The sequence below is a fragment of the Centruroides vittatus genome, unplaced genomic scaffold (assembly GCF_030686945.1).
Source record: "Centruroides vittatus isolate TY-2023 unplaced genomic scaffold, ASM3068694v2 contig_120, whole genome shotgun sequence".
In the NCBI taxonomy this organism is placed as follows: Eukaryota; Metazoa; Arthropoda; class Arachnida; order Scorpiones; family Buthidae; genus Centruroides; species Centruroides vittatus.
Genome location: NW_027120768.1, coordinates 3,184,022 through 3,328,200, shown reverse-complemented (window position 1 = coordinate 3,328,200; position 144,179 = coordinate 3,184,022). Strand labels below are relative to the sequence as shown.

Genomic DNA, 144,179 nt, shown 5'->3' with positions numbered 1-144,179 from the left:
CATAATGTGTTTCAAGTGAAACAGAATTTTACATAATAGAAATTTAATGAATTTTACAGTTCAGTAATTATGTAAGTGGTGTAAGTCCATTTATGGCCCAGAAAGAATATATTAGTTTAGTTAAATTCACACAGAAGTCTTTATGCAATCAAGCTTACATATTTCTAAAGTCATAGAAACATTGTCGAACTTAGTACACTTTATTTTTGAATCAACTAAAACGCAAATGTTTAAATATCTCGAAAGAAGAAAAAATGGATTTACACCACTTTCAAAATAAACGGTCCATATATAATTACATATTCTCACAAAATTGTGGAAATAAAATTGTAAAAGTAATAATAAAAAGCAGAAATTAACACTTTCACCAAGAGCCGCATTTGTCCATGTCTGATATATAGGGCGCGTTTTTTTATGCAGCGCTCGAGAAGCGTTTTACAGCTAATCCTCTGAAACCCGAAATGGCCAACGCTGCTGGTGACGTCATTTCGCTACACTTTCGCTGCATAAAAAAACGCGCCCATAGTATGTTTAATTTTTCAATAGTCCAAACCGGCTTTAAGTATTCCAACTTGGCGACCTTAATTGTCTTTCACTAGAAAGGCTAGTTGATAAGCAACAAAATACGCAAACTAATGATACCATTGTTAAATATGAAACGGATTATTCCATTGGTTGCTACTTAGCTACTTGCTACAGTTTCTTTCTGGAACCTCCTGTAGAGTTCAAACTGGTTTGGTAAACAAACAAGATTAGACACTAAAATCGCTTCGTTCTGTTTCAACCTTCTTTTAGGCCTAGCAAATTCGATAAGAATATATGGGAATATTTTTATTTTAAACCAATACGACTGCAAACTTGCGATAACTAACATATTTGCGATACAACTAGAAGCACAGTCTTTAGTTTGCCATTCAATTGTAGTCATCACAGTCTCAAATATGCACGCATATTTACATTAAATGCATTGACTTATTCATGTTCTCTGGTTGTGGCTCAAATAAATGGCTGTCCCACATAACTGGTGGCTCCATTACACGGAATCTACTGTATTGTATACACTACGAGGTGGTAAAATTCAATCTCAACACGCGGCATTGTTCCAGAGGTCGTTTAACACCAAAATCATCTGCTTTCTTTCAATTATGTATATTATTACAGTCCGACCTCTGAAGAACGGACAGTCACGGGAATGGCCTTCATTTTGTTCTTATTTTGTGGGCATTATGAATTTCGATTGCATGAGTTTGTTCTGTATTATGTTGTAATTACTATGTTTTATCGTAATGTTTACTATTTTTAAATAAAACTGAAAACTTTAATTAAAGAAATAGTAAATATTCAGGAAAACTTACGTGGCCAGTCCGTTTGTCAGGCGCGAATCGGATTTCTGTCCGATAGGAAAAATTTAAAACCTGTTTTTGTTCGCGAATAGAGCATGATAAGAAAGTTGAAACAATGAGTCAACGAGTATAAATTTCTCAATGTACTGTAACTTAAGATATTATTTTACTCGTACTTTGCAACGTAATAGCATTTGAACACATCTTGTACATTTTATGATCGTTATAATTGTATGTTTTAAAAGCATTCGATTTAACAGACTTACAACAATTGCGTACATCCATTTCCCCGAAATACTCCGTTAAATCGAGGGTTCACCGTAGTTCATTGCAGTATTTGCGTGTTTTCAGCGAGCATTTTAACTGCATAGATATTTAAATTGGAAGAATCTTAAATGTGTTCGTGTCGCGAAAATATCTAGTCTTGGTTCTGTTAAAACAATCTTTAAAATATTCTAGAAATAACGAGTTTTTAAATTTTTGTTCTTTCTCATTTCTTTTTTATTTTTTAAAATATATATAGACCTACAGAGTAAGTATTATTTTTATTATTTAATTTACGGAAAGATTAATTGAATTAATTAATTTACGGAAAGTGACTTCATTTCATTTATATAATTTATAGGGTCTTTCATATGTTTTTAAACAATATTGTACATAATCGAATAAGCAATCTTTTGATTTATGGCATTCTTCCATCTATATTGAATTGAACGAGATACAGCCAGGATCTTTCAGAATTATAAACTTGAAAATTACCAAATATCATTGTGAAGAAAATATTTAAAATATAAATGAAATTTTTATATAAATACGATTAAAATGTTTTATTATTATTAACTGCATGTTCAATAATTCAGAGAAATAAAGTTAATAGAAAGTAAATTAATCTTTTTAATACTATTTTAAAAATACAAGGAAATTTTCGTCATTTTAATCTAAAGACAGAACAAACTTTTTTCTTACATTCTATTCATCAATATATAATTTGATTGAAATGCTTTAATAGATAATGTTCGACGACAAAGTTTATTATAATTTCGTCAATATATTTTCTAAATATAAATGCATTTACGAGGTATCTTCTGAACGATTCGAAGATCTTCTGAAACTGGTCGCGGACTTCCAGGGATACATGGACGGCGGATTGGAAAACACAATATAAAATTCTATCAGTACCGGTATATGTTTATGCGATGGGAATATAAATGTTCCCCGTTTCTGCTTCACATTTGAAAATACAAGTTCTGAGCGTGATTTTTGTACATGGAAAACAGTTTAAAACTCTTCTTAAATGAAATTTTAGATTGCAACATTCTGACATAAGGTATCTTACAAAGACTATGAATTCGTTCTGTTAGATTGTTCGAAAAGCATAAACATGCTCGTTATATTTTCGGACTACCTTATTATGGAGTTTCAGTAACAGATTCTGAATGATTAGTTAAATCTTACTTCGATGAAAATGATATTTAATCTGTATATTACACGAGTGTTGCTAGTTTTCGGTTAACAACGAAATTGGTGGAATTACTGAACAGGATTATAAAGGATAGTTTATTTTGCATATATCATCTGTAAAGTTTTCTACTTTCTTTGACTTAAATACGATACATTAGAAACGTTCTGTGACGGAAGTCGCGTCATATAATGTTTCTAATGTATCGTCATTAAAAAAATCCAATTAAACGATTACACAGCTAGTATAAGTGGAAGAGTAATAAACCCTACACATAAAATGAAGTACAGCCAATAAACTTCCAGAATTTGTTGAGCGAAGCTCTTTGTGATCGAAGCGGAGTTTTCTATATGATCGAAATTTAAAGCAACGTCACAACCACTAGACATGATTTTTTTACAAATACAGTATGTACATTACTGTACCATTCAATAAAGCAGATGTCGTAATGAAGCCGGAATTTTCAAATTCGATTCATGAGCTGCGATATTCCAGGACAAAATTCACCATGTAAAGTCTATGGTCCGATTGCCAATTGTAAGTTTAAAGTCATACAGGACCACTAAGCATGAGTTTCTGCAAATACAGTCCGTTGCAAAATAAAATAGTCATTGTGAAATAATGACGTTAATAAAGAAATAATAAATACATTATGGAACTGATTCTATGCAGAGAAAAATACACTCTGGATAAATATAGAGCTCCATAATTAATATGTAATAAGTCAGTCACCCCTTATCCAAATTGGTGTAACTAGATTCCCAATTTCTTGTGATTTTGCCACATAAAAGGTCTTTTTTCACTTTCGTATTTGTATGCAAAGAACAATATAAAACAATAGAAGGGGGTTGATTATTGGTTTCTTATAATATGGTATAATAATAATTTTATCAAAAAACAGAAATAAAATAAAAATATAAATGAATCGGAACAATGCTGTATACGATGTACTTGTCGCAAAATGATAGAAGCATTTAAATTACAATTAATATTAAAAACAGCCACGGGACTGGTACATTAGTGATGAATTTTTGAAGAATATTGTTATAAAATCCAAGATATGTTAAAGGTTTCTTTATGGAAAGAGGAAAATTATTTTCTTAGTTTGAAGAAGGTCAAATAACTGAACTATAAAAATTCAAATTCAAATTCAAACTTTTAACAACTGACATTTGTAAAAGACTGAATTATTCTCATCTTGTTGTTGCAAATTACGTCAATTCAAGTGGAGAATATGGAATAAAATAGTCATCTGGAATACCTCCTGTCAAAATAGAGTAACTTGCAAGAAAATTACCAATTCTACAATGACTCAGAGGCAAATTGTATCTCCTCCAGCCATGTGTCAAAATTAGCAGTATACAAAGTTATCAAATAATGACCTATCAAAGTAAGAAAATTAAACAAATTCTGCCTCTAAATAAAAGCCAAATAGAGTAATGCTTGGCGTGGACTAAATATCACATGACATGGACTAATAAATGGCAATAATAGATAAGGAGTAATGACAAGAAATTCAGCGTTGATGAACCAGATGGTTGGAAAAGCTATTGGCAAGATATTAGCAAAAATGACTTAATTCATTCAAGACGGCAGCAAGATGGTGGAAGTGTTACGGCATAATATGCACGTGGATGAGGTGGTATGACAAATTTTGTTTTTATCATTGGTCGTGTTAATGATGTACGATATTAGCAAGTACTAAATTTACGTTTAATTCATTTGCAGAAAATATTGGAGAGAAGTTTTTCTTATTTCTACAATATAACGCAACCACTCATAATACAAAACCATTTTGAAACTGATTTTTCTGGTAGTGTTTCTGGCATGGACTGGTCCACACGCTCTCCTGATGTTAATCCTATAGAAAACATGTTTTGTATCATAGCAACAAAAATATATATCAATGGAAAGCAATATACATCGGTGGAATCATTGAAAAGGCAAACACTGATGTTTGGCACACAATTACAGATCAGGAGAAGAAAAATATTAGTAAAACAATGTCAGATAGAGTTTACGAAGTAACGTAAAAAAGGTAGACATATTGCTTATTAGCAATAAGTAAAATTACATATGATTTAAATGTTGAAGTGGCTCTATCATTTTGGGATAAATGTAACCTAAGTTATACTACATCGTTAAAATTCATACTTATATTTTTGTGAGATCCCGGGTGGGAGGTAAGAGGAAGTCGTATCTCTCTTTCCGGCGACAGGTCGCGGACCCGCTCACTTGTACAGGATGGCAGTTACGTTGGATGCGCGTTACGCGTTACGCGAGTGGAGGAGGTCAGTGAAGCCGACGATAAGGCGTGGCCGACAGTCGAGGCAAGACACCATTTTATAAAAAAACAAGGTTTATTAGGAGTGAAACTAATGCACGAGTACAACGCGTGGTCGCGTGAGAGAAGGGGCTGAGAGAGAGTGTTTACAAGATCGGTTTTATACCTCTTCCTTTAATTCCGTGGAAGACGGATTCGTTCAATATCCAATTACTATAGGGCACAATATCCAAGTAAAAATAAGTCACACTTATACTCCGATTCTGAAAGCGAATTATCCAAAGTAGGCACAAAAACTTCTTGACTCCGACGACCGGCGCTAAGTACACTGCTTGAAAGATGACTAGCAAATTCCACTGAGGGGGAAAGAAGCGGCTTTTATAGTTTCGCGGTGAGAAATTATGTCACGAAACCGATTGTTTAGACGTTAAAAGTGTCATCGGAATTAAAACAATTGATAGTATTGGTCGGTAACGGTAAACTTTACGTTTTGAACGCGTGAAAACGTTTATCTTTTTATAGAAAGGGTTATTAAAATCCCACGAACTCCGAAGCTCGTTTATGAGTCATTTGGGGGATACTTCAGGAAATCCAATAGATCCCGGATTTCACATTTTTATTTCATTACCGTTTTCGATAAAATTATTATTATATGATATTAGAATAAAGAGATAGTTAATTGTCTTCTATTGTTTTGTAATGTCGTGTTTATTTCTTCGTTAATGGCATCATTTCACAGTGGCTCTATTATTTCGTAACGCACTGTATGCGTAACTCGGCAAAACCGATGTCGTGAAACAGCCGGAATTTTGAAATTTCATAAATGAAATTTCAAAATCCGGCTTTTTCACGCCGCAACATGTTAATGAAGTTTACGAATTCTGTTAATTTACATCGATCTCTACGACAGACATTTAACGTATACGATGTCATGAAGAAATTTATTTTTGAAAACACGCACGTGTGTATCGTACGGCTGCACGTGTGCATATTTTCAACGTTTCTATCGGTTATGACGATGGACATGCATGTCCTTCCCGAGGTTTAAACTTCTTTAATAAGAACGTTAGAAGCATGTCACCACATTTGTGTTTTCGTGTCTAGCCGAAACGGATAAACCTTAGCCGCGGAGTTCAGTTTCGTTTTCTTAGAAAATACGTAGTAATATCAGAAGCTCTTTTTTGGCTTTTTATTTTTAATGATGGTTACCACAGAAATGTCGCTAATCAGTTAGTTTATCAGTGCATTTACATTTAATTTACATTGACAGAGCAGTGCAGTGCTCTTGTAAGCTAAAACAAGCTGTCCCACGTTAGAGCATGCTCTTATAAGCGAAGCAGGACGTGTTTTAAATACAGTACTTGAAAACAAATGATTTATCATATACAAGACCATGCTCTTATTTTCGCAGAAATGCAGTAAGAATAATCTCTTAAGAATTGATTGATGGGAACACAGCATATGAACGATCTTCCAAGTAAAAGGAGGCTGGCCCCTATTTAGGTGTAAAACACGTGAAACTCTGGAAACTACGCGACTAGCCCACTGATAGCACCACTGAACACTGGACGCGCGACCAGTGTTCAGTGGTGTTATCCACTCGGACACTGGTGGAACTCCTATGAATAACATACTGTACTTTTATTACACGCCATACGTAACGCTATATGTATTATGAATAAACAATCCTTTTACCATCTTTTGTACATTATTCTATTTAATATTTATTTTCATAAACATATACGAAATTAATGGTACATTTATTCATTGTGTCTATATACGATCAAAGCATATTCGGTTTCAGGTTTTATGTATGACATTATTTGCATAAAATTGTAAACATTACATAACTAGATTAACTGCAGAACAAATGTTCCAAAATAATACTCTTTTTAATTTAAATAATAATTATTATTCCCTTTCTAAAATTCTTAAACAAGATATTAAATACACTGCTGTAATTGTTTATCGTGGTATATATTTATTTCTTCCAAATATTCATCAAGTCACTGTCTTTAGTTTTCTCTTTTATTCTTTCTTCCATCCTTCGTTCTTGTTCCGGAGTGAAATAATTTTTCCAATCTCCAACAACGCCTTTACGAACGAATTCTACTTCATTATTTTTAACCAACCACGAATGTTCTGCCATGTATTTGTTAAAAGCTTTAACCCCTGATGGCATATTATCTGAAGTTTTAGAAGTTGGTGAAAAAATATGTTTAAATGATTCATTTAATGAATTCTTCATATAATGAATGCTGCTGTATTCGAGAACTTTATCGAGAATATCAGGGTTATTGGTTAATGTTTTGTAATGCTCTTCACCCAGAAACTTTGCAAGTTTCAATATTTCATTTTTTGTGTCGACTTTCAAATCTTCGTATGTTACAAAATGGATGTTAGGTTCGTTCTTATGTTCGTACCACGATAAATGATGGTCGAAATAATCTCCATAATCAGTTTGGCCGTTTATGAACATTTCAAAAAATTCATCAAAGGTTCCATCGCTAAAATTATAAGAAGGTAATGATTTTGTATGATGATAAAAAGACACACAACAATCCTTGGGATTTCGTGCCACGTATATATATTTAGCCTGAGATGAAAATGGTATCAAATGGAAAGGCAAATGTGTTTTAATTGGGCCCGGATCAGTCATATATTCCATTGCATCCACACCTGTGAATTCTAAGAAAGGCGAGTTTTGTAAATAATCTCTTGCATCGATTACGGGTCTTCCTTTCCTCATCATAACTGCAACGATATATTGCATCCATGTTGTTCCACATTTGGGATAAGTAACTACAAACAGATCTCCAGGCTTTGGCTTATAATCGATTGCAGATTTCAGAGCTTCTAATGAAAAGCCTCCAGGCATTCGTATGTAAGGATTATCATTATAATTCGGTCTTTTAAGTTTTGCGGACAAAACGGAAGGTGAATCTACTGTATTAAATAAAGCGGTTAGTTATAAATACATAAAAATATTTATTAATTTACATTTTAATTCTAAATCATAAGAAAAGTATGCTATTCACAATTGATACTTAGCCACTGATAGATAAGAGAGTACTGCCTTGTATGGGATAGTTAGCAACTAATTACTATAGTATTGAGTGTTCGAGAACAAGTTGATTGACATTGTAATTATAGAGGTTAAAGTTAGTGGTTAATTAGAGTATTAAAAATCTTTGGGAAGTCAGATCAAAGGCTATGTTGGCCTCTGTATTACTGTAACGTGATTAAAATTTCTAACAACAAAGCGAGACATTTTTTGATGTTTTTAATTCTTTCCGCTTTGTGGCAATTAAGAGTTTTTTCATGTGTATGATCAGTTCGGCCATGCTTACAATGGTCAACGATCGGATGTTGAGGAACGGAGCTCGATACGTCTTCGATGGTCTGTCCATGAAAATTTCCTAAAAAGTTCTGTCTCGGATTCTATCTCTATCCCCAGAGTGGTACTTGATGCCTTAACTGTCTCGGCCATCCCTCAATACGAAAATGCTACTTTTGGTTTTTTAATTGCACTGGTTCACTGTCGCAATCGAAAACTCTCAGTAGGCTACCCGAACACAGACCACAAGTTCTACGGAATAACTAGAACATTTTAGAATAATTTCATAGTTCTCAATTTTTGTAATCAAATACTATCATTTTTAGTTGGTTTAATTTGAATGAAACTTAGTAATAAAATGTTTCTTAAATATGTACAACTGAGTTTACTATAAAATGAACATTATTGTTATTGTGAAAGTAAAGGACAATAGGCCAAACGCAACGCTTTTTACTAAAAAGCTCCATTGTGCACTCCACAGGAGATTAGAAGTCTAATTTCTTTAAATAAAGCAGATCTTTGAACAAAAACTGAGGGACAACACCAGAGCTCGACAAAGTGGGACCCAGATAAACAGGTCTACTTGAGTAAAGTATCACACTCACAAATCACACAAATCAGATGTAGAGGAGTCTTTTCAGCAGATCCACAAAACCGGCAAAAGGCTGAGAAGGTTTCACTCGGCACAAATGTTTACGAAAGTGATTAAACCTAGTCACAGCACCTACCAAAGAGCGAACACAATTTAAATCGAAAGCCAAAATACTCTTAATTCGTCCAGAAAGCAGGTTAGGCAAATAATTCTTATTATGCTTTAAACCAGGAATTAACTTTCAGTGCATAGAATTATTGGAGGCAGTCAATTCTCTGACAGCTCTAAAAATATTATTTTAAGAAATACTGAAAGCTGGTTTTGGCCCATACAAAGGGATATTAAACCTGCCTGATGAGTAAAATAGCACTTACTTTGCCAACGATACCATCAAGTCATGGCACCCACTGTGTTTCAAGCAGAGTTCTAGTAGCCAGCACACTAACGAGTAAATACTCCCCAAACAAGTTTCAAAGTAATCTTACAATTAAAAGGTTGAGATTTAAGTGTTGTATGAAAACTGAAACACTGTTCTCAAACCTGTCTTTAGACATTAATAGAATTAATTTTTATGATAACTAAATTTTTATTTAATAAGTCACTCAGCTAGAATTTACTGATCAGGAACGACCGTCGGAATCCGGTATTGCATAGAAAAAGAGGTGACTACAACCCTTAAAAACTTCCAAAAAAAATGGTTTTCAATGCCGTTTTGACAAATAGTATGGATGTTATTAGATATGTTTAGCTGCAGATGCTTACTTTGAAAAAGAATTTCTGTAAATGCTCGTACTATTAACGTAATAAAAATTATGTTAACAGATTATGAGATCTTCAATCCTACTATTGACTTTAACATTGCTACTGACAACTGTTTTTCAATAATTCACATTCCTGTAAAAAAACAATTATCAATTGCAACGCTGTCATTTATAGCCTCAAAAATTAATATAAAAATAAGTTTTTTATTTTAATATATTTGAATTATATTATTAATAATAAACGACTGTTTTCTAAGAGAGATCATTTTCGTTTCTAGTAATTGTCAAATATTTTACGAGATTATTTTATTAGTTAATTAATAAGAATTTTTTTGGTTTAAGTTTTTAGAGTTTTGTATATTACAGTATGCATTTTGATTAACTTATATAATAATAAAACAATTTATAAAATATGTTTTCAATAATAGCACAGTAAAGTGAAGTGTTGGACTTAAATACGTCTACTGCATTAGATCTTAATCTTTTCCTATCACCTCATTCCATAAATATTTAAATGTAATTTTCATCTAAAATATCTTCCTATCTAAGCAGAAAGAATCGTTTCAATTGAAGACAAATGATTTACTCTAATTTTAAGGATAGTTTCCCTTTCTTAATTGCTTGATTTACACTCAAGAAATTAAGGAAAGGACCATTCATGGCCAGTCATCGACACAAACATTTACATCTAGGTTAAGGACTTAGAACAAAAAGTATATAATTATAAACAGAGATTTGATATCGAGTACACTTTATTAAGATCTCCCACCTTGTAAGTGCTTTCACCCAAAATTAAGAATCACTGCTCTAGTCCTGAATCGAATAAAAATAAAATTGTACGATTTATTTTATTTATTGGATAATTTATCGTCAGAAAATATAATAAAATGTAGGTGATGCAATGGCACTTTCTTACGCAATAAAAGTAAGATAAATTCGTGTCATGTTAAATTGAAAAAAAAAAGAACCACCGAAATCGGTCAACTGTAACTCATTCCGATAAAAGAAACTAACAGGAAAAAAACAACTAGAAAAAAATCGTAACAGCTTTATAGACGAGAAAGAATTTCAAGTGTTTCTTTCCGATAGATTTAATAAAATATTAACGAATAACGATACGGAATAAAGTAGAAAATTTGAAATTAATATTTACAGGACATAAATAAAATAAGTCTAATCTTTACCGGAATGTTGTTATAAACAATATCAAGGACGAGTCTAGTCAGTGAAGGACACAAATTCTTAGTCATACAGAAATACATTGAACGAATAGTTAATGTTATATTTTTATCGAAAGTTTTTGAGTGAATAATTAATAAAATATTAGAAAATTAGAATGATGATAATGGAGTACGGTTCTCGATATCTCACAAAAGACTATACGTATAATATTACATATGCAGCATACGTATATCGTAATCACTGTGCCTACAGTGACGAGTCACGCCACTTTCAAACCAATGTTTGGCCTTTTAAATAATTAATTACGGTGTTTTATTAACAAATATTCAGAATCACCCACGTGCAAACAATCAAAGACGAATTACAAAGAAAAAAAAATACATTCGAAATTTAAATATATTTGAATATTTTACAAAAATATAAATAGAAAGGAATTTCTAATTAATATATTTTATACGATTGAGAACAATAAAAATTTTGTTATTCAGTATTATAAAGGGAAGCGCATAGTGAACTTAGAAAAACCCTACCATTATTATTGTCCAAATCTTCACTCATTTTTCAATATTCTGTTTATTTCTGTCCGAATACTATCTCAAATAAAACCGTAAAAACCTCGAGAATTAATTATTATTGTGACTGTCACGTGGTGTCACGCGCTTGCGAAAAACATTATACACCTATCATGAAGGGTGGACGATTTTTCTGACGCCACCTAGGTGTTTAATTCGCGCCTAAGTCGCGAATAAGGTTCGTCCTAGGTTATGGTAAGTTAGTTTAGTTAGTGAGTAACTTAATGTTTAATAATAATAATAATAATAAATAAATAAATAATTTGGGGTGTTGCCTGTTTGTCTCTGTCAGTCCGTTCGTCTCGTCTAGTTTATCATTGTGTTCGTTTGCTTTTCGCGCTGTCTGTCTAGCTGTTAAGTAGTATTAAGCGCTCGCGTTCAGTTTTATTAGTATTAAGTATATATAAGTCTTCCTACTAACAGCCACTTGGCACTTACTTCTACACCTAGGTATTCGTGGCGATTGGTGTTCGCTACACTCAGGTTTTCGTTTAGACCCTTCGGGGACTACGGCCTTGCAGCCTAAAAACTGCACGCCAACATCAATCATATAGGAAACTGTAGCCATACGTACGCCGTTCAATGGGATCCTACCTTTCTCTGCTGTCTATCTCCTCTCTCTCATTCTCCTCCCCCTTTCCCTTACCCTCTTTTCCGCCGGCTAAACACCTCGTGTACGGCCGTTGTCTTTCTCGTATGTATGTAACGTGAAATGTAGAATATACAACACAACACCAGTTTTTAATAAATAGTATTATTTTTTAACATAGAAAATTGCTCCTTTTCGAAGAATTTACAGTTCTGTAACGTTCGCATCAGTTCAGAAGTCAGAATTAAGTATACCTATATTAAGTAATTTATCATACATGAAAAAATAATTGTGATTTACCTGCATTTTGTTTTTTTCCCTCTTGTTTGCCACTTTTATCCGGAAAAACGTTGCCCATCCCTGCTATACATGTTCCTTTATTAACCAATCAAAAAAATTTCTCCAATTGATAAAACCGCTTTATGTATAACCAGATTAGGACCAAATGTAGTGTAATAAGTGATAAACATATAGAAACTTTTTACATTTTTATCACTTATTATATTATTTTCATATAAATAAATAACGACTAACCCGTTACAATATGAGACATTCAGAATTGTTTTCACCTTTCGTCTTCTTTCCAGTAATCGTACGTCAAAGCAGTTATCTTTATTAGTGTCATTACCAAAGTCAACCATTATAAATTATTACCAAATTAAATTAATTAAAATGTAAGAATTTGATAAGAATGAAACTCGTAATCACTTTACGAGTGAAAAATTGATGGTGAAAATTTTTATGAAAACTAAAAGTGCAGCGCTGTAACTGTAACAAAATTCTTGTATATTTCATATTGTATATACAGTAGAGACTCGTAAATCGGCACCCCGGTAATCAGAATCGCTGGTAATCGGCACGATTTTCAGTCGGACTGTGTCGTGCTGAATCGAACGTTTTTGATACTAAATTTACTTCTAAAGTATAATTTTCATGTTTTTATATTCTTCAATATATTTATTTTGTTTGTACAAAATGCAGAAATAATTTTTAACGATACGATAGCCTCGATTATTATTATAAAAATTTTCGTTAGGCTTAAAATCGACGAAAATTCAACACGAAGCGACACGCAACGGAGAAAAATTTGAACATCGGACAGATTAATATATTTTTTCGTACATAAACCGTAATCGGAACAAATCCCTAATCTGAACAACCTCAGTCCCCAATTGATTCCGATTTTCGGTTCACTACTGTATTATAAAAAGCTTATAACACAAATTTTTCTTGTATACAAGTGCTACATGTTACTTGTTACAATAGATTTATTGCAACAAATTTTTATTTTTTATTAAAATTGTAGCTTATTTATTATTGATTGTAAGTAACTTCGCGGGCCCACCAGTAGCCAAGCTGTTCCGTTTCCCCGAACACCGGTTTCGCGCCTCGCCTGGACGGGCTGGTCACGTGGATTTTCCGAGTTTTCTCCACGTCTGTAACGCCTGAATAGGGGCCAGTTACCCTCAAAAAGACCTCCCTGAAGACATTCCCTCTAGGCAGATCGCCCAAGTGTTGTGTTGCGTTGCCGTAACTTAACAAACAAGTAACTTTATGCAACCGCAATTGGTTACGAGTAGTAATTTGTTTGAAAACATTTTTCTTATATTTACTTGTAAAGCTGGTAACAACCACAAGTATTTTATGCCAATGGCTTCTAGCCAAACCCACGGTTGATTTTAAAAAATGCCCTCCCATAGTACGGAAAGGTTCTAGAACCAGTATCGAGTCTAATATGAGCTGTATATGTCAGGTCTTGCTCATTAACTACCCGGCAACTCCTTTGCGAACCTTATAATGGGATTGATTATTTGGGCTGTTTTTGCATTCAAACGATGAAAATTCCCTTCTATTTTTTTTAAAATAGAAAATAAATGAATCTTTTTAATGCCGTTAATTTTATTTTTTAGAATTATTGAAAATACAATTAATATTTAAAATATTTTAATGAGATTAATATAACAATTTCATTTAATTTTTAAACATTTCTTGATTAATGATATTTATTAATTTTCAAGTTTATAATTCTGAAAGATCTTGTATCTCATTCAATTCAATACAGACGAAAGTATGCCATTTATCATGAGATTATGTATTCAATTTGCAAGATGATTCATAATATCCTGCCATACTCTATAAATTACATAAATTAAATGAATTCACTTTCTATAATATAATTTAAGTATTTTATATAACGTTAATTATTCTTTCCGTAAGTTAAGTAATAAAAATTAAGTATTCTTACCACATACGTCTATATATTAAAAAATAAAAATAGAAATGAAATGTAAAAAGTTATTATTTCTTAAATATTAAATATATATATAGGCCTATATATTAATAGAACAAAGACTAGATGTTTTATTATATCAGCAATGTACGTAAGCCATATTTAAAAAGAGAAGTTCCTTGCATGTACTGAGGAGAGATGGACAAAGTTGTGTTCAATCATAACAAAGCTTCTTCTCACACTGCAAAGAAAACTGAGGAGTATCTCGAATATGGTAAAGTTTCTACAAATTTCAATTTTATAAAATGCACTAAATCACCATATATCACACATGTAGACTTTTTCGGTTTCGGATTCCTTAAACAACGACTTTTCCACTGACATGCTACAACTCTGAGTAGGTTTTGGAAAGTACTTAAAGACGAACGGTCAAATGTAACTCCCGAAAAATGTAAACAAGTGTTTGACTCGTGGAAACAGTAATGTAGGCTTGTGGGCAAACAGCAAGGAGCTCACATTAAACAGACCAAAACAATTCACAGATGTTTATTAAAGATATTAATTAATTTTTAAGTTCAGTAATATTTCGTACACACTCTCATTATTATAAAGCATTGACTACAGTAGAGCGTCGATAAGTGGAACCAATTGGGGACTGGGGTCCTTCCAGTTAATGATTTGTTCCAGTTTCCGACTTTGTACGAAAAAATACATTAACCTGTCCGATGTTCAAATTTTTCTCCGTTGCGTATCGCTTCCTGTTGAATTTTTCTCCGTTGCGTGTCGCTTCGTGTTGAATTTTCGTCGATTTTAAGCCTAACGAAAATTTTTATAATAATCATCGAGGCTATCGTATCGTTAAAAATTATTTCTGCATTTTGTACAAACAAAATAAATATATTAAAGAATATAAAAAAACATGAAAATTATACTTTAGAAGTAAATTTAGTATCAAAAACATTCGATTCAGCACGACACAGTCCGACTGAAAATCGTTCCACCTTCCGGCCATTCCACTTACCGACGTTCCACTTATCGACGCTCTACTGTACTGACCTCTCGATCGACTATTTGTAATTAAGAATCCAAAACTGATCGAGCTGAACAAGACTTTTCCAGTTTTTATATAAAAGTTCTAAATTAGTCTTTACTAAACAAGTTTTAGAATTGTGATCTGTTAAAATCCCATCATTTGAAAAAAAATGTACAAGTACTTTACATATGCCATTTATTTGAGATTTCTTTGAATGTGGAGATTGATGTATATCCTTGATCCACACATGAAAAAAGTTTCTTTCATTTCTCTGTCAGATTGTTCACATGCACTAATGTATATTGATGGGGGAATGAAGACACTCCAAGGATGCCCCTTGGAAATTTCTAAATACTGACCACTCAACAAGATCCGGAATTTATTAAGACGTAGTTGCATTAACAGACTTTTCATAGGAAATCAAATGTTATAATTTAAGTAATTGGTGGATTGCCAACCTTTACTTCTTTCATAAATATTATGCCGTTGAAGTGACGCATAAATTATATCTTGATTCCATAATTGATCACATCCAGTTTGTATTATATCATACAAGTAAATTCTCAACTGTAGTTGTGCGCGAGTCGAAATACAAAAGAAAAGCCTAAATTATCATAAATGTTTTTAATTAATAACACTCAATTTCTCTTGCTTGAATTTCCTTTCTTCAATAAAGAATCATAAATACAATAACGAAGATCGTGATGAGGACGATTAATAATCTTAGACCAAAACAACAAAATATATATTTTTTTAATATTAATTTCAAGCGGAGGTTTCCCTAATTCCAATCTTACAATAGAACCAGGCACTGAACGTTCAACGTTGAATAATCTTTCGAAATATCTTAACGCTATCGCAACCATTTTATCAATCGATTCGATAACAAACTAGTAAACAGTTTTCTAAACGTGTTTAACAATGCTATTGGACGATAATTACATGGATTAGATCTCTCGCCTTTCTTGTAAATCATTTTTAATAAAACTTTCTTCCGTATCTCTGGAAGAGCCGCTTCCTCTTTGATTTTATTAAACAAACTGAGAATTTCTAAGCAGACCATTCTCGGCAATGATTGAATAAATCCGTTTTTCACTCCGTCCGTACCAGGAGATGAACCCTTTTTCAATCTTTGAATTGCCGTTTTTAGTTTGTCAAATGAGAAAGGATCATTCAAAAGAGAAGAAGAATTATCATAATTCATAGTCGGCAAGACACCGAGACCGCTGTTAATAAAATTCAATTTCAAAAAACTTATCCATTCGTCAGTAGAAATCTGACACTCTGCAGTTCGCTTGACATACACCTTATTTATACGAGTAATTTTCCAAAAGTCTGTTGTCGATCTTTTAGTTTGCAGCCGTTTACCAGATTCTCATTCGAGCGAAATGGGCGAAACTTTCGCAACGCCCTATTTTTCTCTTTTTTCGAAATTCTACAGTCTCTATCAAACCATGCAAAATAAACTCTGCCTCTTATACCAAATGTTGTCACTAATCCACATTGCCTACCAGATTTCCAAATTAAAGTAATGATTAGTGAATAATTTAATTCTATATTGTCAATAGGCTCTACCTTTACATACAAGTTATTAGCTGCTTGAGTAAACAAGTTTACTTTTCCTTCTTTCCAAGTTAACATTTTTTATTGTTGTCTTTGAATAACATCACCTTTTCTTGTGTTATCGAACGATAATTCTAGTACTAAAAAAAGGAGTCTGACATATAGTCCTCAGAAATGTAAAAATCCTCTAGATGCTCAATCAGACCCTCACTCAATACAAACAAGTCTATCACTGACTCTCCCAATTTAGATATGCATGTAAAATTAGCTGGGGAATCTGAGGTGACGACCATTTATTATATATAAATTATAATCTTTAACCAATTGAATAAACTGATCACCTCGTTTATTGTAAACCATATCTGTTAATAATCGTGTATTCGAAATATTCCCATGAAAAATATTTTCAATTTACGTGTCAATTCTTCTAGCATTTGAATCACTTAATAATAGAAAGATCATGGTCAACAGAATTACTAGAAATCAAATCTTCCAAATCAGCTAATATGTTACTAAAAACAGGTATGTGCAGATAATATAAAATAATAATTAAATTTCGAGAATTGCAGAATTTCTTTTGATCAAAAATTAGTCTTGTAACAATTAAATATTGCGTTGTTTTCAGCACAACCGCATCTCCTAAATTCTCATTTATACAAAGAAAACCTCCTGGTGGCCTTCCTCGACCTGAAGCCATTGTTGCCAGCTTTCCAAAAACCTTTATTGTTCGGTAAATCTTATTTATTTTCGATTTAACTGAAAAAGTTAACCATGTCTCCATTAGGTCCAAAATTGAAAACTGCAGAAAATAATCAACAAATTCTCTGTCATTTAAACTAAACAAAAAAGTTCCTTGGCAATTCCATGCCACAATTTTAACTTTCAGCTTGTGAAAGCTTCGATTGAACTCTAAGGGGGATTTTGAGATCACATGTTCAAAGTTGAAAACAAAAAAATTAAGATTGGCAAGCTCTCCCCTCTCTAAATCTATTGTAAACTTTTCAGAATCAACTGTCAAAATGTCTTCTATTAATCGAACCTTCTTTTCAGATTTATATTGATGATAGAAAGGTAATAGTTTTTGCACCTTAGTCTAGAATCTAGATCTCCAACACAAGTGGTCGAAGATCTCAATTTTTGTAAATTTTGCATGCTTTTTAAGATTATTTATTATTTTAACGATTAACGTTTTATCCGATAACGACGATAATTCAGCCAAAATATTATTTGATTTATAAAGCTTTGTTATCCTTGCCGTTGGAATAGTCCTAGGTTCTTCTACTATTACCGTAAACAACTCTTGTACCTTATTACTCAAATCACCACCATCCTCCGTCAGACCCCGAATTACTATATTCTTCCTCCGCATCTTATTCGCCAGTGAGTAAACACTATGCAAAAGCAAACTATCTTTGCTTTGAAATACTTGCTTAAACTTGAAAATTTCCTCTAGTGTAGTTTCAAACTTAGTCAACCTTTCATCGCTTTCGTTGTGTAAATTAACAAGCCAATCGATTCTAGCAGACACCTTACTTCAAGCATTAAGCATTGTATCAAACCTTTCATCTAAATATGAAAGTATTTCGTTGGGAATCGACTTACTTGGTTCAGGTTTAGCAGGAAAAAACTCGTCCAATTTCGCAAATTTTAACGCAGGTTCGCTAGAACGACGTCTCTTACTCTTAACATTAGTAAACTGAACTGGTGAATCAGGAGGAGTACGGGATAAAGGACCGGGATTTTCCTCTATTCCACTGGTGAATCGACAGAAATAACGATACAACTACAAAAAGCAATATTTTCCGTAATTTTTAACTTTGCAAAAAGTCACTAAGAAACTTCAACACACTTGGCTGACTACAGGGCCCAGTTTTGTGATAATCCATTGTGCAAATCCAGAAATCGCCCAGTATTATCTCGTACTTTCAATGCTGTTGCCGGCCGGAACAGCCGATTACGTTGCCAACTGGATGCTAAAATAACAATCTTAACCCCAAAAATCATATGAATTTATAAACCATTTATTTTTAATTTTTAAAAACAATAGTCAATATCGTTTGACGCGATCTAGTCTTAGCTCTGGTTCTCTATACTCAACAAAGAATAAATTTTACGACTTACTTCAGCAAAGATGAAAGAACTGATCGTATCGTTTAATAGCTATAAAATACGTAATTGTTTATATCTTTTTTCAAATTTAATTTAGTTTTATTATATTAGCAATACCATACAGTTAAGTTATATAATAAATTATTTTTTTTTTAAAAATAATAACAACATTTAAATTGATTCATTGAATTCGATAGGACTACAATGGGGCGGGCGTTACGGCGCGAGTGGCTGCGATTACACTTTGTTTTTAGTTTAAATAATAAATGGCAGAATCCTTGTTAGACGTCTGTTATTTATGCGATAGAAAGTTCACCAAAAGTAAAAATTTGCATACTCATAAAAGAAATATTCATGGTGTAAATGTTGATGTGTTAAAACTCCGTAATATTAATTGTGGTTTATGTGACAATACACTGATAAGTTACAATGATTTTCGTGATCATTTAACTACATCCCATGAGATTAAAATATATAAAGAAGAAGTGAAATTGAAAAAGTTAGATTTATATATCAGAATTCCTTAGTACACCTGTTAGGATTATATTTGATATTAGTTTTTATAAAGTATTTGATATTATGGAGAAGTTGTAATTCATTTTTATACAATTTCAGAATTCCAGAGTTGGAAGTTAGCAAAGGAGAAAGAAATTAAATGCATCTATAGAAAACAGACGGGCTTTACAACTCCACAAGGAAATAAAACTTACTACCTCTGTCATCGATCAGGAACACCAAACTTAATAAAAAACGAGAGAAGACGACAAGTTAAAAGTCAGAGATTACGCAAAATGGCATGCTGTCCTTCTACAATAGAAGTTTATCACAGTCATGATTCTAAAGAATTTATATGTACACTGTTTACTCCACACACACATGATTCTGACCATGCACATATTCATCTCATTAAGGATGAAAAGACTCAAATAGAAAGTAAATTGGTTATAGGAGTGAGTTTTGATAACATGCTAGATAGTGTTAGATATAATGTGCGGGGATCTTTGCAGCGCATACATCTACTTAATTATCAGGACTTAATAATATTGAAAAACAGTTTCATATTTATCAGTCTTTAAGATTACATGATAATGATGCCATAAGTGTAAAGATTTTAGTAAATAACGTGTCAAAAATGAAAGTAAAATCCCCTGTAATATTTTACAAGCCTCAGGGAAAGAATTGCAGTAGTGGTTTACTTGATAAGGATGATTTTATGCTCATGATAATGACACCTTTTCAAGCATCATTATAGCAGTTTGGTAGTAATACACGAGGTAATTTGTCTAAATTCCACACATGGAACTACTAACTATAGTTTCCTGTTAACTACACTTCTAGTTGTAGATGCATCTGGAGGAGGGTTTCCTGCTGCCTATCTATTGTCTGACACAGTAAATGCAGCAATTCTCATTCAGTTTTTTAAGGTGATCTGTGATAAAGTTAGTTGTATTGAGTCAAAAGTATTTATGACAGATGATCCCTGCATTTTATAATGCACGGATTCGTGTAATGCCAAAATCACAGAATCATTTACTTCGTATACGGCATGTAAACAGGAACTGGAGAAAACAACTTCAGAAAGTAAAAGGTACACAAGAAACTAAGATACAAGTTTATAAATGTACGTGGATGCTATTGGAGGAAAGAAAGGAAGAATTTCACTCCCTTTTAGATAGTGTGCTTAATGATCTATTAACTAATGACATTATGCAAGATTTTGGAAATTATTTTTTGTGTCATAATGCAAACAGAATTTACCAGTGCGCATATTGCTACAGGAGCGATTTGGGGATAAATTGTGATATGTATGTGGAATCTTTTCATAAAATTCTTAAGCACATTTATCTCCAAGGAAAGAAATAAAGAAGGGTAGATAGGGTAATTTATGCACTAATGAGATTCACCAGGGATAAACTATTTGACAGACTACATAAGATAATTAAGGGTAAATCATCTTATCGTTTAAAACAGATTATTTTAATATGATTATTTTCAAAATTAAAAATAAAGATAGTATAGTTCAAGTCAACTGTGCAATGTGGCATGTTCCATCACAAGAGGGAAGTGTAAAATCAGCAGAAAACTGCAATCTCATGTGTGTAAAGTGTAATATATGTATCCGTAGTTAAAGTTGCAATTGCCCTAATTATCATATTAACTATACCACTTGCAAACATATTCATGCTGTATCAACTTATTCTAATACTGTATATCAGAAGTATCTTTGCAAGATCAGGTTAGCCAGCCTGATGATCCTGTTAGTCAGCAAGAGAGTGAATTATTTATATTTACTGCTGCTATATCGGCCACAGCAATTCAGATACAAAAACCTACAAAAGAGAGGCTGCTTGGAAAATGGGATTTAGTAAAATATTATTTTTGGCAGGTGTAAATTTAGATAAAGATACTGCTATAAAAGTTGAAAGAGGTAGATGGTATACTAAGTTTAATTAACAGCAGTGATAGTGGCAAAGACGTTGTGCAGATACCCGAAACAAAAATAGAACCTGCAAACAAAAATATTACTTAACAGGTGCGGTTTAAGCCAAGCAAACGTGAAAGAAAAACAGTTTCAAGTTTAACAAACCAACTGAGTTAGAAAAGTCTTATATTAAGGCTCAATTTGATACTATTGATGGGGATCATATATATGCTATGAAAAAAAAATCTGTTTGAAAGATCAATTGGCATTGTATATGCTTTGTATATTAGAATCTTTATTAATAAAAATCTTTATTCATGAAAAATGTGTATTACTTCCTTATTATTCTGAAAATTTCTAAAACACTACCTTTACTATTCTTCAATTTAATGGAAATTTTACATCTGTAAAGTCATCAAAATAAAAAACGCTTGTTTTCTAACCGATTATTGATTTCGGTACATGAATACAAATGCCCACGTATCAGACACTCATCTGATACGGAAACACTTAGAGATTGTAGATCGCAGCCATCCCGAGGAACATCTAAGTTCCACTACCAAATGTCGCATCAAAATGTCCATTAAAATGAAATTTGTGCCATCAATTTCTACAGAATATCATATAATTTATGCGTAATTCTTAACTACTTACTTCGTTTTCATCCTAAAATAAATTCAGAATTTATTGTTATCTACAGAAATTCGTATTGACATTTTCATTATATATAAATTATAAAATGTCTTAAATTTTATAATATTAATACTCAGATTAAAAAATTAAATATGAAAACATACAATAACACCTCTTTCCAACAGATACTTGAAAAAAATTTAATGAAAACAAATTTTAGTAAACAAGTAAAGTAAATAATCATTTTTTAGATATATTTAAAAATTTAAGAGTTTGATATACAATTAATTTTAACTTCTTACGTACCTGGTTCGTTGCATTTTTACCAATATCCGCAGCTATGGAATACTAGAAAAACATTACGGAACGATTATTAAAGAAATGATTAAAAGTTTAAACGTTAAATTATAAAAAAATTAATAACGTATAAAGAATGAATTATAATTGTCGGAACGAAGTGACGACTAATACTTGACTTCATGCATTCCTTGTCAACATTATAACTGTAGAACGAGTTGTCCGATCTTGATGAAATTTTCTAGGACGACTCACCATCATTCAAGAATGAACTGTTTAAAATTTCAACTCTCAAAAATGATCAGTTTTTGTAGAACTGGAGATAGGGGTCAAAAAGAAGATTGCGTTTTTCTTCAGTTTGGATCATTTTTGAGAGTCGAAATTTTAAACAGTTCATTCTTGAATGATGGTGAGTCGTCCTAGAAAATTTCATCAAGATCGGACAACTCATTCTAGAGTTATAATGTTGACAAGGAATGCATGAAGTCAAGTGTTAGTCGCTTCCTGCACGCACGTGTAGAAGCGTCATCTAGTGGTCGGAAAATGTGAGAAGCATTAAAACGGTAATTTTGAAAGGTAAATGTTATCACTAACTAGATACACAACAACAAATATAAAGAATATTTATAGAATAATAAGTTTTAAAAAGTTTTCTTTTTAAAACGTGGAGCAGCAGCGATCAATATTGATGGCTTTACGACCTATTCTCTTCTTCGTCTTCCTATCGTTAGTACGAAATTTCGATCTCTAAATGGAGTGCTGCACAGAGATTCCAGATTGAGATGAAGTCGCTCAAATTCATCATCATCGATGAAATGTCAATGATTGGTGCAAGAATGCTTTACATGATTGAGAGAGAAGATTGAGGGAGATAAACCCCGAGAAAGATGAGCCGTTTGGTGGATTCTTCGTTTGGTGATTTTCGTCAGCTTCCTCCTGTTAAAGATACTCCTCTCTACTCGAGTGTTTTTTACGATGTAATGTCCCAACAAGGTAGATTCGCATTTGATTCTTTTGAGAAGTTCATTGAACTTAGTAATTCTCATAGACAAAATAGCGCAGATAGTTCCTTTACGGATGTCTTACAACATCTAGCTTCGGGTGATTTCTCTGATACAGATCTGAACATTCTGACGACAAGAAATCGAGCCTATTTATCCAGAGATGAACTCGATCAGTTCCAAACGGCAGTAGAGCTATATCCAACAAACGAGCAAGTTAAACAAAGCAACGAAGACTACTTGCAGTCAACTGGGTGCCCTCTTGCTTATATAGCATCCGAAAACACTCCAGATATTGCCCCGCCTTCGTCCAAAGATGACTCAGCTCTTGGTCTCTCCAAGTATTTGAATCTCTCAGTTAATGCTAGAATCATGCTGAGAGTCAACTTATGGGTGCAAGGAGGTCTCGTCAATGGTTCACTAGGAACTATGCGCTACATTATATATGCTCCTAAAGCTCACCCTCCAGCTCTTCCTCTGTTTATTTTAGTGGAATTCATCTATGGTAATCTGTTTCCAATAATCCCCATAACACGCTCTTCGAACGATGGCAGTATATTGCCTCCTCGTATACAGTTTCCCCTTACCTTAGCATACTCGATGACTATACATTAATCACAGAGATTAACTCTTCCAAAAATCAAAATAGATATAGGGGAAAAAGAGACAGCTATCGGTCTTACCTATGTTACATTGAGTACAGTGAAAAAAATAACTGACATAGTATTTTTAAAGAGTTACAATAAAGAATCGCTACGAGTCAATCTGTAATCTCAAGGCCCATAGTGATAGACAGAATTCCGTGACGTTGGCATAGCAATTAATTAATGGCTTATTCTGACCTTATATTTGTACCTTTAAATGATCCAATAGAAATCAACGAATATTGTTGAGAACGAATGATTCTTTGTTTCTTTTTTCCCTCATAATCTAGAGAATAAAGGTGCGAGCAGCTTCGTTCCGACTACACACTGATACAGCGTTACTTAACTAGTTATGTATTTCTATTTGTGCAATATGATCTTTGGTGATTAAAGGTCGAGGGGTGGTAAGATAAAGAAGGATCATTTGTCATATCTGCAGTAAGGTCGGACTTAATGACGATGTCGTTATTAACATTTACAATTTTTATAAAACCCATCCTTATCCTCAAAATTAAACATTTTGCCATTTTATAATAGTTAAAAATATAAAAAGTTCTTTTTAATAAGATCCCATAACAGATGACTTTATCTTTCGGATGCGAGTGCCAGAAAAGTTGTATAAGAATTCTTGTCACATTTTTTAAACTTTAATATGTAATTTAATAAATGTCATATGTTTAGTTACACATTAACATTATATTAACAAATACTAAGTTTATCTTTTTATATATGTATCGATATATATAATTTGAATAATTTTGTCTTACCTCTTTTGACATTAAATTCAATACTTGATAAGTTATCTGTAATTATAATAAAAAACAGTTGTGTTTTATTAAATTTTATACATTAATAATACAACAATATTAGAAAATTTTTCAATAAAAGTTATTCATGGAAATTATTAAAATAATTACAGTGTATTGCTTCTAAAAATTTTTGGCTAAGTTATTTTTATGTTTAAGAGTTAAATGATTGGTTTTGTTATGAATTAAATGACTAATGTTATGATTTACAAAATAAAAAGGTACATCTTCTTCATTTCTAATATCTATCATCTTTCTCATTAATATTTTTAATGTCTGTGGAACTGTATCTACCGAATTACCATCGCATGAAATCAAACTATTATTTCCATTTTCTCATCCCTATCAAAACATTATATGAAAATTTAGATGTTTGTTTTTGATTGAGATTATCTATCATTAATTAAAAGTAGAATATTTGTAATTTATTTTTTAAATTGAAAAGTAACAAAAAATAATATATGCACGAATGCATTTATTCAATAAAATACAAATTACCTTGTTTTTAATAATACTGATATCTTTGCAATCTTTAGGTGTTATCTGTAAACGATTATTATTTATTAAACTACTAAAAAATCCAGATGTCTTTTACAAGATTACAAGATCAATTTACAAATTTTAAATTTGTTATAAAGATAGGCTAATAATTGATATAATAAGAGAACGTACTGGACATTCTTTTCTCAGACTTTCTACAACATCTTCCTGAAATACAAAATGTTAAATAATAATTTTTTTCAGTTGAAGGATATATTACAAATTCAATAAAAACGGCATTTACATAGAACGGCATCTCCTTGTCCTTCTCATCCTAGATTTAAAATAACATTGTTTAATTCGATATACATTATGTATTTAATATATATATTTAATATATTATAAATTATAAAGTCTTTAGAATTTAAGTTTAATTTAGATCTTTATTGAATTGTAAATTTCATAAATAATTAAATAATAGTAAAGAAAAAATATTTACTTTATCATAACTATCCAAGCAATCTAAATATTTCTGAAAAAGTGAAACGTTTATAGGCTTATTTCTTTAAAACTCCATACTTAGAAAAATGTTTTAATTATCGAATTTTTATTTATTGAAAAGTATATAATAATATTTACATGTGAACAACCAAGTAAATACGCTATAAACTTTAAGATAATGATTTACAACAAAACTTAATTTTTTTTGTTACGGGTGGATCAGATCTGCAATAAGATCGACTAACACGGGTGACAGGAAATCTTTATTGGATGCGCCTATTTCTGAAATATTTCAATCCGCATTCGAACCCGAATTCTTCGAGGTTATAGTGGCTAGGGACGGCCCCATCATGCTGCCACGAGTAGGCCTGTCGACAGTGGACAAAGACATAATATATAATAGTTAATTTTCATTTCTAAGAACAGTACAATACTGCAGAATGCTGTATGATAATTTTATGTTTGCTATGCTACCTTGTGTTTACTATATTTACGTACAAATAATGATAAATGACGTTAGAAAATAAAAGCTCGAGTTCTTTTGTAAATTGCTTATTTCTCCTTCCATTGTAGTTGTAGATCCTATCGAGCATTTTTCTACAGGATGCTGTAGAAAAATACTCTATAGGATTTTACTGTATTTTTCTAGGATGTATAGGATAGGATGTACTGTACTATTTTACGCGATTTTTTTACACGACGTCTTTTGTTTTGTACCACCGCGCGAAAAGGATAGGTGCACCTTCTCGGCAGTAAAAACAACTGGAAGGCTCAGCGACAGCCGAAAAGATTTCCACTATCAATACCCGATGTAGATACTGGCCGGTATCGATACTTTTGTGGTATCAGGACATCCCTAATCAAGCGTAAGAGTCTTAATGACTAGAATATTTATATTGATAACTGCTATATTACTCTTCTTATTCTTTCCCAATCATCACGTAAATCAATTCGTACCAGATAGTTAAATATAAACGGCACAATATGAATTTACATATGAATTACACGATGTATATTTGTCTATTACTCCAGTACAGTAATGATATCTGGCCATGAATGACTTTTAACGATGGGTGAAATTGCGTAATCGGTGTATGACATCACTAATCCATAATTTGTAATGAATAAATACATTTTACCGATCACGGTCATGTGTACGGAAAAGCGTCGGTAAGTTTTGCGGATACTAAGAATTGGCGGCAGAAATCGCAGTCCATATGGCGGAAGGCGGTTCGTCTTCCACGAAAGTTAAAAATACAAATTTCTTTACTTAATCTAGGAGAGATTTCAGTGAGACGAAGTTTCCGGAAACAGAAATGTAACGAATTTGTAATAAAATTAATCTATTAAGAAATAGTTAAATATTAATAATTACAAAATCCTATAATCAATCGCTAAGCTGAAGATGGTTAAACCAGAGCTGAGCAAACTTCAACCTGAATGTTTCATTATTATCAAATTAATACTTAAACAAAACACGCTTAGCGTGCCGTTTAATGAAAGTAGTATGAGATGGTCGGGCCTTCATACAAGCTATGAAATTATTCAATACATCACTCACGTAACAACTAATAAATTTCTTTTTACCTCATGAAAGTTATAATCATCCTCTGTATAGTTATAATTTATCTCTGTAGAGTTATAATCTATCTCTGTAGAGTTATAATCATCCTCTGAATAATTAGCAGCATTCATTGAAAAGTATAACTTTTCACAGCAGCCTATTATCTGAAATGTATATATCTAGTTAATGATTAAATTAATTAAACATGAAAGTATAATTATAAGTATAATTTTATACATTATCCCATTTAAAGTTCATGCATTATGGTAGAGAATAAAAATGCAATCATTTTGTAATATACTTACAGCTTTAGTTTCTTTAACTTCTACGAATATGTATGTATGTATATATATATATATATATATTTCATGTTTATTAATTAATTATAAATTAAAATAAAATCTTAAATATAATTCTTACAAAACATATAATTCTTACCATCTTTTTCTGTTGCATTTGAAGCACAGAATAAAAGCAATGCAATGAAGATCAGAATTTTCATTTTGAATGTAATAAGTTGGTTTAGAACACGTTCCAGGTTTTTAAATACCTTTAGAGAAAGAATTACGTCACACGTCATCTGTTAGTATAACAAAATCTGTTCAAATATACGATTAATTAAAAATTGAAATGCAATTCCTTAATTTAATTACTTCAATTTAATCAGTTAAAATTTGCAAAATGTTTCTTTTTCGTTAAATAATAGCAGAAATATGAGCTATTAAAATATATTAAACAAAACAGGACTGAATTTATTATGAAATATAAACAGTTCTTTTTTTTCGTATTATAGCTTTTAAGGCAGGGTCCTCCTGATGTGTTAAGGCAAATTTCTATTGCCAGAGCTGTAGGGTCTCCTCTTCTCACACAGCTGTATATATAGATGATGTTTCTTAACGATGCGATTTAGAAGTGTAGAAGATTAAAAAATTAACTAAATTTATTTAAAATATTTTCGCTAGTTTAGTGGAGTGGAGTTCGCTAGTTACTGTAAAATATTTATATGAAAATAGCGAGAAAAAATATTAAAAAGTAAGCGAGATAACGTCACTTTATTATCGAATATGTCAAAGCAATACTACATAAAAACCGGAAAGAAAAAGATTAAAAATGTCAGGTCAAATTTTTAAATTTAATAAAATATTCAATTTAATTCTGAATTTTTATTTCCTATAAATTTTTCTACTAAGCTAATTATTTAAAACTTAATTCCACGTAGAAAACTCCATCTGAATAAACACTTATATTCTGAACAAACAATTTTATTTCTATCAAAAATCCTGTTACACAAGACTCCAAATGAAATCTGGAATATTTAACGAATGAAAATTTTTTAATTCGTGTCAAATAAATACTAACTTGGCATCTACTTGTTTAACGTGTTAAATAAATTTGCATTTAATATAATCAATACATATTATAAAAGTAAGTGTACAATGTGCGTGCCACTAAAACTCAAAAACGAGTCCCGGTACGATCAAGGGAGTTATATGGTGTGGTAGCCCTCTATCCCCCATCCATGAAGAAGGTTCCCGTTTTTTACCTGAAGGGCGTGCTGTTGAAGATATAAGTGCTGGAAGTTTCGCCCTCTAGACATTTCTAGAACAGTCCAGAACATTCGAGAGTATTCGAGATCATTCTGGAACAATCCAGAACACTCTCGAATACTCTCGAATGTTCTGGACCCAGCGCAGAGCCCAAACGGTTAGGAGTTGAAATTTGGTACACAGAGTACGTCACAAGAACGTTTAGAAGGGATTTTTCGAAATTCCCCCACGGGGGAGAGGGAGAGGATTAAGGCTTATCCTAAAGAACTCAGCTTCTACTGTACTATTTTAGATGCAATTTTTTGTTTTTAACTGCGTTTTAGTAGAGTACCACGTGGGGATGAAAGAAGTTTATTCCTTAACATTGGAAGTGTTAAGAGAAAGCGGTGTGCAAGATTTACAGGCGCAGATGCGGTTTTTTTGCGGGAAATCGATCATATCTTTTAAACCCATCTAAAAATTTTCTAATTAGTCTGGAAACAGGGGGACCTAATTCTTGCATTCTGTGAAAACGGGTAAGATTGGCTACAATGTAATAATTTTAATCTTCGCTATCGTTACTTTTTGCCCGAGCAACGCCGGGCTTATCTGCTAGTAGTTTTATAAAATAATTTTATCATCTATGCTCTTTTCACAGATCATATTAAACTATATTTTTTAGTTCGAATTACATCTTGAGTTTCATATTCTTACAGTTAATTGCAATCAAGACATCACTTGTCACTTTACTGCTTGACTCAGCCTGATTTTATGTATTATTTCTATACATAAACAAAATATATTCTATCTTTATATACACCCCGTTTGATTCATAATCTGTTAAGTAATTTCTAATTTAATTTTTTATACATATTAAGATAATTAATTAAAAATAATTAGCATTCGTCTGTTTTTCGATTTGAATTATGTAAGATTCAATCATTTGGTGTATTTCCATTAATAATCTAAAACTTATTCTCCACATAACATTAGTCTATATTATACCTGTATATGAATTATGTTTAAATAATAACAGTGAAGTAGTATTGTAGAAATTAATTAAAATTCCATCCTATACTTTAATAAGCAGATTCGGAATTTTAATTTTAATATAATTTGAAGAGACACGTAGTTTAAACAGATTTTTTAAAGTAAACATTACGTGACGTATTTAAAGCTATTTCTATTTTAAGGTAAATCATGTAATTTCTGTTTACCTTTCAATAATAATAAAGATTAAAGCATTAATTTAAAGGTTACTTGATCGATGTATAAAGTTTTCGAGATGAAAAATAATATTAGAGATGAAAACAATATATCTCGTGTAATCGTTATTTCGTTTTGAAATTTCTTTTTCCCCTTTTCGGCCCCCACACAACATCTATAGTCTTGCAATTTGAAAATTGCATCCCAATAAATATGAGGCGCCGGATTGAGTCCGAATTCCTCGCCTAAAGTTGCATAAAGAGATTGTTTGAATGGAGAGAAAGACATATAATATTTTCGTTTAAAGTTTACACGTCAGAAGGACTGATATAAACAATGTACAGTACAGTACATTCCAAGATCTACTATCTCCGGTTTGGATCGGAAATTGGCGTAAAATTAAACGTCGACGTCGACTTTTCGCGTAGCTTAATTAATTTTGAATTATTCTTTAAAATAGATACGATATCAATTGTAAAAAGTGGACAAGAAATTGAGACCAATCAGCACGGGCGATCAAAGGGCCAAATAGTAAAACCTCGTGTCTCAAAAACACAAGGTTTTGTTCATTCCTCTAGCACATTTCTTTCAGTAGAAGTTTCCTGTGTTCCTTGTTTTTGTTTTTTTTTGTGCGTTCTTTCTATGGGGTCTTCTCTCACCTTCTAGTGAGTTTTTGTTTGTAACTACTTGTGAAGACTCCCTAAAATTCAGTTTAGCGAACTTTTCTTGCAGAGACTCTTAAGCTTGGTATGCAGAAATGGTAAGCTGAAAATTGCCGTTCTGTCTTCTTTCCGTGTGGCGTATACTCACGTGTGGAAATTACCCTACAATTGAAACGCGCGCCATCTGCCATCTGCCATAAATATAAACAGTTACCGCTTGTAGTCGAAAGTGGCGCCGACAGAGATTTCTTTGTTTTAAAAATAAAACTTTCCAAGTTTGCTTACGACCTTTCCCGAATCGTTCACCCCGTCTACTCTGCGAATGACTTGTATAATGAAATATTGCTAATCACAAAGCAATTTCTAATGAAATAAAAACTTTTGTAACGGTGAGTTATCGCTTTTATTTAACAATAACAATAATATTTTATATAATCGAGACGAGTTGATAATAATAATAATAATAATAATAATCAGCGCAGAGTCCAAGCGGTTAAGACTTGAAAGTTGAAATTTGGTACACAGTTAGGGTACGTCACGAGAACGCACACTAAGAAGGGATTTTTCGAAATTCCTCCCACGGGGGAGAGGGACAGGATTAAGGCTTAACACTTCCATCAACAATGGAAGTGTCAAGTAACAATGGAAGTGTTAAGTAACAAGAGACAGCGACGTGCAAGACACTGGATGAAAAAAAAATATACATATTCAGATTCATATATATTTAAAAAAATATTCAGAACATATTCGATTTTCAAATTTAAGCAGATTAGTTCGATTTTTCTCGACCTTTCTTCTTTAGAACATTCGATGAAAATCGAACAATATTAAAACATTCGATTTTCGAATTCGACCTTTCTTTAGAAATACTTAGTTTGTTGATGAAATTACTCTTTTTCTTTTGTGACTATAACGTAATAATCTTAATCTTCGCTATCGTTACTTTTGCCCCAGCAACGCCGGGCCTACCTGCTAGCTTACCTAACACTTCCATTGTTGATGGAAGTGTTAGGTAAGCTAGTAACAATTAGCTAGTAAGTGTTAGGTAACAATGGAAGTGTTAGGTAAAAATGGTAGTGTTAAGTAACAATGGAAGTGTTACGTAACAATGGAATTGTTAAGAGAAAGCGACGTGCAAGACGCAGGTGCAGTTTTTTTCGTTTTTGTGGGAAATCGAACATATTTTTAGACCCATCTAAAAATTCTTTAATTAGACTGGAAACAAAGGGACCCAATTCTTGCATTCTGTGAAAACGGGTAAAGTAACAGTCTTAAATCTTCGATATCGTTACTTTTGCCCGAGCAACGCCGGGCCTATCCGCTAGTATAATAATAATTTCAATTTTGTATCTTGAAAACTTTAGAAAATTGATTCAAAAAGAAATTGTCTCGTTACCGAAAGACAGAAAAAACTTTCAAAGGGCAGAAGCTAATAGAAATAAACTGATACTTTATTTAAATACTAGCGGATAAGCCTGGCGTTGCGCGGACAAAAAGTAACGATAGCGAAGGTTATTACATTACAGCCAATCTTACCCGTTTTTACAGAATGCAAGAGATAGATCTCTCCTGTTTCCAGAATAATTAGAGAATTTTTAGATGGGTCTAAAAATATGTTAGATTTCCCGCAAAAAGGAATTTAGCGTTACAGTCAGTAACGCTAGGGTAAACTTGCCTAATTCGTACCCCTTAAGGAAAAACCATCATATTATCGAAATTAATAAACAAAAATTATTTTTCATTTTAAGTAACTTTTATTTGAGAAATATTTTATTACTACCATAATCAAATTTAGCATAAATCTTATAAACTTCTGAGAAATAAACAATTTAAAAAAACACTAAAAAAGTACGATTTAGAACCATTCATCTTAAATCGTATTGATATATTCTTAAATCGTACTTTGAGATCCTATCATTGGTTTGCATCTTAAGAATCAAAATCTTAATCAATAATGTATTAATACGTGTGTAGATTCGGCTGATGGTCTTCGCCAATTCTTGGCAGTCATTGCAGTTGTAATCTGTTGCTTTTTATTGGTTCCTGCGCAAAGTTCATATACCCATATCTCACATCGTGTGCATTTGACCATACTTTTGCGGTTATTTTTGAAATCAGTAACTTAGTAAAAAAATAACAGTTTACGAATCGGTAATAGCTTATTGTGACATTCATCTAAAATGGTTTTCCTAAATCGTACCAGTACGTTTTAAAAACTTGCCTGGAGTACGAAATAGGCGCAAGAGTCGAACAAGTTTTACATTTGCCTCCAAGAAATTTGACAACAAATACTCATATATCATCACATCAGGTAAAATCACAAAAATACGCATTAATACGTCACAGATAGTTAAAAAAACTTATACACGATCCAATTTGAAGAACGTTCTTACGAAATGTGCAAAAATATTACAGAAAAAGTTGAAAAAACTTACCTTTTCAATATTTTTGTCGGAAGCAGCATAACAGCGTGTTGTCTGTCAGATGGTAATATGGCCGACTGTTATTTACTTTTTTTGTCACTAAAGGCACTAATAGCTATTACCGGAGTCGAGATATAAGCGAAGTACGAATTAGGCGCAAGTACGAATTAAGCAAGTTTCCCCTAATAACCTTATGTTGTCCCAATTGTGGATATAACAGCCTTCCAAAACGTCGTTTGCTAATTGGGTAGATTAGTGTCTGACTGATGTGTCTTAATACACTTTTCAAATTTGCCTACATATAATACACAGAATTATTACTTGTGAAAGGTGATATGGAATCATATACATCCCTGAATATTCTTACTTGTAGTGCTGTGTCCTATCCACAACGACAAGACTCTTTAAGAGAGTGATGCAGCTATGGATAAGATGTTTCGTATCTTGCAGCCTGGCATTATGACATCACAATAACAATAACATATATTCGATTTTTCCTAATACATCATTTAGGAATTTATAAGGCTGAGAATGGGGAATGCGGTAATATCATCCTTCCAAAGCATTTAGTTAAAAAGCATTGCTTGTTGAATATTAAATGTAGTGATAATTACTGTTTATTATACTGTAAAATTGCTATTTTGTATCCAAATACTAACAACAAAAATTCAATTTATTTGTATAGGAAATTTTTGAAATATTTAAATACGAATACTCTAAAATTTTCGGTAAATATTAAAAATATCCCACCATTTAAAAAGAAATAATGGTTTAAAAATTCAGGTATTTGGATATGAAAAAAAAATAATTTATCCTATTTATATAAGTAAATATCAATTCGAAAAAGAAATTAATTTGTTATTATATAAATCTATTTATTTTCTAATTAGAAACTTTAACAGACTATTGTCAGAAAAATCAGGAATACGAAAATTTTGTAAACAATGAATTACAGGCTTTGAAAGAAGTCATACTTTAAACGAGCTTGTAAAACTATGTTCTAATTATAAATATCAAAAAGTTTCTACCCCTCAGTGGAGAAAAGGCAATTGCTAAATTTAGTAATTACGAAAAGCAATTATATCATCCCCTTGTAATTTTTGCTGATTTTGAATCAATTCTAGAAATTCCTGTAAATGCAGTAGATCTAAATTCTAGTTTCACTAAAACTATTCAGATTCATAAACTTATATGTTATTTTATTGTTATTATTGAAAATGATGATGCTTTATTATATTCTATTTTTTATTGTGGTAAGATGCTGTCAAGATTTTTTATTTGATATCCAGAATCAATTAAATATTTTATTAGATAACTTGTGATTAGATTATTCGTGACCTGTATTTCGACTTGATTACTGCAACTGCAGAAAAGCCAGTTTCACACAAGTGCGACGTAGCAAACTGTAAAAGAACCTTCAAAGCTGTAGTAGGTAAGAACCTTTTCTTGGAATACATTGCTCCAAAACTGAAATAGTTTGTCTTTTATCGAATCGTAGTTTTAGGCTCCTATCACAAGATAGTACTAACAGCTGTTCTTCCTCGACCCTTGAAAGTGTAGATGGGCGTGGGGTCGATTGGAATGGGTCTATAATCCAGTTGTATTGATCTATATTCTTTGGTGCTTAATGTTGGATAAATATCAATTGCAAACTTAGCTCCAGATTTTGAATCGATTTTTCTTGCAGAAAGCCATTTAAACAGGAAAACAGTCAGTATTTCCTTGCTCCCTTTCTATTTTTCTTTTCCACAACAGCAATTTCCTTTTAAACACTGCAATTTTATCAGCTAGTTGCAATATATGTTTTTCGTTTCCCTGCAATGATTTATTAAGGACATTTAATTTTTCAAATATGTCGCAAAAATATGCCAGATTTATTTATATCTTTAACCTTTTCTGTGTCGCGATGCGATTCTATCAATAAATACGTGTACAACTCATTTTTTAATTCGTATACACGTGAGAGTACATTACCTCTCGACAACCAACGAGGGTTACAGTAATAAAGATGTGTGACGGACGAATGGACGAAGGTGTTAAATCCAAAATTTTTCGACTTTTTCCTCCACCGTTTTATCAAAAGATCTGTTGAAACCCATAAAAATTATTTCCCACGAACTTGCTTCCTTTTTGAGGATGATCCATCTAGTTAGACGTATGTCACCCGGAACTTTCAGAAGTAATTCACGTATTGGACACCCGACCCTTAACAACGAGATTCTGACCTCATGGAAAAAACCCAAGTTGAAAAATAATACGAAGGAACAATGACAGATTTGTCAGTCGTCGTTTAGTCAGCCACCGCGAGTCCAACCCTGAAACTTCCCGCAATCATCCGATCTACTTCCGAAGCGTTACTCCACCTAGAAGACCGGGAATTTATACCGTGGACATAGTACCGTGCGGATTGTTTTATATTGTGGACTGTTTATTCTGTGGATTGTGAACATCTGTGGAATATACCGTCTAGGATCGTAGATACCCGGCGGCTCAAGGACTCTCACATCTCCTCAACCCAGGTATTTATCACCTCGCGAATCGGTTGTAAACTCTCTCTCTCTCCGTGTATCTCGGAATACGTCTTTATTAGCTATGCGTCGTGCTGTAAATTTTTATACATCTTTATTAAAGTTATTCTTGTTACTTAGCCAGTGTCCCGAGTGAATCACTTCCTCGGTTCTCCTACCTCCATCTCCACAGCGAACATACCCGCTCACCCGCGACCGCTCGTGTGACGTAAGAACTCTGCGTCGCAATTTCCGAGTCTTGACAGACTCGGTGGTGTCACATCCTGACAAGGGGTCAAAGAGACTCCGACCCTCCGGTCACAGATGTATGCTCGGCAACCAAATCTTCACTAAGCTTTTGGAAAAATCTTGCCTTCACGAGTCGTTTTTACAAAGTTTGCCACTTTAATAATTATATCCATCACAAGATTTAATTCAGGTGAAATATTTTTTGTAGCCAGGGCCTTCCTATGTATGATGCAATGTGTCATTTTGCATTTGGAACCTTGGTTTTTATGAGAGCTTAAAGTCTTTCATATTGCCCTGACATTGCGCGAGCTTCATCCGTACACACACCGACACAGTTCTCACATTGAATGTTATTTTCTTCCATGTGTGAATCTATGATCGCAAACAAATCACTAGCCGGGGGGGCGCTATAGTCGCTGAGGCTGTTGGCGTGTTTCGAAGTGAAGTTGTACCTGTTGCGGCTAAGTTTTCGTAATTGCTTTTAATTATGGATAAATTTGTTAAATCTAAAGAGTATGTGGATCGGGATAGTGCCAAAGAAAGGGAAGCAGCTTTTGAGAAGAGCGCAAGGATATTAAGAACACCACCAGGTAAACGTTTGCGGTCCTGTTTCACTGGAAGTGCTGTTAAAGCGAGAGACACCAGAAAGAATTTGGATCAAGAATTATTCTTGGAGGAAATAAGAGGTATGTTGAGTGAAATGAAGGATGCTATAGAATTAAAAATAGAGACGGAATTACGTTTAGTAAAAGATAATTTTGTGCAAATGAACGATAAGATTAATATACTGACAGAGAGAATCAATAAATTAGAATCCGTGCACGACTGCGGAAATGACTGTAACAATATGCAAATTAACACTACTCTAACCAAAAGAGTTAACACACTTGAAAGCAATCTAAGGAAAAGAAATTTGGTATTGTTTAATGTGAAGTTGAATGATGGGGAAAATCTTTTTGATACAGTATCGAAGTTAATTCGGGATGTTGTTGGTTTATCAAATGTCCTTTGTGACTGTGTCAGACTTACAAAAAATACCAGAAATAATACGATGGTTTTGGTTACCTGCATTTCCATGCAAGCGAAAAGAGATATATTGAGCAGCTGGAAGAGTAATTGTACCAAATTGGATGTTTCTGACTGGAGGAAGGCAGTGCGCATAAGGGAGGACCTTTCCGCTGAATGTAGAGAGAAGAGAAAACAACAGATGGATAATTTAAGACAGGCCAGAAAGGAGGGGAAAATTGCATATTTCAAAGGCGATAAATTGGTGATAGGTGGAAACATTCGCAGGGTTGACAGGGATAAAGATGAGGATAGCTGTGTTAGTGATTCTTTTTTAGGAGTAAGCATGACGCATTAAAAGTTCTCAGTTGGAACATGAATGGATGGAAGAAGGAATATGAAATGGAGTATTGGAGCATTGTGAGAAAGTTTCATATCACTTGTTGGATGGAAACCTGGTTGGGTGAATTAGATTCAAGAAAGCCACCGACAGATGTAAGTAATACATACAAATTTTATAAGATTAACGCTACTAGTATATTCGATAAAGGGCGAAAAAGAGGTGGGATGGTGTTGATGATTGATAAAGAATTGAAAGAGGTGGTGGTTCGTCCCGTTGAAGATTGGTTGTTTGAAGTACACTGGGAAAATATTAAGTTAATTTTTGTTTATATTAGAGTGGAAGTTTATGTTAAATGTTATAAGTTACTTGAATCATTGTTTGATTCTTTTCAAAATGAAGAAATATATTTATTGGGCGATTTTAATGGCAGAATTGGAACTTTGAATGAAATGGAGTGGGGAGGTAGTGTTTTTCCATCATTGGATTATAGCGTGTATCGGAACTCGCAAGATAAATGCATCAATAAGATAGGTTTGAAGTTAGTGGAATTGTGTCAAGCAAAAGGGTTGATGATTGTGAATGGCCGAGTTAAAGAGGATGTACAGGGAAAATATACCTTTTTCTCACACTTGGGTAAAAGTGCAATTGACTATCTGTGTATAAACGGTTTGGCAGCTGAGAAATTACTGTACTTTAGTATAGATGACTGTATTGAGTCTGATCATATGATGCTGCATCTTGAAGTTTCTGTCAAAGGGTTGGAAAAAAAGGGCTACTCTAGACAATCGGTTCAGTTTAATACACGATGGAAGAAAGAATGGCAGGAGGCGTTTGTAAGCGAAATTCAAGGTATCTGTTGGGACAGGCAATTTGATGATAGTATGAGCAAATTAAATAATCTTACTGATATGGTGTCTGGTATAATGGATAAATTTAGATATAGAGAAAAAGGAGTTAGACACTTCTCTAGGAGTAATTCGGAGTGGTTTGATGATGAGTGCGTAGAACAAAAGGCTGATGTGAAAAATAGGCTCAGGAGATGGAGGAGACTTGGAGAGGATTGGAGATTGGAAGAATATTTATTATCGAAACAAAATTTCAGAGCGCTATGTAAAAGTAAGAAACAGGAATATTTGACCAGTTTTAATCAACTGCTTTCAAAGTGTAAGTCAAGTCAAATGTTTTGGGATTGCATTCGTAAATTACAAGGTAGAAGTAAATTTCGTATACCGGAGGAGATTAAAACTGAATTGCTTGTGCATTTTAAAAGCTTACTGTTTAGTGATAACCTAGATAAGGAAATTGTTTGTTTGGAGATGATAACGGTAGGTTATCTTGACAGGCATATTTCTCTCGAAGAATTAGATATTGCTTTGAGAGAGGCAAGGTCAGGTAAAGCAGCTGGCCCGGATGGTATTCCGATGGAATGTTGGAAACTGGTAGATGAGCGATTGCGACAGAAGCTGTTGGATATTTTTAATGAAGTCCTGGCAACCGGAATTTACCCTGATGGTTGGAAATTGGCGAGAATATTTCCCATTTTTAAATCAGGAGATATAAACAATACAAGCAACTACAGAGGAATCGCATTGTTAAATACTGTTAGCAAAATTTTTTCAACGATCCTATGTAAAAGACTGATATTTTGGGTAGAGAGTGAGCATATTATATCAGAGATGCAAGCGGGTTTTCGTCAAGGGTATTCCACAGTGGACCATATTTTTGTTTTGTGGAATTTATTAAAAGAAAGGCTAGTCAAAAAACGCCGAAAAGTATATACGTGTTTTGTGGATTTCCGGGCTGCATTCGACTCAGTGAATCATCTGAAATTATGGAGGAGGCTTGCTGATTTGAGGTTAAGTCATAAAATATTGAATTTATTGCGATCGATGTACACGAATATGTCAGCATTTTTGATGGTTAATGGTACTACTACTGAACCCTTCCACTGTAACAAAGGAGTTCGGCAGGGATGTCCGCTAAGTCCATTACTGTTTTCTTTATATATCGACGGTTTGGTAAATAGACTGAATGAGATACCAAGATTTAATGGCCTATGGTTGGGCAATAATACTTATATCAAGGTTCTGTTGTATGCAGATGATGTGGTGATTATGGCTGATAGCCCGTTCGAATTACAGCTGGCAATTGATGGTCTTATGAGTTTCTCAACTGAGATGGACTTACAGATTAATAATAAAAAAACTAAAATAATGGTTTTCCAAAATGGTAGTAAAAGATCAAGTAAGCTTAAATTGTTTTTGGATAAACAAGAGATTGAAATAGTGGAAAAATATAAGTACCTGGGCCTCTGGTTCAAATATAATCTTAACATGAGAGACCACTTTGAGATTACTGCGGGAAAAGCAAAAGGTGCTTTGGTGAAATTATCTAAAACCGTTAATATCCCAGGGTTAGCCTCGTATGCTCCACATTTTAGGTTGTTTGATTCAACAGTTAAATCTGTTATGTCGTATGGTGCTCAGGTCTGGGGATTGGCTAATGTCAATAATTTTGAGTTAATTCATAGAGACTTTTTGAAGAAAATGCTGGGCCTCAGATTTTACGCATCGAATGTGGCTGTTTTGTGGGAAACTGGACGAGTACCACTGAAAATCCTTTTTATTAAAGCAGTTCTAAAATATTATGTAAGAATATTGGAATTACCTAGGGATAGGCTACCTAGAATCAGCATCGAAAGAATGTGGATGAAAGCGGAGAGTAATTCATGGTGGCTGGATTTTAAAAATTGGCTGGAACGGCTGGGATTCGGTGATATGGTTATTGAGAAACAAATTGATAGATGGAAAGAACGGATACCGTCCATAGTATTGAGATGTATAGAACTAGAATTACAGGAAATGAAGAATGTGCTGAATAGTTCTGGGTTGCTACGATATTATCGTCTGGTTAAACCTGATTTTGGCATGGCAGGATATTTAAGAGACGTTGGAATCTCTATTGCGATGAAAAAACAGATTGCGAAACTGCGGTTAAACTGTTTTATGTCAAGAAGTGCCTCTTTGGTGTGCATAATTTGCAACCAGATTTGTAGTTATAGTGAATGGTGCTTCCATATGTTTAGTAATTGTGGAAATGATATGTACGGGGAATACTTAAAAATGTTGCGTGGTGGTTCTAACTCCAATTTCGTGGATTTGTTAAAATTTAACAAGATGTTAAAGAAATTAGATGGTTTGAGTTAAGAGAATTTATTGTTTTGTTCTTCCCCCCTTTGATATTGTATTGAACTATATGTCAAATAAACTAATTATTATTATTATTATTATTATTAAATCTCTAGCCTTCCCGGTATCAGTCGTTTTTTGCAAAATAACAAATCCTCATATACATTTATTTCTTCCATGTACCGCACGTAACATACTAATTGAGCATCATTATTACAGTCTGTCGCTTCATCCAGTTGAATGGCAAATAAACCAGAAAGATTTTCCACAATTTGCTCATTGTCTTCAGCTATGTCACGAATGCGACGACTAATCGTATTGTTAGAAAGAGGAATATTTTTTATTTCTTTAGCCGCCGATTCTCCAATTATCACTGATACGATATCAATCGCTGCAGGTAAAATAAGATCTTCAGCAATCGTGTGTGGTTTCATGCATTTGGAAATACGGTGAGCGACCTCGTAAGAGGTGAGCAGTGCTTTGGAGGAAAATAGATGCTCTGGAAAACAACGATGTGAACTGATGTTTGAGTTCTTGCAATTTTCTTGCAAAAAAGCTCGCGGTTTTCCATGTAAGTTACTGTGAGTAGTTTCTAAATGACGTTTCAGTTTTTATTAGGCAGTATAATTTCAGCTGCCAGCACCTTATGACAAACAACACATTGAGGTAGTTCCACATTTTTTTTTTTTTTTTTTTTTTTTTTTTTTGCTAACGTAGGTAAATCCAAAATCTAAATATTGGTCATCATATTTTCTGTACTTTTTTCGTTTTTCTACAGTTTCTTTTCTACTCTTTTCCGAGTCTTTAACGTATTTTCTATTTATTTGAATAAAGTTATCCATTTTACGATGCGTAAATTAAATACAACAAACCTGAAATCAAAACACTGATTCATCAACGCTTGTAATCGACGAAAACAAAAGACTGAACGATGAACAAAAGAAAAAGCGGGGAAATGGAGGAGCGGGGTGTAGGGATACGCGACCTGTGCGTATCATCTCACGACTACCCTAGGATAGCGCCGCGACGAAGCCTGGATGTATGATATTCATCGAAAAGTACCTTCCAATAAAAAAATTCAAGAAAAATAGTAAATCGAATAAGAAATTATTACCTATCAATATTCTTAACAAAAGAAACCCTATCTTCAATTAATAAAAGAGAAAATATCATTGTTCAGAGAAATGAAGGAAAGGGGAAAAAATACAGATCAACGTAATAGAATACTATCGGAAATAGAAGATTTGACTAAAGAAATACGGAGCAAAATAAGAATTCAAGAAAATAATTATTACAGTAATTTATTCTATAATGTAAATTCATCAGCTGAATTCTGGACAAGTGTTAAACGATTACTTTCAAATATAGTAAAGAAGAAAGAGGACAAGAACATAAAATCATTGCCGTCAAACGGAAGATTGCTGGATAATGATTACACGATCAGTAACGCATTGCAGATTTTTACAACTTTGTGAAAGGTTTTTCTCCTACTGAAAACGTCAATCCCTCAATATCGCAACTACAATATATGATTTCTCAAGTTCTTTTGTTTTAGAAGATACCCCTGCTTCTGAACTCTTCAATGTAATCGTGAATCTGAAGGGCAATATCCCAGACATTGATAATTTAAACAATGTAAAAATCAAGAAACTAGCAGATATAATTGCAAACCCTTTGTGCTTCTTAATTAACAAATCTTTTGAGAAAGAAACGTTCACGGACATATTAAATCACAACATAGTTAAACCGATTTACAAAAAATAAAGATTATTACCAGAACGGTTACTTTTTTTTAATTATTGAAAAAAATCTTTTATAATATATTCTGGAAATATATAAACAAACTAAATATTATTTATCTATTTAACAAATAATAAAACTGTGGAATTCGTCTAAAAAGGAACTTTTTGAAATTCTTATAGTTATTTATTTCTTTAAGTACCTGTATATTAAAAACAATTCTATCAACAACACATTCACGTAACATGAAACGATTATATAGTTAATAACTTCTATTAAAAAACGGAGGAAATTTCTACAATCTGCAGTGTGTGACTTGATATACTGTAATAACTTTTAATATGCAACTGTTTTTGGATTCACTTTTTGTTTTCAACCGTTTTTTTCTTAGTAACTGTCTTTTAGATACGATGGCCAAGTCGTTTTCCAAGTATCTTTGTAAATAAATAAGTTATACTGTACTGTAATTTAGGATTGTTCAAATATTTTTTCAAATCTATATATTAGTGTGCAAAATTACCTGTCCTCAGCGTGACTACCAATAGAGTAGAGAATTGCGCGTGATTGCAACTTTTTGCTTTCTGCATTATCACTAATTTTGTATCAGCTTTTATCTCAAGATATTATTGAATTCCAAAGATAAATAACCAATAGTTAGATTTAATATAGACACAAGATCAATTAAGATAAAAAAATATGTCTTGGATAGTTGGGCATGAGCTTCTAGGCTATATTGCCCCGTGGTAAAGTGTGATGTTATAGATAGGGATTGCAATCCAGTAGGGTTTTCAATAGGAATTGGATTGTTGGAGTTTTGTTTGACCAACATCATTCCAGCTGGATCCAGCGCGGATCCAGCACTGATGTATTTTTGGAGCAATAAAGTGTTATCTATCTATATATCCAGCAATTTATGGTTTTTTAAAAAGAAATAAAACATTTTTTTAAATACTTAAGAAACTTTTATTATTTAGACTGGTCACTATAAATCAGTGAAACTTCTTACACATTTAGGTAGTAAACTTAACTTTGGTTCGGTTTAACACTTGAGATAGAGATAATTAACTTTAAATGTTTGGTTAGATTATAATGTAACCTCCAGTCTTACCAGTTTTCTTATATAAGCTCTACATATCAGTCTGTAGTTATTTATAAGTAATGTAATTATTCGTGTCAGTAAAGTAGTGAGTAAGTAATGAGTAGTAGTCTAGTAGTTAGTTATTATTATCTCAATCATGAATCACATACATTCATATCATCATATATTTATGATACTGATACTCATTAATTTAATTCTATTTAACTAACTAGGTAGTCTTAGTTTTTCTCTAATTTTCACAATAAAATTGCCTAGCCTTGCCCTTATAGAAGTTATTGCCCACTAACCACTTATAGAATAAAAGTTAAAAACTCTTACTTCACAGAATTAGAGTAGAAGTTATAAAATATTAGTCTTGTCTTGAATAAAGTATTTTAAAGAATTAAATAAAATTAAATCATTCACTTCTGTTATTATTATTATTATTATTATTATTTTTTTGACTTTTCTGGAAGTAGGATCTCAAGAATCAAATGGTATTGATGGTGTTGTCTCCCAACCTACTTCTTAATGAATTGCATATATATCCCGCTGCGGAGAAGGCCCTTTCTGCCTCTACGTTAGTTGGTTTCAGGGTCATCAAATATCAAAAATCGTTCGGTTACGTGATTTATTGACGTCACAACCGACCGTAAATTAGAATTATGCACCAGGACTAGGAGAGAAGTTACTTATTTTATTTAGCGCAAAGACACTTTATTTAGCGCAAAGACACTTTATTTAGCGAGAGCGAAAAGTCAACTGGCAATTAGATCAACAGTAGGGTAGCAGCAGTAGCAAAAGGGCGGGCGGTGCGGTGTAGAGAGGGGGGTGTAGCACGTGCCGTACTGAACGGCAACGTCACTCTTGCCGCCGAGCGATAGCGCACGTAGCAAAGCGGCAACGCCAACAATGTAGACTTTTGCGCCATTATTTAGAAAGTTAATTGAGTATTTGCGGATCCGCAGCGCTGGATCCAGCAGGCCGAAGAATGCGCTGGATCCAGCTGGATTGCTGGATGAGGGATCCAGCAATTGCAATCTCTAGTTATAGTAGTTGTATGTGTTTATGATGGTCGTTACGCGGGGAATACTGCCTTCCGGAAAGTCTTTTAAGGGTAACTGGCTCCTATTCAGGCGTGGAAAAAATTCGGAAAACTCCACGTGGCCAGCCCGACCTGACGAGGCGCGAACCGACAACCGAAATGCCAGTGTTCGGGGAACGGGAACCGCTTGGTCACTAGTGGGCCATCTTCATTCATTTCATTATAAAGTTTATTTTAACTTAGGCACGCAAATTCCACTAACTAGGCGCGCTCCCTTATTAAAAAACTGTTTTTTTAATAAGGGAGAGTAGTTAATTAAAAAAACTGTAAACACTTCTTTGTTTTATAATATGTTAATTTAATAGTATTAACACATAACGAACATTAAATCATTTATACTACACCAAGAAATCAGTTTTAACAAATAATATAATTATAAATTTTTAATTACTAATATATGAAGTCTGTCTCAACTGTCATATTTAATTATAATTTTCCGTGTTAAATGCGTCAATTCGACGAATTTCTTACACATCCACAAAATTTATAAAAGTGGTTAGAAATATACTGAAATAAAAAATATTAGAATTAATAAAGCATAAATTATATAATTATTTCAAAAGTAAATAAAATATAATTTTTAATAAAAGAGTTAAAATAATAATAGCACCCACAGGATTTTTGGGGAAAAACACGTACGATTAATATAAACCAATGCGCAGTACCAATTGCTTTGCTGAAATAATTTCCCTTGAACAAGTTTAATTAATATGAATTTGTAGAATCCAGAACAATCACATCTTGAAAATCTGTTTATTTTTATTATTTCGTTTAGTACCATTTTAACTGTATATTTAAAGAGGTGGCATTTCTTTGCTTTAATTTTACAGTATTGTCTGTGGATAGTATTGATCATTTTTAATTTGTGGCCAACAACTAAAAAGTTAATAACATAGGTAATTTTTCTGGTGGTAAAGCTTGCAAGCACCAAACAAAACACTGATACCGGTATAAATTTGAAAGTATTTAATTTGTAAGTGTGTACATATATATAATCCTATTCTCCTTAGAAAAAGAACAATGAATGAAAGAATTTTTGATTCACAAAAATCATCTAGACAGCATTACGTTTCTTGTTCGTTTAGTTCGTATCAAAATAATTTTGTATTTGATTTTAATTGTTTATGGCAACGTGGTACATGGGAGTCTCTCTTATGGATAACTGGCCCTTATTTATGTTAAACATGAAGGAAACCCGAGAAACTTCACGTGGACAGCCCGTTGGCGAGGCGTGACCCACGACAAACTACCAGTATTCAGTAGTTTTATCCACTCAGCCTCTGGTGGGGATTTTTTATTTGGTTTGATTTTAATGTGCAACACACTACCTGAAGATTGACCATTCTTGTAATATCAAATTTGACATTAAACAAGGCTGTTAGTCTTCTTCGGGTTCATTCAACCGACTCTCTTATTTTAGTAATTAAATTACCCATCTTAGAGAAGAGAAATTTTGAATCAACTGTTAATTGTAGATACTGGTGCAAAAAAAGCAGGAAGCCATCAGACGATTCTGTTGAATACTGGATAGATCCTGCTGAAATACACAACTTATTATGATAGGGCTAAATGCCAAGCTTGGCATTTAGCCCTATCATAATAAGGAGCAGCAAGCTATCAGATGTTTCTGTTGAATACTGGCTAGATCCTGCTGAACTATACAACTTGTTATGATTGGGCTAAATGCCAAGCTTTCTAGTTTTCTCTCTGAAGGTTTACTGTTTAAATTTCCAGTGCTGGGAATGGCCACACTTTCTGTCTTGTTTTCTGTCCTATAACGTTATGAGTCTTATCACTGTTCATAATTAACGTTACAATGAAGCATTTGTAAGAAAATTTTCCGATGTCAAATTTGCCATTGAGAAAAAGCTTATAAAATTGAATATTGAATGCAGAAAACCTATGACAGTAAAGACAAACCTGTTTGAAATTACAGTAGACTTCCTATAACACGGGTTCATATAACACGGATTCGTATAACACGGCGAAAAAATTGCGATCGTGTTCGTATAACACGGTAAAATGTCATCGCCGACTCGTGTCGCGACAGGATTGGTTGAATCTGGACCAATAGCGGACATTGCACAAACCGTTGAGTTTAAACGAGCAGCGGACCTACTAAAACACATTTATTATTTAACGACCATAAAAATTATATTTATATTAATTATGTCTCCAAAGTTCAGCGAATTTTTCGGAGAAAAATAACTTATCAGGAAACACGTGCCCGCCATTCGACGAGCCGGTCCGCGACGAAAACAAGCTTAAGCAATGGCGACGTCGAACGGTGCACACTCGGTAAGTAATCTTACAATTCTTTGTTTATAGCATAGTTTATATGGATTATTCCCAAAAATGTATAAGTGTTTTGGAAATGTTGAGTCAAATTAGTCTGAAAGGTTATCTTCTATATAATTAATCGATTTTTAAACAGCCGTAGCTCCTAAACTGCATACGTGCCAGGTTGTGATTGGCTCATGTATTTAAGTGACTCGTACAACACGAAATTCATATAACACCGAATGTATCTACCGTGTTATAGAGGGGTCTACTGTATACTTAGAATTTACGTTTGTTATATAACACCGAATGTATCTACCGTGTTATAGAGGGGTCTACTGTATACTTAGAATCTACGTTTGTTGTTATAATTTAAGAAAATACGAAAAACAATACTGTAATAAGCATGTACTGTAATTTTCAAAATATATCTTTGACAGAGCTTTAAAGTGAGATGGAAGGACTATCAAGTCGCTGGCGGACTGCAATTTTTTATTGTAAATACTTTTGTTTATTAAAATATTTACTCGAATAAACAAAAGAATAAAGCAATTTTAAGAGAGGCAACCACTACTACTGGTTTTTCCCTGTGGGTACTCTTGGTTAAAACTTACATGTTGTATTTTGTAAAATAACGAATGTTTTCCCCAGTGTTTGTTCTCAGATTCAAAGCACATAGTGTTGTTTATTTTTTCAAACATTTCAGTTACGTCACCGCTGCATGTTTTATTTATTTGACCAAATTCATGTTTTACCTAAAAGAAAATTTTTCTTATTACAATAAAAATATTTTTAATAATTAAACACGATTAAAGACATCAACATTGACTTTAACATAAATCGAGAATATTGATTACAGAATGATGAAAATGAAAAGTAACCTGGCCTAACGTATCGGGATTTCTCCCTGATACGTTGTGTCTCGTCCCTCACCATTCGGATCCCCATTGTGGACCTGGTTACGTTATGTATGATTGAAAAGCTTAGAGCTTTAAGGGCAAAAAGCATGATGGAGAAATATGTAATAAAAGAATAACATTAATATTAAATTGAAAAATATAAGAATACATTTAACCGTGGTTAATAGAAATATCACGAAATAAACATGTAATTATCTTATTGTAAATTATAATTTAGTTTTGTATACTTTTTAAAATAATATTTTAAACTGAATTTTAAGTAATTACAAATATACATTACTTCAGAATGTATATGTAAATTCATATATTAGTTTTACGTTTAGAATATCTACATTATATTCACTTTAATAATAACGAATAATTCTAGAATTAATTATATATATTTATAATTTACAATATTAAGAAATAGTTAGAGAATAACTCACCCAATTGTAATTCAAATATTCATTCAACATTTTTAAATATATCTCTTTCATCTATATTATAAAAGAAATAAAAATCTCAATAACCCTTCCAGAATTATGTTAAAAAAATGAATTTTTACAAATTTTATTAAATATGCCTTTTACAAATAACTCTTACCTTAATATCTGCGTCGTCTTTACACTTATCATTACTTGTCTCGGGTACTGTGAATGAAGCAGTTTCTTCTTCTATAACTTCGCCACCTATACCGTCTTCTTCATCTTCCTCTTCATCGGGCATTGATCCAAGCATGACTTTAGTAGCAGTTGTAATAGGCTCTTCAATTGTTACAATATCTTGAGAATCTCCGAAAACAACTACGGCTATGAAAATAAATAAATTAGATTTAAAATTCAATTACTCGTAGAATTATTTCTAATAACGTTCATTATTTATGTTCAAAATATCACTAAAACTTAATAGTTTAAACTTACAAATGAGAACAAATAGAAAAATAACGACGGTTTTCATGCTGTTAAAGTGTTAATCTTTCTCAGTGATTAAGTCTTTCTTCAAATGAGAAATTAAAGTAAAAACAAATGAACAAATATACTATATATTCCTGTTCCTTATTTAACAATAGTCAGGTGTTCTAAAATAATAAGAACAGTTCTTTGCGTGATCAATGTGAAATTAAATCAAATATCTATAGAAAAGTTTAATTAAAAAAATATATGCAAGACATACTGTACGTGAATGTGTGTAAGAATAAAGTGTAAGAATAATAAACGATGATTTCAGTGATTTTTTTGGTTTTTAAAGTAAGAATAATAAGCAAATGAAATTTTTCAATGTGAGAGAAACATATACAAAAACTTCTAAGTTTTAATTATATTATAGTAAAAATTTTTACTTTATCAGTAATATTTTAAATAGTTAATTTGTCTCCTATAAATTCTTTATTTTCCATATCCTCATGCATCGATGTTTGTTGGTTTGTGTGTGTGGTGTATGTCGTGTGGGTTGAAGACCCGTTATTTTGAATAATTTATAAATAACAAATCTTTTGACAAAAAATTTTATATTTATAAAGCCCAGAGTCAACATTTTATTAACTTCCCTCTTGGAAGTTTGCATCTCTAGTTTGATTTCGTTCAAAGAGGGTATACATATTTTCAATGTTGGTACTCATCGGAGGAAGTTCATCTGAAAATTTTAGATTGGAGTATTTAGTTAGACAGTACACGATTTGACCAAATTGGGTAAAAGATCGACATATTTAATGATTCCTAATAAAAATTGAAGATAATGCCCGAAAACAGGGTTCCTCCTCGAAAAGCTCCCCGAGAAGTTCCCCGTGTGTCCATGTAACGGTTGTTGCAAACACTTTAATTAGTTCCCCAATTACACGAATTTCGAGTGATTGTTTGTTTGGAATAATCCTGCCAACCGACATACAAGTGTCGTCATTCTACTTACCTACTCGGACACGGGATTGTATGAAATCTCCCGCCATCCAAGAAAGGCGAATCATCTCTCTTCAGCTCTCGACTTATGCTGCTTTCGAAATATAGGGCGCCAGTCCTAGTGCGTCAAGCTTGGATTAACGTCACCCTCACAATAGGTGTCACAGTAAAATTTCCGACCTCACACTGGTGTCGAATAGACGTTCCTGCATATCACTTCGGTCTTCGTTTACACTCGAGTTACGTAAGGACAACCCCCTTCATTACCTCACACACATCACCACGAAGGAAAACAGTAAAATTAATCTGTATGATCAAGCTGATCGTATAGATTTATGATCATCTCTATGATCAATCTAATCGTAATAATATAGAAATAACATTAAAGTTTTAATAGAGTTATTACGCCTATTTTAGCAGGAAATAAAACAATTACGAAATCACCTTCGATAAAATTGTATGTAGAATTTAAACAGAGCTATTTATTCAGCTGAATCGGCTGTATCATTCGAGAAGCCATATTTCAAAAGTCTTATTTCAGCGAATATGAAAGCGATATTCTGTTTATATATTATCGTTATATATTTTATGGGTACGTTATTATAATAATTACATTGTTAAATGTATACAATATGAAATATGTTTTGAATTATTTTTGTAGACATCGAAGGAAACGAGGATCTCTGTCGTGATATAAGAAATGCAGTAAGTTAATCAAATTTTATATAGTCTACTAAACGGGAAAATTGTTAATTATTTATGATTTAATTTATTATTTTAGTTTAAAAGTATATACATACACCTTTTTCAAACGGATAATGAAACTGAGGTATGAATTTTTTTTGTATTTTTTTAATTTTCTTTCGTTAAGATATTTGCATTAAATTAAGGATAGATCTTACAGTAATCTATTATCGATTAATTTGCTTAAAATTAAAATTATATATTCTTTTAAATAGAAGACTTGCGAATTCTTTATTTAAATATGCAAAATATTGTTGCATTTTAATTAATTCTTGGTCACTTTCAAATGTTTATATTTCATAATAAGTTCTATCTATGTTCCATTTACGAGAATTTTCTTAAAGTTTTTCCTGCAGATGAAGCTTAAAACGTTTAATGCCATCTGCTGGAAATAGCGTGCATAACAAGAGATTATAAACAACGTTGCCAGATGTTTCGGTTTTGCGGGATTGTCCCGGATTTTTTTTGACTGTTATCTTGCCACAGGAGAACTTTATTCTAAAACCTGTTTTTACAGTGGCATTTTTTAGCATTTACCATATTTCTTAATTTTGAAAGTAGGGGCGAATTTTAAGATTTTTTGGGTGTTTAAATAAATATTACTAATTATTTTAAAACACATTTGTCCATTACAAGGGGAAATACATTATTATGAATATTTGATTTGTATACTAATAACAGTATAACGAATTTTTACAATACAGAGTGGGAAAGAGTCATTTCACGCCCAAATGTACCCAAAGAATGTCCATTGAGCACATCATGTAACATTCATAACTCCGTAGTCGTTCGAGCTAGATTGATAAAATCTTCCAGTAATCAATTCCTTGTGAAATTCTGACCCTAAACGATGTGTCACATGACCCCTTTCTATTTACAGTTTCGATATGGCCGCCATGCATGTAACACACGTCAATCTGTTCCCCTTGGTCTGTGTTCCTAACATGAGCGAATTAACTTTGGGTACATCTACATTCTGCAGCAGGGATGTTAAGTGCCTTTCTTTCCCACCATGTACATTTCACAAAACAATGTTTGAATTCATATACCATTCCGTATAAAAGTGCGTTTCATGAGAACAATATAATTTTCGAGACAGAACGGACCAATTCCTCTGTCTGCTTTGCTCAGAATAAGATTTTATAATTATCTTCAATTTTTTTTCTTCAATTCTATTTTTATCACCGTTGGTTCTTGTAACGTCCAGAGAAAACAGACCAGAGTTATCCGATATTTTCCTTAATAAGAGTATTCAATTATACTTAATATTAGAACTATTACATCTTAACTTACACATTCTGTTCTAGCTTGTGAACTTGAAATTGTATATTAAAACATTTTATTATATTTTTAATTATAATAAATGTTGAAAATTTACAGATTTGCAGTTATATGAACCATTGGAATAAATGGGTAAGCATAAAATAATTTCTTTATGTTGTAATTTACATTTAATTTAAATTCGCATTTTTTGATGTTTTATATTAGTTTATAGTTTTAATAAATTAATTATGTAAATAATATTAAGTGTTTTAATATTTAGAAAAAAATGGAAGAATTAAAAGATCATCTACAACTTGTAAGAACTGGTTAACTTATAATTTGATATTAACGTATCAAATGTCGACTTTTTGATTATTTCTTTTTAAAATTTCACTTTAGGCAATGGAAGACAATGTTAAACAATGTGAAAATATAATCATGGTAAATAAATATGAATTTTATTAAATTTCTAAAACAATAAATTAAATATATTCAAGTTTCTGTTTTCTTTGCAGGATCACATAAATAAGAATAATTAATACGTTTGTTTTCATGTATAGAAATGTTTTCAAATTTGATTAATTATTCGGTTTTTGAAATAAAAGTTCTTTTAAAGACAGTGTATTTTTTCTTTTTATAATATAATGTAATAAGCATACTTTGACTTTACTGACTTCATTAATTGTGAGTAACTCGTTGATATGAAATGCAGACACTGACTTCGGTAACAGAAAAATTTTAAATCTCAATAAATAAACTAAGTTTTTAAGTTACGCGGTGTCAAAGTTACTTAATATATTCGAGTAATTAACTCGGATATATTAAATAACTATATCTATAATAAAAACGTTTGAATACTTAATATTGTCCAATTATAATAGTTCATAGTTAAAAGTATTATTATGCGGGGATTTTTATAACTTCTCGAACATTCAATAGTTTTCTGGCAATCAACATTTTTTAAATCTACATTCCCTGAATTAGTTTTTATTAGTTAAATATATTATCATCTTCATTATTTAATTCTAGTCAACAAAGATAGGTAATAGCGTTACAAATAGAGGTGTTTAAAATGTAAGAGGCAAAATAGAAAGGGGAGGGGGAATAGGAAGAAACGTATAACGGAAATGAAGTTGGTAAGGAATTTTAATAATTTGTATGAAATTAAGGTTTTTTTTAATGGCTTTATTGTTTTATGTAGAAAAATGACATGTAAATTATGTTTGGTTCTGTCCTTTGGATGCTTTATGCCGGATTATCGTTATTTCTACTGTCCGATATTAATACAAAGTAAGTGATCTTTGAATATTGTCGGGTACAATAATATAATTTTTAAAGAACTGTTTACCTGCTGAGGAGGGACCTACATGTCCGAAACGCACAAAAAGAGTGTACAGGTGAAAATAAAGATTATTTTGTATTATTTTTCTTCCTTTTGTTAATTCGAAACTACACCAGTATAATAAGACCTATTTATAAACAAGGTCTGTGGATAATATATAAAGAAAATGTATTAATTATTTACTTATTATATTTATTTTTTAATTAATAGTGAATATATTTAATTAGAGACAGAAATTACTCCTTGTAATTATGACTTATTTGTACACATTCTTTTATATAATAAATTATATATTAATAAGGTGCAGTACATATATACAATATACGAAATTGGCGAAACATGAAAAGCTAGCAAAAAGTATGGCTAATTTAGTATTATTATAGACCAGGCATGGGCAAATGCGGCTCTTGCTGAAAGCGTTAATTTCTGTTTTTTATTATTATTTTTACAATTTTATTTTTATAATTTTGTGAAAATATGTTTATTAAAAAGTTCAATATCTGTTTTATATTATATTTATATTATGTAATAAAATCGCGCGCCTTACCATACTATCCGCCACGACAGTACAGAACTGCGGCTCCCATGCATTTTGCAAAACCTACATTTCGGCTCCCACTGAACTCTTGCTTGCCCACCCCTGTTATAGACAGTCGTTGACTTTGGGGCGACTTGCTCTTCTATACAAGTTACTTTCATATTTTTAAAACTCCTTCCGTACACAAAATACATACTTTGTCGTAAATCTTCAGTTGTAACTTTCCATTTCATTAACATCAAAATCATTTGTGGAAATTAAGTTAGAAAATTTTAATAATAATAATTTATTGTGCGTTTTCTATTTAATCTATGATTTTAACGTTTTAAATAATGTTTTCTGCATCAAAACGTATTTACTATAAACGAGTAAGACTTTCCCTCTTTTAATATATTTAGAATTATGAATTAATGTTTATTTGTCATTGAGACAAGTATAAGTACTTCTAAACAGGGGAGATAAAACAAAATTAATAAATAAGCAGGCACAGTCTCTTAATTGTACTGAAACAATACAGTTAACAAGGATTTAACGAAAAAGTTATGTCGAAAATAATGTTATATAAATTGTATACTTTTATCATGTAAATAATTCTTTAAAAATCGTTAGTGAGAATCTCTCTGTTTAACAAATATGCGTTAATATACAATCGTGATCGGAAATACAATATGGGAAAGAAGTATCAATATACTAACTACTCAACATAATCCGGTATTTATTAAGACGTAATTGCATTAACAAACTTTTCATAGGAAATCCAATATTATAATTCAAGTAATTGGAGGTTGCCAATCTGCAATTACTTGAATTACTTACAAACTGTTATGGAATCGAGATATAATTTATGAATTATATCCCATAAATAAGTTGTCAACTGTAGCTGCGAATGATTCGAAAATAAAAAAGAATAGCCTAAATTATCACAAATATTTCTAATTGATAAGACCTAATTTCCTTCCTTCAATAAAAAGTCATAGACATAATAACAAAGATCGTGATAAGGAAGATCAATAATCTTAGACCATAACAACAAAATATATTTTTTTTAAATATTAACTTCAAGCGGAAGTCTCTCTAATACCCCGTTCGCACCGAGCATTTCAATCTAGATTGTGACCAAGGTCAGCTGAACACGTTCGAGCTTAAATAAACTTTTAAAATATCTCAATTGAACCTTCTCAATTTTCTCAGTAAGATCCAAACCCCAAACTGGAATTAAGTATGTGTCAATTTAGACTTTAACATTGCGTCAAAAAGTTTAAACATCACTTTGATAGAGTCCATCGTCATTTTTGTTTGTAGTGCCGAAAGACAACCTGTTTTCTATTATATATTTTTCTCTATTTCGAAATTATTCAAATGACAATTAAAAACTCCAGAGAAGGAAAAATTCAAACATAATATATAAAATGAGGAACAAAATTAATTTTTACATTATTCATAAAACTGATAAAATTTTTATTAAGTTTTCCTCCATTACGAAACACCAATCCCTGCATTTTCTGAAAATTAATATAAAGATCTTTTCTCAACATACAATCAGATAAAATCAGGTTCTTCTGTAATGATGACTTCGAGTCTGCTAGTAGTAATACATCATCGACATATAGAAGACAGTGCAGTTCATCCGTGACGTTTAGGTAAAAACCCGAAAGATCTGAACGATGAAATATCTCTGGAATTTCATTTACAAACAAATTAAACAACAAAGGGCTTAGTGATTCTTCCTGAGGTAAACCTCTAATAGATATTATGTAAGTAGAATTAACAGTGTCTCCTTTTATTTGATAGCTAGTAGTTCCTAAGCAGAATAATAAAGGATCTGAAAATTTCCACATTATAAAGTTTTCTCCACAATAAATCAAAGTTAACATTATGATATGCCTTTTTATATCCATAAAAAGTGAAACAATTTTCCTCCTTTTCCTCGATAGCACACATTGAATTAGACCATTAAGAATAAAAGTATTATAAATTGTCCCCCTGCCCTAAACAAAGGCACCTTGAAATATTACATGAGCTTAACGCTATCGCAACCATTTTATCAATCGATTCGATAACAAACTAGTAAACAGTTTTCTAAACGTGTTTAACAATGCTATTGGACGTTAATTACATGTCTTTCACCTTTTCTGTAAATCATTTTTAATAAAACATTCTTCCGTATCTCTGGAAAAGCCGCCGCCCCAACTTTATTACACAAACTAAGAATTTCTAAACAGACCATTCTTGGCAAAGATTGAATAAATTCATTTTTCACTCCGTCCGAACCAGGATATGAACCCCTTTTCAATCCTTGAAATGTCGTTTTTAGTTCGTCAAATGAAAAAAGATCATCCAAAAGAGGAGAATTATTATCACAATTCATAGTTGGCAAGACACCGAGACCGCTGCTATTAAAATTTAATTTTAAAAAAACTAGTAGTTTACAACCGCTTATTTATATTAGTCCTATATTTTTTTCTTTTGGATCCACATAATGAACGAAAACTAATTTTATAATTAATATATTTAACCAAATTCCCATCCGGGCGAAACTCCCGCAACGCCCTATTTTTCTCCTGATAAAGACTGTAAAATTGCGAAAAATCATTGAAAACAAAGTCTCCTTTTTATCTAAAACGTTGTCACTAATTCACATTGCCTAGCGGATTCCCAAATTAAAGTAATGCTTAATGAATAAGTTAATTCTATGTTGTCAATAGGCTCTACAGTTGTATACAAGAAGACCTTCTGATGGCCTTCGTCGACCTCAAGCCTTAGTTGCGAGCTGTCCATAAAACCTTTGTGGAAGTTGTTTAATACATTCCCGCGAAGGTTTGTCGGCATATGTGAAAATCACCATTTCCCCCCTTTCAAAAATATATTTATATATGGATTAAGGCTTTTATGTCCAACAGATGGCGCTAACTTCCGACGACCTAAGTTTGCTTTTCTGTAAGGCATTATGCTTTTCAGTGAGAATGGACCTAAGCAGATCATTTTCTACCTATCTATATAAATAAAATACAACGTTTGTTTGTTCCTACCGATTCCTTTGAAATTTTGACACAACGTTGCATTCGAATATGCACGTGTTTTTATATAATATACATGTCGAAATTCCCCTACGGGGAGGAGATGGACGGGATTAAAGCTTACCGTGAAGAACTCCGCTTCTATTTATACTATTTTACATGCGGTTTTTTGCGTTTTTAATTGCGTTTTAATAGGTGACGTCAACAGAATATACACTAAAAAGGGATTTTTCGATATTCCCCAGCGGGGAGAGGGACAGGATTAAGGCTTACCGTGAAGAACTCGGCTTCTATTTGTACTATTTTACATGCGGTTTTTTGCGTTTTTAATTGCGTTTTAATAGGTGACGTCAACAGAATATACACTAAAAAGGGATTTTTCGATATTCCCCAGCGGGGAGAGGGACAGGATTAAGGCTTACCGTGAAGAACTCGGCTTCTATTTGTACTATTTTACATGCGGTTTTTTGCGTTTTTAATTGCGTTTTAATAGGTGACGTCAACAGAATATACACTAAAAAGGGATTTTTCGATATTCCCCAGCGGGAAGAGGGACAGGATTAAGGCTTACCGTGAAGAACTCGGCTTCTATTTGTACTATTTTACATGCGGTTTTTTGCGTTTTTAATTGCGTTTTAATAGGTGACGTCAACAGAATATACACTAAAAAGGGATTTTTCGATATTCCCCAGCGGGAAGAGGGACAGGATTAAGGCTTACCGTGAAGAACTCGGCTTCTATTTGTACTATTTTACATGCGGTTTTTTGCGTTTTTAATTGCGTTTTAATAGGTGACGTCAACAGAATATACACTAAAAAGGGATTTTTCGATATTCCCCAGCGGGGAGAGGGACAGGATTAAGGCTTACCGTGAAGAACTCGGCTTCTATTTGTACTATTTTACATGCGGTTTTTTGCGTTTTTAATTGCGTTTTAATAGGTGACGTCAACAGAATATACACTAAAAAGGGATTTTTCGATATTCCCCAGCGGGGAGAGGGACAGGATTAAGGCTTACCGTGAAGAACTCGGCTTCTATTTGTACTATTTTACATGCGGTTTTTTGCGTTTTTAATTGCGTTTTAATAGGTGACGTCAACAGAATATACACTAAAAAGGGATTTTTCGATATTCCCCAGCGGGGAGAGGGACAGGATTAAGGCTTACCGTGAAGAACTCGGCTTCTATTTGTACTATTTTACATGCGGTTTTTTGCGTTTTTAATTGCGTTTTAATAGGTGACGTCAACAGAATATACACTAAAAAGGGATTTTTCGATATTCCCCAGCGGGGAGAGGGACAGGATTAAGGCTTACCGTGAAGAACTCGGCTTCTATTTGTACTATTTTACATGCGGTTTTTTGCGTTTTTAATTGCGTTTTAATAGGTGACGTCAACAGAATATACACTAAAAAGGGATTTTTCGATATTCCCCAGCGGGGAGAGGGACAGGATTAAGGCTTACCGTGAAGAACTCGGCTTCTATTTGTACTATTTTACATGCGGTTTTTTGCGTTTTTAATTGCGTTTTAATAGGTGACGTCAACAGAATATACACTAAAAAGGGATTTTTCGATATTCCCCAGCGGGGAGAGGGACAGGATTAAGGCTTACCGTGAAGAACTCGGCTTCTATTTGTACTATTTTACATGCGGTTTTTTGCGTTTTTAATTGCGTTTTAATAGGTGACGTCAACAGAATATACACTAAAAAGGGATTTTTCGATATTCCCCATCGGGGAGAGGGACAGGATTAAGGCTTACCGTGAAGAACTCGGCTTCTATTTGTACTATTTTACATGCGGTTTTTTGCGTTTTTAATTGCGTTTTAATAGGTGACGTCAACAGAATATACACTAAAAAGGGATTTTTCGATATTCCCCAGCGGGGAGAGGGACAGGATTAAGGCTTACCGTGAAGAACTCGGCTTCTATTTGTACTATTTTACATGCGGTTTTTTGCGTTTTTAATTGCGTTTTAATAGGTGACGTCAACAGAATATACACTAAAAAGGGATTTTTTCGATATTTCCCCATGGGGGAAGTGTTACACATTTATAATAGATACATTTTGAGCCACAACAACGCGTGGCCGGTCAGCTAGTGCTTAATGAATAAGTTAATTCTATGTTGTCAATAGGCTCTACAGTTGTATACAAGAAGACCTTCTGATGGCCTTCGTCGACCTCAAGCCTTAGTTGCGAGCTGTCCAAAAACCCTCATTGTTGGGTAAATTTTATTTATTCTCGATTTAACTGGAAAAGTAAGCCATGTCTCGTCAGGCCTAACTGAAAACTGCAGAACATTATCAACAAATTCTCTGTCATTTAAATTAAACAGAAAGGTTTCTTGGCAGTTCCATGCCACAATTTCTACTTTCAGCTTGCGAAAGTTTCGCTGAACTCTAAGTGGGGCTTTGAGATCCCGTGTTCAAAGGTAGTAACAAAAAATTAAGATTCACAAGCTCTCCCCTCTCTGAATCTATAGTAAACATTTCAGAATTAACTATCAAAACTTCTGCTATTAATAGAACCTTCTTTTTTTCAAGATTGTATTGATGATCGGCGCAAAAAACTATTACCTTTCTTAGTCAAGATCGCCAACCCAAGTCTCAAAGATGTTAATTTAAAAAAAAATAAACAATCTTAAAAACCATGCAAAATTTATAAAAATTAACTGTTTATCCGATAACAACTCGACCAAAATATTTTTTATATAGAGCTTTGTTATCCTTGCCGTAGGAGTAGTCTTAGGTTCTTCTACTATTACCGTAAACAACTCTTGTACCTTACTACTCAGATCATCATCAGTTTCCATCAGACCATGAATTACTGAAAACTGCCTTTAGTTTAGTTTCAATCTTAGTCAACCTTTCATCGCTTTCGTTATGTAAATTAAAAAGCCAATCGATTCTAGCAGACACCTTACTTCAAGCATTAAGCATTGTATCAAACCTTTCATCTACATATGAAAGTATTTCGTTGGGAATCGACTTACTTGGTTCAGGTTTAGCAGGAAAACAAAATCGTCCAATTTTGCAATTTTTCAACGTAGGTTCGCTAGGAGAACGACGTCGCTTGCTCTTAACATTAGTAAACTGAACTTGTGAATCAGGAGGAGTGCGGGATAACGGACCGGGATTTTCCTCTATTCCACTGAGAATCGACGAAAATAACGATACAACTACAAAACAGGAATATTTTCCATAATTTTTAACTTTCGAAAAAAATCACTAACAAACTTCACCAACAGGCTTGGCGGAATACAGCGCTTCGCATTATGAATATTCCAGGGTTAAAATCAACAACTGTTTTTGGTAACAAATGCAGAAAATAATAATAATTTACGTCTTCTTCGTCAATTACTTTTGACTTAATAAAATAATTAAGCATTGTTCAATAATCCACGAGAAACCACGTCCTAAAATCGTCGATCCGTGAAAATATTTCGTCAGAATGCTTATAAAATATAATAGCTACAAAAAAACATAGTAAAATTGAGTAAAGATATCACTAATACTACATGAGTAATTTATAATAAATCCACTCGCCAATGAACAGCTTCTTTAATGGCATCTCTCTTCGATTTACGTAATCTATAAACATCACAATATCAAATCAAAACAAATTTATTTAACGTATAAGTCTTCGCCTGTTACAAAGGACCTGATATATTTACTTAACATGTTATATCACTTCAGTTAGTAGCATCTTTACAAAGATATTATATTATAATTACTAACATATAGTACAAAATTTAACTACATTTTTTTATTTACCTATTGCCTCACATAGTTATATAGTATAAAGATAGTATTGATATTAGCTCTGTCGAAAATCTTACACATATCAATCTCGTTAGAGCAGTTGGCTATTAAACCTATATCAGACCTTTGAACATTATAATTTTCTTGTATAAGTATATAAAAAAACAACGTTTAACAAATTACTTTGCTTTTCGTTTATTCTTCCGTCGTTCGCTACCAGTTGACAAGTCCACATTTCCACAAATACGAAGGCGACCTTTCTTTATAGGCTACTGCCGACGTAACAAAATGTAAAATAGGTAAAACGTCCTCTGGAGCTATCGCCACTTTCCGTAAAAATTACAATTTAAGTAAATATAAAATACATGGCCGACGGTAATACATTGTATAAGTATATAAAAAAACAACGTTTAACAAATTACTTTGCTTTTCGTTTATTCTTCCGTCGTTCGCTACCAGTTGACAAGTCCACATTTCCACAAATACGAAGGCGACCTTTCTTTATAGGCTACTGCCGACGTAACAAAATGTAAAATAGGTAAAACGTCCTCTGGAGCTATCGCCACTTTCCGTAAAAATTACAATTTAAGTAAATATAAAATACATGGCCGACGGTAATACATTGTATAAGTATATAAAAAAACAACGTTTAACAAATTACTTTGCTTTTCGTTTATTCTTCCGTCGTTCGCTACCAGTTGACAAGTCCACATTTCCACAAATACGAAGGCGACCTTTCTTTATAGGCTACTGCCGACGTAACAAAATGTAAAATAGGTAAAACGTCCTCTGGAGCTATCGCCACTTTCCGTAAAAATTACAATTTAAGTAAATATAAAATACATGGCCGACGGTAATACATTGTATAAGTATATAAAAAAACAACGTTTAACAAATTACTTTGCTTTTCGTTTATTCTTCCGTCGTTCGCTACCAGTTGACAAGTCCACATTTCCACAAATACGAAGGCGACCTTTCTTTATAGGCTACTGCCGACGTAACAAAATGTAAAATAGGTAAAACGTCCTCTGGAGCTATCGCCACTTTCCGTAAAAATTACAATTTAAGTAAATATAAAATACATGGCCGACGGTAATACATTGTATAAGTATATAAAAAAACAACGTTTAACAAATTACTTTGCTTTTCGTTTATTCTTCCGTCGTTCGCTACCAGTTGACAAGTCCACATTTCCACAAATACGAAGGCGACCTTTCTTTATAGGCTACTGCCGACGTAACAAAATGTAAAATAGGTAAAACGTCCTCTGGAGCTATCGCCACTTTCCGTAAAAATTACAATTTAAGTAAATATAAAATACATGGCCGACGGTAATACATTGTATAAGTATATAAAAAAACAACGTTTAACAAATTACTTTGCTTTTCGTTTATTCTTCCGTCGTTCGCTACCAGTTGACAAGTCCACATTTCCACAAATACGAAGGCGACCTTTCTTTATAGGCTACTGCCGACGTAACAAAATGTAAAATAGGTAAAACGTCCTCTGGAGCTATCGCCACTTTCCGTAAAAATTACAATTTAAGTAAATATAAAATACAGTTGCAGCATTCACAAAAAATATGAAATTTAGATAAAGTCTTACTACAATTTAGGCATTTGGATTGAGTGTAGTCTATGTATTTATCATTAATAATTATTCCATTTTTATTCAATCTCAGCTGTATAAAGAATTTTTTCACATTAAATGCAAGATTAGTTAGCATATAATTATTGTTCGATGGGTAGTTTAGAGTTATTGTATACCAACTGTATTTTTACGTTTGTGTATGTCTCCGATATCTTGAACAATGGAGTATTCCATTATTCTATGTATTAATAATTTACTTTGATGTTCAATATTATTCGTTTGGTTCAAAAATAGATTTATAGAGAAACCATATGTGTTTAATATCTTCGATAATTGTACTATCCAATTACGTTTTAAATCCATATCCCTTGATTTATGATATAATGAATACAGTATTTTCGTTGTTAAGTCTCCTGCCTTTATAATTTTTATTAGAAACATTATATATCTTTTTATTTTTATGGTGTTTAATTTATATCTATTCAGTTCCGATCTTAGAGCACTGCCTGGAATATTGTATTTTAATTGGAAAATTCTACGAATAAAGACATTTTGTATTTTTTCAAATTCATAGAATTTGCCTGTGCTCCAAATTGGAGACGCATAGGCCATCGAGTTCATCACAATCGAATTAAAGGGTTGAAAATGTATTCGCAAATTCTTCATTTTAGTTTTACAGAGTAGCACAATTAAATTATTTATGAAATTTTTGGCCTTGATTAATGATCTTTTATAATGTTTGTCAAATGATAAATTAGGAGTAAATATAATTCCCAAGAATTTGACTTTGTTAACTATTTTCACTTCTTCTTTCATGATATAGAAGGACATGTATTTTTCGGGTAAGTTACTACCATTTCTAAATATCATTATTACTGATTTTTTGGGATTTATTTTTACCTTTAGCTCTTCCGAGTATTCAGAAATCTGTTGGATTTTCCTACGAAGTGCAGCAGCCGTAGGGGCTACTAGAACAATGTCATCTGCATATGAAATTCAGTGTATAGTTAGATTATCAATTTGAATGTCATCTTCATCTATTTAAAGTCAAATAGGTAAAAGTTAGAAAGGTACGGAGAAAAGGGATCTCCCTGTAATAATCTTCTATAAGTTGTAAACGGTGACCAGACGTTATTGTCTTGTTTAATAATCGTCTCATATCTCCCAAATAACAAACTTATCATTTTTATCAGATGATCACTTGCTTTATGTTTTTTCAATTTACTCTGTAAATCATTTATACTAATCGAGTTATACGCTTTTTCTAGATAAAAAAAAAGCAAAAATCTTGTCTTTTCTTGAGTACAACTTTTGTCCACAAAGGCATATTGCGTGGCGTTCCAGTAATTATTTACGGCTGTCCAGTTATTAAATTTTCCAGCTAAAATTGAAGTGAATATTTTCCGAAGGCCCGATAATATAGCTATTGGTCTGTAGTTCGAAGGCTCCTACCTTGTTTAAATATCATTGTGAAGTTAATTTCATTCCATTTATCCGGTATTCTACTTTGACTATAAAATTTGTTGAATTGTCTGGTTAAGTAGTTGATCAGCTCTGAGGAAGTAATTTAATAAGTGAATTGGGAATCATATCCGATCCAGGTGTTGATTTATCTTTAAGATTTTTAATACGTTCCTGGAATTCTTCCACCTTAATTATCTCTTCTTGATTAGTTACTTGCATTATCTTGACTTCCATATAAGTTTGTCTATGGTTTATCAAATAATATTCAGAGAATTTATTAAAGTATTTAAACCACTTATCATAATCTACTCTACTATGCGCACCCATCTTTGACTTCCTTTTACAAAACCTATTAATTATCGACCAGAAAACTCTCGAGTCTCTTGATTCTAATAATTTCTTGCTGATGTTTGAAAAAATTAATTAATTAAAGTTAAAAAGAAGTTAATGTAAATTTTCTTATTTTGTAGGTTTTGTAGGTTCATTAGCGATTTTTTTTTGCATTTGTTTTTCTAAAGACTTTTAAACTCTTTTGTTGTTTGATTTTATGACTATAACGTGTATTATCATACCATTCGCACTTGTATAAACATGACAATAGAAGGTAATCACGTAATCTTTGGCTACGTGATTCTTTTGTGCTATATTTTGCCTCATCCCTATTCAAAGTGAGTTTTGTGACGAAGACCATTCAAACTAAATGTGACCAGTAAGACAAAGATAATAACTATGAACTATGTATGCGTATCGTTAGCCTATATTATTTGAGTGCCTTTTGTACTGGAAGTTACTTACTATGTTCGTAATCAGCAGGATGAAAGCCTGAGAAAAAATGCGGGCCTCCGAAAGCCTACAAAGCCCGCAGCCAGAAAAGGTTATTCATAAATTGTATAAAACCACAGGACTTTAAGTGCACCCATAAGACTGCCAACAGCATTAACCACCTGGCGTTGGGTAGTACCAACAAATTCTCTCTCTCCTGGAATAGGAGTCACTAGGGGCTGCTTGGCAATGACAGATCGGATGATCTGGCCAGATAAGCTGCTATGGATTGTAAAGGTGATTATGTCTACAATGCCATTACAAAGAATAGTGCAAAAACCATCAAGAATGAGAACAACATCTAGGAAAGCGACTGGAGAAATGAGCGAACTGGTACTATTACACGATTATTTTTCCCAAGCGTTCAAACCAATCTAAAACAGAAAAGACGCTTCTACACCCACGAAGAAGTCCAGTTCCTAACTGGACATGGGTCTTTTGCCAGCTACCTTAAAAAGTTCAAAATCCAGGAGGACGACGAGTGCACAGTCTGCAATACATCTATCAGTGACCAACGATGGAGAGTAACAGACTCAGAATTCAACTTCTTGCTGGCGCTGCTGATATTCCACGTCCTTGCTCCCCAAATGAACTGTTGAGCAATCACACACTACTAGTGGAGTTTCAGTGCCTCACCAAGAGTTACTTTAAATTCATCGGTAATAATAGATTTCCCTATGCGCGGAATGACTCCTAACTGTTATAATTGTATTTATATGTATATGTAACCGGTATTTTATGTCCTCATCGCTTTGTTCTATTTCCTATTTGTTAGTAACTATTATACCACGCCATTCAATACCCATTACGATTTATTATATTCTCTGTATTTTAATCTGTGTAATACTTTTGCATTACTTGTTAATTTGTGTGTTTGTTGCGCTGTAATTTATTACTCATTGTATCCATTATAAGTGAAATAATCTGTTTTCTACATATGTTTTATATAACAGTATGTATATTCTATAATCTTATGTATCCTCACTATGTTTTAGTTCTCCGTGTGTATGTATATCAATCTCTGCGATGATCTGCGGAGCAGAGGTCTTTTTTAAATAAAGTATTATTATGAATGAATGAGTGTTGTGGTCCTATGATGGCAAATATACAATTACAACAAATTGTTCTGTGGATTTGTCTTTAAGTCTATTATAATTATAACAATTTCTAGCATAATAAAAGTATAGATGAGAAATGAAATTTATAAAAGTTAATAACTAAAATTTACTTGAAAATTGAAATGTTACACTGAATTAATGCAAAATATATCATATCTGATGAGGTGTTCGACTCCTGCTCAGTTGCAGTCCTAACAAGAAAAAAAATGTTTCACGAATAGTGGAAGTGATAATGGGCGAGATATGACCCTTTCATAATTTCTTTCGTGATGGCTAAACGATTAATTGACGGAAACCAAATAAAAACAAACACTAAATTTCAATCATTGTTTTAAATTATAATTTTATTTTCTTAATAAGAGGGAACTAAAAATACTCACGTGATACACGATACATCTTGAATCACGTGAGTATTTTATAAAATTGAAAGACTTCGATACGAAGTCATTCAACTTTACATAGGACGTAAGGTCGTTTTTGTCAAGCACGCTTTACGAAAACTAAGTTATTTAATAAATATAATAAAACCTTTTCAAAACAATACCAAACAAAATGTTCTGTTTTGGCAGGTTGTGATTTTAGCGGAATATGTTTTTACTACTGAATTGTTTTAGTAAATTGGGGAGAAACGAAGGCGTTTTGTTGTTGTATCTACTATCAAATAATGAAAGTATCGTCTTAACAAAGGGGAAACAAATGCTAGATGGTTAGTTTCCTCATTGACAGACTGACCATGATTCGAGCCAGGAATTAACAACATTAATTATTTAAAATTTCGCTGTGGTTACGCCGAAAAATTCCGCTTTCATAGTGTTACGTTACTTAATTAGTTCCGTTTCCACGTTAGAGAGGTTTTCGGCTGATAATATTTTACATAGCAAATAGTTACTAAATATATAGATAATATTGTCACTCTTTCTCAGATGTTGTCACCCTAATCACGAAGAACTTAATGAGCACTTTAAACAAACGAAAAAAAATCGCTGGTGTAAGAATATTCTATAACAGATGCGGAAGAATCCAATCTCTCTGTATTTTCCCATCCACTTGATCTTCAACCAACAAAATTTAATAACACCAATCTTCCTAAATTTCAGGAATTTTCGACAAAAGGCACAGGAATTATTAACCTATAAAATGTTGAACAAAATAGTTCCTCCCACAAACATTAACATTTATATATTCAGAAAAACCCACCCAAATTATTATGCATTTCTCAAAGTTTCGAGGTCCGAGTCCAAAAATGTAAAAATCTTAGGGTGGGGTCAGTTTTGACCAATCGCTCTACCTTTTCTCTGTTATATAGGCCTATAACAGAAGGAAAATAAACAACTGTTTTTTGAAACTTGTACAGTATTTACATTGACAGATTATAAAACCTATTCTTTGCTTTATTATATGATAATTTAAAAGCATTAATATACATCAAACATTAAATTATTTGTTAATATATTACAGTGTACAATTGGTTTTAAGAATTTAAATATCATTAATTAAAAATTTATACTCAGATTAAATGAAGTCTGTTTCGACTGTTACATTTAATTTCAAATTATATTTGTCCAATTTAAATGCACTATATCGGCTAATTCTGTACACAGTCACAAAATTTATTAAAGTATCCACTGATAAACTGAAAAAAAAATTAAATATTAGAATTAATAAGGCATAAATTACATAATTATTTTTATTGTTAGCAAAGTAATAACACAGTTAAAATAAGGCCGCGACTCCACTAGCCGTAAAAGGGCCGTAAAACCCCTCACCGTAAAAGCTTTTACGACCTGCTCAGGCGTAAAATATCATGGTCACGTGATTAAAAGCTTTTACGGTGAGGGGTTTTACGGCCCTTTTACGGCTAGTGGAGTCGCGGCCTAACGAGAGCGCCCACGGGATGTTTGGAGCAAAACATATAGAATTTAATTTACTTGGAACTTACTGTTTTTTATACGTTGCGTTTATAAATCATATAGTGCATTGATAATTCATGGACTTATTTCATTTAGATGGACAAATCAAATCTTTGTGATAGACATTTTTGTTATCTTTCTCATTATTTTAAACATTTTTTAAAAATTTTCCTTCCGGTTTTATTCAGAGCCAGCGTATTCTTTTTCCATAGTGTGCAACTGAAGAAGGCATCTCACAATGTTCTCTTCAGTTGCAATGAATCTTGAAGAATGACTATCACAAAAATTTGATTTGTCCATCTAAATGAATTGCGTTCCTGTATAATAAGTCCTCGAATTATCAATGTACTATATGATTTAGAAACACGTGGAATTTAGATAAACTAATCAACCAATTACTAAAATAATATTCTTAAATAACTTTAATTAATTTGAAGTTATAGAGACTCGAACAACCACATCTTGAATAATTGATCATTTTTACTATTTAGTTTAATACTATTTTAACCGAAAATTCTCGTTGTCTTGTTTAAAAAAAACGGCATTTCTTTGCATTTATTATGAAGTATTGTTTATAAATATTAGCAAGTTTGGGCAAAGGTTATTTTTTGTCATGCTTGCAAGTCTATAATAAACATGTACGATAGTCCAAAATTTACTATCAATAATGATATCGATAGCAAATTTGCTCAAGACTATCGACAGTTCCATTAATATATTTTTTGAAAAACTATCCATATTATTGATAATTTGTGGGGTTTGGCTCGCAACTACAAAAAAAAACTGATTAATTTAAGAAACATTTAATTTATAACTGTCCTGTACACAAAAGAACAACGAATGAAAGACGTTTTGATTCACCAAAATTTATCTGAACAGTGTTTCAAATTTGTCTTTCAACTCTCTTTCGGTCCTTTTTTCTTTAGTAATAAAATTACTCGTCTTAGATAAGAAAGACACCAAAGAAACAAATTCATCCCGCCACACAATACTTTATTGCCATTTGGGCATCATCTTCGGGTTGACAAAGACCACGACCAAGTCATTTTTGGGTTGACAAACCTGCTAATAACCCAATTCTTCAGCGGATTTTCTTCCTTCTCCACACTTGATATCTAGAATTTAGACATTAGTCTGGAAGGGGGGAAAGGGTTATGACAAGTCGGACAAGAAGGAGTGGAGGAATTGAACTTCACTGGACGTCCATTTTATTTCATTGAATTTTACACAGTTTATACATTTTGTTATTCATAAAGTGATAAGGATTTTGAGGGGAGCTGAGTTATGTTGTACGTCCGAAGTGGGGCGGAAGTAACGGGGACTTGGACGAACTGGGACAATGGGGAAAGGGGAACTAAAAATTTCAAGAAAAATGCGGACGTAATTTATGGACAGCGCCTATTCGAAATGAAATTGGACGCTAATACTCAAGAAATACCTAAAAAAGGTAAACGAATTTTTGATGTAAACCAAACAGATGAAGATATCAATTTAACTGGTCAAGCAGATTTTAAAATAAATACATTCTTTGTTATTTGTGACAAAAAATTTGTAGCGAAATTCATACAAAATACAAAAAATATCGAGAAAGCAACAAAATACTTCAAGTATTTTGTACAGAATTTGAAGATTTGAAGAATGGATCGGATTATACAAGTGAAATATAAATAGTTCCCTTCAATAACATTGTTATTAAAGAACTAGACGATGAGCTGACATAATTTCTTTTAATGGCGAGAAAACAAAATTTTCGAAGCTCAAACGATATGTACCAGTTCATAAAAAATACCCACATTTCACTTTCTTTTCTTAATACCAGAATATTGTTTAGAATTTATTTTACTTAACTATGCCTGAATATAATGCAACAAGAGAGAGATCTTTCTCTGTTTTAAAAATTAAAAATTATTTACGAAATTCAATAGGACAGAAAAGGCTAAGGTTCCTATAGAAAAAGATACTCTCGAACGGCCAGATTGCCTAGATATTATTGATCAATTTTCTGAAACGAAAATCTGAAAACGAAAAATTTATTATAGTTATTAATTATAAGAAATTTAATGTCTTTAAAAAATCAGGCATAATCCGGCACTGCCTTTATCTATTTTCACAAGAGTGAATAATAATGGAATATGAAAAACAAGCGAAGATTCTAATTACACTACTGTAAAAAACATGAAATCTTTCAAACACATCTTTGGCACAGGGATTTAAATTGAGTTAGCCGGACAGTCAAGTCGCTCGCGGACTGCAAGTAAAGACTTTATTCTTATTAAATACGTTTGTTTTAATCTCTGCCTTTTTACTTTTCAAGTAAAAATTTTAATAAACAATTTCAGGAGGGTAACTGCCCTTCGTGGCTCTTGGTTGAAACTTACATTGTGTGTCTTGAAATCTAAAGTTATTCTTGCCCAGTGTCTTTTCGAAGATTCGTAGCATATAGCATTACTTATTTTTTCAAACGTTTTTGTTTTGTTTTTTTGACGAACTTCATACTTCACCTAAAAGAAAATTCATCTTTTTATTACAATCAAAAACTATTTATTGTCTTTACCACGTCTACTTATAATCTATATATTAAACCTATATATATATATACATATATATGTTAGGCTCAAAGACCGAAATCGCTCATTGAGCGAAAAAAAACGACCACAACGCGTTGTGGCTAATTCAAAACGACCACGAAGCGAAATTTGTGTATATAAAATAACAACGAAGAAGAATAACAAGTATATATAACAGTAAAAATAAACAAAATATAAGATATATATAAGTAAAAAATAAATAAATAATCTGATCTGTTTATATGTTATAGGGATATGATAAAAGTGGGGATTTGATCAAATCTTTAAGGGAGATGATCAATTCACTGAAGATGTTAAAATAAAGGTTCGATATTGACATTTCCCTAATTAAATGAAGTGATTTGATCAAATCTCTAAACTGGTTTCGTGAAATGACAAAAAATGAATCATCTAAGTAGGAAGTACTTATATGAAAAGATAGAGATAACGCCAAGTTTGTTCATTTGGTTAAATTTACCTATAGTGGCAAAATGGCGGCTCATCTCTGATTCCAGCAAATAGAAGGAACAGTGAGGATGCACGTTCTAACGTAACCTAACCTATTCTAATAAATTATCATAATTATTGCCAACCAAATTATTAAAATAGAGGTAATTTATTAGAATAGGTTAGGTTAGGTTAGGTTAGGTTAGGTTAGGTTAGGTTAGGTTAGTATTTGCAATTCGCCCGTTGACAACTTACAACTTATCCTTCGTATTGTGGTTGCATCAGCTAACGTTCACAACGCGTTATGGCTTTTCTTAATCACCACAACGCATACCGTATTTTACGGACTATAAGACGCACCTTAATTTTTAAGCAATTTAAAAAAAAAAAAAAAAAAAAAATACCTATAAGACGCTACGGACTATAAGACGCACCTGAATTTTGGAAGCAATTTTTCGAAGAAAAAAGTGCGTCTTATAGTCCGTAAAATACGGTAATTGTCAAATATCATGAAAGCCACGACGCGAATTTCGCCTTGTGGCCGTTTTGAAACGACCACAACGCGGTTGTGGTCGTTTTTTTCGCTCAATAAGCGATTTCGGTCTTTGAGCTTAACATATATATTTATAATCGAGATGGGTTGATAATAATAATAATAATAAGCGCAGAGCCCAAACGATTAGGAGCTGAAGGTTGAAATTTAGTACACAGTTAGGGTACGTCACGAGAACCTAAACTGAGAAGGGATTTTTCGAAATTCTCTCCACGGGGAGAAGATTAAGGCTTACCCTGAAGAAATCCGCTTGTACTGTACTATTTTAGATGCAATTTTTTTGTTTTTAACTGGGTTTCAGTAGGATACCACGTGGGGATGAAAGAAGTGTATTCCTTAACAATGGAAGTGTTGAGTAACAATGAAATTGTTAAGAGAAAGTGGCGTGCAAGATTTACAGGCGCAGATGCGGTTTTTTGCATTTTTGCAGGAAATCGAACATATTTTTAGACCCATCTAAGAATTCTCTAATTAGTCTGGAAACAGGGGGACCTAATTCTTGCATTCTGTGAAACGGGTAAGATTGGCTATAATGTAATAATCTTAATCTTTGCTATCGTTACTTTTTTCCCGAGCAACGCCGGGCTTATCTGCTAGTCAAGAATATTCATTATAAATGATGAAAATAAAAAGTAAAACCACACTCAGTAGATTTTCTTTCCTTTGCATTCCATAATCTGTGCCATCAGTGGCAAAGAGGATAAAAGCACCAAACATTGATACATGGTTGCAGGTTCTGTTGGAATCAACGATCGCGATGTTTTGTAGACGTTCTTCTGATGTTGTAAAAGGTTGGTGGCGCCGTTGACCCCTCGGGGAAGGGGATCTCATTTCACTCTTCCGTTTCCAGCGCTGAGCTTCCGTGAGTCAAGACTGTGTGGAATCTTTGTGCACTCTTTGTTCCTTTGTTACATAACCGGTTACTCTAGTCCAACTGCCTTTTTAAATTCCTACTATTATTTCACATTCTCCCTATATATATTTATATATCTTGTTCAAATTTTCAATCGTTAATAGAATACTTTTTATTCATCCACTCAAGTTTATATACATTTTTTTAAATCCTTCAATTGATATTACACTTGATGACACTTGATATTAATACAGGTTTTTCAAATATTAATTCATTAATTAAATTTAATTAATTAATTTTAGTTTTATATGGGACAAAAATTTCTCTTATATAAGATATTTAGCATATGTATATACATATTTATATTAATTGTAATTATTTAATAAAAAGTTGACCTAAGTAGGAATTGACTTTTAAAAAAATTTATTTATATTACTTGTTACTAATCTCTCCGATAAGCGCCAAGTCTAACAGGTTCGAGGTTCACTAATGAACTAAATAGGTAGACTTCTCCTGTTTTTCGGAACTGGCCCTTCCTTACGTGTCTAACACCTGAATGGGAATCAGTTTCCTATAAAAAGTCCTTCCGGGGAATCCCTGTTGATAGGATACTGCAACACAACACGGGATATATCAACCAAACCATTTTTCTTTCTAACATTTTAGAAATGTTAAGATTGCATTTAAAAATGTCGTTTTTATCGTTTGGTATTTCCCTTATATTTTTAAAAATGACTATAAATATGTAAAATAACCGCCGGATGAACGTATTTATAAAGTGTTAGCCTATCATTTGGCAATTATGGAATGGCCTACCCTCTGGGGGACCCGGAATCGGTCAGGGTGAACAACTACCTAACAATTTTTCATCAAGGATGTGTTTTGGATACGTTGGGCCCCTTCCCTCACCACTCGGCTCCTCAGGTGTGGGCCTGGCCGAACTTACGTTATGTATGATTAAAAACCCTTTCAGAACTCGCAGGTTGAAAGAATAACATTAAGGATAAATTTAACTGTCGTTAAAAGAATTATTATGAAATTACATTTCTATTATGATTTAGTTTTATGTACTTTTAAAATAATTTTTTAAACTGCATTTTGATACATTATTTCAAGATCTATATGTAAATTTATATATTCGTTTTAAGTTTAGAATATGCAGATTATATTCATTTTATAATAATAGAATTAATTATGAAGAATATTTATAATTTATAATAGAATAAACTCACCCAAACGTCATTATTCAAAAATTGTTTCAACAATTCTGAATATATCACTTTCATCTATGTTATAAAATAATAAATGTGAAAATATTAATAATCCTTCGATGATTAAAGAAATGAATTATTAGAAATTTTATTAAACCTGCCTTTTACAAATAACTCACCGTAATAAATGCGTCTACTTGAAATTTATCATTATTTGTCTCAGGTTCTGTTAATTTTGCTTGTGGTTGCGTTGAAGCAGTGCTAGTAACAGTTGGGTTGTTAGTGGATTCTGTAGCTGTTGAAGTCGAATGGGCCTCAACCGTTTCATCGGGCATTGATTCAACCGTTTCATCGGGCATTGATTCAACCGTTTCATCGGGCATTAATTCAACCGTTTCATCGGGCATTGATTCAACCGTCTCGTCGGCATTGATTCAACCGTCTCGTCGGGCATTGATTCAACCATGGCTTCAGTAGCAGTTGTAACAGGCGCTCCAGTTTTTGGAGTATCTTCAGAATCTCCGAAAACAACTCCAGCTACGAAAATAAATAAATTAGATTTAAAGTTGAATTATTTCTAATGAATAACGTTCGGTATTTATGTTTAAAATATCACTAAAACTTAATAGTTTAAACTTACAAATGAGAAGAAATAGAAAAATAACGAGAATTTCCATGCTTTTAATGTAATAATCTTTCATAGTGACTAAGTCTTTCTTCATGTGAGAAATTAAAGTAAAAACAAATGAACAAATATACTGTGTATTCTTTTTCCTTATTTAACAATCGTCAGGTGTTCTAAAATAATAATCAACGTTTTTACTTTTCCTGCTCTGTTATATATCAGGGAAAGTATGGCGATCGGTCAAAACTTAACTCCCCCAAGAGTTTTACATTTTTGACTCAGGACATTTTAAGAAATGCAAAAGAAAAAAAAATACGGGGATAATTTCTCTATGTATGTATGGATATTTAATGTGAGGGTGGGATGGCACGATTTTGTTCACCTAGTTGAAGCTTAATAACTCCTGTGCTGTTTTCCGAAAATTTGTGATATTTTGCAAGGAGGTTTGTTTATTAGACGGGTAGACGATATTAAATTTTGGTGGTTAAAGGACGAGGGGGTGGGAGATAACGGAGGTCGTATGTTTCTTGAGTAGGGTCGGAGTTAATAACGATTTAATTATTTATTATTAGTATTTACAATTTTTTATAAAACTTATCCTTTCTCACAAAATTAAGCTTTTTGCCACTTTATAATAGTTTAAAATATAAAATTTTTAATAATAGTAAATCCTAATAGATGGCGCCACATCAGCGGTTTTAAATGTCGCCTTGAAATTAAGGAACTCGTTGCTGGATTTATTTATTTATTTATTTATTTTTGAATGATCAATGTGAAATTATATATTATTAATTTAATTTTGAGGAAAGTTTATATACATCTTGCATACTTTTATTAATGTGTATATCTATGAAAATTATAAGAATAATAAATAGTAATTTTTCTAATTAATACAGAAAATTTTATTTACCAATAAATTTAATAAACTAATTTGCAAAGTTCGAAAAGCAGATAAAAAAACAACTGCTAATTTAATATTATTATTGAAAAAATGAAAATTTTTGCTATAATATAATCTAAAGTAAAACCGCGATTTAACGGACTAATTCGGGCGTGGAGTGTTCGTTAAAGAGGAAAGAAAGGAATGTGGAAGTAGAAGAGGCGTTTTGAGTCAGGATTGCCAAGACCGCCCTGGTCCTGTCTAGTTACCTCTACTGAGCCAGCTCCGATTGTAGATAAGACCTATCCATAATGGGTATTAATTCTTTTTACCTGTAAGTCCTTACTGTTTTACATTTCTGTGTATATATTATTCTAACATCAGGACGAAATATCGACTTATCACTGCAGGTAATGTTGTCCAGGAATGTTTCGTCTTCCTCAAACCGATGAAAAATTTCTACACACGTGAAACAATGTGCTTTTCTATAATTTAACATCTCGACTGATTCTGTGCTTACTGATTAAACTTCTGTATGCTTTCAACGTTGTAAAGTCCTTTTTAATCATCCTCTATAGACTACGCCAATCGTTACGTTCCAGGTTGTTATATATACCAGAGAGAAAGTATGTAGCTCGGTGAACAAATCACCACCCAGATTTTTACATTTTCGGATTCAGGCGACTTTGAACCGTCGAGAAATGCAAAAAGAATTTCAGTTATTTTTCTATATGTATGGATGTCAGTGTGTGTGGAGGACAATTTTGTTCACTCTGTTTAAAATTTAATAGTTAAATAAAAAGATAAACATTATATTGTTTCAAATTTCTGGTTTATTAAAAATTTAATAAAATATATATATTTTACATTAAACACTTTTGTACAGATATTTCTAAGGATAATGACGGAATCGATTACGAGAAGTTTGTCGTACACAATAACAAAATTTCATAAAATTTTGTTGAAGTATCTGCAATAAATAAATAAGAATGCATCTAATAATTTTATAGTAACTTTAAAAAATTATTGTGAATATAAGTTAATTAAATATGAGTAATAAATACATTTATCATCACTCGTTTTTGTTCCCACAACTCAAATGCACTGGAGCACATAATATTTGTCATTTTTTCAAATGCTTCAGCTTCACTTTTTGATTTGTCTTTTATTCTGCGAAATTTATATTGTACCTAAAATAAAATTCTTTTTTGCGATTAAAACAGAAATAATTCTTGCAAGTAAAACACAAAAATGAATTAATATACGACCGAAATCAGTAAGAGTGATAAGGTTCCATACTCTGTCAAGTGTATGGTTTAAAACAAGTCCTTTATAGATGAATCCTATCAAGGATCTCTTGATCTTTGATAGGATTCACACTCAATTAAAATAGGATTCTCTTTCGTTCTACAAAGGGATATTTGAGAGGACTAAGCCCTTCTCACATCGAGAAGGTTTCTTAGTGATTAGAAACAGAGTGCTATTTTATTTATTAAACAATATTTTGAATAAAAACATGAGAATAAATTTTAAATAAAGAAAATACTAAATAGTCAACAGTCATGAGTTTAATATTTTAAATAATAAAAATATAAATGTTAGTATGTATTTAATATATCATGTAGATAGCTCTGATAAATTACTTACGATAGTTTGATTCATGCGTTTTTTCAATGTATTTATATATAAAACTTTTATCTGCATCGAAAAATAAAGTTATATTATGAATTGATTTAAAATAATATTTTAAACGAATATCTAGAATTAGCTATTGCTTACCGCCATATCCGCATCTCTTTTCAATTTGTCGTTTGAACTTGGTTCAGGTGAAGGCTCCGGTTCATCTGATGGTTCAGGCTCAACAGATGGCTCGGGCTCAACAGATGGCTCGGGCTCAACAGATGGCTCGGGTTCATCTGATGGTTCGGGTTCGTTTGATGGCTCGGGTTCATCTGATGGCTCGGGTTCATCTGATGGCTCGGGCTCAACAGAGGAATCGGTTTCAGAAGTAGTGCTTGCTTCTGATATATTACTCTGGAATTCATCTTCAGCTACAGTAGCTTCTCCAATATTCTCTTCACTGTAATCAGGATATAATTCTGTTGTTTCTTGTAATTCCGTTGATGCAACGGTTGTGACAGAGTCAGTGGCTTCAGTACCTGTGGCTATGACAGTTGTAACAATAGAATCAGTGGTTTCGGCATTTGCAAATGTTGCAGTTGCAACCGTAGGATCAGTAGTTTCAGTTATTATAGATGTTGTAGTTGCAGAAGTTGGAGTAACATAATCGTCATTCATGTCCATATTCGTCTCATTGTTTTGCCAACCATCTTCATTTTCTCCTGCAATGACACTAACTATAAAGGTAATAAATAGATATAACACTAGACTCATTTATAATAAATAAATAATATAAGAATGCTTAATTATGGTTCACAAGCTCCCGATTTTAAATAGTAAAATTTGTTGCGTCTAGTTCTACTGTTGCTTTTTGCTCAAATGTTGCACTTATTAAAGAGAACACGTAGTTTACAACAGGTGAATAAATTTATATCCGGTTTCCTTGTTTGAGACCATCAGTTGCATTTTAATGATCCAATACAGTAATGGAACATTATTTAAATTTCAAATATTTTTCCATAAAATCGTCATCCTGTGTTAAAATTATGCTGACTTACTATTCTTAAATAAAAATAGTAGGCTTATGGAGGCACGTTAGGTGTTAAGAATATTCACGAAATATCTAAATGAGTTGTGTCGTGAATATTTTTAAAGTTGATTGTAATTATTTTGTTTATGCACGCGATCTCCAGTAAATGGAGTTAAAAACACAATGGTTTTCCTATGGGAAAAACTTTTTCCAAACATTTTCGAAAACGGAAGTAGATGGAACCAAACAGTTTTTGCGTTAGAATCGGATTTAATTCTTCTGTTAAATTACTATTCAAAATTTTGAAAATCGAATTCGTTAATTTTCTACTAATTTTTAAAGTTGCATCACGAAAGAGATTACAGTCAGCCTTAACATCAATATCATCATTATACAACTGATAAGTAGCAGCAGTGATTGAATGCAGCGACTTAGACAAACAGGGTGTTTCAAAACAACGTTAACACTAATATGGAAGTAACTTCTTATGCTGGTTTTGTAGCGACGAGTTGTTTTCTGCATAGTTCTCCATCATGTGCAACAGGTCACGACCCAATTTTGGAATTTTCAAAAAGGTACGTTCCTACTATCCCTGTCGCAGTAACTACTCATATTCTCCATGCAATTGTTAGCTTTTTTTAAGTATGTATATACGATGCTTCAAAAAATAAAGGAATCCAGATGATGGAAAATTACTCGAAGTGGATTTAATGTTGGCGCTTAGATTTGATGTTATAAACTTTGCAACCAAATTTCTAGTGAAACGTCTAAACGTAAAAACACACAAGTGAAATGAACAATACTGTTTGTTCGTATGACGGAAACACTAGAAAGAAATATAAGGACATCAAGTGGGCGGATAAAAATATAAATAAAAGTAAATATATAGAATAATATATGAGCATAATGGTTGCTATATAAGAAAATATAAAGACATTAAATCAATAAACAGAAAAAGTCGAGCTTCCTTTTAGTGCATGCATATCAACTATAACTATTCAAATTGCTATTTTTCAGTATGAAATATTCATTATATTTATACATTTATATATACAGTGTGTGTCGTCAAATTCTCAAACTTTCCATGCTGCATCGTGTGACACGAAGATTTTGCAGAAAAAGCATCAGCATTCGACAAAAAGGAGGCATGATGCTTAAACAAAAAATGATGTCGCCACAATTTGTTCATATGTGTAACCTGGTTACATTTTCATTTAACAAACGGAAAACTCGTAGAATTATACTCCTTTTGTTGATTGCAGGTGCTTCCCTGCAATGCAAAGGGCAATGCAAATTTCATGACACGCTGTATATATTTTGTAAAAATTATATCGCTTATTCTTTGCGAATAATTGGTTTGTTACCTATAACGTATTAGATAAAATTTATTTAAAATTTTTCATTTTTTAAATGCATTTAGAAATCAGTATTTTAAAATAATTTTGTTTTGTGAAGACAGATTCTGACCTCTTTAGTTACAATTGACCTTAATTATAAAAATTGCTTAACTTTCTCCATAGAGGCCGGATGGCCGAGCGGTCAAGGTGGCAGCCTACCGCTCTGGGGGACCCGGGTTCGAATCCCGACGGGTCGAAAAATCCCCAGGAATTTTTCGGGGGGTGGTCCGTCTGGATATGTCGGGCCCCGTCCCTCACCACCCGGTCGGCCCATTGTGGGCCTGGCCGAACCCATAATGGCTTGCAAAAAAGGCCCTCTTAGTGCCCACACGGTGGAAAGAGTTAAAAAAAGAGGAATCGGTTTCAGAAGTAGTGCTTGCTTCTGATATATTACTCTGGAATTCATCTTCAGCTACAGTAGCTTCTCCAATATTCTCTAATCAGCGAGCTAATTCCGTTGTTTTTATAATTCTGTTTTTCAATTGAGTGTTTCGGCAAGATGATGGCCATAATATCTAATAAGAATGATACTCAACACTTATGGTCACTTTTATACCCAAAAATTAGCTGCAATAGGAGTGTTTATGCAAAGGAAACTCTTGTTTGTTTCTTACAAACAAGAAGTTTCTTACAAAAAAAAAACTTTCTCCATAAAATACGACTTTAATATAAACACCGATATTTCTAAAAATAAGCCTGAAATTTATTTATTTTTATTATAAAATAATACAAATTATTATAAAGTTTTTGTGAATTTAAATAAGTACAGCTGTATGAGAGAGACTTAATAATAATCTTTCATATCATGCAGCTGTGCCAGTGAAAATTTATAGATCTGATCACGTGATAGTATTGATTTATGTAGTAGTAGTTTAAATTTTTTATACTATTAAAATGTTTTAATATTTTAATCATTAATCTATATATATAATCGAGACGAGTTGATAATAATAATAATCAGCGCAGAGCCCAAACGGTTAGGAGTTGAAAGTTGAAATTTGGTACACAGTTAGGGTACGTCACGAGAACGTACACTAAAAAAGGATTTTTCGAAATCCCTCCCAAGGGGCAGAGGGACAGGATTAAGGCTTAACACTTCCATCAACAATGGACGTGTCAGCAATGGAAGTGTTACGTAACAATGGAATTTTCAACAATGGAATTGTTAAGAGAAAGCGACGTACAAGACGCAGATGCAGTTTTTTTCGTTCTTGCAGGAAATCAAACATATTTTTGATTCTTGCATTCTGTGAAAACGGGTAAAGTAATAATCTTAATCTTCGGTATTGTTACTTTTGCCCGAGCAACGCCGGGCCCACCCGCTAGTAATAAATAAATAAATAACTTAATAGATTCGCTTTTTAAAATAATGTGGTAGCTTTTATATAATTGTCAGCGATATATAAATCAAATATTCACTTGTCACCTTGAAATCGTGTACACCAGTCAGAAGATTAACATAGTGTTTTCACAACATAAATTATATGAGAAGAAACTCTCATATAATGGGTCGTCGTATTTAATGTACCCCTATTCAACGCTATCTAGAGATATACGATATTTAGTAGTCCAAGTTCAATGAGATCTGGTATGGTGACATTTCAGAACAGGCGAAAGATACTGCATTTTTTTTTTTTTTGCGAAAGTATCAGAATTAATCACTATGGCACTCTTGGCGTGAAAGCAATTAACATTTTACTTGTATTTACAAGACACGCTATACAGAGACATTAGCGATGCAGGAATGTAAAACCTGAATGCAGAGCCGTAACAATGCATTGGCAACGGGACAAGTGCCAAGGGCGTGAGGCGTAATGAGCCTTAAGCGTCCTTCATGCCTCATACACATTTATGCACCACGGAGTAAAAAATTAATGCATTGCCAAGAGCGCCTAAAATACTACCACGGCTCTGCCTGAAGGTGATAAACCGTGAGTCAACGGGTGATCGTAATTGAACTTCTGAGATGCTTCTCGTGTACAATGTGATACTATTAATATTTTTCAGTTGACAAATTTTCAAATGTTCTCGATAACTCCACAACTAAAAATCATATGGATTAAGGTCCGGAAAGCGAGGTAGTCAGTTGGCACTGCCTGATCTGTTATCGATGAAATGTTGCAGAAACTGCTGCGATATGTAGAGATGCTTCATGTTTTGATTAAAGATGCTGCATCTTCAGTTAAGACATTGTTACTGTTGCAGCTGGAGTATGGTAAAATTCGAAGTACGATGTATTCAGCCTCTCTCGAATATCTAGGCCGTCCAAGTGCACATCACAGATCCATTAGGACTAGCTTCTTCGAAGAGGAAAAATGATTCAAGGATGAATGCGGTTATAAATCTACACCAGACTGTAACTTTAGGCAAATGCAATTGGCGTTTTCCGTGGCCCAAATGTGACAGTTACAGGAGTACACTGCTCCAATGATGTGAAAATGTACTTTTCTCGTCACTTCCATGAACATAGCATATCCACTTTCATTTTTACAAGTAATATCAATGGAAAGGTCAGTCAGTTTCCCGTCGGTAGCAAGAAACTGTTGGTTTTGAGTGTTCGTAAAAGGCTGGTTAAGATTTTACGAATAACAATAGTATCTCTACACTGTGCCTTAGGCTATATTCAATTGCCGTGAAACTGCACAAACACTACGTAGCATCTAACATTGTTCAACAACAACTATGGTAACATCATCTAAGACTTGTGAACTGATAGGTTTTTGCGACATCGACTGAGATTGTACTGTCAGAGGTCCAGGTTTCTTGAATTGAGCGATTATTCCCCTGAGAGATCGCGAAGTCAATGGTCCTAGACAAATTTTTATGACAGTAAGATTCTCTAAGTGCAGCCGCAGCTTTGCCGTTGTTTTTCATAAAACTATTTTTCAAAATTGAGTGTTTCGGCAAGATGATGGCCATAATATCTAATAAGAATGATACTCAACACTTATGGTCACTTTTATACCCAAAAATTAGCTGCAATAGGAGTGTTTATGCAAAGGAAACTCTTGTTTGTTTCTTACAGCCTCAAAATTGTCTTAGTGATGAGTTTTGGTACTAATTGTATTAAGAAATGTCTTTTGCATGTCCCAAAATGTCATTATACAGAGTTGGTTGCATTTGGTCTTTCTAAAAGTCTTTCTAAACAGCTTTTGATATGGTATTTTAATTACGATTAGCCTCTATACGTATATAATTTAGTTTAACTTAGAGAGAATCGTTCATTCTCTGTTTCTATTATATAGTTTTATATAATTCATTTCTATTTATTAATTTTTCTGAATTAAGTACTTTAATTATAAGGATTTTATTTAAATATATTTGCAATAATCGGAATAAATTTCTTAATTTAATAGAATTATTTAAAAAATACCTTTACGATCGTTTGTATTATTTGATTAACAATTGACGTAAAAATTCTTATTTAACTATCACATGACAAACAGGATAACGTTATTTACATTAGAACCGCTGCTCTTCTTTTGCATTCTGTTTTGCGATATTCAATCATGTTACAAGTGATTTATATTCTTTATATTTTCCTTTCGCTGAGTTTTGGTTAGCCCGGTTTGTTTTATGTTTATATACAGTATAATGATTTAGTAATTTGATTTTATTATTATCTAATTTTTGTAGCTGAAAACGAGGAACAAGTAGCTCCGACTCCTGATTATTCAAAGGAAAGTAGTGTTAACGATGAATCTGTAACTACTGCTGCTAAGCAAATCGAGTCAACTAGTGATGTAAAGTGCTGCTTCAACTAGTGATGCAAGTGCTGCTTCAACTAGTGATGCAAGTGCTGCTTCAACTAGTGATGCAAGTGCTGCTTCAACTAGTGATGCAAGTGCTGCTTCAACTAGTGATGCAAGTGCTGCTTCAACTAGTGATGCAAGTGCTGCTTCAACTAGTGATGCAAGTGCTGCTTCAACTAGTGATGCAAGTGCTGCTTCAACTGCTGAAAGTTCGCTATCAGAACAAAGCAATAGTGATGAATGCAATATAACATCACAGTTCAATGTAAGTGATTTTTTAGTATATGAAGTGTAAATAACTTTAAATTTTATTTTATTATTATTTTTTAATTTTAGGTAATTTTTAGTAAATACTTTAATGAAACTTCTGAAAATAATGTAAGTTCACTAAATTATTTTAAGGAGTAAATTTTAAAATAATAAACTAATATATTTTTATATTTGAGGAAAATAAAACATTCAAGGATCTCAGACAGGTTGGTTGAACTGTAAATAAAGTTTATGTATACGTATTTTGTTGAGTGATAATTTTATTTTATTTTTGAAGATTATTAAACAAAAAGTGAGAGAAGTAAAACAGGTAGAAATTATTTATATCATTTATAAAATTATATATTTTTTTGTGATATTTTAGTATTAATTTGAATATTTATAAACATATAATTAGGAATTTAGGCAAGCAAAACAGTGTTGTATAAAACAGTGTAAAGTAAATTATTCAAAAAATAATGAGGTAATATTATATTAAGACATTTTAATAAATAATTATTAAATATTCAATAAAAACAAATAAAACTTTAGGGAAATTGCAAAAAGGGAGGAAAAAAGAAGAAATGTATAGATACATGCAAGGAAATTAAGATGAAATAACAAATGTAAGTATTGTTATTTAATAAATAGTTATAAAATAATAATTATTAAAATGTTAATTTATTACAATTAAAAAACACTATAATTTATTTTTTCAGAGTAATTTTGAATTTTTCTTGAGTGATTGAAATAATAAAAATGATAAAATGATAAAGATATTAATTTCTTTAAATAAATGAGTATTGTGATAATACATAAAATTAATTATATAAATAAATTCAAACGTAATAAAAGTAAGATTCTGTATAGTTCAATTATAATTTTAAAAAATTCTATCGAAATCATGCAAAACAAATCATTTTTAATTATCTAAAATGCAATAAAACTTGTTTCAAAGTTTTACAAAATGAAGTATTGAATCCATACATAAGCTGTATACATTTTAAATAATTTCATTGTTAATATAATTTAAAATCAGATGAAATCTTTATTACCTCTATAATAGGGTTTCCCTAAATTGTTTGTTTTATTAAGTTATGGCAACGCAACACTTGGGAGATTTGCCCAGAGAGATTTCTTTTTAAGGGTAACTGACCCCTATTCAGGCCGTTACAGACGTGGAGAAAACCTGGAAAACTCCACGTGGCCAGCCCGTCCTGGCCCAGTGTTTAGGGAACTGAACCGCTTGGCCACTGGTGGGACCGCTAAATGGTAATGAAGGTTGTACCTATTGTCGAGGGTACAAAAAAAGGATAGAAAAAAATTAATAGATGTGAAATTAAGACAACATTTAAACAATATCAACATCAAATTATAAGAAGCGTTAATTAACAGAAGGAAAATACAGTTTAGGTAACGTAATTTATAACTCTTATAATAAGACTGTTCACCGACCTTAGCCATTGTACAACACCAAGAGTGAAATAATACTTCATTTCTCACCCTTTTATAACTATTTCCAAATAACAAACAAATAATTCTCACATTTTCAGAATGAAATTTATGGTCAAATACTGTTAATAAAATTCTCTTTTCTTTAGTTTATTACGAATAAGCAAATTACTTAAAATTTGATTTAATTTTGTAAGAGAAATACACCGATTGAAGAAATTTTAATATAAATATGAATTAATGATTAATAAATCTTCCTATATTGTCAGATTTTGTATAAGAAATTCAGCTAATATGGGAGAATGAATCAAGAAGAGAATTAACTAATGCTTATTTATTACGAGTATTTATAATAATTTACATGAAGCGTTATATTTTCTTATACACACGCATACACATACATATGTATATACATATATAAATTAAGCGTTTTTTTAATTTACATTGCTTCAGTTTAATAATTTTAAAAAATAAACATTATTTTATATCAGAATATATAACTAGTATATTGATAAAATACAGTAGAAACGAAAACATAAAACCAATTTCTGAATTTTAATGCCGAAACAGTTCTGAAAATGTTAATTCTTTTAATAATAACTTCATTATAATATTAAAAATAGTAAAACAAGAATATATAATTAATTTGTATAACCAATTACTCTATAAGATATGCAATTTATAACTGAAAAATGTTATTCTAATAAAAGTTTTCACTATTTCTCTTAAGAGAAAATATATTATATAAATTTTAATTTAAAAAAATCAATATACAGTCGAACCTCCAATCACCTCACAACAACGGCTATCTCTAAACAGTGGCCATTATTTCAGAAACAGTTTCTTTTAAATGCATACAAAATAATCTGTAAACAACTGTCACCTTCTAACAACGACCATTTTATGTTGCTGTCAATGGCAGATGTTCGGAGGTTAAACTGTATTATATTGTCGTATATTACAAAATAATCGAAAAAAAGCACGGAATACTATTACCTGCACAGAAGACTTACTTGTTAGTGATTGGGCTGCGATTTGAAAAAATTGTAGACCTGTAAATTTCCTCTGTTGTCTGTCAGGCAGTTCATCCGTCACTCCGTCATTAGATATATTTACTTTATATAGATTTTTATTTATTTTATATGTAAGTTAAAAAATAAAAGTAATGTATATTCAACTCGATATAATCTATTTATTTTAAACTATAATCACGAATTTAACTATATTCTTAACATTTATCAGGTACAATACTTTGTTTATTTTCAAACTAGAATCTAATAGTATTATTACGTAAACAATGATATTTTTTAGGAAAGTATAAAAATATAAACCTAAATAACTCGTCAACAATTTTACATACATTTTTCTGCTTTGATTGATTACAATGTAACCTGTCATCTATTTTACATGTGTTTACTCATACGTAAAATAGATTTTAACAGAAGATGGCATTGCCTCTTCTGTTAAAATTTACAATATGATTTTTCTGCTTAGGACTTAGTAATTATTAAATATTGAAATATCACAAGAATATGAATGGGTGTATCACGTGTTTGTAGTGTTCGGATGTGTGTATATACAGGACTAGTCAAAAAGAATTGAATGATCTTTACATGTTATTGTTCGAAATATGTTTAACATAAGGCTACAGTTTATATACATGTGTAAAGCAATTACCTCACAAGTGTTCAATATGAACTCCCTTGGTCACGTTGTAAATTCCAATGCTATATTCAAGTTCTTGCAAAAGGCGTTGAATTGTATCTGCATCAATGGTTTACACTGCTGCTGCTATTCTCAAGTCGAGCAGATTCTCAAGAAAGGAAGGTGTGTAAATGGACGTCTTTCACAAATCTTCATAAAAAATGTCGTAAGGAGGTAAGTTTTAAGATCTATGAGGTCTCATCAAAAGTTACTGATTGTCAGCAGCAGTACGGTGCTGAAATCACGCGTTTGGGTATTGGTCATTCAAAAAACTTTATGGTGTCTTTCTGTCGATTAACCCTAATATAAAATTCCTGCTATATTTAGTCTTTACAGAATGTATTCGAATTATTCAATTCTTCTCACTAGCCTTGCATGTATACATATATAATTGAGCACGTTTTAAAAATATACACATTGATGATAAGGAAAACAACGATTTTTCAATATTTTCAATATTAAAATTAACATATTTACTTTTTATTAGCATAGTTCTTAATAGAGACTTTATTTATTGCCAGAATTCCCTTTTTTAATCAGTATATTTTAAATCTGTTAATAATAGTTTGTAAATCATGTTTCTTCTATAATATTTATCAATCAATTTAACCGGAACTCAAGCAACCGTCAAAATATCGAAGAAATGATACTTTAAATAAAATTAAAATAAAATCAATTGCTGGCAAAAATGTAAGTTTAAACTTGGCTCCCATTCTCACTCTCGCCAATTCAACATGTGTAAATATACCAGTCGATTGGAATCTATTATTATTTAAATTTTGTGTTCTCACCCAACCCGAAAGTTTGTCTTTGTCTTAATTTGCTGTTAATTATCGTATTTCAATATTAATTGTGTGTTTTCTGAACGATTCGTTCTCTCGAGCAATTGTATGCTTACTCATAACAATTACAACGAGAACAAAAAGGCAATCAAGTACAAATATTATTTAATATCTTAACACAAGGACAAATAATAATATTACCTCGCTACCATTACTTGAATATGTTTCTTCAGTCACTTGTTTACAAATTTCTTTCATTTTCTCGTGTTTCTTAATTTTAAAAATAATAATAATAATAACAACAACAACAATAATAATAAATTATTTTTATCGGATTTATATTAAAAAAAACACACTTTACCTTTTTCGTCTCTTCTATGTATTTCCAATATTCTACAATATATTAAATCAATTATGTTTTTATACGATTCATTAAAATTAATAATGTTTTACTTTACCTTACTGAAAACCTCTAAGTTTTTTCCTTAAATAAAATAGAAAATTTTATTAAACTAAAATTTACAGTATTTACTTACTATTAATGTAATAATTTATATAAAATTATAAAAATACATTGAATACATTTATCGTAAGGTTGGATAGGGCTCATCACTGAAGTGTTATTAGGCGAATCTTCATTGTGAACTGACAATAAAAAATAATAATATATTATTAAAATCTTAAATGTTTATTTAATAAATATTATATATATATATATGTATATCATATTAATAATCTTTAACTAACCTAAACTCACTGAGAAGACAAGGAAAACATATATCGTCAACTCCATAATTAAATTGAATGAAGTAAAAACGTAATACAATAGCATCTGTTATTAAATAAATAAAATTTTATTTTTGTGGAATTTTTGTAAAATTTTACCCTATTCTATTCTTTCTTCCTTTATTTTAATGTTTTATATATATATATATATAAAAATGATTTTAAGTGAGCAAGTATAAGAACTAAAATCTTTTGTTTTCTCCTTATATTACTTTCCCAGTTCTGTTATATATAACAGAGTGAAAGTATAGCGATCGTTCAAAAAATCACCCTCCAAAACTGTTACATTTTTGGACTTAGGACCTTGAAACGTCGAGAAATATTTTTAAAAATACAAGAAAAAAAAAGGGGGAGGAGATTTTCTTCATGTATAGATGTTAGTGTGGGGGGACACGATTTTGTTCACCCATTTTAAAGCTTAAATCATGTGCGAAAATTTCTTAAATTTTGCAGTGCAGGATAGTTAGAGCAGCAGGGGATTGATACTGTTAAATTTTGGTGGTCAAAGGTCAAGAGAATGGGAAGATAGTGTATCTTATCTCGAGTGAGGTCGAACTTAATGATTTTACTTGTTATTAGCATTTATAATTTTTTATATATATAAAACTCATTTTCTACCCTCAAGTAAAGCTTTTTGCCATTTTATATGTTTTATAAGTTTTTAAAATAAAATATCATAACAGATGGCGCCACCACAGTTTTAAAAATTATTTTTCCGGGAAACTTGCGCAACCCATTATTGGATTTCTAAAGGAAAAGTATGATATACAAGGGCGAGATATTACTAATTTGAAATGGAGAGCATACATTACGTTTTATTTTGTAAATTTGAGAATTCTGTGTTATTTATAACAAAGAAATAATATAAATAAAATTTATTTTGATTACACATTAATTAGGTTCATTTCTTTAATGTATACATTGATTGTTAACAGATTACAATGTGTTTAAAGTAATAACAACTCCATACTTAATGCTCCGTGTGTTAAATAGATATAATTCGAGGTAGGACGTGGAGGAATAGACGTAGGAAAAATCGAAATTTACATTATAGGAAAGCTGAAAAAAATTTTTTACCATAGTTTATGGTGGAAATTGCGGCATATTGTCTTCATTTTTTAAATTTCTCATCAGTTAATTATTGTACAGGAGGCTTCAAAAAATGTTAACAATTCTATGGAGAAGGTGTAGTCACTGCATCACGGGTAGTGGGTTCGTACTTTTTTTGAGAACAACAAATTGAATCGTGAGAACTTACCACTACAAATTATGCTTAAGGAGCTGGCACGGTAAAACAGAAATGAGTAACTAAATAAATACATAAAAAATAAATATAAAACGAGTAAATTAATAATAAGTCGCATGTGTACACTGTACAAGTGTGTAAAGTTATAACAAAGAACGTTCCACGTATACATTGTGCGTATTTTATATGCTACTAGAGTATTTTGTCTCTCTTCTCTATTCTAGTACAACACGTAAATTAAAATAACTTTTTAAATCCATTTAAATGAAATTATAATAGTTGCATTCGTAGCGAATTAGTTAAAAATTCTAAATTTAGCAATACATTTAAAAGAAAAACATTTAAGATCTATTTATACTGACAAGTGAGATTTAACAAAATAGTGTATAAAAATATGTAATCGCCTTTCTACTTCGTGAAATTTTTCTTTTAATTCGTGATGATTAGGCCCTATTATTATTTTCCCGGCTCTGTTATATATAACAGAGGGAAAGTGTGGCAAAAAATGACAGAGATTTTTACATTTTGAGACTCGGGAATCCTTGAAATGTCGAGAAATGCAAACAAATTCAGGGGGTTTTTTCTGTATATATGGATGTTAGCGTGTGTTTGTGTGTGGGAGGCATAATTTTGTTCACCCACTTTGGAGCTTAATAATTCCTATGTCTTTTGACAAAAATTTCTAAAATTTTACAGGGAGATTTGTGTGTTGTTTTTTGGTTGGGTCGCAATGCACCCCAACTTCCCTTTGCGTGGGGCAAATCCTACCTCCAGCTTATGTAAGATAATGTAATAGATAATAAGTTACAGAGTCGTAGAGATCGCAAGCTCAGTACAAAATGATTATGTTCAATTAAAATATCCAAAGAGATGAAATTTCTCTGCATGATTCTTAGCTCTCAAAGCTATGCAGAGAAGCTTTACACTTTTCACCACACCGTCCAACCACTTTCCAGTGTTAGGGGCCGTCCATAAATTACGTAAGAGCGATTTCGGCCATTCTAGATCCCCACCCACCCCCTGTGTAAGAAACCGTAATATTTTCTTTGATTCCCCTCCCCTTCCCTATCTTACGTAATATTTAAGCATGATTTTATAGAAAGATTTAAACAAAAAAAAATTTTATGAAACCCTAAAAACCTTAGGTCCAAAATATATAATTATTAATTAGTTAATTAATATGTACTATTATTTATAAAAGACTTTATATGAACAAATTTAAAAATATAAAAATTTAATGAATTCGAATGAACAATTTATTTTAAGAACTTTATTTTTTTAATTAGTAACAATCTTTTTATTTTCTTTAACTGTACTTAATTACTATTCAAGTGTCGACATAGAAACATTTCAAAATGGCCGAAAAAGTTAGAAATTTGAATTAAAAGGCCGCATTATAAAGATTTTTGTGTCGATACTTCAATCTTTCTATTATCATCATCATTAATCAACGTCATAATATTCATTTTTATATTAATTTTAATTTTCACAAAAGGACGCAGAAAACTTTGACAGGTCGACTAGCTAGTGCATGCGTAAACAGAAACGTCATACAAAATAAAAGAAGAGAGAAACCACATTCCGTTGCCATAATGATTACATCTTGGCTAAGGCCAAGAAAATAAACTACTGTATATGCTGCTAAAATGTACTAGGTGCACCTGGAGAGTAAATCATAAAGCTTGTAAAACTCTATATAAAGGGGCAATACTACCAATGCTACTTTACGCGGCCTCTAGCTGGAATCATGTAACTAGTAAAAATTCAGTAGCAAGTAAATTACTCTCTCTTCAAAGACAGTTTGCCATCAGAATTTCAAAGTGCTGCAGAACTGTTTCTACTAATGCCTCTCTGATACTAGCAGAGCTCCTTCCTTTGCCACTACGTATTGTAGAAAAGGTTCTAAACTACTACATCAGAACTACAAACATCAAAGGCTCAACAACGGGCTCTACACCTATCTACGGCTGTTCATATGTTACCACATTACAATTACCCTACTATCTCTGATCATCACCCTGTAAACAAGGTTACATTTGGTGTCATCTGCTTCCTCTACGGATAACCATACAGACATTAATATCTACACAGATGGGTCTTCACGTCGGCTCAAGTATCTGTATCTTCCTCCAAACTGACATATTTTGCCCAAAATATGTTAGAAGGTACAGATACCTCCATCTATCAAACTGAAGAAGATGCTGTCTACCAAGCTGTTCAGTGGGCCACTTAACTACCAAATAAAACTCTGTCTATCAACATTTACAGTGATTCTTAGTCTGTCCTAAAAGCTCTGTTAAATCCCAATTGCAATAGCAATAAAATCACATATATCCAGCACCATATTAAAAATTTTGTTAATAAGATAACTTTAATGTTCGTTTCTGGCCATACTGACATACTAGGAAATGAAAAAGCCGACTTTGAGGCTAAGTCAGCTGCAAAGGACACTGACTTGGACTACACTCACATCCCTCTCTCACGCAGCAGCCTTAAAAATTATATTTATGACAACGCTATTCAAAAGTGGAATGAACAATGGTTGAGCAGTAAAACTGGTAGAATAACAAGACTTTATTTTCCTAGTGTTGAATGCGGGTTCTCATCACCACTTAGAGATTTAACGTTTGCTACTGCTCAACTACTTACTGAGCTTGATAATTTTAGAAGCTACCTGGCGTTGTATAACCGGGCAGAAACTGCCTCTTGCTTTTGCTCTACAGAAAACCTAGACACCGTCAACCATATGATTTATCATTGTCCAGTTTACGATCAAGATAGACTTATTTTGAAATTAGAAATCTTTACGCTTGGTTTCAGGTGGCCATGTTTACTCGATAAGCTTGTTCATAAGCCACTGTTTGATGCTCTTTACAATTATGTTCAAAAAATATGGAATAAAAGACTATTCATAATTTCTAATTTCTAGTTTTACATTTTAGTTTTCAATAAAAGCCGAATACTAATTTTATGTTTACTTTGTATCATGTATTTTGGTTTATGTAGGCTATTCTTAATGTTATACACCCATAGGAGTAGTGCACTTATTCTAATAAAAAAAAAACAGAGCGAGAAACAATGTTCCTTCTAAGCTGCGCACTGCTCAAGTTGTTGCCGCGCACGAGAATTTATGTGCCGCGCAGGCGAGCATGCACACTGATTTGAACTGTTGTTTACTTATTTCTCATATGTCTGCAACATGATTATTGCTACGTGTATTTCGATTAAATACATTAAATCATTGACAAAAGATAATATTTTGTATGGAAGTATGTTTTAAAATGAATTTTAATCTCTACTTTATAATTAATTATTTTAATTTTTATAGGAAAATATATATATATATATGGTCAGGAAAATTTTTTGCTCAGAATCTGCTCAGCAAAATTTTTTTCGCTCAGAGAATTATATGTTCCGCTCATCTACAAAAAAAAATTAGAGGGAACATTGGCGAGAAACCACCACACGGCCTTTCTCCCATGGTAGAGCGTGAGTCTGCTAGCGTTAACCCTTAACCCGTGAGGTGGGATCACTGTGACCCCAGTAAAACTTTGAGTGGTTTCTACTAGTCTGTCAGCCAGTGCCAGTGGTGGAGACTCGAGGTACTGTACCTTCAAGTTAGTTGTCTTTGAGCCGTCTGAACTTACGTGTGTTTCGCTCTCGTTCCATATTTTTTTACACGAGCTTAAATTTTTTGCCTTGGGGTCATCCTGACCCCACCTCACGGGTTATGTGAACAATTTTCTTCAATCTAATTGTAATGTTAAAATAAAATATGTGGCGTAAAAACGTTTTTCTTCTTTTATTAACTTATTAGTAATGTTAAGATCCCAAATATATTGGAATGGAGGCCATACAGGGTGTAGATGCATATTTAATTAAGTGCCTCACTTTTTGTAGTGTTATTAGTACTCTAAAAGTTTCAAAGATTTTTAAAATCCTAATTGGTTATTAAAAATTCTACTTTATATTTCTAGTGTGTTAAATAAAGTGTAAAAATTATTTTATGATTATATTTTTCTTTTTCTTCCTTTTCTGAATTACACAAATTGTAACAAAACTTTTGGGGGCAGAGTGACCCCACCTCACGGGTTAAGGATTAATCTGGTACACAATTATCCTAATACTTAGGTACGGATGCTTGAAGAGCAGCACTGGAGGCACTCAGATATATGGAGCTTCCAAATAAAGCTAATTTTAATAAGAATTAAAAGTAAAAATACGAATTTTACTATTTAAAAATTATAATGAGTCATGGAACTCGAGTGCGTGAAGAAATTGAGGTATTTTTACTTATTCGCGATAATAATTGTGCCTCAATGAGTATACCAAGTTGGAAGACCATGTCAAATATTTCTTTTCGTTTTACTGCGTGCAGATTCCTGTATTTCTTTTGTAACCAATGAAAAAATTATATTAGGAAATTTCTAATTAAAAATATTAAATTGTTTGTACTTTATCGATCGGGAGATCCAAAATTCCATGTTCCGCGCTCACAAGACTTGATAAAGACAGTACAGTACTTTTGTGCAAAAAGAGGGTGTGAAATGTATTTTGTAATTATTATTGCATTTTTCGAAAAGATATTACAATAATATTTACAATGTATTCCTGCGAAAATGAGTTCTTGCAACGCGAGACTGTGTATTGTTCTGGTATGATTTATTAATTTTTTACTATTGTATGATGTTTTAATTTGATAAATGGATTGCCAGATACATATCGTTCAAGAATAGTTTACTTCGGAATTAAAATAGATGATCCAATTCGAGCAGATAGAGCACAAACATAAAAAAGAGACTAAGACATCATTTATGTCTCAGCAATAAAGAAGAGACAGAAACGAATGAAATAACTACGTTTGCGATAATCACAATAATTGACAAAACTCTTGCTTTTATTCGACTGATTTGCAAGTTAATTATTAATCAATATCTCATCTAGAATTACTACTTTTAAAATGTTTTTTAAAAATGCTACGTACAGTACATACAGACAAATATATTAGATACATACTATGGCCATCAAAAATGCATCTATTTTAAAGACAAATTTCTTTTATTAATACTGGATATAACTAAACGAGATGTTTTTGTAAGAATTAAGTGTAAAATTAGCGATGGAGAAAGATTGTTTTGGCTGCTTCTCCTGTATCCAAACATCCTAATGATTGCGATAAAGATGTATATGCAATAAAGTTCTGAAAGGGATATGCATGCATTTATTATGCCAACAAGCCTTTAGAAAAGAGGCTAAAAGTGTCTGGTATAAGTAAAAAATCTCGAGAATATTTTTTATATAAAAATGGATCAGAGAAATCTTAGACACATTATCTTACTTGCATTATAACAAATTATATCTTCTCAATATGCAAATAGAAGCCATCGTGTTGTCTTATGATGTAAATGCCATGATATCAGATTTTAATCCATTAACAGATGAGTGCATCAATGATCCTCTTAAGATAAAATTATCAGATGAATTTCAAGTCAATAATGCCGAAACTGGTGCATATTCAACAAAAACTAGATCTGTGGGAATCTAGGATATTTGCATTGCAACTAATAACACAAAGAGGAATAAAAGAAGTAATAAAACAGTACAATTATAAAAATTTTATTTGCGACGATGATATTATTGTCCAACTAATTAGCTGATCCATTTAAAGTTTATTTAAATTTTCAAATAATTTCATCCTTATTCAAGTCGCTGCAATGTGCCTTGAATGTTTATCGTGTTTTCTTATAAAAGATAATTAAAAACTCTGATCAGCTTTTTTAATAATTTGGAGCATATGAATCTTCAACAGTGGAAAGATGCAGAATTAGGAACTTATGCTGTAAATACTATCAGTAAAATTAATTATCTTCTATGAAAAATAAATTTCATGAATAAATAGTGATTATTAAACATATATTTTCATCAATCTCGAAAGAATTACCAGTTAATATTCATAAATCCTATTCAGATTCCAAAGTGTGTTGCTGTTACTGTTTGGACAAGTGAGAAAATTCATGTATAGTTACAATAACATCATTAAAATATTTATGGTTTTGTAACAAAAATCTAAAATAATGATAAACTATACGCATAGTCACCTAATTCTCTTTATTTGTTTTCGAACTCGATTAGGTTCCAAGTACAGCAAACACCATCCTGCGCCATGCTGTAGAGGTTCAATGAAAGAGAAACGGCAATGTCGTCTTCATCACGTTGTTCAGCAGAGCGATAATCTACAAAATTCCACGAAATTGTTAGAAAATTACAGGAATAAAAAATGCCAAATTCATTAAAAATTGTTTACTAACTTACATTTTAACAGGATGTGCTCATTTAGAAGATTCTCCCAGTTACTCAACAGTTGGCAATTAATAAATTAAATTACAAATGTATAATTTATAAAGTATTATCATCATCCGAAACGTGTCTATTCAAAATAGTTTGCCTGTATTTGTGTTAACACATGTAAAATCGTTATAAGAGTATTCTGGCAGAAAATGCCCTAATTCTAAAGCATATTCAAACACCTTTCTAGAATTTCAACATTGTTCGAATTATTTCACAACATGCCATTTCAATGGAATTGACTCGATAATTGTGCATTAGTCACAGAAGTAATATCTTGCTTCAATTCACAACATTTGCCATCAATAGAAATTTATTTGTTCAGCAGACGGGTTGAAGGTAATCATGTTAATGAGGGAAGCTATCAGTTTGAACAGAATGGCTTGTTTTGTTATAAACAGTGTCATTCATTATAGTCGAAACCGAAATAGAAGGCACAGGAAACTCTAACAATTATCCAAATAACTTCAGGAAGTGGGAGAGCGGTGGCCCCTTCTGTTTGCAAAATAATTATGTTACCAAAGTATAAAAATAAAAGTTGAGGGATGGTCAGTGAAAAACTGTTATCTAGTTCATCCTGTAAGAAAATGACATTCAAAATTGTTTGGTTCGCCGTTTTGATGATAATTTGTATTGAAAAGTTATCAGGTAAAACTGTTATTTGTACTTTTTTCCCCCACATATTTTGAATTTTAAAATTCTAATCTTGTTTTGTGTTAAACTAAATTATTATTTTTATTTTATAGTATATATATTAAAGCATTTCATAGTTTTAAATAGTAGATGTGAGAGTCTTTTCTGTATAAAGAATTTACAATTTTCTTACTGTGAAATATTTTTCTTAAATACACTATTGTGATGTATTAAATTTCAAACAGAAGAAAGTTAACAATTTTTTCCATTTATATCCATGAAAATCCACATAAATTTTCATGTTTTGTTTCTTAAAAATGTATATATTTTAAAATATTCATTAACATGTATGCAATTAATATATTCATGTTTAAACATGGGTCTTTATGTAATTGTTTATTCGAACATATAAATTTACTGTGTTAAATTCGAAGTTAACATTTGTAAGTTTATATGATGGTTAAGTTATAATACTTTTCATTATATTACAGTAAAACCTGTGTAAATCGGAATCGCACGGTTTTGGTAGGTTTCCGTTTTGAACAGGTTTTTTTAACATATAAAATCGCTCCGTTCCGAAGAATATTGTCTGTTTAGGCAGGTTTTACTGTATGTGTTATTAATGCGATCTGTTTGTCTTTTTACGTAACAAATAAATCATGACAACATTACAATTCGTGATCTGTTTATCTACAGAATGCCAAAGACGAAATCCTGGAGCGAATTGTTTGAAAACGAAACTTTCATCTAATGTAAGCGTATAAATTTATATTTTAAAAATATAAATAACAGATTTTAAATAATTTATTTAGATTAAAAATTGTTTTATTATAAAATTACCTTTAGAATAAAACTTTTATTACAGTTAAGCTAGGAGGGGAGGGAGCGAAGAATTTTTACACGCTGTATTTAAAGTATAAAAACAGAAAAGACGATGTTTATTTATAAAAATTACGTGTGTATATATATATGTAAAAATGTATATAAATACGAACATATTTAAGTTATATACGGGTAAATAAGGCACACAAACACGTGCTATACGGTACATACATAATGTATACGGGTATGTAAAGCAAACATTAATAAATGGTAAAATTTAGAAATATTTACTTACAAATAAATGTTTATATGTTTAATTAGATTTATATTTATATTTTGAATTTATATATAATCTGGTTAATACAATTTTAGGTTGTTAAAATGTTCGATGTTTGCGTTCTCAAGGCCAAAAATGAATGTACTGGAAGTTCAAACCAATCAAAAGGAGTAAGTCATAAAAGTTTTTTACCTTTTAACATGTTATAAAACTAAAATAAAGCAAACTGTTAAACAAAATTAATAGATTTAATACAAGAAAAGTTACAATATATTCAAATTTTATGAGCAATTTAAGAAAATGAGTGTTTCTTGTAAGGCTCACAGCCTTACAAGGAACACCCATAGTGACGTAAATAAAACAAATACATCTTAGCCTATCTTATTATTAAAATGAAACTAATTAGCAGGTAGAATATTCTATAGAGTGGCCCAAAAGCCAATTAGCCGTGTCATCGGTTAAATTTACAAACTATCGAAAGATTTTTAATGTGCCAAAGCGTTATATCCCACTTTGAATGAATACAGTATTTAAAATAACCATTCTAATTATAAATTGTTGCCTTAACTGACTTTTAGGCAATTCTTTATATCGAAACTATTTTAATTTAAAAAAAATAATTTGCTTTATTATTAAAATAAACTAATTTTTTTTTTTTTATAAATGTGAAATAGGCCCATATTTTATAGCAAAATATTGTATATTTATACATGCAGATATTGTTAAATATCGTGATAAAATTCTAATCATTTATGCATATTTTTTAAAATGAATTTACACAATACAATATCACCTCTATAAGTAGGTTAAATCGTTAAATATTATCGATTTTTGTATTTTTTTAAGTATTGATGAATAAATATATGATAAAATATAAATGAAGAATTTTTTTAAAAAATTAGAGATTTTCTAAATATCAATAAATTAACCATCTTTAATCTTTCACAATATCAGTTTAAAGAAGAACAAACTTAAAAAATATGCTCACAGTTAAAGAATAGGTGCTCAGAGCTGTCAGTAGAAAGAACTATCGTGTATTCGTACTTTCCTGAGTATGCAGTTTCGACTTTCGGAATAAAATTTACTTGAATATTCAGCTGCTAGGGGGAAGTTGGCGCTGCATAGCGTGTTCATTATGTACTGTACAATACATTTTGTAATAAGTTTACATTACAGATAGGTGCTCTTTGTATTCTGAAGAAAATGAGCACCATGACTCGTCGGAGAATAGTGAACAATATTTTATACCCAAAATTGTACAAATTAAGGGAGCAGCAACGCCAAATTTTGCCCTTGCGGTTTAATTTTGAAGTAAAACGAATACCCATCACAGGACAATTTTTTTGACATTTGCCCAATAGTTCTTTATGCAGAGAGTCCTGAACACCTACTCTTTAATGAGATAACTTTTGTTATAATGGATGATAGCAAAATCTAAAAGATTTTTATTTATATCTTAAATTCTTTATAATCAATAACATTAAAAAATTTTTAATTTAATTATTATTTGTAGGAAGAATCATGTTCAATTCCTAAATCATGGGTAAAATTTTAAAATATTTTTAAAAAATTAACTATTTGAATCTAATTATGTATTTTATAAATCAAAATCATTTTTTTAGAAAAAATTATGCCCTTGTATGATTGAAGAAATTCAGAAGGTAAAAAATTAATATAATTTATTATTTATATTATTTATAATGGTAAATATCTTTAATTTTTTGAATTATTTGTTTTAGATATTTGGTTCTTGTTGCAAAACAAATAAAAGCTGTGACTATACCATTGAAGGAGTAGGTAGATATTTATACAGGGTGGTTCAAAACTATGGGGATAAACTTCAGGAATGGATTCCTGACAGGACAAAGAACAAAAGTGGTTCTATTAACATGTCTGGAAATGCACTGGCGCTCAGATAAATGACATCACTAGCTTCATGAATTGCACATACAGGATATAACGTTTCATAACAATATGGCACACTTGTCTCAAGTACAATCATAGCAGATGCTCAAAATAACCTCCATGGGTCTCAATACAAGTGATCACACATTACCTCATGGTATAACATGGTGTACAAGTGTGTGGCCTCCAGACCATTTTCATTCATTTTTCTGAATGTGAATAACATATTGACCTGTTCCTGATAGGAATAATTGGTCATTCTCACAGCAAACACCTCCCACTTACAAAATGGATCTGTTCAGCAGACGGATAGCATGCTACATACTTCCACTTTCATCATTATGATTGCTGATAAGGGTATCTGAGGTCATGATGTCCAGTGGTGTCATCTATTTCTGGTGATTTCTTGACATATTTTTGTTTTTTGTCCTTCCAGGAATCCACTCCTAAAGTTTGTTTCCATAGTTTGGAACCATTCTGTAGAATTATTATTTTCTTTCTCTTAATTAAATCTTATTAACATCTTTACAGGACTCTATGGCTTGCATTTTCAATATGAGTACTAACGTAAGCAACATAAAATAAAATTAATTATTAATAAAAATATCTTATTTATAAATTGTTTTAATAAACATTTACAGTTGTTTTCATCCTTTCATGATTGCTGTGATCAATTAAATTCTTTTTGGTATAGAAGACTTAATAAGGTATTTAAGTAATAAAGTTTTATATTTTAAATAAAATTATATATTTTTATGGTTTAATTTAATAATAATTAATAAAAACTTCAATTTAGGTTCTTTATTTGGCCTTAAAAGATTTTCTGGTAAGTAATAACATTTCCATTTAACTTATCTACATCCAACAAAAATATTCAAATTTTAATATTATTTCAATATTATTTTATAAAATAAATTTAATCAGATAAATAACCATGTAATTTTTAATCATTTTTAAATAAAAGCAAAGAAAATATGGAGAAAATAGTGGAATACAATCATCATCCTCATCATCATCTAAGACTATTCAATCAGAAGCCGCACAGGAGATCTGTACTGACTTAAATGATTCTGTAAATATATTTTCTCAGTAAATTTTATAATACAAGTATTATATATTCAATTTTGAAATATGAATTGATTTCTTAGGAATATACAGATGCAAATATTCAAACAACCAACTGCACTATCTCTGAGAATATATTACAGGTAAACCATGTTCTACTCCTAATATATGTGACAAATAAATAAATAAATAATTAATTAATTAAATTAATTCCAGGCTTCACAATGCACTTTCCATGATTTAATTGTAAGTAAAATATTACATATATATAATAATTTATTACATTTAAAATAAATTACAAATAAATGAAATTTAAATTCAGGACCATCTTGAAGACAACTGTGATAATAAAGATGACAAATCATCTGAAAGTGATAATTCTGATGAAATGTCTGATAAATGTGATTCATTATCTGATATGGTAAATTATTAAACATACATTTACAATCATTAATCTATCATTAATTTTAAATGAAGATTTTTATTAATGTCGATAGGTGTTTACCAGATGGAGCGATAATATTACTGTTACCTGCAAGGTCTTCGAGCAATTTAGAAATGTATTATTCTTTTGATAATATATTTAAAATTGAATTCATTTATATTATAAATTTAAAAGATATATTTGATACATATTTCAGATTGCACATATGTCATTAAAATATTATGACATGGTAAGAATTCTCCATTTTTTAATTGTTTAAAGTCAAATTTTTGAAATATTTTATGTAAAAAGAATATAATTTTTTAGCAAAATAAAGAAAAATCTCAAACAACTACAGTAAGTTTTAATGAAATATTTTATTTAGTAGAGTGTTGTTGTAATATTTAAATAATAGAAGAAATAAATTATATAAATAATTTTAAAATATAAATAGACAACCAGAAGACCTGAAAGAACATTAAAAAATAGAAGAAACAGAATAAGAGAAGGTTAAAAGTGGTTAATTGATTTAAAGGTAAATTACATTTAAGTAATTAAAAATATTTTATTTATTATATAATTTAATATATTCATATTAATTTATATTTTTAGGACAGTTTTTCATTGTTTTCACTAAGCTATGATACATGTCTTTACATTCAATATATACAAGAAAATTTTAAATGTTATGTTTAAATATATATATATATATATACATGCATCTAATAATTTTATATAATATTTTGAGACAATATTTATAAATATATGCCAATTAAATAAAATGTATATTTAATTTTATGCATACCAGAATACTATTCTTTGTTAAGTGTTGTAGTTAATCGATAATATTAACCATGGTACATGAGAATTCTTTTATCTTTTGTGCGTTAATGATTGCTCCTCTAACCGAAAATAATTATAGTGAGAGTAATGGGCGTTGCAGAAAAACTAAATTTTCTCTCGAGTGTTATTAGGAGCCAACAAATGGAGAAATTCCATCGCTGATTACAAGAATAAGTATCAATAAAATTTGATAAATTACTTTTACGTGTATTCTTTTCTTACTGATTAAACTCGATTTAAAAAAGAACACATCGATATTTTTTAAACAGAATTTTACTTAAAAAATTTTATTTAAAGTCAATTTTTAAGTTGAAAAAATCAGATTCTGACAGTGGAGTGTTATCCTATGGATAAAAAGGGAAATTGCCTGGGACCCCACCAGCAGCGAATCCTGAAACAATCTTTCATAAGAAAATATTTCTCTAAAAAATTCCCTGAAGACTGTACACTGTACATATATGGGGTCTCCCTAATTCAAATCTGCCTGGGCCCGAATCCGGGCAGTCAAAAATTCCAGGAAGTTTTTGGGGAGAGTGATCTGTCCGGGATATTTAGAGCCTTTTTCCTCACCACTCGGCTGCCCATTGTGGGTCTGGTAGAACCCACGATGAGTATGGAGAAAATCCCTTTTAGTATCCACAGGGGGGAAAAACACCAAAATAAAATAGAAAGAGAATTAATATGCCTAAACTTAGGTTCGATATATGAATAAGATTATATCTAATACACAATGCATGTACTGTACGTAAAGAACAATATACAGTAAAACCTGTATAAAGCGAAATCGCACCGTACTAATTTTTTCTTTTTCTTTTTTTTTTTTTTTTTTTTTTGGCCGATTTCCATTTCATTCAGACCGTTTTAGACAGTTTTACTGTATAAGTATAATGTATATAATTAATAATATACATGTATAATGTATCTTATTGGCAATGATATTCATATAAAAACATGTTTACGCAAAGTATACATTATTTTCCGTATAATTGAGAAAAGTATAACAAGGAAAGATATTCAAAAGGAAAATTATTCACAAATAATGAGTGAAGAATAGTTTATGTACGAGTTAGGTATGAAAAATTCAAATAAATCAAATATATTCATACTATTGTTTCCTAATATTTAGTTGCTTTTAAGCACGAAAAAAATGTTTTAAAGTAAGGAACGTTTAAACTGCTTTTATTTTAGGATCCTGTAATTTATTTTTATTTAATTTAAAATAATAATAATAATAATAAATGGATTTCGTGCATAAAAATAATACTTTAGGGATGGGAACAGGTTTAATTACGGGTTAAAAAAAGTACCGAACAAAACGATTTTAAAAATGAAAATAAGTAAAGCATTTCCCAGAAGAAGCTTTTAAAATGATATAAACTATAATAAAAATCATATTAGGAAATGTGTTAAGTTATTTTTTCCTCGGTAAAATTGTTTCATCGATAGAAAATTTGTATTTCGTGACAGAAAAACAGTCATCGTAATTTAGTCATTTGTTAGGAGGTGTGGTTGAAAGCGAAGTGGGTGTAGTCGTTTATACTATGTTATATGGAACTGACAGATGCAAAGAACATCCTAAAATAGTTGTTTTTCTAAGAATAATGTTTTCTCAGATGAATTGAAAATATAAATTTTTAAATATCAAATTATAATTCGAAAATCCATAATAAAAAAATAATAATAATAATCACATAGCAGCAAAATAAATCAGGTCGAAGCTATAAATACTACTTGAATGCAAGTTCTCTCGCTAAGATTAAATTTATCACTTAAATTATTAAATAAGAGTATTTTCGCGTAGTGATAGCTTTAAAATCTGAGCTGATCGCATGTCAAATAACAAACTTTATTTCATTTTATTCGTGATATAAAATGTTTACATGAAACACATTTTACGACATGTAATATGTACAATGTATATAATGTAACTAACGCGATATTCACAGTCGAACAGTAAAAATTTTTTGTATATAAGTAGACATCAATCGAACATCTAAAATAGAAAATATGCAGAAGTTCTAAGCTTAAATAAAATTATAGGAATTTTTTCTTTTCTTTTTTTTTAAGAATCCAAAATTCGTTACGGGTTAACAAACATCTGAACTAATCGTTCAGATTTTTCTTTTTATATTCGTTTATTTCGTCATTAATTATGAAAGTCACTTATTAAAAACGAATATATAAATAGTTGTGCCGAATAAATCGCATCTACAATGAGTCTTTGCTGTAAAATAGGTTAATTTCTCCCCGCAGAGACAGTAAATCCGCACGTAAATTTCTTTCGAGTCTCGTTATCTTATCGAAAGAAAAATCACATTAAATCTATACAAGCTGTCTTGTCGAAGATTTTGTTGCTTGAAAGATCGCTATTCGGCTGAAAAGTAATCCCATAACGCCGCAGCAGGGTGCAATACAGGCTTCCAAACAGGCAACAACGTATTGCCGAACTACGTGGCATGCGATTCTAAAATGCTTAACAGCTGGTCCAAGGCACCAAACATGTTGAAAAGTGACGCAAGCGAAACTGATAGCTACAAAGAATGATATGGGCAATGCGCAACAAACACTGAGGCAAGAATAACAGCTGTTCTTTGTCCCCGAATATACTTTTTGTGCATTTTTCCAAACGCATTCTGGAGAATGTGTTCCTTCTGGCTCGGCAATTATATCTTCGAATTCTACCTGCAAGAGAAATTGACTGTGTTTAAATCAATAATTCTTTATAAAGTTAATATGTATAATTACCACAATAATATATAAAAAAGATCACCTGTAAATACGTTGCTTCCCATTTCTCTGCTTCCTTTTTAAGTGGGATTGTATCCAGTTGAAGATCATCACGAAGTTGCTAAATTTGGAATGAGAATGTCGATTAAACGCAGATAATCAATGAATTATGGAATAAATTATGAAACTTTTTAAGTTTTAATATAAATATTTACGTTATTTTAATAGTATTTTCTTTATTGAACAGACAGGAAAGATATCACCTTCATTTTATTTAAATATAATGTACAGGACTATGAATATTAATGTGTTAGTCCAGCGAATTTACTACGTAGGGGATAATAAGTTAAAAGTAGTATGAACTTATCATGTTAATGGATCAAACGGTACACCGTTCCTGCATGATTTTCCAATCTAGACTTAGAAATGTAATTCTAGGTTATCGAATTTGATAATGAAACTTTAGTGAAATTCCTCGCGAATTGACATTTTATACGTAAAAATTCTCAAATTAATTTTAATTATTATTAAAAATCTATTAATAGAAGTAAAAGTTACATAAATAAATTTTTTATTGCAGACTCTTATACTATTGACTAAGTTATATATAACTTACATAGAACGTTACAGTATAGGTTTATAATAGTAATAAACAGTCTTTTAACTCATGACAAGGTCATACAATAAATAATCAGTAAAGGTAAAAGGATTAAGATCATTCAATGAGCATAAGTATAATGTCACTGACTTCATATATCTACAAATTTCGCCCACTTGCTGATTTCATTGTTGTTAATTTCGAGATATTCAGTAGTCTGTACGTCGATCGATCAGAATTTGAATTTTAGAATAGCTTAATTTTCTCTTTAAAATAATACTAAATTTAAAAAAAATAAAAGTAAAATGGTTATAAAATGTTCAATTTACTATCAGTTATTTCACTCGACGTCGGTTTAAATGTGTAAAATAACATTAAACTAAAAAATATATTGATTTAATGTCCAACTAGACTTTGGTGTTAATATTAAGTTAGCTTAAGTAATTATGTATAATTTTTAATACAAATCGAAGGTTAAATTGCGAGAGATTAAGCTATGTTCTTCATTATATAGCACTTTAAGAGAAATAATCTTCGCTCAATACGAAGAAGCAATAAATTTAAGGACAGAACACTTCAATGTATGAAAATTTAATTTTAAAAAAAAAAAACTTACAGATTCTTTTCTCTTATCTAATTCGGGTGATTTTTCTTCAGCCCGATTTTCTTCAGTTATACGATTAACTACATCCTGAACGCGAAGATTTGCTGATTTCCCTTTACCATCCTGTTTCTTAGCTTCATGTTTCCGATTAGCAACTCCACGGCGACCTTGTTGCCACATATTTTCATTTTATTTTATCCATAAGTTTGTAAAGAACGAGACAACATTTATTCTTTATCATTGGTTACCCCTTTAGCCTTGCTCGAATACTACCTTTCTTCACCACTACCTCAGACCGATAGAGCAGAAATTATACGGTGATCTATCAAGATATACATAATTTATAAGAGAATAGGTATTAGACGAGAATTGTTCGTGAATTCTCCTTTTAAAACTCTTCTTAATCTGTATTCCCCATTGACATTCGAAGGGGTTGTATGGCATACAGTCTGCTGGTGTATGGTCCCATATTCGGACCATACAGATGTATCGATATTTATATACAGTAGGGCATAAGGTTTTATTGTGAACTAATAACCTAAAAATCGAAAATTACATTCAAATATCGATTAAGGATATACTCCAGGAATATTCTTTATTTGAATTATAGTGATAATGAACTGTCTCGGTTATATTTTAATGCGTAAGCCTTATAATTATTCTATAATAACCGTTACATAATTTACATTTAAATAAAAGGTTTTTAAAATATATGTCTAAATTACTTTTTGTCAATAAAATAAATTGTATTGTATCGTAAATAATTGCGTAAGAATATAACATAGAGAAAATTATATTGTTTTCTATTGTAGAAAACACTTAACACATTCTTCTATTCTAGAATACGTAGAATAGTATAGAAAACACAGTTTCTATTCTATTAAAAAGTATAACAAAGAAAATTAAGTGCTAATGTTCTGTCCTAGAAAACAAAGTGTTTTTAAATATTGCAAATGAAGTTTCAGATATAATTTTTAAAGAGTTGTTGTAATTAAATTGTTTTTAAAATATTTCATCCACACCCCTATTTTTGTAATCATTATTACTTATTCAAGCATTTTGGATTAATAAAATGAAAATAATAGTCACGTAAAAAAAAAAAAAACAAAAATGGAGCATAAACGTCTTTGACGATATTTTACGAGCATCTACTATGAAGATATGGAAAAATTCATTAATAAGGTTCATTATTACGTTGATATTGATCTAAAAATCGACGAAACAAGATGATTAATACGTTTAAACTTTTTAAAGTTTCGACATCTGCAAACAAGACAGAACGTTGGACAGAAATATCGCAAGCAGACAAATTCTAAAGTGATCTCAATGAGTCATGTGCGTGTCAATTGATCAACTTGGGAAAGGAACTGTTCCCTTTCTTGGAAAGGAGACAACTTACTAATCCGTCCAACTATATAACAGAATGTCATGAAAATAGTTTTATCACCACAAATAATCACTTTAACCACAGAATGGAAGTTTCGAAAACTTTTTCAATTATCAATGATCTGTTTTCTACTAGCGTGACAACGCATTCATCATTAGGACGATTGGTTTGTGTCATTAATCAAATTATACTTGAAATACTTAACATACGTCAGTACATTTTTTTGTTTCTAATTTTTTCGTGAGAATAATTTCGGCTTGGTCTAATGATGCATTTGAATGTAACTGACAGGTTAATGGAGTTGTTGGTTAACGTAAAGTGCAATTGAAATCGTCTCATGGCAAAAAAAGAAAGAAATATAAGCCTGTAGTTTTTGCAAATCGTACACACTGCCATGTCAGAAATGCCACTTATTCATTATTATATTATGCAATTGTTTAACAATCTATCGTCTGTGTTTATATAGTAGCTGACCTAATGGATAACACACCACGAAACATTGTAGGTTCGGTCCTGACCAATGGGGTGGCCCATGGCGTTTTCCGGGTTTTCTTCGCGTCTGTCTAATACCTAAATAGAAGCCACTTTCTCATAGATTACGGGTTTAACACTTAAATAGGGACCGGTTCCTCATAGATCCAGTGTTTAACATATAAATAGGAGCATGTTTATATCATAGAAAGTTGTCCCTTCCTCTCGGCGGATCGCTGTGTTGCGTTGTCTTACCCCATCAATCCCATCTATTTATACAGTAGCTTAATGAATACTTCTGTATGCAAAGTAGGCCTACACCAAATACTTACTTTTAAATGTAATTAATTGCTATAGTAATTCGTGAAAAACCCCATTAATTCGCCTAACAATAGTCGTAGATTATGCTGTATAAGTAAAGAGATCTCTTATACAGTAAATCATATAGGAAATCATGTCTTGCATTATTTATTATTATTTTATTTAATTAAAGCATATTTAGGCCTATATTAATACCGTTTATCCTATACAAATGTTATAATATAAAAAATCCATACTTTGAATGTATGGTAGCTAAGTGATCAAGTTAAATGCTGTAAAATCGATATCTATATAAAGTATCAAAACTCAATAATTATTTAAAAAATAAACAAATGTAAAAAGACAAAGTGTAACACGTGACTACATCTCGTGTTGTTAAGTGCACAGACGTTAAAACATTAGTCTGATTTGTTGTTATTTTGATTGTGAGTGATGTCAATAACCCTTGACTAATCGATAGTATAAAGTATGCTTAAATATTTATGAGATAAAAGGTATTAATGAAAGTGGTACAACTATATAAAAATAATCAATAGATATACGAATTTCTTGTTTAAAAATTCATATATATACTGTATATTGTTTGTTGACCATATCTTTGCTTTACATAGCGTGTTGCTTAGGAAAAATGCCTTTGTGTCTCATTGTTTACTACACATGTATATGATTAATAGGTTTATTTTGATGGAAATCTACATCATTTTTCTTTACTTCTTTTTATAGATTTGTATTAAGTCTCGCTCGATTCAACAAAAACAAATCAATATATTCATTAAAAATCCCCAACACAATGTTTCTGTAATAGTTTAAACATGTATAAACTTTACACGTACCAGTATTTACATAAAAGTTTAAGTACACATGTGTAAATACCTGATACAGCTTTATAGTATACTTCTTATCTTATTTAGCGAAAAATCACATTAAATCTCATCTACAAGTCAATAAATTACTTAAGAAATTAAATTAAAATTAACTCAGGCAGCGTATATCATCATATCTTTTACTTCAATACATGTTTAATAATAGTCGAATCGTTTAAAATTAATATAAAAATTAAACAAAAAATTTATTTTTAAGCTAAATTACTGCTTTTAAAGCTGAATTTAGTTCATCCTTCTTCGTAAAATACGCAATTGCCACTGTATAATTGATAATTAATCGATTAAAATTCGTTAAATTTACTAAACACATCATTTTTTATATATTAATATTTTAAGTAAGTAAAGAATTAACCGCAAAATTAAAAAAAAGCCTATTCACAAGGGGGAAAAAATTATTATTTCACTTCAAAAAAAATCATTTTCCATCTTATTTGATGCATTATCTATATCTATAGGAAACTATCCAATTTTATTATATTTTCCAGATCATTTATAATTCAAAACGAGAGTAAACTGAATCTCTTAGACTGATCGATAATTGATTATACGATCGATTTTCTTAAAAAATTTTCCATTATTTTCTCACTAGATGGAGCTATATATGTGAATTTTGTAATTTAAAAAAAAAAAAAAGTGTTATTGCTTTATTCAAGTGGAACGAGTAAATTCCGCATTGAAACATTTCCGCAATTATCCAAATGAAGTAGAAAAAACATGTCCATTTTAGAAATTCAAATCTTATTTTTTTTCCTGGTTAAATATTCTAATGCATATTTATATTATAATCAATAACATTATCTAATTATCTATTCTAACAACAAATTTTTATTTGATTTTCGTGCAAATGTTATATGTAAAGCACTACGTAGAGATAAACTTTGTGTTGATCTGTACTGAAACTATCTGTTTGTAAAATTTCGTACGAATACTGAGAAATCATTTGTAATTAAAGCTACAAATAGTTTTAATTTGCATAACAACAATAACCTTTACGTTTTGCTAGAATTTCTATAATTATAGAGTAAGGTGTATGCTGATTGAGCTACTTTTTTAACACCGATGACGTACCTTTGGCAAACCCCCTCCCCTTTAATTACGTGTACAGAAGTTCTGGACCCACCAAACGTTAAAGTGATGGTTTTGGAAAGTTCTGTATATATTTTCTACCTCATAGTTCTAAGTAGTATGCCACCAATACCACTAAAATATTCCACGTAGAGTATGCCTCGCACCCTCCCTTCGTGTACAATGAAGGGAGGGTATCGAGTTTAAGGGAAAGGTGGTACTTTTCGCTATCCCCGTCCCCTTAACTGTACAAGTATCGTAATATAATGAGTACAAATGATAAAAGGAAATATAAATTTATATATTTGTTATTACTTTTGTTGTCTTCAATATAATAAAAATGATTGTTATGTTTATAATGAAGTTGATATATTGTTGCAATAGTTTCTATTGATTTTCTCTTGAAAAATAATAGAATTTTTTTGATAATTTCTGTCGTTTCGAAATCGATATTTTAATTTTGACTATAAAAAATATATTTACTATTAATACTATTACTATTTTAATATAAAAATTGTAAGAAAGTAATTTTTTTTTTTTTTTGAGTTTTAAATAATTTTATTTCTTTAAAATTTTTTTCATCATTTTATATTATGTTTAGTGAAGGAACATCGTTATAAATCATATATGTCCATAAATAAATAAAAATCCAGCAACGAGTTGCTTAAATTTCCCTATAACATTTGGTTGCGCCATCTCTTATCATATTTTATAATTAAAAATTTTTATATTTTTTAACTATTATAAAATGGCAAAAAGCTTAATTTTGAGGATAGTCCCTATCCTTAAAAGGGTTTTATAAAATGCTTTTACTCGTTATCAGCATTTAAAATGTCATTAAGTCTGATCCTACTGGAGATACACACGACCCTTTTTATCTCTCCACCCCTCGATCTGATCAGCAACATTTAACAGCATCTTAAATTTTGATGCTGTTATTCTAAAGATAAATTCTGTTTAGATAATTACATTTTAATCAAACTTTTATACATTGTATTTTCCATAATATAATTTATATTTAGTTCAGTCACGTCACGAATTAAATTACAATTATTTAAATGAATAATAAACAGAAAAGAAATTCTCTCGTTATTAATTAGTTTATTTGATTTTAAAAGAATTCAACAAATTGAATAATTTCTCTAATTTTATTCATTTCATCACTCATACATGTCAATGTTAATTATATAATAATATTTTTAAAATTATTCTACAATAAATGCAATTTGATGATAAAGTATTGTTTATTACTTAATATATTTTTTAATTATTTTTATCATTAAAAATATACTTGGAATTTAAAAGGGATTTATACTAATGAACAAACCTCCACCTCCTTGCAAAATTTTAGAAATTTTCGACAAAAAGTACAGGAGTTTTCAAGCTTCAATTTATTTGAAGCTCAATAACGCCTGTCAAAAAAGGTAAAAATCTTGGGGGGGCGGCCATTTTTTGACCGATCGCCACACTTTCTCTCTGTTACATATAACAGCCGGAAAAGTAAAAATCAAATTTTAATTGTGGATTTTTTCTCTTATTTCGTAGCTTCAAATCAAATTTCGTTTTTAAAATTCTATTCGCTTTTATGTTATGCAAGTTTTTATGCTCTATCTTCCCAATTAGGCTAGTTCTAGTCCCTAGACACATAAGCTACTATAGACTCTGGCTGTAAACAGTCCTGTAGCCAGGAATAAATCATTGGGGCATAAGGAGCAAGCTGAAAAAATTGTATTTTTCTCTTTTCTAGCTAGTATCAGACCTGTTAGCTACAATCCAAATGTAAAAAGAATTAATAGTAGCTTAAGTTTACGTGATGAAAGTGAAAATATATATTAGAAGTATCCATAAGTAGTAAACTATATATAAGCTGAGAAGTTTTAACCACCTGATAGCACCCCATAGCTATGGCTCCGACAGATATTTGTCTCGTCTAAGGCATCAGATATAGGTGATATCTAGACCACAGGCACTGCCTAAATTGACGTTCTCAACTTAGCCTAATGTAACAACATAAAACCAATTTGACTTTTAAGGGAAAAGGTGGACAACATTATTTTCTTATTATTAAAGGCAGAAAGTAATATTTTATAAGCATTTTCACATTTGCTGCCTTGAAAATGTGGCCTCCTTGAGCAGGTGCTTAAACTTCCTAGTGGACCGTGTTTACAGCTTATTAGTGAATAATACTTCTGTATAATTTATCAAATTCTCAGTTTTAAGTATATATAATTTCTAAGTATGCTCATCTATTATTTTTCAGTTTTTCTAACCAAAAAAGAAAAAAAAGTCTAGTACAACTTGCTGGAAGTGAATAGCAATTAAAAATGTATAAATATATGTATAGGCCTATATATTTATACATTTTAATATATATATATAGTTTTGTGTAGAATAATTCATGTTTTATTCTAAAAATGTGATATATCTTATTTTAGAAATAATATATTAATATAAATGGATTCACATTATACCTATTGTGCATTGTTTTAGCGATGACGCCCAAATTTCTATACAGGCCTACAGAGTGATTCAAGTCTCCATACAAAGCAGGCACGTACATAACATGAGTCGTGTTAACATGCATTTGCCATGTGATGAATGTGCATTCAATTAAATGGCACCCGTATCGGTGACTTTTAAGTGATTGTGTAATAAAAGTGAACTCTTTGACAATGTGCGGAGACTCGAGTCACCATGTAGAATAATTTATACTTATCTTATCTTAGTTTATTAATTTATTTACGTTTGATGAACTTTATATAATAAATAATTGTTTACATTCAATTTCCTTACTGTATGACCTTTACGTATAAACGTGATTAAATATATTGAAGTTCAACCCTTATAGAATAAATTATGCATAAACTTATGTAACAAAGTATGGGCTATAATTGCAGAAGGATTCTATAAATTCAAATGAATTAATAGTTAAATTAATTAACATAATATAATTTTAGTGATGGTGCTTAGTATTTTAGTAGAGATCAATATGTTGTTTAGTGTGAATTAATTGAATTTGGATCAATATTATATTACAGAGACATACGGATTTTTTATGTAGAACTGATAATATAAGGTAAATAAATTAAGTATTATCATATATAATTGTATACAATTTAAATGTTGCTGTATATCTCTTGATAAGTTGACTTATTATTCAGGTATTATTTATGAATAACATCACACGTGGGACATTAAAATTTGATCGATGATACCGAATCTTTGCTGTAAACTTGATATCCCAACATGTAAATTGTATACAACAGTTTATTTTATTTACAAATAAATAAATTCTTAATTAAAGCTTTCTATATCAAAATTTTAAGGATTTTTAGGTCCTATAGAACTGTTTTATTATTTATTCAGTTATTTAATTAGGAATATATTATGTGTATGTGTAATATTAATTAAAAGAAGTTTCGTATAAACTATATAAAATATGCATATACATTCATAAAAAGAATTAGTATCTGTGCATTCGTGCTTTATTGATCTAAACTTTAATTAGAATTAATGGGGAAATAAGCAAAATTTTTTTTATACGTTTTAAATTTACAATAGCTGTAATGGAAAATTGTAATTTGCATACTTTCATAATTAATTCATATCTTAAATATGTTTGTTAAAAATTTAAATACTACTAAAGTAAATAGTGACTTTTAAACATGTATTTTTAAATAAATAAATCTTTAAATTTAAATCTAAATAATATAATGATCGATGTATTGAGCGTACAAAGAAGCTATAGAGTAATAATTATGAAAACATAAAGTATAAATGATATAAGCTTAGAAGACTCCTGAATGTAGGAACAAGACTAGCAGACTTCATGCACGTGAGGCATACCAGGGGCCCCTGGTATGCCTCTTTTACCGTTGCAGTTCATAAATAACTCTATAGCTACAATTATACGTTATTATTTTATGTAAAATTATATAGAGGGGACAATCTTATACCGAGGAGCATGGAAAGGTCTTAATCTATTCGCTAACTTCTTTATTATTTTTCCTCCCTTTTAACATATTATGCAGGAATATCACTTATTATTAAATTTCACTTTCTCATTTTGGAATTACTATTACTACTTGACAGATATCGATTACTCATCATCCGATGATCGATTAATAATATTCACTTTTACTTTTCTATAAATTCTTGTCGAGTATTCGTTTAAAAAATATGTCTCTAAGCTTGATAAAGAGAATTATTAATTCAACCATAACTGTATTTTCTTGTAATTATCATTTACACAACAAAGCATTTATTTTCTGATAAATGCCTAAATTCTTCCACGCTTAAACACGTGCCATTATATTAATTTTAGTGTAAAATTTAGGAAGAAAATGATAATATTTGTTAATAAGATGCATTGTAGACGTCAATTTGACGTCATTTTTACAGTTTTCTTATTGTGAAGTGTGATAATGACGTCAAATTGACGTAAGTGTACACTTACGTACACTATTACAAAACGAACGAATCTAAAATATTTTTAATTTTGATATTATTTTCATAGGCTTGTAATTTGACATTATTACAAAGTTTCTGTAAAAAACTTCTGTTTAGATAATTACATTTTAATCAAACTTTTATACATTGTATTTACCATAATATAATTTATATTTAGTTCAGTCACGTCACGAATTAAATTACAATTATTTAAATGAATAATAAACAGAAAAGAAATTCTCTCGTTATTAATTAGTTTATTTGATTTTAAAAGAATTCAACAAAATGAATAATTTCTCTAATTTTATTCATTTCATCACTCATACATGTCAATGTTAATTATATAATAATATTTTTAAAATTATTCTACAATAAATGCAATTTGATGATAAAGTATTGTTTATTACTTAATATATTTTTTAATTATTTTTATCATTAAAAATATACTTGGAATTTGAAAGGGATTTATACTAATTCAGAAGCTAGGAAAAATACTTTTCTAAATTTTAATAATGTAATTAATTATTCAAGTATCGAATTAGAAATTAATTAGAATTACCTGTAGATATTCACTTAATCTACCCGTATCTTGGATAACAGAATTTTCTGCCTTATTCTTCATTCTTCCTCACGAAATTTATTCATTTCTCTTTACTCATAAAAATTTAAGAGAATTTTTTCCCATATTTTCCCCCCTTCGTTATCTAAAAATATGCAACGAGGCAATCAAAGCAATCACAAGAGGTAACAATCCCGACTCATCAACAAATTCTGTCGACTGAATCACGTGTAATACATACGGAACTACACCATTAGTTACCATGGTGACAGTTATTCATTATTATACTGCCCCTAGCGGGAAACACCTGAGTGCTTCTTCAATATCGATGGCAAATTGATCACGTGGTCGATTTTGAATATTATTATTTTTTCCTCTTAAGTTCAAACGGGATCTTAATGATGCTATCTGAAGTTAGAAATTCTGAAAGATACGAGCCTTGAGTAATTATTACATCCTATATTACAATCTATATATACAGTATATATATCCATCTCTCACCCTGAACTGGTGTTCTTAACCCGCGTAGATCCATCATCGAATAAACGAGAAATTTGTTACGTGTAACCGTAATTACTAAAATGATATTAGGTACATCATTATACTTTCAAATGGCAGTTTTTCATCAAGTAACTGACGATCACTGACCCAAACTGTCAATTCCACTCGCAGAAGACTAGTGACCTTTACTGATAATTCCAATCACGTTCGGTAAACTTTAATTGATCCAATGCGATTAAATCTGATGTGACCTAATATAGAAATGATTATTTTTCTTTCTTAAATATTGCTATGACCAGCGGCTCCCGCAGACTATCGAGAAGAGAGAGAGGGCACAAGCTATAAAATAGGCATTGTACATTATGAAAGGAGCTTCAAACTCTATAATTCAACGTCGGATCAGCGGTGGCTCTGGTAGCACTCCGGAGCTAACTTGGCCTTGAAAACAAGGAATGTAGTTTTGGTCAACACACGAAGTTGCATGGACAATGGACGAATATCGTTCATTAGTTTCTTTTATATTTGCAGAATAGGCTTGCATTTTCTATTATTTGAAGCCCTCATTGGGATTAGGAAAAAGGCAACCCAGATGTAAAGATGGCACGTGCCCCATATGCCTTAATGTACGGGCGCTCCTATCTAAAACCCATCCCACAAATCCATAACATCAGTATCTATAGTCTTTTTTCGTATCCATTCGTCCATTTTACTTTGTTGTTCCTGATTAAAATGATTTTTCCAGTCGCCGATTATGCCCTTGCGAATGAAATTCCAATCTTTAGCTTTCTCGTTTGCTGGATTTTTCGATAATTTAAAGTTTACGACTAATTCTTTAATGCCATTTGGCAAGTCCTCTCCATCATCGTATGCTTTTTCGAATGCTTCGACGAAGTTATCGTAGTAACAACTGCAGTGTTTTTTCATGTATTCGAAGCTGGATCGTTGGAGGATCGTCTGAAAAAGAATTTCATCACTCTTCAAGTTTTTATAATATTCTTCTCCGAGAAATTCAGCGATCTTCATCACTTGATCAGGTAAATTTCTCTTAAGATTTTCGTATGTTAAGAATAAAACATTGTTATCGTTTCTATGAGAATACCAGGAGAGTAAATTATCGAAATAATCACCGAAATTCGTTTGACCATTAATGAATAGTTCTAAGAAATCTTCGAATGTCCCTTCCTGAAATTCATAAATGGGCAATGATTTAACGTGATGATAAAAGGAAACGCAGCAATCTCTCGGATTTCTAGCTACATATATGTACTTGGCTATTGGTGATATTGGTGCTAGATGATAAGGAAGATGAATCTTAATTGCTCCTGATGATCTTTCTGGTGATTCAGCCGCTTCGGAACCGCACATTTCCAGAAAAGGGCTGGAAGTAAAAAAATCGAGTATCCCATTATAGGGCTCCCCTTTACGATATATGAGGGCTACGATGTGTTGGAGCCACGTTGTTCCGCATTTCGGAAATGTGCATACGAATACATCGCTTTCTTTTGGACTATAATGTACAGCGGATCTAAATGCATTAACCGAAAATATAGCTGGAATACGATAGCCATCGACTTCTAAATATTTTGGAATTTTGCGTTCTTCGATTATCTGTAAATTAAATCACTAAATTTTAATCTTAAGAGTAATTTTACGCCATGATAAATTAAAATATTCTATAATTCTCACGTGACAGATGTATCCTTAAGCTAAACTACGAAGTAAAACTGAGTACTTACATGTTTGGAGTGAACCATATTTAATTTTGGAGGATTTGTTATCTAAGTTGTTTACAAGTCAGCTTATATATATATATATAAAGCTCCATATAACCTGGAGCTTGACCTCGATATCTATCACAGCATACTGTCGTTAACCAACGGTTATGACAGTTTGAAGTCCACTTTCCAAAATTTAAACAGGTCAATGAAAGAAACAATAATGATTTTTAAATAATTTTAAAAAAAAATTTCAGGTAATTGCTACGATTCAGTTAAAAAATCACTTTTTATTGGCTCGGACATTATAATTATTTGTGCATTACCAATAAACTGAATCTAATTATTGTTGAATTTGTTCGTATATCAAATGTTTTAGGAGAAATTTTATGGATTTATTTATTTATTTTTATCTTAATTAAACTTTATATTATCGGCCACACAGAAACTATGCGTATAAAGTGTTAGTAAGAATTTACGAACCGTGAATTTCCTCATTAGTAAGTACTCAGCATACATTTAAACAGCACTAATGCTTATATTTAAACAAATAAATGCTGTATAAAAACAGATTTAGATCTAAGAAAAACTAAGAATTTCACTTGATTTTTTTAATAAAAAAAATTGCATCTATCCTAATTTATATTTTCTTATTCACTTTCCCTTAATCCTTATATTTATTTTAATACTTGGTCCTTGATAATTTGAACCAAAACAATTATTTATTTACATAAGATTTAAAAAATAGATACATTATAAATACTAAATTTATATAAACAGTTATGTCTCTTATTTCATTAAATAACTTATAATGTAACTCTAATTTTATCTCATAAAGTGATAAATTAAGACCTTGTCCTAAATTATTATTAATCAAATTCTTTGGTGGTTTCATCGAGAACTTTTTGAATTAACCTCATCGTAACCTTACGGAGATTCGTGATTATTTTTATCTTTCGTGATAATATAATAAGTACGTTTTGTACAATGATTGGAATCTTCGTAATTATATCTTTCCTGAAAACAGAATTCGGAATGTGTTTAATTCAAACAGCAACGGGTCGATCGCATTATTTGTCACTGGTTCGTATCTCACTTGCGTGACGTTTTATCTTGCTGTTTTCACGAGATCTGAGTATAAAGTAAATATGAACTAAAATGGAAACTATTATATTTTCTTTTTCTTTTTTTTAAATTAAACACATTGCACTACTTAAGATAAATGTATGTATGGTCGCATTTTATAATGTCTTTTTTTTTTTTTTCTTGTTTAATTTTGTATTTGTTATATTCTATTTTGGTTTATATTTGCTTACAGATCTAGCGTGGAGCAACAGTAAACTTTATTAATTTAGTCGGGATTATAAAATGGTTTGTAGTTAATTAAGTTTTAGAGCGATTTATTTTAGAGTTTAGAATTAATTGGATAAGGTAACGCAACAATGGGAGATCTGTCTAGGGAAGTAACTTTATACGGGTAACTGGTCCTATTTAGGTGTTAACACGTAAAGATAATCTGGAAAACTCCGCGTGATCAGCTTGTTGGTGAGGCGTGAACCCGCAACACAACTACCAGCGCTCAGTAATTTTATATTAAAACTAATCTACTTATTAATTTTATAATAATAATAAAAGAAAATGTTTAAGATTTTGTAACAATTTCATTCTTTCAGTTACTTATTAAAATTGATTTATTAATAAACAAATTCTTATAATATTCTTTATAATTTTAATTCGAATTCTATAAAATTAAAATTTATTTATATAAAATAAATTATTATTATTTATTATATTAAAAATTGTCAAAGTAGATGAAAATTTTAAATTTATTAATTTCAAAAAGTTATAATTCATTAAATTACACTTTATAATAAAAGCTATTCAATAAACAACACAAGTAAATAATTCATTTCAGGAGTCAATAACATATTTCTCGCCATATTTTTACGCCAATTATAATAATTTAAATAATTAAATAAAGTCAATGACTTGAATCATAATAAATAAATTCAATTTTAGGTTCATTAAACAAATAAAATAAAATAGAAAGATACACGAATTAATACAGGAAATAATAATAATAATAAAAAATCGAGTGCGCCTATATCGAACTTTAAATGCTATCACGAATGAAGCAGGCACTCGTTTTGCTTGTTTTTACATACAATATTTATATTTATTAATTTAAAATACATGAACTTGCGTGTACAGAGTGAGGTGCTCACTTCCTATTGGATTATATACGCTTGTCCATCAGTGGTCGATTGAACACTGGTCGAGGGTTCGCATCTCGTCGACGGGCTGCCACGTGGACTTTTTCAGATTTCTTCACGAAATGTCATCCCTAATCCCTATTCTTCACGAACTAATTTGCCTTATTTCGTCAATCCAATCATACACTTCCCCTTCTTTCTTTCTTAAGATTACTATCAAATTACATACCTCTGTACAGTATATTGAATAATAAATGTAGGTATTTATTTATTGATAAGTCAATCAATAAGATTCTATGCTTGAATTTTCAAAATTTAGATTAATTTAACTTGTAAATTTTCGAATAGACAGAAAGTTAAAGTTATCACTCAACAATATATAAAATTAAAATCAGATTTAGTGTGTTTTATAACAGTTAATTTACATATAAAACATTTAACATCCTAAATACAAAATAGCGTGATTTTTCTCAAGATTTAAATTTATCGAATGCTTTTTTACATCATTCATAATGAATAATAGATGAAAAATGTTGAGTATAATGCACATTTAAACTGCTTGCTTGTTTTTAAAATCAAAGCCGAATTTAGACTAGTAGCCCTACTCTACAACACACAACAGGCCCTTCAACAGGTTTATCAACTGCGTTTGAGAATAAAACGAGGCCCTAAGCTATAGCTTAATATCTGTAAATAAATAAATAAACTGATTTTGAAGTTTACCCTTCTTAATTAAAAATATAATTGTTGGAATTCCGCGACACGTTTGCCTTTTATAAAGATACTTGAAACGTTTATATAAACGTTTCAAGTACTTTATTTTTTATCTGAGATGTAAAAATCTAAATTTAGAAACATTCCTTGATGAAACAATAACGCATTCTTTAGAATATACCACAATATTTTCAGATAAATAGAACTTTAATCGAAGGACTTAGAAACATTTTCCCTATCTTTTATTTACGGTGATTTATGACGCACTATCCCCTTTATCTCTCCTCCCCGTCGACCTTTAATCACAAAAATTTAATAACACCAATGTCCCTAATACACAAACCTCCCCGCAAAATTTCAGAAATTTTCGACAAAAAGCACAGGAGTTATTAAGCTTCAAACTGGGTGAACAAAATTCTGTCATCCACACACACTAACATCCATACATAAAGAACCCCCGATTTTTTCTTTGTATTTCTCGACGTTTTAAGGTGTATTAAGACCAAAAATGTAAAAATTTTGGGAGTTATCTTTTGACCGATCGTCATATTTTCCCTCTGTTATATATAAACAGAGCCGGGAAAGTAAAAATGATCGAAATATGTTATGTTATGAAGGTAAACATATAAAAATAACAGTTTATATTTCTTAGAGCAACTCCTTAAACAAACTCCTTAGTTTGTTTTTTTCTCAAAAGATACGCTAGCATGACCTAGACTTAAAAAAATTATTAAGATGATGACAAGTTCATTAATCATAAATCACAGATGTTTTTATAGACCTAAATCGATTCAGTTTATATACAAAAATGAATTAATTTTAAATCATTATTTAAGACTGTATAAATAATCTATATTATAATTAATAATTTATTCTTCAACTTCTTTGTTATCTTTATTAAGTGCTGGCCATCTATCTTACTCCTTTCAGGGGAAACTTTTGAACTGAAATGACGTGACTTCCTCTTTACACCGTGAGTTCGTGTATAGTTAATTGGGGCGTCCTGCCCTTAAGCTTTCCTCTTCTAATCTCGGATTTCATCTATCTAACATCGTTCTTGATATTAAAGAAGACAGACAGGCAGACAGGCAGGCAGTGAGGATTTATAGGTCTACAATTTTTTCAAATTGCAGCCCAATAATCACTTATTACATTCTCGATAATGTAGAATATAACACAAGAAAAGTGTGGTGATCGTTAAAATTTCGACCACCCTTTTTGCATTTCTCGACGTTTTAACACTCTTAGAGTCCAAAACTGTAAAAAGACATTCTGTGTTTGTATGTAGAGGTAGGTCTGTGTATGTGTGTGTAAAGATGTGTGTCGTTATCTCTTGCATTATAAACCAAGACTGGATGAACCAAATATTTTTAAACTTGACCGGATTGTTTTCATATATGGGGCATTGATCTACTAAATTTTGATGATTAAAGATCGAGTGGATTGATAGAGGGGCCATGCGTCATATTTCGAGCGGGGTCAGACTTAATGAAAGTATTATTCGTTATTAGCAATTACAATTTCTTTAAAAACACACTCCTACACTCAAACTGAGGTTTTTAATTTTTAAAATAAATTCTGCAGACAACTCTTTAAACTTAAATATCAATTTTGGAAAATAGAAAAATTTCTCATAATTCGACAAAATTACTGCCTTTAAGCTTTCGTTATCATTTAAATTTTATATAATAAATTATTATAATTAAAAATTCTCGTACTTCCTTGAGCAAGAGCTCTCGCCAACTGTTTTTTCCTATTATTTTATTCATTTTGCACGCACAAATACAAACGAAACAAACGTATAATGCTATATATAGAACGACCAATAACTTCAATCTCTCTTTGTTAATATTTCCATAAACAAAACTATATAAATGGAAATTTCCTCTAATTTAAAAAAAAATATTATTATAAAACGTCAACAGAGACTTTATAATTTATTTAATATTGATTAATGTCTCGTTTTTTAAAACGCCTGTTCGGTTATGAATAATAATCAAAATTATCCAATAAAATAATTTGTGTATATAAATAAAAAATGAAAACTGCTAAGATTTTTATCTCGTAATGAATATATTACAGATTCATTTTATATATAACATCAGAAATTTATAATTATATTCATCAAATACGAACTGAATCACGTACAGTTTAGCAGAAATAAAATTTTGTGTTAAGTGTACAGTATATAAATATTATTTTCTGTCAGAAATCAAACTAAAATCGGAAGGAATATCCCTATATTCGTACTCACTGTTCATCCAATAAGCACTGTTAAGTCTTATGGTTTCGATAAGTGACTCCAGATGGCGATGTTGTCAATGCTTACCGAAGTAAAATCTGGCCCCTCAGTAGCCAAGCGGTTCCGTTCTCTGAACACTGGGAGTTCGCTCATGGGTTCACGCGGGCTGGCCACGTGGACTTTTCCGGGTTTCTCCATGTCTGTAAAGCCTGAATAGGGACCCTTAAAAGACCTCGCGGAAGGCATTATTCCTCGCGTTACGACCATCATAAACGCATAAAACTACAATTTCGTCACACCTAGAAGCTCGTGCCCAACTAACTACTACAGTAAAACCTTAGTGAAAATAAAATATTTCGAATATTGATGTGTCATTAATCTTAAGAATCGAATGTAAACGTTTTACAAGCGTATAAATATGTCAGTCAAATCTCAACCAAATTTGGTAAGCATACTAAGTTTTTTCATAGAGTTATGAACACCTCTTTAGTTATGATCACGGCATGCATCCTTCCATAAATAAAAGATGTTGGATTAGCAAAATGACTATCTAATGCATTAAAAAAAAAATCCAACGAGTTGCTTAACCATCCCGACGGCATTTAAAATTTTGAGGCGCCATCTGTTATGACATTTTATTTTAAAACTTTTTATATTTTTAATTATTATAATTTGGCAAAAAGCTTAATTTTGAGAGTAAGGATGGGTTTTTTAAAAAAATTGTAAATGCCAATAACCAGTAAAATCGTCATTAAGTCTGACCCTACTGAAGATACACTCGACCCCTTTTATCTTCCCACCCCTCGACCTTTAATCACCAAAATCTAAAAGCATCAATCCCCAATACACAAACCTTCCTGCAAAATTTCAGACATTTTCGCCAAAATCATAGGCGTTATTAAGCTTCAAACATGGTGAACAAAATCGTGCCGTCCCCACACCCACTAGCATTCACACATAGAAAACCCACCAAACTTTTTTGCATTTCTTGACGTTTCAAGAGCCGAGAAAGTAAAATAGTAAAAAAAATAAATCGTTCTAAATTATTAGAAATTGGAATTAAAAAAAACATCAAAATTCTTAATATTAATTAAATATTAATTAAGTACAATGTTATGTGGCTTAGCTACCAAATTTTACATATTTATATAAAACTAGCTGACCCGGCCACGCGTTGTTGTGGCTCAAAATGTATCTATTATAAATGTATAACACTTCCCCGTGGGGGGAATTTCAAAAAATCCCTTCTTAGTGCACATTCTCTTGACGTACCCTATTAAAACGCAATCAAAAAACGCATCTAAAATAGTATAATAAAAGCCGAGTTCTTCACAGTAAGCCTTAATCCTGTCCCTCTCCCCGCAAGGAAATATCGAAAAATCAATTTTTAGTGTATATTCTGTTGACGTAACCTATTAAAACGCAATTAAAAACGAAAAAAAAAACGCATGTAAAATAGTATAATAGAAGCCGAGTTCTTCACGGTAAGCCTTAATCCTGTCCCTCTTCCCCCAGTGGGGGGAATTTCGACATGTATATTATATAAAAAACACGTGCGTATTCGAATGCAACGTTGTGTCAAAATTTCAAAGGAATCGGTAGGAACAAACGAACGTTATATTTTATTTATATAGATGGATAGAAAATGATCTGGTTTAGTCCGTTCTCACAGAAAAGCAAACTTAGGTCGTCGGAAGTTAGCGCCATCTGTTGGACATAAAAGCCTTAATCCATATATAAATATATTTTTGAAAGGGGGGGAAATAGTGGTCTTCACATATGCCAGAAACCTTCGCGGGAATGTATTAAACAATTTCCCAAAGTTTCATGGCAATCGGATAAATGGTGTAGTAATGCATGAAGAACAAACAGACAGACAACAGACATACATTCGTTTTTATATATATAGATGTACTGTACAACGTTCAAAACATGCGTGCATTTTGTATTTCTCAGAGAGACAACAAACAGAAATAACTTATAAGTGAACTGATGGCTGAGGTATTGCCTCAGTAGTCTACTTGTAGTACTTTCAATAAAAGTACTGCAAGTAGTCTACTGCCTACTGTTCTGGAAAACCAGTGTATAGAAAAATTTGTGGTTGGTTGACTCGGTATCTCAGACGCCGGTTCCTCACCGACTAGACTACGGGTGTGAAAAAGAGTGAGGAAAATGGAGAGAGAGAGAGAGTGTGTGTGTGTGTGTGTGTATGTATGTATATATATATATATATATATATATATATATATAATATTTATATGCTGCGAAACCTGTCTAAACCGGAATTATAGTACTAAGTTGTCTCACTGTATCGAATTACTTTTTCCGTTTTGAACACTTTTTAGTATTCTTTTCTTTTTTCCAACTTTAAGCTGTATACTAAATAAATGTTACACAATAAATTTTGATTTTTTATAGTAAAACCACTTTAATATACTTTAAAAATTTCATTGCTAGATTTAATTCAAAGCGATTCCAACTCTTAATATTCGAATGAAAAAATTAAGAACTGTTCAATCTAAATATATAACCCAGACGAGTTGATAATAATAATAATAATAATCAGCGCAGAGCCCAAACGGTTAGGAGTTGAAAGTTGAAATTTGGTACACTGTTAGGGTACGTCACGAGAACGCACACTAAGAAGGGATTTTTCGAAATTCCTCCCCACGGGGAGAGGGACAGGATTAAGGCTTAACACTTCCATCAACAATGAAATTGTTAAGTAACAATGGAAGTGTCAACAATGGAAGCGTTACGTAACAATGGAATTGTTAAGAGAAAGCGACGTGAAAGACGCAGATGCAGTTTTTTTTTCGTTTTTGCGGGAAATCGAACATATTTTTAGACCCATCTAAAATTCTCTAATTAGTCCGGAAACAGGGAGACCCAATTCTTGCATTCTGTGGAAACTGGTAAGGTTGACTATAACGTAATAATCTTAATCTTCGCTATCGTTACTTTTGCCCGAGCAACGCCGGGCCTACCTGCTAGTTAGAAATATTCTTCTTGTCCTCAAGAACTTGTGCTAGGTGTTCCAGTATTTCTACGTGATCCTTATGAGGTCACGCGACAGCAAACAAGCGAATTCGGGAACCAAAAGAGATGTCTCTATCGAATAATATAATCGCATTACACTGATTCTTCTCGGATAATGAATAGAACTACTGGTTAGTTAGTTACCAAGGAACCCAAGGTTATTAATTGGCAGAACTGAGTTAATTTATCCCCATTGTTTTCACGAGTTACGTTTGTTAATTGTTCGCGAGAACTCGATTCTCGAAACACATTCCAATTCTTCAAAATCAAAGATTCATTTTAACGAAGAATAATATTTAAATTTTTAAAGATTATTTAAAATTATATCAATAAAATGCAAACGCATTATGGGAAGCATCTGTCAGTGTTGTGTCATCGTTACTAATATTTTCTTTTTGTTAAGTCTTTGTTTCTACTTTTAAGTCTTTAATATCATGGCAGCCAACCCGAAAAGAAAGTCGTATTCTCCGAGCTTCAGGGAAGGAGAGACCGGTAGAAAGAATTTTTGGAAGGGTAGCGAGGAAGAAGAAGAATATATTATATATCTCTTGGAAGGGGATTTTAACCATGAATAGGGTATACGTCTTCTGTTGCGTCTACTTGTTGTCATGAATTCTAAGGTTGAAGAACTTATCTGTAGATAAAATTTAGATGAAGGTTTGGCAGATTTGGATAATAGATTAGAAATATTTAAAATAATTGGTTGATGGAAAGTGTAGTTTAAGTGATCAAAGTAATGTTACTAAGAAGTTTAATGATATTACTCGTAGATTCGATTTTTTGGATAACCAAAGTCGGATGAATAACGTTGTCATTTCCGGCTTAGAGGAGGTCCGGGACGAACCATCTTTGGAAACGAAAGATAAAATAGTTGAGTTTGCTATGTGTGTTTTACATTAAGATTAGTAGGGCAGTGAGAATGGAAAAGAAAAAGAGTAATTTCCCTAGATTAATTATTTGTACCTTTGTTGATTTTTACGAAAAAATGAATTTTAAGAAATGAATCTTGGAAATAAAACCGGATGGTGTTTATGTAAATGATGACTTTCCTCCTAGATTGAGGGATATTAGATTTAAGCTTCGTGATTTTTACCATTCGCGCTCCTTTTTGGAGCGCGAATGGTAAAAATTGTTTATGATAAAATTATTATTGATGGAGTGAAATTTTTTTATGATGCTGATTGTGATCGAGTTAAGCCCGTTTTATCCTAGCAGTTGAGAATAGGGATGCTTCATTTTTAATTTGGAACTGTGCTGATTTGCTTAATAAACCGAATTATTTTTGGTAGTATTTATTTGCAATATGATATTATTTTTCCTTCTGAAACTTGATATGGTTCTACTAACAGGAATTTGGATTTAACTGATTGTTCGCAAGGTTATAATGTTCATTTTGGAAAGGTTTTTACGATACATGTGAAAGGTGGTTATTGTGCAAGCTGGTTATTAGCAATAAGGTTCTCTTTCTCTTGTGTTGTAGCTTATCAGGACGATTTTCTAATACTTGTTAAATTTGGTGTTGAACTTGGAAATGTTTTGTTTGCCAGTTATTTTCCCTAAAGTAATCTTTTTTTGATACTTTAACTGGTTTATTATTAAATAATAGTAGGAATGCCGGTGATTTTAAAGGTAGGATTGGATTGGAGAATGTAATTTCTGAAGCATTTTGTATTTTTTTTGGTATTGATTGTCCTAGGCAGAGGAATTCAAAAGACTTAGTTATTAATTCATCTGGTAGGAAAATGCTTTCTTACGCAAAGAATTAAATCTGATTTATGCTAATGGGAGATGTTTAAGTGATGAAGCGGGTGAATATTCTTTTATATCTAATCGTGGTTGTTCTGTTATTGATTTTGTCATAGTTTCTCCGTCAATATGGAAAACTGTTGTTTCAATTTTTGAATTCCGATCATTGCCCTTTGCTTTTGCGTCTGACCTGTGGCAATGAAACTTTGGCTCCTAGAGAGAATAGGGTTGTTTGTTTTATTAAGTTTTGGCAACGCAACATTTGGGCAATCTACCTAAAGGATGCCTTTCGGGAAGTCTTTTTGAGGGTAACTGGCCCTTATTTAGGAGCTTCAGACGCGAAGAAAACCCGAAAAACTCCACGTGCCCAGCCCGTTCTGCGAGGCGCGAACCCATGACCGCACTCCCAGTGTTCAGACAATGGAACCACTTGGCCACTGGTGGGCTTGTTCTTTCCAGATCTTTTTTCCTTAAAATTTTATCGGAACCTTCGTTTCGATTTAAAATATTTTGTTTTCTAAAAAAATCTGTTGATCTTTTGTTCTAGTGGGCGTATTTCCTCGCATGGAAGTGTGAAAAAATATGCTACAAAACCATGAGATCAAACCTATGATAGAAAATTGGACACATAAGCAACCCTATGACAGGAGATCTGAGGTTGTTTTTACTCGTTTGAGAATTGGACATACTCGGCTGACTCATCAATATCTTTTGAAGGGCGATGAGCAGCCAGTATGCCAGTATTGCAAATGTCCACTTACCATAAAACACATACTGCTCGATTGCTTTGCCTTTGAAATAATGCGTAGACAGTATCTTGGGACAGGACGTTTGACAGAGATTCTGGGCCAGAGGCCCAATCTGTATAATGTATTAGACTTTTTAAAGGTCATTAATTTGTACAAAGAGATTTAACTATTTATTTATTTTTTACCTTTTTGTGTGTTGTCGTTTGTTCGTTTTAATTGTGTATATACTTGTTTTTGTTTTCTTGTTGTTATTTTATATAACATATTTATATAGTGTTTGGTGAATTAACCATTCAGCGTGGCGCAGCTTGGCCTTTGTTGCCCTTGCGCCAAAAAACTGCAACCAACCAACCAACCAACCAACCTTTCCAGATCTTTTTTCCTTAAAATTTTATCGGAACCTTCGTTTCGATTTAAAATATTTTGTTTTCTAAAAAAATCTGTTGATCTTTTGTTCTAGTGGGAGTATTTCCTCGCATGTGAAAAAATATGCTACTTAATCAAAATTCGTTTATCAGTTCTAATAATCGTAGTCTGCGACCAATGATGAACATGAATAATATCTAATCTTACATTTATTTTTAAAATTCCTTAACGACGTTTGTTTCTAATGCTTAACACTCAGTTAAATTTTGTACTTGTGAATATTGTATACAACTAGCGTGTGAAAAAGCAGTAAGTAGAATACTTTAAGTTAAATGTAATAAATAGTTATTGAAATTTAATCTATGCTTAACATAATATAAAATAATAAATTCATAGTAATGGAGAAGATAAAATGTAAAGAAGTGGGTGGAATACGCACGTTTACGTTTTTTCCCGAAGAAGCAATTTTATCTGGAATGAATTATAAAGCGAAACCTGGAGATTTATTTATTGTTAGTTATCCGAAATGTGGAACAACTTGGATGCATTATATAGTCAAGTTAATATATGGAAAAGGTCAAATATCGGAAGGCCCTTTAAATTTAATAATAGATTGTCCACATTTAGAAATTATTGGAGGAGAATACATAGAAATGGCAAAACCGAAAGTCATGAAGACACACTTACCATTTTTTGCTATTCCCTTCTCTCCAGATTCTAAATATATTTACATTACCAGAAACCCTAGAGATTGCTGCGTTTCATTTTATCATTTCCTGAAATTAATTCCGTATCCGGAAGAATTACGTTTTCAAGAATTTTTTGAAGCATTTCTCCAAGGTAATTTAGCGTACGGCGATTATTTCGATCACCTTCTTGGATGGTACGAACATAAAAATGACAGCAACGTTCATTTTGTAACATACGAAGATCTCAAGAAAGATATTAAGAGAGAAATATTGAAAATAGCCAAATTCATGGGAGAAGAATACGAAAAAAGTATTTTGAATGATCCAACTATATTAGAAAATATTATTCATTACAGCAGTTTCTATTATATGAAGGAAAGCAGCAAGAATAACATTGATGCGGTGTTTGGAAATGACATAAAATGGCTAGAAAATAAAAATCTACCTGCAGAGATGATAAAATTTTTAAAATATTTTAATAAAACAGATGAAGATACAAAAATCGGGACCCTCGTTAGAAAAGGAATTGTTGGAGATTGGAAAAATCACTTTAATGAAGAACAAATACGTTTGTTAAATGAAAAAATTTCGGAACGGACAAAAGACAGTGACGTCATGAATTTGTGGAAAGATATTTTTCAAAATAATTAAATATATGATTTCAAGACATTTATTACATTTATAAAATTAATAACACTAAATACTGTATACGAATAATGAAAAATATTAAAACTAATTTAATGTAATTCTTACGAATTTTAATTAAAAGTATAAAAATTGAAAACTTATTTGATTCAATTCTCTATTGATATAAATCAAGATGGTTCATTTAGGGACCTAAAATCTAGCATTAAAACATTTGTAGCCATTTTTAAATTGAAATATTTTAAAATATTGATATATAATTACTTAATTTACAGAATATTCTGATAAAAAATGTATTTGCTAACAGGTTGTCCTTTATTGAAAAGGCTTTTTAATGTGAAGGTATTGAGATAAATTTACATCGATATTATTATTGTGCCGTGTACACCGCTTGCTGGAAATGGTGTTGGAATATCCAATTTTAACATACTTGATAAAAATTATGTATATTTCTATTGCCTTGCTACATCGTTATGATACAAAGTAACATTTAAAACGTTAGATTGCAGAATTGTATGATGTTTATATTTCTGTCTGAGACGTTTTCCAATGTCTTGCCAATCAATATCATACATATCTGAAGATTTAAAATGTAAAACAATACACAGAGTGTCCCAAAAGACTCCGTACTAAGGCACAAATCATGCCCACCACTGGCCGAATAAATAAAACCATTGAACACTGGTAGTTGGTGCCTGATCAATGGGCTGGCCACGATGCAGTGTTCTGGGTTTTCTTCATATGTTTAACACCTAAATTTCCACATAGGAAATCCTGCTGAAAGTTACCCCATTGACAGATCACACATGTGTTCCGTTGCTTACTCCGTCAATTCACTGACACAAATCTTAATGCTGACATTTTAATGTTTTGTGAAAAAAGTTACTTTTCACCATTGTATGTATGGAAAATTTTTGAACGCCCTGTATAAAGTAAGTCTCACTCTGAGTTACCTGCATCTCGTTGCGTGCGAGACATAAATATGATACCTAATGCATCCGGTTAACTACGCCATCTGGTACTTTTCGGTGTACGTATTGTACACCGAAAAGTACCAGATGTATTACAACGGAATATGATGTATTCCGTTGTAGTTACTAATGTTGGCCGATAGAGACGATATACACAAAAGAGGTCGTATTCTGGTGTTGAGAAAGCTTCTTGCATATTGTATTGCAGGAAATCCTCATTCATTCGAAGTTCGAAGTATTCGCGACTTCGATTTATCCGAGATTTACATATTTCTATACAATACGCCAAATGTCACGTAACCGATGTAATTTATTATGCAAACGGAATATGGCTACTTATACAGAACGCTATTTTCGTTAATTAATAATTAATAATAATAATGTTATAAATAAATTTTAGGTAAACAGCAGGTATCCCAGGAGAACCTCACAAGTTGCCAGATAGATTTTATAAAACGTAAAGCAGAATTCTCCGAAATGTAGCCCAAATTTTTCTAAAAATATGGTCCAAAAAGTAGTAAGTCTTCCAAATGTAGTAGCTAAGAGCCCTACAAATATCTCAATCTGATATTCGTAGCCCAATCTTGCAATCCCGAAACCCAGCCGTATTTTATGAAATAAGAGAAAAAAAGGGTAGTCGATAGATAAGGTGACACACGAAAATGTGTAACTGTAAAAGCAAAATCATATTGACTAGATTAGAGTTATTGTTAATCTATTATTCTTCTATAGCATGGATACAATTCGATCTAAACGAGAGTTAATGTACAGTACAGCTGTAGTTTGCGACGCTTTGTTTTCGTTTGTCATACGCGTCACGCGTCGCCTACGTTCCAATATGTCTGGTGGAATACGATGTATTCAATACTACTTCGTTCTTTAATTTTCGTTGTTTATTTTATATTCTTCGATATCAAGAAAATCAAGAAATCCGGACTACTTCCTGCCCCAAGTTGCAGAGTATTTGGTGCGGTATTGTATACGTTTGTATGAAAAAACATGGAAAAAATCATGTCATTTTATAAATATCGCGAATCTATTCTAATCAAATTTATTATAAATATGGCAGCAAGATTCATATTTTTGACATTTCACGTTTTTCTAAAACTTCTATTTTTAGGATGATTGTATCCTGTGTGGTTATGCATACGATCCCCAATAATATAATGCTTTTTCTATGGGCAATCTTTTTCCAAAAATTCTCGAAAACAGAAGTAGATAGCATTCAAACACGAATGAACTGGTTCTATTTAATTCTTCAATAACGTACTGCACAAATTTTTAAAAATCGAATTCGTTAATTTTCTACAAATTTTCTACAACTTTAAAAATTCCTAGATCCCAAAATATGGTTAGAAACGTCGCTGTATAATATAGTATATGAGTTCATGTTTGATTTTATTTTCGATATAGGATAACAAGATTACTCTTAAATATGTTATCTGCTATTGTTTTTTACTATCGCTTGTTATTTTGGGTCAATTTTAATTAACCGTTTGTTGTCAACGGGATCTTCTCTTGCGGCTTGTCTTCACCTATCGGCAATATAATCATTTTTATCGTTTTACACGTTGTTAGAAGTATTTCATATCTAGTCACCAATTATGAACGTATAGTATCTTAAGGAATGATTAAACTGCTAACATAGCAATTTTTGTCTAGTTTGTATCACGTGGGTATAAACATGATAAAATTCATGGGCAAGTTTAAACACTAGAATAATTAGAACTATTACATATTGCACCATCACCGAAATATTTTACATGCAAAATCCATTGTAGATATCATTCAATAATCCTAATGTCGTAAAGTACAGTCAGTACATATTGTTATCATGTTATCTATCTACTTGAAATAACTGAAATTTTGATATTGTGAATATCATCGAGGGAATTTTGATAAATACCTCATGTGTTAAATTTAAAATTAATCATGCTATCATTTCGTTTTTTTAATTTGTTTATACTGTATTTTCTTTATATCATTCTTTATTAATATAATATCATGTTATAACTATCACGTGAATAATATTTTTAAGTTGAGATACATAAACAACATTTTCATTCGTTATAGTGATGGAAAAAAAGGAAAAAATCTAAAATTGTGTTCAATTGTTTAGCAAAAAGAAGCTGTTAGTTGAAGATTTATTCATAGTTGCCAAGATCTTGAATGACATGGATGTATTATATAGTCTTATCAATATTACGGAAAGGTCAAGTATTTGAATATCCACTACATTTTTTCTAGGCTGTCCTTGTATATACCCTGTACAGTACATTCAATTAAATAGCACTCAGCACTCACATAAATAACAGCATGATAAAATGAATCTTTTATTTTTATAAGGAGAGTTACGAGATTTTCCTATATTTAAATACGAAAATTTAATAAATAAATAAACAAATATTAAATTATACTAATTATTATACAGTACTGAATTAAATATTAATTTAAATTATTACGCATAAGAGAAAAATTCAGTTGCTATGTAATAAAAATTGAATAATTTAAAATTTCTGAACATTTCCACTCAATAAACAATGTAATCAATATCATTAGTACATTTGATAAATAAAAATTCCTTTATCGGATTTCGTAATTTAGCTATTGTGTATATTTACACGAGATATATTGAACTAAGAAACAATCATTTACTAAAATTTACTCGTCACAACATCATGTAAGTTAACTCCTCATTTATAATTTGAAAATATATATATAATGTGATAATTTATAGACTATAATATCATAAGAAGTGTTTTTCATCCTTTCTATTGTTTTAATTACATTTTATATAGATTTATAAATGTATAGAAGAATTACTTATGCAAGGAGTATTACGTATCGCTGAAAATAAGCAATGCTAATTTTAATCCTCACAATAATTATAATTTTAGGCTAATTTCTTTATTATTATCAAAGCTGGAAGTTATAGGATAGACAAATAAATTACTTTAAATTATTGTATTTAAGCAATACCTCGTATAAATTTTGTAAAACAAAGAATTACTTGTGTTGTGTAAAAATTTCTAATAGTTTTTATATCGATTTTAACTGTTAAGCGCGCTCTCAAAAAAAAAAAAAAAAAAAAAACTAGGAGTAAAAGTTTATATAAATACAGTGGAAACTCGATTATCCGAACTTGATGGGATCAAGGGTCTTTCTGATAATTCAGAAATTCGTTTGTTTGTTTTGGATACATCAAGCACCGTGTATTTAAACCATAAATACGGTAATTCAATTATTGTATTTGCAAGTTAATAAATTTACTTAAAACCTAACGTAATGTAACGTGTATGATCTAGTTTCGCGATGCTACAATCGACAAATGACTAGAGAGCCTGCACATAGAGATAGGCTGTGTAAAAGATAAGTCGTGATTTCCAGTTACATGGAGAGTTAGTCTCTGTGTGGTATGTTAGTTCCCACTTAAACCCGTTTCGGATAATCGAGTTTCTTTCTATTGTACGTTTTTCTAATCGATCACACTTAGATAATGCTAAGCATTTATACCTGCTGACTCAGTTATTTGACTTTTGATACAATCTTAGCATGGGATAGATGTATTGATAGTTATTGATAAATCTGAGAAAAATCACATTAAAATTTGTTTTGTAAATTGATGCAGCAAAACATATCTAAACTCAGTTTCTTGAGATGTTTTAGTTCCTTTATTTAGCTTTGAGAAGAGAACAAATCAATGAATTTGTTGGTACCGATTAAGATAAAATTCAAGAATTATTAGAAAGAAATTTATTATATACTAAAAGTAATTTTGGCGTATTAATTATTAATAATGCAATTCTAAATGATTAATTTATTCAATAAAACATTGTATTAAATTATTATTATTATTATATGGTTATTTACTATTCGTGTACTGTACTTTGGATTCAGGAAGTAATATATTCAGTCTCCTTTGCTGAAAGATAGCCTTGAATCTATGAACTTGATAACTTAGATAACATTAGACATATATACAATAGCCTTTATTAATATAATAATTACCGATCTATAATGTAATTTTTCGTGTTTTTAAAATACATTCATAGGGAAAATTCGGTCAAAGGTGCGGAAGAACGAAAAAAACCATTGTACATGAACTGTGAAGGTGTAATAGTGCCAGCGGTGTTATCTCAAGAGGCAGTTCGATCAGCAATACATTACAGTCATCGTCCAGGCGATCTTTTCATTACAACTTATCCGAAATGTGGTACCACGTGGATGCAACATATCGTTATGTTAATTTTACAAGACGGAAAACCCATAAATGATCCATTGGAGTTTTTTTTAAGAACTCCGTCAATAGAAATGTGTGGAGCAGATGCTATTGATCTCATGCCCGGTCCGGGAGTTATCAAAACACATCTTCCTATGGAAAAAATGAAGATGAATCCAAAAGCAAAGTACATCTTTGTCGCTCGAAATCCTAGAGATTGTTGCGTTTCGTTATATCATCACACTAAGAATCTTCTGTTTTATAAATTTGAAGATGGTACTTTTGATGAATTTTTTGAATTATTTATTGAAGGAAATGTAGATTACGGCGATTACTTCGATCATTTGCTTCCTTGGTATAATAGGAGACACGATGACAATATATATTTTACCACTTTTGAGAGAATTAAAAAGAATACCAAAGAAGAAGTCTTAAACATTGCAGCATTTATTGATGAAAAGCACAGAGAAAAATTAGAAAATAATCCGAAATTGTTCGATGATATTTTATATTACAGCAGCTTAGATTACATGAAAACTCATTCGAAATATAAATGCTTCGTACAAAAACTTTCAGATCACATCAAACAAGGGAAGCCTATTTCGTCGGGATTAAAGGCTTTCTATAAAAATTTGCATGACGAAAGCGGGAACAAAAGTATGAAAGGAGAATTTATTAGAAAAGGAACTATTGGAGACTGGAAAAACCATTTCACTCCCGAACAAGAAAGAATATTTCAAGAAAAAGTAAAAATGAAAACACGTAATAGCGATGTTATGGATCTGTGGAAGGAATGAGAATGCAGGAAAACATATTAAGCAATTCAAAAATATCGCTCTTTTTTAATTAAATGCTTTGCTAATGGAATAAATTCTGTTATGCATGCAAATTTTAAATACACAGTGGATTTAGTTTTTCTGTTCGATAACTTTGGTAATATTTTAGTAATATAGAATGTTGAATTTATAAATTAATAATACATTGATCCAACAGCATATTATTTACTGTAAAAAAAATATTTGGTAGCTAAAGAATATGTCGAATACACATAAGAGTACGCTCTCTTATGAAAACTAAAAACTTTTATCTAGAATAATTCTTATTGTAAACACTTATTTACTTTCTAATAAAGATGCATTATGTTTCTGTTTACAGAGTTTACTATTATTTAAAATAATTTAATTAAGAAGGATCTCCGCATGCATCATATACTTTTACTTTTAATTAAAGTTTATTATTTCAAAGTAACTTATACATGTTTGTTAGCGTACTAACTTTAACAAAACAATGACATAAGAGGTACGTATTGACCATCTTGGCAACATATACAGATAAAATACACAATCATAATACCCTGAAAAATAGATAGTATTTACAAGTATTTACAGGGTTGGGTATTATGAAACGCAGTGTACAAATAGTATATTATACACAGTGTACAAATAGTATATTATGGAGTAATACTTTGCGTTACAGAAAGAGGAATGAGGTACATGGCTTACCCGTTAGCTTATATTAGCGGTATACATTATTAGGAAATACAGATGATGAGATGTCACATTGAACATATTGTACGAACGAAGATGTATTACATAGTAAACAAAGAATGTACAATTAATGTAACAGTTAGAGGTACAGAGTCATACAACATGCATCATATACTGCGATTCTTAAAGTTTGATGGGATCAAAGATCCCGCTAAACACCATCTTCAGAGCCCTTACCTACCCCCCTCCCCCGTCGCAGTGACGAAGAATAGGAAACCGAGGTGAAGGATGATGCCCGCAGTTTCGCAGTTTCAAAAATGCATCATATACTGTGCTACTCCGATTTACGAGCATACCTCGCTATTAAAAATCCTCTAAATCGAGACGAAGTTATTCGTTATGTCTTATGATCGAAATGCGTACCTGATTATGTCATAAACCAATTACTAAATATAAATTGAATATTTATTTAAGTTTAATTAATTATTTAATTATTGTTTAATTCGTGTCGTCGCCATATGTTATTTAATAATCAAAGTAAAAATCATATTATAAAAATTTAAGGTAAATTCATATTTATTTTGAAATCATCTGAAGAATTATTCCTACGTCTAGTGTGTTCCTTCCTATACAGCAGAGGTGCCCAAAATTAGAAACGATTGGCGAGCCAAATCTCTTCTAATTCGTAAGTAGGCGGGCTACAAATATTTTTGTATATTCCATACATACAAAAGTTAAGGGTATTTTTACCATCTGTAAGTGATGTATCAAATATGCTTATGAGCCGAATTAACTTGTGCCACAAACCGCATTTCGTCCAGAGCTATGGTTTGGTTACCACAAATTTAGAGTATTAAAATCGCTAGATAAAAGTCGGATCATAGAATAACTTGGTTTCTATATCACTATAAAGTGATTAGAATTTCCGATGGCAGAACGAGACACTAGTTCTTGGTACTTAATGTTTGTTTGTTTAGATAAGATCAAGTATCATGCTAACAGGCCTAGAGGAAAGAAGACCAGTGTGGCCCTTTGGCCCTGAGAACAAAGAGGCAGGACCGGCCCGAGTAATAGCGGGGCCCGGTGCAAGGTTCTCGTGTTGGTCCCATTAATAAAAAAATAACAGTTTCGAACAAAATAATATTTTATCGGTAAACATACCATCCGTTAAATAGATTAGAAAAAGTTAATTTAGCGGATAATAAAATGACCAATTTTTTAATTTCGCAAGAGTTGGATTTTGCAAAATCTCCGGGCCTTGTGCGGTTGCACCGCTCGGCTTTTTGAGGCCTCAAAAGTTAGTTTTATACAGGGTAATTTACTGGTGGCGTTCAGTAGTTTTTCAGGAAAACCGTTGGAGATAGAAAGATGGGACTAATTACCAAGTTTACAGAGCAGATAAGAGGACAATTTTGGTGACCTTGGACGACCTCGAAAATCAGCGGATTGTTTTAGATACAGATAATAAGCTATTTTTAAATTATAAGGAATGCTTTTGGCCATTATATGGATTGCACGCGACAAAATAAACCTCTCTTGTACAGGTCACATTTTCTTAAACCTAAAGGTTTTCCAGTTTCTGCAAAAAATCTTATTTTTATATTTTCCGATTGTTTCTATGATGGGAAGTAATTTTATCAGAAAGCTTTACACGACAGAAAAATTCAGTAAGGCCAGGAACACACATGCGTAAAATTCGGCGTAAAATCTAGCGTAAAACAGAAAGCGTAAAAATTTTTCTAACATTTTGGCTGAAACAGAACTGAAAATAGAGTAGAGCGTGTCTCTACTTTTTACGCCGTAAAATTTTTACGCCAAAATTCCTCCAATAAAGAGAAGTCTTTTCTGTGACGTCAAAGTAGACACGTGCTTTTTATTCTAACAATGGCGGCAATGAGGGTTAACCCTACAATTGTGACGGTCTCGAAAAAACAAAAAATAAATGAAATAGAGGAGTTTATTGAATCCATTCGACCACATCAGTGTCATGTATAAAGCCACTATATTTAAACAACGTTTATGGATGGCTATAGGTGCAAAATTTCAAACAACAGGTAGGTCTAGTAGAATTGATTTATAGGCTTAGCATTTAGATTACACGCACGTTCTTTATTTAAATTCGGAATACAAGTGTATTAATTTAAATTTTCTATATTATAGCAGAGGAAGCGGAAAAAAATGAAAGGTACAAAGGAATTTATATATGAGAGGAAAAAATTAATAAAATGTAGCACTGTTAGTGGCAGTGGTGTTTCCTGTTCGGCCAGAATTTTTACGTATGTGTGTTCTGGCATAAAAGCGTAAAACAGAAACTGAACCGAAAGCTGATTTCTGATTCAGTTTTCTGCCACACAATTTTACGCATGTGTGTTCTTTGCCTAACAAGTTTTTTTACTTTCCTTGCGACATTCAATCAAAATTGCGTGTGTGGCGCCATCTGTTATGATATTATATTATTAATAATTTTTGTATTTTTAATTATTATAAAATGGTAAGAAACTTAATTTTACTTGTTACTAGCATTTACATATTATAAAACCCATTCCTAAAAATTATAATTATGTCTGATCCTACTCGAGATATGACTCACGAACCCCCTTATCACCCCACCTCGTCGACCTTTAATCACGAAATCTATATAAATAAAATGTAATGTTCATTTGTTCAAAATCTTAAATCTCCGAAAGTTCCCCACCGATTGCTTTAAAATTTTGACACAACGTTGCATTCGAGTACGCGCGTGTTTTTATATACCTACTATTATATAGATGTCGAAATTCCCTCCGCAGGCAGTGGATAGAATTAAGGATTATCATGAAGAACTCGGCTTCTATTATACTATTTTAGATGCGGTTTTGATTGCGTTTTAATACGGTACGTCAAGAGAATGTACACTAAGAAAAAATTTTTCGAAATTCTTTCCCGCGGGGAAGAGGTTGTTAACACTTCCCAGAGGGGAAGTGTTAACAATGGAAGTGTTAAGAGAAAGCGACGTGCAAGATTTACAGGCGCAGATGCGGTTTTTTGCATTTTTGCAGGAAATCGAACATATTTTTAGATACATCTAAAAATTCTCTAATTAGTCTGGAAACAGGGGGGACCTAATTCTTGCATTTTGTGAAAACGGGTAGCCAAGTGAAAATTTATGACAATTTAGACGAGTCGAAATTTTTCTTATGAGTTTTTATTTGGTAAAGATAAGCTTGGCGCTTGACAATAATACAGATAGAAATCCTTTGGGTGCCACTTTCAAACAGATCAGGGGGAAAAGCAAGACAGAAAACACGACCATTTCCAGCACTAAATCCAAACAGTGAAACTTCAGAGGAACTTAGAAGTTGGCATTTACTCCTACCATAAGAATTTGTATACTTCAGCAGGATCCATCCAATATTCCACAGAAACATCTTGTGGTTTTCTGTATCTGTAATTACCAAATTCAAAGAAGGAAGAAAATCCGCTGATAAATTGGATGATTAGCAGGATTGTCAACCCAAAAATGACTTGGTCGTGGTCTTCAACTCAATTGGCAATGAATTATTGTGTGGTGAGATGAATTGTTTCTTCGGCGCCTTTCTTATCTAAGACGAATAATTTTATTATTAAAAAAAATAGAAGTCGGTTGGACCAAAAGAGAGTTAAAAGAGAAATTTTGCAATAAAGGAATGGCGAGCTTTCAGGTAGTGAGTTGCAAGTTAAAATCGAATCAAATACAAAATAATTTTGATGTGTACTAAACGAAACAAAAAAAATGGAACACAGTCTAGATAAATTTTCATGAATCGAAACCTCTTTCATTCGTTGTTCTTTGGATAAAGGACAGTTTAATTTTAAAAATCATGTAATTTATATCAGGTTATTTTTTTTGTACTTGCAAGCCAAACCCCACAAATTATCAATAATATGGATAGTTTTTCAAAAAATATATTAAGGTTATAATTTCGACCGTTACGTAAGGATACAACCCACCACGACACAGACGAGAAACGAGGAACGACACTCAAAATAGGTGAAAAGCCAAGTCCTTGGCTTATCACCTATTTTGGTCTCGGGGCAGCCTGTCCTGTTTCTGGCTACTCGGTCGCCCCCATTGAAAGCCCGGTCGAACCCATGACCGATACGAAAAAGTTCTTTTTAATGCCGGCGGGAAGAGAAAATAACCAGAATTACTTTAATTTCCTTAATTAGAAAAGAACTTTATTTGAAAATTTTGTCAATTATTGTAGTGTTCCGAATGAATTAATCGTATTCGGTATCGAATACGATTCTCAGAAACAACAGAGTTAACAGATATTGATACTCAAACACCTCATTTGGATTTTTATATTTAGCCTGGTCGTTTTGAACGTCGTTGTCGTTGACCAACAATTTAAATGGATGGAAATGGCTTATTTCACGACTGGACGAGGCCGATTTTGGATGTAGATGAGCCAATGCTTTCTTCTGTTCGTAGTATCGTTCTCTGTCTCTTTCGGCCATCTCTATGTATGTTCCTTTCTCTTCTCTCTTCATACCATTCCATTTCCTTCCTAATTGCTTAGCTAATTGCCAAACTTTCAGTTCAGGATTTTTCTCTCTCTCGTAAGAATACGTATTTTTTAAAAAGAACATGAAAGAAGGTACATTTTTCTTCGGCAAATATGGCCTCGATTCGTATTTCAGCAATTTCGTAGGACTGGACACCAAAGGATGAAGAGCACTTTTCTCGTTTCGATATCTATTGCAGTCTTCTTTAGCCTTATTTACGTAACCGTTTTTTGTATTTTGGTCTAAAGTTTTCCATTTTATCCCCAACGTTTTGGCGACTTCGGTTATTTTCCATTTCTTTTCCGATCGCAAAGCGCCTTGGTGATCGCGAAAGTATAGTAAAAATGAAGAGGCGGGCCTTTTTGGGAAGTTTGTCAGTTTCTTGATATCTCTTAACTGTTTGCGATGAAACCTTTTCGACTCGGACTCTCCCTTTCTACGAATACGTCTGTAATTCGAAGTCCTGACGTATAACCGCTTAAAAGCCGAAGTTCGAGGAAATTGGCTTTCGGGATTAGCATTCTTCCGATTTTTTCGTCGGGGAGCCATGTTACGGTTAGGCCTCTAGTTCGATTGTATACAGGAACAATACTGTAATTCTTACAACAAAAGAAAACAGACTCTAATTGTTCGTAGGTTAACTCTGTTACGATCAATTGTTATTTATAAATATACCATTACTTTTCACTTTCGATGCCTTGAAATAATTTACAAATTTGAATTAATACAATAAATATTCAATCGAAATACATTGTACCTACAAATTTAGTTGCGGTAAAAGGATGCGAGTAAATTGATAAACGTCACTCGTATAAATCGGTAAATGTAGAGTACCTAGATATCAGAGTAGGGACATACGAGTCATCGCCGCCATGTTCTGTCGACTGTCATCACGTGGTCTATGGGATTACATTAAGAAATGACGATTTTTTTTAGTTTAATAAAAAAATATTTACGTATAAAATGCTTTATTAAACTAAAAAACGTCGTCATTTCTTAATGTAATCTTATAGACCACGTGATGACAGTCGACAGAACATGGCGGCGATGACTCGTATGTCGCTACTCTGATATCTAGGTACTGTATATAAATCCAAACGAAAACATCTGAGATGTAAACAAATTGCGCCAAGTAAAAACTTATCACAATTTTGATTGTCGTCTAAGTTTCTACTTGGCACAAGTTTTTTACATCTCACAAGTCAGATGTTTTCGCTTGCTTTGCTATTGATATCCGCAGGTTTAACTGATGATAGAACAGTTACAGCTCGAACGAGCAAAGTTGCGCACGTCACATACGATGCATCCAATTAGGCTGGCACAAATAGCGCTGTCCAGCCTGACGAAATAGAATCTATCTCGTCGAAGTTAACTGCCGTCCCTCACTCGAAGGCTTTATAGATTTGTACCCTTTCCAGGTTTTTCGGCCGGCCGAGACACTATTTTCTCACAATGGGGTCTTTTTCATTTCTAAGGAGTGACAAAATCGTAGGGTTTTCTAAAACCAATTCTATTCTTACTACATCGGGCTATCTACTTACAGAGGGAACAGAGAGCCTTGCCCTATTACATTGCGTAGTAGGGCAAGGCTCTCAATATTTGTTTAATGGAACTGTCTTGAGCAAATTTGCTATCCATATCACTGTTGATAGCAAATTTCGGACTATCTTCCATCGTTATAGACTTGTAAGCATGACAAAAAATAATCCTTGCCCAAACTTGCTAATATTTATAAACAATACTTCATAATAAATGCAAAGAAATGCCGTTTTTTTTAAAAAATGAGACAACGAGATTATCCAGTTAAAATAGTATTAAACTAAAAATCAATAAATTATTCAAGATATGGAGTTTGGGACTCTATAATTTCAAATTAAATAAAACTTATTTAAGAATATTATTTTAGTAAAGCAATTGGTTGATTAGTTTATCTAAATTCCACGTGTTTCTAAATCATATAGTACATTGATAATTCGAGGACTTCATTTATAAACGCAACATATAAAGGACAGCAAGTTTTAAGTAAATTAAATCCTATATGTCTTGATCCAAAAATCCCGTGGGCGCTCTCGTTATTTGAACTGTGTTACTACAGAAGATAATTTACTAACTATAAAAATAATTATGTACTTTATACCTTATTAATTCTAATATTTAATTTTTTTTCAGTTTATCTAGTGGATACTTTAATAAATTTTGTCACTGTGTACAAAATTAGCCGATATAATGCATTTAAATTGGACAAATACAATTTGAAATTAAATGTAACAGTCGAAACAGACTTCATTTAATCTGAGTATAAATTTTTAATTAATGATATTTAAATTCTTAAAACCAATTGTACACTGTAATATATTAACAAATAATTTAATGTTTAATGTATATTAATGCTTTTAAATTATCATATAATAAAGCAAAGAATAGGTTTTATAATCTGTCAATGTAAATACTGTACAAGTTTCAAAAAACAGTTGTTTATTTTCCTTCTGTTATAGGCCTATATAACAGAGAAAAAGTAGAGCGATTGGTCAAAACTGACCCCACCCTAAGATTTTTACATTTTTGGACTCGGACCTCGAAACTTTGAGAAATGCATAATAATTTGGGTGGGTTTTTCTGAATATATAAATGTTAATGTTTGTGGTAGGAACTATTTTGTTCAACATTTTATAGGTTAATAATTCCTGTGCCTTTTGTCGAAAATTTCTGAAATTTTGCAGGAGATTGTGAATTAGGAGGATTGGTGTTATTAAATTTTGTTGGTTGAAGGTCAAATGGATGGGAAAATACAGGGAGACTAGATTTTTCCGCATCTGTTATAGAATATTCTTACACCAGCGATTTTTTTTTCGTTTGTTTAAAGTGCTCATTAAGTTCTTCGTGATTAGGGTGACAACATCTGAGAAAGAGTGACAATATTATCTATATATTTAGTAACTATTTGCTATGTAAAAATATTATCAGCCGGAAACCTCTCTAACGTGGAAACGGAACTAATTAAGTAACGTAACACTATGAAAGCGGAATTTTTCGGCGTAACCACAGCGAAATTTTAAATAATTAATGTTGTTAATTCCTGGCTCGAATCATGGTCAGTCTGTCAATGAGGAAACTAACCATCTAGCATTTGTTTCCCCTTTGTTAAGACGATACTTTCATTATTTGATAGTAGATACAACAACAAAACGCCTTCGTTTCTCCCCAATTTACTAAAACAATTCAGTAGTAAAAACATATTCCGCTAAAATCACAACCTGCCAAAACAGAACATTTTGTTTGGTATTGTTTTGAAAAGGTTTTATTATATTTATTAAATAACTTAGTTTTCGTAAAGCGTGCTTGACAAAAACGACCTTACGTCCTATGTAAAGTTGAATGACTTCGTATCGAAGTCTTTCAATTTTATAAAATACTCACGTGATTCAAGATGTATCGTGTATCACGTGAGTATTTTTAGTTCCCTCTTATTAAGAAAATAAAATTATAATTTAAAACAATGATTGAAATTTAGTGTTTGTTTTTATTTGGTTTCCGTCAATTAATCGTTTACCCATCACGAAAGAAATTATGAAAGGGTCATATCTCGCCCATTATCACTTCCACTATTCGTGAAACATTTTTTTTCTTCTTAGGACTGCAACTGAGCAGGAGCCGAACACCTCATCAGATATGATCCATTTTCCACTAATTCAGTGTAACATTTCAATTTTCAAGTAAACTTTAGTTATCAACTTTTATAAATTTCATTCCTCATCTATACTTTTATTGTGCTAGAAATTGTTATAATTATAATAGACTTAAAGACAAATCCACAGAACAATTTGTTGTAATTGTATATTAGCCATCATAGGACCACAACACTCATTCATTCATAATAATACTTTATTTAAAAAACACCTCTGCTCCGCAGAACATCGCAGAGGATGATATACATAGACACGGAGAACTAAAACATAGTGAGGATACATGAGATCAGCAGCGCCGCTAGCTGTTTGTGCTCCCGTGTGCAATACAGATTATGCCGCCCTCTTTAACAACGACGACCTACGCTGAGCTCACCATCATCATAATAATACTTTATTTAAAAAAGACCTCTGCTCCGCAGATCATCGCAGAGATTGATATACATACACACGGAGAACTAAAACATAGTGAGGATACATAAGATTATAGAATATACATACTGTTATATAAAACATATGTAGAAAACAGATTATTTCACTTATAATGGATACAATGAGTAATAAATTACAGCGCAACAAATAATATACAAATTAAGAACTAATGCAAAAGTATTACACAGATTAAAATACAGAGAATATAATAAATCCTAATGGGTATTGAATGGCGTGGTATAATAGTGACTAACAAATAGGAAATAGAACAAAGCGATGATGGACATAAAATACCGGTTACATATACAGGTAACCCCCGTATAACACGGGAGTTACGTTCCAAAAAATTGCCGTGTTATGCGAATCCATGTTATACGAAACAAAGAACTAGTGCGAAAAGGGGGGTTAGGTTCCAAAAATTAAAAAAACATGCTGTTAAATCCTTCTTTAAATCGGATTTATTATTCACAAGTCGAAAGGCCGGATGCAGCAGGCATCGGGGCATACAAAATTACAAATAAAAATAATAATATACTGAATATAATACCGTAAAAATATAAAATAAATATAAAATAATTTATATTGTTAATTTAAATTAATTTAAATAGTAGCCAGGGGCGCCCCTAGTGGC

General features: G+C 31.5%; 10 protein-coding genes and 1 long non-coding RNA gene across 11 annotated transcripts; 5 read left to right on the top strand and 6 right to left on the bottom strand.

Moving 5' to 3' along the window:
* Positions 1–6,827: 6,827 nt before the first annotated feature.
* On the bottom strand, positions 6,828–11,598 carry LOC136983956 (sulfotransferase 1C2-like). The gene is made up of 2 exons (XM_067280855.1): positions 11,489–11,598; positions 6,828–8,032 (listed from the first exon to the last, which is right to left on the bottom strand). Exons 1-2 carry the CDS (start codon positions 11,514–11,516, stop codon positions 7,068–7,070), a joined length of 993 nt encoding a protein of 330 aa, XP_067136956.1. The 5' UTR covers positions 11,517–11,598; the 3' UTR covers positions 6,828–7,067.
* A 38,560-nt stretch (positions 11,599–50,158) lies between these two features.
* LOC136983949 (uncharacterized) lies at positions 50,159–51,954 on the top strand. Its single transcript, XR_010882129.1, has 5 exons — positions 50,159–50,210; positions 50,287–50,334; positions 51,630–51,662; positions 51,793–51,828; positions 51,912–51,954. It is a non-coding gene; the product is annotated as an uncharacterized lncRNA (long non-coding RNA).
* Positions 51,955–66,730: 14,776 nt separating this feature from the next.
* On the bottom strand, positions 66,731–73,425 carry LOC136983943 (uncharacterized). Its single transcript, XM_067280835.1, has 5 exons — positions 73,349–73,425; positions 72,888–73,245; positions 72,730–72,783; positions 69,456–69,578; positions 66,731–66,800 (listed from the first exon to the last, which is right to left on the bottom strand). Exons 2-5 carry the CDS (start codon positions 73,113–73,115, stop codon positions 66,753–66,755), a joined length of 453 nt encoding a protein of 150 aa, XP_067136936.1. The 5' UTR covers positions 73,116–73,245; positions 73,349–73,425; the 3' UTR covers positions 66,731–66,752.
* Positions 73,426–76,012: 2,587 nt separating this feature from the next.
* Positions 76,013–76,511, bottom strand: LOC136984280 (nucleolar protein 3). The gene is made up of 2 exons (XM_067281200.1): positions 76,113–76,511; positions 76,013–76,057 (listed from the first exon to the last, which is right to left on the bottom strand). The coding sequence occupies exons 1-2, from the start codon at positions 76,509–76,511 to the stop codon at positions 76,013–76,015; spliced, it is 444 nt and encodes a 147-aa protein (XP_067137301.1).
* Positions 76,512–81,757: 5,246 nt separating this feature from the next.
* On the top strand, positions 81,758–82,882 carry LOC136983926 (uncharacterized). The gene is made up of 8 exons (XM_067280817.1): positions 81,758–81,818; positions 81,897–82,008; positions 82,178–82,277; positions 82,349–82,390; positions 82,459–82,488; positions 82,560–82,592; positions 82,680–82,745; positions 82,814–82,882. Exons 1-8 carry the CDS (start codon positions 81,770–81,772, stop codon positions 82,880–82,882), a joined length of 501 nt encoding a protein of 166 aa, XP_067136918.1. The 5' UTR covers positions 81,758–81,769.
* A 12,117-nt stretch (positions 82,883–94,999) lies between these two features.
* On the top strand, positions 95,000–100,369 carry LOC136983915 (uncharacterized). The gene is made up of 17 exons (XM_067280809.1): positions 95,000–95,224; positions 95,906–95,961; positions 96,404–96,478; positions 97,822–97,851; positions 97,931–97,969; positions 98,048–98,101; positions 98,745–98,780; positions 98,855–98,920; positions 99,010–99,039; positions 99,178–99,285; positions 99,362–99,421; positions 99,495–99,524; positions 99,601–99,699; positions 99,776–99,838; positions 99,920–99,952; positions 100,030–100,059; positions 100,157–100,369. Exons 1-17 carry the CDS (start codon positions 95,122–95,124, stop codon positions 100,214–100,216), a joined length of 972 nt encoding a protein of 323 aa, XP_067136910.1. The 5' UTR covers positions 95,000–95,121; the 3' UTR covers positions 100,217–100,369.
* Positions 100,370–102,787: 2,418 nt separating this feature from the next.
* LOC136983909 (caveolin-3-like) lies at positions 102,788–113,929 on the bottom strand. Its single transcript, XM_067280802.1, has 3 exons — positions 113,611–113,929; positions 103,316–103,393; positions 102,788–103,227 (listed from the first exon to the last, which is right to left on the bottom strand). The coding sequence occupies exons 1-3, from the start codon at positions 113,671–113,673 to the stop codon at positions 102,868–102,870; spliced, it is 501 nt and encodes a 166-aa protein (XP_067136903.1). The 5' UTR covers positions 113,674–113,929; the 3' UTR covers positions 102,788–102,867.
* A 724-nt stretch (positions 113,930–114,653) lies between these two features.
* On the bottom strand, positions 114,654–115,866 carry LOC136983901 (sulfotransferase ssu-1-like). Its single transcript, XM_067280790.1, has 2 exons — positions 115,848–115,866; positions 114,654–115,719 (listed from the first exon to the last, which is right to left on the bottom strand). The coding sequence occupies exons 1-2, from the start codon at positions 115,863–115,865 to the stop codon at positions 114,751–114,753; spliced, it is 987 nt and encodes a 328-aa protein (XP_067136891.1). The 5' UTR covers position 115,866; the 3' UTR covers positions 114,654–114,750.
* Positions 115,867–127,124: 11,258 nt separating this feature from the next.
* LOC136984269 (sulfotransferase 1E1-like) lies at positions 127,125–128,235 on the top strand. Its single transcript, XM_067281187.1, has 2 exons — positions 127,125–127,204; positions 127,292–128,235. Exon 2 carries the CDS (start codon positions 127,294–127,296, stop codon positions 128,233–128,235), a length of 942 nt encoding a protein of 313 aa, XP_067137288.1. The 5' UTR covers positions 127,125–127,204; positions 127,292–127,293.
* A 3,596-nt stretch (positions 128,236–131,831) lies between these two features.
* Positions 131,832–134,429, top strand: LOC136983894 (sulfotransferase ssu-1-like). Its single transcript, XM_067280782.1, has 2 exons — positions 131,832–131,880; positions 133,253–134,429. Coding segments are annotated over exons 1-2 (966 nt in total). The 5' UTR covers positions 131,832–131,878; the 3' UTR covers positions 134,217–134,429.
* A 4,716-nt stretch (positions 134,430–139,145) lies between these two features.
* On the bottom strand, positions 139,146–139,982 carry LOC136984259 (uncharacterized). The gene has a single exon (XM_067281177.1). It carries the CDS (start codon positions 139,980–139,982, stop codon positions 139,146–139,148), a length of 837 nt encoding a protein of 278 aa, XP_067137278.1.
* Between the last annotated feature and the right edge of the window lie 4,197 nt (positions 139,983–144,179).

Excerpts from the sequence above, each read along its gene's own strand:
- LOC136983956 (XM_067280855.1), bottom strand. The coding sequence starts at position 11,516 with ATGAGTGAAGATTTGGACAATAATAATG. Across the intron at positions 8,033-11,488 it reads AGATTTGGACAATAATAATG|TAGATTCACCTTCCGTTTTG; the intron begins GTAGGGTTTTTC and ends TATTTAATACAG.
- LOC136983943 (XM_067280835.1), bottom strand. The coding sequence starts at position 73,115 with ATGCCCGATGAAACGGTTGAATTAATGCCCGATGAAACGGTTGAATCA. Across the intron at positions 69,579-72,729 it reads TTTTGAATAATGACGTTTGG|GTGAAGTATGAAGTTCGTCA; the intron begins GTGAGTTTATTC and ends ATTTTCTTTTAG. Across the intron at positions 66,801-69,455 it reads TAGATTTCAAGACACACAAT|TTTATCAGTGGATACTTTAA; the intron begins GTAAGTTTCAAC and ends TTTTTTTTTCAG.
- LOC136984280 (XM_067281200.1), bottom strand. The coding sequence starts at position 76,511 with ATGAATGACGATTATGTTACTCCAACTTCTGCAACTACAACATCTATA. Across the intron at positions 76,058-76,112 it reads CAGATGAACCCGAGCCATCT|ATGAACCGGAGCCTTCACCT; the intron begins GTTGAGCCCGAG and ends CTGAACCATCAG.
- LOC136983926 (XM_067280817.1), top strand. The coding sequence starts at position 81,770 with ATGTTACAAGTGATTTATATTCTTTATATTTTCCTTTCGCTGAGTTTT. Across the intron at positions 82,391-82,458 it reads ATGAAACTTCTGAAAATAAT|GAAAATAAAACATTCAAGGA; the intron begins GTAAGTTCACTA and ends TTTATATTTGAG. Across the intron at positions 82,593-82,679 it reads AAGTGAGAGAAGTAAAACAG|GAATTTAGGCAAGCAAAACA; the intron begins GTAGAAATTATT and ends ACATATAATTAG.
- LOC136983915 (XM_067280809.1), top strand. The coding sequence starts at position 95,122 with ATGGTCAGTGAAAAACTGTTATCTAGTTCATCCTGTAAGAAAATGACA. Across the intron at positions 98,781-98,854 it reads TTTTCAATATGAGTACTAAC|TTGTTTTCATCCTTTCATGA; the intron begins GTAAGCAACATA and ends AAACATTTACAG. Across the intron at positions 99,953-100,029 it reads CATTAAAATATTATGACATG|CAAAATAAAGAAAAATCTCA; the intron begins GTAAGAATTCTC and ends ATAATTTTTTAG.
- LOC136983909 (XM_067280802.1), bottom strand. The coding sequence starts at position 113,673 with ATGAAGAATAAGGCAGAAAATTCTGTTATCCAAGATACGGGTAGATTA. Across the intron at positions 103,394-113,610 it reads GATTAAGTGAATATCTACAG|CAACTTCGTGATGATCTTCA; the intron begins GTAATTCTAATT and ends TTCCAAATTTAG. Across the intron at positions 103,228-103,315 it reads GGGAAGCAACGTATTTACAG|GTAGAATTCGAAGATATAAT; the intron begins GTGATCTTTTTT and ends TTTCTCTTGCAG.
- LOC136984269 (XM_067281187.1), top strand. The coding sequence starts at position 127,294 with ATGGAGAAGATAAAATGTAAAGAAGTGGGTGGAATACGCACGTTTACG.
- LOC136984259 (XM_067281177.1), bottom strand. The coding sequence starts at position 139,982 with ATGGCTCCCCGACGAAAAAATCGGAAGAATGCTAATCCCGAAAGCCAA.